Raw genomic sequence first — 106,049 nt, 5'->3', positions numbered from 1 at the left:
GGATCCGGCCATGGAGTTCCTGGAATGGTTTGGTTTGGTTAAAGCCCATCCAGTGCCATCCCTTTCACCATCCCAGGGTGCTCCAACCTGGCCTTGGACACTTCCAGGGATCCAGGGGCAGCCACAGCTCCCTCCTCACCCTCACAGGGAAGAATTCCTTCCCAATATGCCATCTAAACAGAACCATCGTCTGTTTTTCTTTTCCCTCAAAAATGTTCTAAGGAATATCAGCTCTGGAGCCAGGCTGGGAGAGCTGGGACTGTTCACCTGGAAAAGAGAAGGATCCAGGGAGAGCTCAGAGCCCCTGCCAGGGCCTGAAGGGGCTCCAGGAGAGCTGGAGAGGGACTGGGGACAAGGGATGGAGGGACAGGGAATGGCTTCCATTGCCAGAGGGCAGGGATGGATGGGACTTCGGGATGGAATTCCCAGAGCAGCTGTGGCTGCCCCTGCATCCCTGGAAGTGCCCAAGACTCGGTTGGAACAACGTGTGACAGTGGGAGGTGTCCCTGCCCATGGCAGGGGTGGCACTGGCTGATCCTTACAGCCCCTCCCAAGGCAGTGTGGGGGTCCCAGCACTCTCCTCCCTGAGGGCTGCTCCGCCATTCCCGCGCTCCCCCCTCAGCGCCGCCGCCATGTTGCCCCCCCCGTTGCTTAGCAACGCCCCCTTCCCCTCCAAGATGGCGGGCGGGGCGGGGCGGGCGTGGCGCAGGCGCGGGCGGGGTGGGGGGGGGCAGAGGGCGGAGGGCGGTGTGGCGGCGGCGGCGGGGGCGGGACGGGGGGAGCGCAGCGCCGCGGAGCCGCCGCCGGCCGGGGCAGCCCAGCGGGTCCGCCGGGAGCACCCGCGCGGCCCCCGCTCCGGGTGAGGGGAGCGGCGGAGCGGGGCACGGCGGGGGAGCGGTGCCGGTGCCGCCGCCACCACCATGTCCGGGCGCGGCCACAACAAGCTGCCGACCACCGAGCGCATCGTCAAGGGTGAGGGGGCGGCGAGGGCGCCCCCTGCCTGCGCGGGGGGCGCGCGGGGTGCGGGTGGGGGGGGACACGAGAAATTTGGGGCGAGCGAAATTTTGAGGGGGGTCGCCAAGCTGGGGGTGGCCCGAAAAAGAGGAGGGGAATGTGCCTGGTTTGTGGGGGGGGGCACTTGGTTTAGGGGAGGCCGGAGAAAGGGAGGGAGAAGCGTGGTTTTAGGGGGATGCCGGGCTGGGGGAGCGCCGAGAAAAGAAGGGCCAGCGTGGTTAAATGGGGGTGTCTCCAAATTGGGGGAGCCCTAAGAAAGGAGGGGAGGCTCATTTTTGGGGGGTCCCCTAGGTTGGAGGAAGCTGGAGAAAGGAGAATGGGGAAGCGTGATATGGGAGGAGGGGGAGCCTGGTTTAGGGGGATATTCCCGAGAAATAAGGGATGGTATGCCTGGTTTGGGGAGGGGGGTCCCCAGATTAGCGGAGTCCCCCCCTCTCCCTCCGAGCTGGGGAAACCCGGAGAAAGGGGGGGGGGAATGCTTGGTTTGGGTGGGGGAATCCTGTTCTGGAAGAGGAGTCTGATTTGAGGGGGGGGTCCCCAGGTTGGGGGAGCCCCGAAAAAGGGCGAGGACAGGGTGATTTCGGGGGAGGGGGTTTGTTCTGGCAGGGTACCCCCGTTAAAGGAGGGGGCTGGGGGGGGCAGGGATGGCCGGAGTGGTGAGGAGGGGGTGTTCTGGTGGGTGACCCCCCTTTAAGGAGGATTCTGATTTTGGGGGGTCATCCCCTGAGTGAGGGGGACACCCCCAGACTGGGAGGAGGCTGGAAAATCAGGGAGAGCGTGGTTTGGGGGGGTCATCCCCGAGAGGGAAAGGGAAGGGGGAGGCCTGGAGCTGCTGGAGATGGGGGGGATCCAGAGGGACACCCCCTCTTAAGGCAGAGGGGTCAGACTGGGGGGACACCCCCCGTTCTATCAGAAGCCTCTGCAGAGGAGCTGAAGGGCCTTTGTTTTGGGGAGCATCTCTGTTTGGTGGGGGGCTTTTTTTAGCCCCCCTGGCCCTAGAGGATGCAGCCCCCTCCCTCCATTCTGTGCCAAGGAGACAGCGGTGACAGGGAGGGGTGACAGCAGCGGGGACATCCCTGTTGGGGCAGGGAGGGGGGGATCCCCATCCTGGCATGGACCTCATCACAATCACACCCCCAAAATCCTCATCCCCAGATTGAGGTGCTGAGCCCCTGCTTTGGGTAGAATGGGGTTCCCCTGAGGATTTAGGGGGAAGGGGCGATGAGACCCCTCCATACCCTCATCCCACCAGCCCCCCGTGTCTTTTCCTCCCCCAAATCCCCGCTCGGTGTCCGGATGCCCCGCGGCCGGTGCCAGCTGGCCCCCAGTGCGGCCCCGTTATAGTAGGTACTATTTTGGAAAGAGCAGAAGACACCGAAGCAGTTAATGAGGAGAGAAATACGTTAGCGGAGAAACTCCTGGATCGGGAGGAGGAGGAGGAGGAGGCTTGGAGGGGGATGCACATTTCGCTGCCCTAATTGATCCGGTGCCATCCTCGTCCCCACGCACCGGGAACATCCACTGGGTGCCTCAACTTTCGCCGGGAGGCTCCAAGTTACACAATCACCCCGTTATTAAACCTCCTCCCGCCATGGCTTCCATCATTCCAGGCCGCTGGAAAAAAAAAAAAAAAAAAAAAAAAGCAGCAGCGATTTCCCAGGAATGGTTGTAATCCACGGACATGGAGGTGTACCCACCACGCTGCTGCCATCTCTCCCTTCCCCTCTGGATGTGTCCAAGCCTGGTTTATTTTTTTTTTTTTTCCTCTCGATTTTTTTTTTTTTTTTCCTTTTTAGCCTTTAGCCTGTCATGTGGCCGATCACATGTTTGATGTTAATAACCTCAAACCCAGGGAAAGGGGATCCGGGTGGCAGCCGGAGCGTGGAGGCCCCTCAGGCTCGGGGAAGCTCCACGCTGGGAAGATTTTTTTGTTTTGTTGTTGTTTTTAATAGGAATAATCCCGGAGCACTCCTGGATTTGGGGGGATCCGGGGTGTTCCCGGGGCTCTGCGTGTGCTGTGGTGATTTGTAGGTCTCCGAGCTGGTGCTGTCTGTAAATCTCCTGCTAAATCCCAGGCAGCTGCCTGTGTTTAGGTTGGCCTTGTTCGGGAAAGGTAATGTCAATGCAGCCATTATGATTCAGCTGAGTCGGCCAGATCCAGGCTCTCTCCCTTTTCCTGGGGCTTCCAAATCCCAGGAATCCCTGTCAGGGATCCTGCTGGTCCCTCTTAGGGGTTTGACAACCCCACTAAAAAAAAAAATCCTAATTGCTGTCATGAATCCCTATCCAGGTAGGGAAGGCATTCAGTGCCTGCTCATTCCAAAATCGCCCCAAAATCCACGTGAATTTCCCCAGGATTGTTTCTTATTCCCCCAGGAGCGCTGTGGAAATTTGGGTTGAAATATCTCCTTCTCAGGTCAGGGTTATTGTTTAAAGGTGGTGGCATTGTTCATGGTTATTAATAATTAAAAGCTGAAGATAAAAACTCATTTTGTTCCGTGGAAAATGTCTGCAATTAAGTAGGATGTGGAATTTTAACTATGTTTAACCTATATATTTACATCTCCAGGGCCCTGCAGAAGGCCTTAGCTGTAATTAAATTTAGTCAGAGGAAATTCAGTTTTGGGCTAAAACTTGTACTGAGGGAGCTTATTATTAAAATTGCAAATTTTGGGGTGTGTCAAGAATTGATTTTTATTAAAATCTTGAATTTTGAGGTAGGCCATGAATTGCAAAAATCTCCAATTTTTGGGTGGTTCAAGAAATCATTTTTATTAAAATCTTGGCTTTTGAGGTAGGTCAGGAACTGCGGTTTTTTTTAGATCTTGCATTTTGGGATTTGTCAGGAGTTCCTTCTTATTAATATCTCAAATTTTGAGGCAAGAATTGTTCTTTGTAGCCCAGTTTTAGCAGGATGGTTGATGGTGACAGAGACCATTAATATCCAAATTTTGGTCTCCAGAGAGCACTTGGGAAGGTTCTGCTGGAAATCTGAGGGTTTAGGGAGTCTGGTTGTCTGCATTAGCCCAAAATTAGGTTTGAATTACCTGGTGGATCCATGGGATTGATGGATGGACCCACATCCTACAAAATCCACATTATTCAGGCAGGTGGGAGTGATGCTTTGGACTGCTGCAGTGGATGGATCCTGGAGTTCAGGATCAACAAACCTGCAGAGCTTTTTTGGTTGAGTTTTGTGGTCGTTTTTGGGTTGAGTTTTGTGTGCCTGCTCCATTCTTCCTGCTGGAAGGTGTAAAATCCTCTGGGAAGCAGAGTTGTATCCATGACAAATCCTTTAAAAACCCAGGATATTGGTATTTAGACACCAGAGCAAATAATCCACTGGAATTTTTCTCTCCCTCGTGTGTTATTATTTTGTGTATCATGGACAAAATGTTGGGAAGCTGCTGAGCAGCCAGGATGCAGGATCCCTCTTTTTGGAAGCTGATGTTGGAAGTCAGAGACATCCCTAATTCCCACCCTGTCCCAGGCTGTCATTCCTGAAGTGGAATTCCTGCTTTTCTGAGAAGGAATTCCTGAATCCCAGGAATTGTGGTGTAAAGCTGGGGCTGGTGCTGCAGCCGAAGGTGTCCTGGGAACAGAAATTTCCCGATTTCTGCTTTGCTGTCCTTCCTTAAGGATTTTCAGGCACCTTTCTCCATGTCCAGTCTGGTTTTTTTTCCCAAATGGAAAACATTTGAGGTGCGTGGGGGAATTTTAAAACCCCTGATGCGATGCTCCCTGAAATTTCAGTGTCCACTTTGTGTGGGAATCCTCCTGGATGTGTTCCAGTGGGGAGAGGAACTTGGATGGAGGGTCAGGACGAAGGGAGAATGGATTCCCACTGCCAGAAGGCAGAGATGGATGGGATATTGGGAAGGAATGAGGGTGAGGAGGGGCTGGGATGGAATTCCCAGAGGAGCTGTGGCTGCCCCTGGATCCCTGGAAGTGCCCAGGACTGGGACAGTGGGAGATGTCCCTGCCACGGGATGGGGTGGAATGAGGTGATTTGGGTGCAGTGAGGTGATTTGGGTGCAGTGAGGTGATTTGGGTGCAGTGAGGTGATTTGGGTGCAGTGAGGTGATTTCCAGGCCCCTTATCCCCCCTAACCCATTCCATAATCCACAATCCCACGCTGTCCCTGACCCATTTCACACCCAGCCAAGATTTTTTGGGAACGCTGGGACACGGGGAGCTCCCATAGCTCCCCTCAGTTGACACCTCCAGCACCTGCCCCCTCAGCCCAGGTGGAATCACAGCCGAGGAGTTCTCCCTCCTCTCTGTGTGCCTTTGGAGCTGCTGCAGAGCAATCCCACGGGATTTGTTCCACGAGGCTCCTGCAGCCTCTGGGGATCCCAAACCCAGCCTGGGATCAATCGCTGCCTCCTCGGGAGAGTTCAGAGGCTGTTCCAGTTCATCTCGCTGCCTGAAGATGCTTTTGGGGGATGAAAAATGTGTGCAGCTTCCTTCCCACCTTGTTTTTTTGTTTTTTGGGTTTTTTTTTTTTTAATATCATCTACAACTCTGGGATCTCGAGCATTGTATTTTCTCCAGGTTGGGAATTTTCAGCACGGAGCAAGCGCCGATACAAAAGTCAAAGTAGGTTTTTAATCGAGGGAAATCTTAAATATAAAGGAGATTGTGGTGGGGTTAAACTCACTGGTTGGTTTGGACTGCTTAGTGCTGGTGTTTTACAGGAATTAGGAAATACCTAGGGGGGAAAAGGAGCTCTGGAAATGGCTAAAAATGGAATAAAGGCCAAGGTCCATGTGCTCGGACCTCGGGATGCCAAGGGAAAAGTGCGAATGCCACCAGGGTCAAGACGTGGAGGGGGATCCCTAAAAAGCAAGTTGTGTCATAATACAGCAACTTGGCTGGACAGAGCTCAAGGAGGTGTGGGGTGAGGCACTCCTTAAAGCAGGAACCCCATGGGATCCCATGGAATTAGTTGGGAACGTGGCATTTTTGAGGGGGGGGTTCCAGGAAAAAGCCTCAAACTTGTCCAAGTAATTCTGATATTCCTATTATTGTTCCATATAAACAGGAAAGATGCTTCGTTATCCATAAATGGGATGTGCTGGGAAAAGGGGCCAAGCTTGGGGCTGATTTTGCTGGATCTTGTGGCATTTCATCCCAAAAACAAATCCAAAGGCAAAGATCTTGCACAAACTGTTCCTCTCCATAGTGTTCCTAGAATGTCCCAAACAGAGCCAGAGTTGCCTCACTTTGGGCTTAAACTTCCAGATCTCTGGATCCTGGGATACAGGCATGCTCTGCTGGCTAATAAACATGCTAATGAACGTGCTAATTAACAGAAATGCTGGTGGCAAACCCCAAACCCAGCCTTGGGGCACAAAACACCGTTGGGGAACAGCAATAAAGCATCAGGGCACATGGATTGGGCTGGGATTTATCCTTTCCCTCTGGGAATAGCAGCAGCTGCTCCAGGTGGGTGCTGGAGGAGGGCAGGGCAGGAGGGAAGGTCGTGTTCCTCAGGATCCCACTGTTTAATGTTATTTTTCCTGGTTATCAAGCTGGGAAAGGTTAATCCCATTTTCCCCGCTCAAGGCCGTGAAGGGCCTCGTAGCAATAAATGAGCCCGGATTAATTGGATACCGTGCCAAAAGGGTGTTTTTTATTTAATGAAAGGTGTCAGAGTGGAGAGAGGAGTGGGTTTGGGGCTGCTCTGGCTGCACAGGCAGGAGAAGGGAAAGGCTGTTCCTTAGGAAGTAGGGCAGGGTGCTGGCTTAAAATAGCTCTGAGCGCTGGGCTGTGCTGAAGGAGCTATTTAGGTAAATCCTGGGGTCTCAGTGGGGGCAGAGCCGCCTGCTAATCTAAAGATACTCCTTGGGGATCTATATTTGTCCGGGATCCTTCCCAGCTTGGCCGCTTTTCCAGGTATTCCCTGCCCGATCCCGCCGGGGACGGCGCTGGGAGCGTTTATGGGGCAGGGATGGCTCGGGTCCTAATGGAATCAGACATCATTAAGCAGCAGGAGTGAGGGAACGTGGCTGTGTTATATCCCATAATGCAGGATTTGGCTCCCTGAGGTTCCTGGAGCCTGCTGGGATCGCTGTGCCAAAGGGGCACCGCAGAGCCGGGGCAGGTGTTGGAATCCTGGAGCGGTTTGGGTCGGAAAAGGATCTTAAAGCTCGTCTCATTCCACCTTCCACTATGCCAGGTTGTTCTAAGCCCCATCCAGCCTGGCCTTGGACACTTCCAAGGGATGGGGAATCTGCAAATATCCTGGGAAAACCTCCCAGGGCAGCAGGCATGGGGCAGAGGTGAGTTGGAGGATGGATGCTGTGTCAGAGGGTGCTCTAAAGAAAAAGGAATCTCAGTGCAGATTGAAAGGATTTTCCTGGCAGGAGGAGCCACGTCCAGGCTGTTCTCCTGATTTTCCAGCCTCTGAAAGAAAGCCTTGCTGGTGAGAGCATCAGGGCAGGGGTGGATCGAGGTGATCCTTAAGGTCCCTTCCAACTAAACCATTCTGGGATTCTGTGATTTCCCTGTTCCCACTGAGGAGCAGAGCTGGATGTGAGCAGTGGGATATCCTCCAACTGGGAACCTCCCTAAGGAGCTCAGGGGGGGTGTTGTTTCTCCAAAATTCTCCACCAGCCTTTTGCTGGGGTTCTTTTTGCCGTGGCGGGCCTGTAAAATAAGAGTTTAAAGCATTTTCCCTGTTCCAGCACGGATCTGGGGAGAATTTCCCAGGATGAATTTCCCAAGTGGTTCAGGGTGAATTTCAGCAGAACAGGATGAAGTGGTGTCAACCTAGATTGCTCCAGAAGATATTCCCTTTTTATCAGCTGCTGAGCCTAGCAAAACGTGGTAAAATGGCTTCTCAAACAGAATATTATCCCAAAGGTGATGTCTTGGAAAAATACCACGAGGGTTTCCTGGAGGAAGAGTGACCAGGGCACAGAGAACAGGAATTGCTGCTTCAGCAGCTCCTCTCACCCTGCTCCATCCCTGACACGTGCAGCTCTGGGAAACTGCTTTGAAAGCAGCACTGGGACTGATTTATCCCAATTTTTTGGGGGGCTACCTTTTTGGGTTTGCAAGAGGACTGCTCTGGCTGATATCCAGGGTGGCCACTTGGAAGATTGGAATTTCTTTGGAGCTCCCTTTGGAGCATCAGTGTGGTCTGAGGTGATGTGTGGGTATAGATATTCCCAAACCTGGGAATAAACGCCTTGCAAGGAATGTTTTATCCAGAGCAGTTTATCCCAGTCAGGGTGAAGCTTTGAGGCCTGAGATGGGAGGAGAAACCAAGTCCCTGATTGTGTCAAAATCCATTATTTTGTGCTCACATTCCCCATTTATCCATGCTGTGACCACCTTTTGCTGGAAGCATCCAAACATTGGCTGCTCCACGATATTTCTGGGGCTTGTTTAGTCCAGGATTCCCACGTGGATCAGCCCATTCCCCAGAGTGAGATCTTGGAAGGACACAGAGTTGTGTTTGCTTAGAGCAGGTTTGAAATGGGATCCAGAAGCCCCTCGGGAGCCGGGGCAGGGTCGGGTTCACATTCCCGGGATTTGCCTTTTCCACAAAGCCCCTGCTGTGCCTCCATTAATGATCTATTAGTGGCCGTGCTGGAACCTTGGCAAACAGGTGGTGAATTTCCCTGCCTGCTGACATCTAGGAATCCCCTCCCGGCTCCTTTGGGCAGCTCACTTTTTTTTTTTAAAGTAGCTGTAGCTGTTTGCTCTAAACTTCGTCTTTTTCCTCGTCTTTTTCCTCGTCTTTTTCCTCGTCTTTTTCCTCGTCTTTTTCCTCGTCTTTTTCCTCGTCTTTTTCCTCGTCTTTTTCCTCGTCTTTTTCCTCGTCTTTTTCCTCGTCTTTTTCCTCGTCTTTTTCCTCGTCTTTTTCCTCGTCTTTTTCCTCGTCTTTTTCCTCGTCTTTTTCCTCGTCTTTTTCCTCGTCTTTTTCCTCGTCTTTTTCCTCGTCTTTTTCCTCGTCTTTTTCCTCGTCTTTTTCCTCGTCTTTTTCCTCGTCTTTTTCCTCGTCTTTTTCCTCCTCCTTTTCCTCAGGCTTTGCTTTGACTCCCTGAAATCTCACCAATGAAAGGGAGACACTGGGTTTGTTGAGTGATGATTTGCTGGGAATCCATTGATTTTTTTTTTTTTTTAACCTCTGGAAAGTTTGTAGAGCTGGAAGGTCTCAGAGAGGTTTTCCTGGCTGGAATTGCAGCTTTTTGGGCTCTCCTTGGTGAGCTGGCACTGGGTGATGTCCAGAGCCCACGTCCCTGGCAGAGGACTCAGCTCTGGACTGATTAGCTCAATGACAATCCCAGGAAAATCCGCATCAGTGCCGGTCATTAGGAGCCAAATCTGAGCTGCAAACTTGATGGACCTTGCAAGCAAACGTGGATTTTATCACTTCAGGGAGGCTGAGGACGCTCAGTGCCCACTGAGAATGTTTATGAGATCTGATCCACGGGGAGCTTTGGCAGGAGCAGGACCAACACCAGGGATCCAGGTCTGGGTTGAGCTTCATTCCAGAGCCAGGGCAGGATGTGGGGTGTGAAGAGCCCAGGAAAGCTTTGTGAGCTCTCTGCTGCCTGGTGTGGCTTAAGTTCTAATTAAACACTCCCGGGTTTAATCCTGGCAGCAGAGTTCCAGCTCCACCTCGTGGGACCGTCACTGGAATTGGCAAAACCTTGGCCCTGAGCTCAGCTGGGGAATCCTCCTCAGCAAAGGCTCCTTGGCTTGTCCTGGCCTCACTGTTCACTGGCCAAACTCCCAGCAGAACCAGGAGAATCCCAAAGATTTGAGGGAGCCGGGAGCACAGTTCAGCGAGCTGTAAGGTTTCAGTGTTTCATTTCTTCCCTGTGAGGGTGGTGAGGCACTGGGATGGTTTTCCCAAGAAATCTGTGCCTGCCCCATCCCTCAAAGCAGCCAAATCCAGGCTGGAGCAACCTAGTGGAAAACGTGGTGGGATGGGATCATGTTGAAAGTCCCTTCCCACCCAAACCATTCTGGAATTCTGTGACATTTCCTTGGAATTTCATGGCTGCCCTTAGGTGTGTTTGTGGTTTTTCATCCCTCGGCTCTCCGTGCTGTGTGTCTGGGGGAGCTGTGAGCTGGGGCCGTGCTCTGTTTGTGTTTGCATTTCCATCCACAGAGCTGGCACCTGCTTTTTTTTTTTTTTTTTTTTTAGCCTTAAATGCACCTGGCTCCTGCTCAGCCCCTGCTGGGGCCTGCCAGCTTCTCCCAAAGCGGCCTCAAATTTTTGGGTGTTACTTCTGGAATGGCTGGGAGGGAGTTGCCGAGGCAGGGACAGATTTTTTGGGCTCCCTTGGTTCATCCCAGCTCTGTTTTGGGCTGACTCTGACTGTCCCCCCTTCGAAGAAATCATTCATTCAGCTCGTACAATGCAGATATTTTTAGGGTTTATTGTGAGGAGATAATTCTGGTTGTCCTACAAAAAGGAATCTGTGGCTCCAGGTGAGGATCAGAGCCAGCTCTCCAAACCAGGAGGTCGAATTCAGCTCCAAGGAGTTCTGGATAAAACTGGGACATTTTCAACTCCATCCCTTCAAAGGAGCTGCTATTCTGGAGGAATTCAGATAACCCCAAATCTCACGGTCTTCCTGCAGCACTTCCAGGGCTGAGAAGCAGAACTCTGGATTTTTTTTAAATTTCCCCTCAATTTGTGAGTCTCTGGAGCTTCTGAAATCTGGAGGTTCCTCACCCAGAGCAAAAAAAAGGAGGATTGGAACATGCAAAAATTTGGGTGACAACAGATGGAAATGACAATAATAATATTATAGTAATAATAATTCCTGGCTCTTGCTGCTTTTATACAAGAAGGTGTTTCTTTATTTGGTGATTTTTCTTTAATATCAATGTTGTTTATTTTTATTTTTACAAGGCAGGCATTACTTATTTCCTCAGGTAGGAGGTGATAAAGTTCCACTTTTTTTTTTTTTATTTTTTTTTTCTACAGAGCTCCTGCAGCTGGAACGAGCAGTTCTGTGCCATGACAGGGTCAGGCTGCCCGTGCCAGGCCTGGAAAATGACACAAATTATTTGTCAGGGTTTGATCCAAGGAAAAAAATCGGGATATCAAACACACACACACCCCACCCCCTCTGATTTTGCAGGTTCTCGCATCAGGGGAGAAAAAAACCTCCCAGAAACCAGGGTGAGGATTCTTAAAGCAAAACCATTTTGTGCTTAACGACCAGAAATTCACGTGGTTTAATCGTTTTTGGGAAGAACAAAGATGATTCCATGGAAAATGCTGATAAATGGGATGGTCAGGCATTGGGAGGTGGTGGAATTCCCATCCCTGGAGGTTTCCAAGGAATGCCTGGACCTGGCACTTGGGGACGAGGTGAGGATTGGTCCCAGATTGGAATCCATGACCTTGGAGGGCTTTTCCAAGCTGGATAATTCTGGGATTCCAGCATCACCCAGCTGCTGGGATGCAGCCTGGCCTTGCTTTGGGCTGGATGTGGGATGGAGCAGCAGGAAAATCAGGGTGGCTGGAGCAGTGCTGCAGTGACAGTGACATCCATCCCCTGTTCCTTATTAATGACTCCAAAAGCTGAAAATCCACGGGGTTTTTTTTTTTCCCAGCAAAAAAAAAAATGTCATTTCAGTGCTGGATTTCTCCACATAATTCCCTCTGAGCTGGTTCCATGTGAGCCCAGACTCAGCTTTGAATAGATGAATGTAGGTTAGGTGTGAATGGGAATAAAATATGGGATAAAAATAACTTTGGGCTGTTTGGAAATTGGGAAGGAGGGGGAAAAAAAAAACCAAAAAACCTCACCCTGCTGCTTGTGCTGTGCCCAGCTCAGCCCTGGGGCAGCTTCTCCCTTTCCCAGGGGTTTGGATGGAAAACTCCTGGATTTTCTGGGAATGTTTCTACCTTTGACAGCCCATGCAGCTTTTTCAGTGTCCAAATCCTCGGTTTTGCCCCAAAATAAACTTTTTTTTTTTGCTCCAAAGTTCATCTCTCACCATCTGCTCCACAATGAGGAGTGTTATAAATACATATGATGGTATTGGCTTTTTGCAAATATTAAGATAAATACTATATGTGTAGTATTAAAGTAGGTTTTAAGATATAGTTTTCTTTAAAATTGGCATAAACTAATAAGTCTTTGTAATAAATAAACTACCTACTTAATTAAATAACACCCAGTAAAAACACCTACTATTAATACACCAGTTACCAACACTGACCATCTATGAAAATTGATTTAATTTATTTAATTTTAATAAAAATTAAAAACCGCAACCCAAATTAAAACTAATAAAAAAAATAAAGCCACAACCAAAAAACCACACAAATTCTAAAAAAAAAATCTCAAAAAATAACCATCTAAAACAGTTCCTAAAATAGAAAAAATAATTTATAAAAAAAGGTTGAAAATAGATAATAGATCTATAAATGTACAACAGGCTAATAAATAAATTTAAAAAAATCTCCAAAACAACAAATATACTCTTAATTAAATACCAAACACCCAACCGTTATAACTTTTTACTTATTATTTGTCTCTTATTGATCTTTTTAAAATTACTAAAAAATTAAACCTCATTTTTCATAGGATCAAGCAGGGAAGGGGCTTTGTTTGATTCACTCCCAGATGAGCACGGGGAGCTGCAGGGAAACCTCCCTGGGTTTTGTTTTTTGAGGATTTTAAATCCTGTGGGATGATTTTTTTTGGGGGGTGGGAAGTTGAGGGGGATCCCTTTTCCCTGGAGCAGTTTTTGGCCAGAGCTGCCCCTGCAGGCACGGAGCTCCTGCTCCTTTTTCAGTCATGAATGCTGAGCTCTGGGATATATAAACAATCATTTGTGGATCACTTCTTTTGCTCTGGCTGGAGGTGGGGATGAAGCTGAATTTTCAGTGCATTTTAAGGACAGAAAGAGAGAGGAAAAGGATTTTTTTTTTTTTTTTGCAGGATTTTCATCTGGCACTGAGGGATGAGCGATGCTGGTGGTTGGTAAAAAAGAAAATTTCCCCAAATTCTGCCATCCTTAACTATCCATGTCCTCTCAGTGTGTTTCAAATAGCCCCTTGCTCGTGGCCTGGCAAATAAAATCTGTTTTAATTTGGTGGGAAATGCAATCTTACCCTTTGATTTCCCTTTTAATTCCATTTTCCCTTGGGCACACCCGACCTTTTAATCCCTTTCACACCTCGAATTTCGTGTCCTTTTGTTCGTGGCTCGGCCCTCAGCCCGTGTGCTGTTGGTGGAGCAGGAATTGCCTTTTCCTGGCAGTGGGTTTGGTGGAATTACCAAACCCCAGATGTGCAGATTTCACTGTTCAAACAAGGCTCGGCTTTGTGTGCAGAGGGAAGGTGGCACCGAGGTCACAGGGTTCCATTCTTGGAATGTTGGGAGTGATTTTTTTTATCCCATCCTTTTCCTGGATTATTTGGGAGCTGGTTCTGTGTCTGCACTGCCTGGGCATTCCAGGACCAGCCATGGAATTGCAGTGACAGGGTTTGAGCTGAAAGGGGAAATTCAGGTGAAGGAATTCTTCCCTGGGAGGATGAGGAGGGAATGGAATTCCCACAGAAGCTCTGGACCCCTGGAAGTGTCCCTGGAATCAGCCTGGGCTAGTGGAAGGTCCTTCCATCCTAAGCCATTCCATAACTCTGATTTTTTATTTTTATTTTTTTTCTTGTGAGATAAGGAGTTATCTCCTCATTTTTTCAGACAGGAGCAGGAACTGGGTGAGTCTCCCCACCCTTCTCAGTGCCCTGGAGGTGCAAAATTCCAGCTCAGTTTGCTCTCAGGGCTGTTCCTGCTGTTGGAGAGCCCAGCCTGGCTGCAGGACCATCCTCTTCCTCCTGTCCCAAGAGAGTGAAGCGCGGATAAAGATAAAATTTTTAATTTTAATTTAATTTTGAATTTAATTCAAGTGGGGTGAGTGAAGCCCTGGCAGAGCCAAGGAGGTTCCTGCTCGTGCCCAGCTCCTTGTGGGAGTGGAGCTGTGCAAAGCCAAGGAGGGAACTTACATAAAAGTTCTTGGCTGAAGCCTCAGATTGGATCTTGCATAACTTTGCTCGCTGGGGCTACGAGGAAAAAGCAAAGCCAGGAGCTCCCCGTGGATCTCTGGATGGGCACTGCTGTCCTGGGCTCACGTCCCATCTCCAACTCCACTTTTGGGGTTTTTCACTTCCTTAGGGTGGATCCAGAGGTGTTTGAGGGCCTGGATTGATGGGGAAAATGGAGATGAATGTTTTTTATTTCTCTCTTCTGTTCCTTGTAAATCATTTACCCTCCAAGTGCTCCCTGGCTCCCTTTGGAGTCAGATGGCAGTGCCAGCACAACCACAGCGTTTCTAGTACTTACAAATCATTTTCCATCCTCTCAGTGTCCCAAAAAATCCCTTGTTCCAAGTGGACCCACATTTCCACCCAGCTCCTTTCCCAGCTGATCCCGTTGGTGTCAGCCCCACATCTTCCCTCATTTCCTCCCTCACTGCCAACCTTTGTGACCCAGAGGGGAAAAATCCTGCACAATTATTATTTATCCATCTCCAGAGGGGTCTTTTTTTTATTTTCGTTTTGAAGCAGAGCTGGGCAGTGGATGCAGTAAAAACCCTGCTCGTGTTGGTTGAAGCAGGTCTGGTTTAACCCTTTTTAATTGGCAGGGAAGGCTCTGGAGCGTTCCAGGCACGTGGAGCACAATTTCCAAAGGGATCCATCAAAGTGGGGCCACCTCGCTGCCATTAGAGCCACTCCTGCAGTTCCTGTGATTTGAAAATTGATGTTCAGCTGTAAAGAATCTCTCGTGCCTCCCCCCTTTCGCGTTTCCTCTCGGGGTTTTCAGGGTAAATTGCTGCCGGATTTGCATTTAAAAGGGAGCAGTGGCACCGCTGTTCTCACTGTGTTATTTGGCCAGCTCTGTCCTGGAAAATTCAACATATTTTGGTGTATCATGGGGTTGTTCAGGTTGGAAGAGAGCTCCAGGATCGCCGAGTCCGAGCTGAGCCTGATCCCCACCTTGTCACCAGCCCAGAGCTCTGAGTGCCACCTCCAGGTGTTCCTTGGACACCCCCAGGGCTGGGGACTCCAAACTTCCCTGGGCAATCCCTTCCTATATTTAACATCCCTTTCCAGGAAGAAATTCCTGTTGCAGAGTTTTATTCCCAGTTCTTCCCAAACATCCAGGCCTCCTTAAATTAATTTTAATTCAAGACACTATACAGCTTTTAAATATTACACCATGGTCATGTGTGCTCCCATCTTTTTTAAATTAGCCAGGCCTGGGAATAGGGAGATGAGGAATTCAGATTTTTACTGAAAACTCTGATTTTTGTTCTGATTTTTTTTTGCTTAATTTCTGCTAGAGGTCACCTTCTCACACACCATCCCATTCCCTACCATGAAATAATTATGATGATAATAATAGTAATAATAACAGTAGCAGTTTTTGATGGGGTATTTTTCTATCCAGAGTTAAAAGCTAAGAAACGTGCTGCAAATAGCTGAGGGCTTAACTTATCTTAAATATTAGGCTCAATCAAGATTTGCCAATTTCTAAGCTTGGGGTGAAGCTTTTTGAGGTATTGGGGTGAAGAGAAGCAAATTCTGCGTTTTAGGGGTGAAGAGAACCAAATTCTGTTTTTCTGGGGGGTGAAGCTTTTTGAGGTATTGGGTGAAGAGAAGCAAATTCTGCTTTTTGGGAGTGAAGCTTTTTAAGGTGTTGGGGTGAAGAGGAGCAAATTCTGCTTCTTTTTGAGGTATTGGGGAAGAGAGGAGCAAATTCTGCTTTTTGGGGATGTGTGGTTTCCTGATAAGTAAAAATGTGATGTTGATCCTCCTACCTGGCTCGCTGCTTTTCCTGGTTTTGTGATATTTCCGTGCAATCTCTTCTGGGTTTGGATGATGACACCTCGGGGTTGGGAGGCAGCTCTGGGACAGGTACAGGTGCACCAAGTGGGATTTTCAACCAAGCTTGAGAGGTGAATCCAGCAGCTCAGCATCGTTTCAGTGGAAATTCCATTTCTGGGTGTCGCGTCGAGGCTGGGAAGCAAAGCCTGTCACTCCCTGTCCCCGAAAGCCTCCGTGTTGCTGACTCCTTGCCTTGCCTTTGCAGCTGTCCCATTCCCTCCCACGCAGAGGCTCACTCTGAAGGAGGTGTTCGAGGATGGGAAGCCCAGGCTCGACGTCCTCAAGAGCCACTTGGTGAAGGAAGGGCGGCTGGAGGAGGAGGCGGCGCTGAAAATCATCAACGACGGCGCCGCCATCCTGAGGCACGAGAAGACCATGATCGAGGTGGAGGCTCCAATCACAGGTCAGAGCTCAGGGCTGGAACCCTCAATAACAGCCAGGATAAGCCCAAAAGGGTTTGTGGTTTTTTTTGGTTTTTTTTTTTGCTGTGTTCTATAGGGGGGGTAAGCTGGGCTTTGCAGCACTCAGGAGTGGTTTGTCAGCACTCTCTGTTTTCTCTCAGAGCCAGGATTAATGGAAACACCATGGAGGTGATTCTTGTGTTAGGGCTTGGATGTTTATTATTTCTTATCAGAAATTACACAAAGTGTGACAGCACCTCCAGCTCCTTGCTGGAAGTGGGGAAAAGGCTCCAGCTGAGGCTGCTCCAAGGCCTTTTAAAGCCAAACAAACCAATAAAAGTTGAACACCTCCATTATTGATCCTTTTGACCCAATAATAGATTCCCACCACCCTTAGAGTGACATTTGACCAACCAAAGGTCACTGCCCGAGTTCTGTGAAGAAGAAGGAAGAGAAGAAAAAGACAGCACCCAAAATTCTCCATCTTGTCCCATATCCACCACTATACATAAAAACCTCAAACCCATCACCCAGTGCAAACACACACATCTGACCCACTGCACATTGGTGATTTCTAACTCATTATTCACATTTCCAAGCCTTCTCCAAGGTTTCAGCTCCAGAGCAGTGTTTTCCGGGGGGGGGGTCTGTGCCTGGAAGCACAGAAAGCTCCAAAACTCCAGATTTCTGGGATCCAACATGTTCCTTCCACCCATGAAGTTTTTTTTAACTCTCCTGAGCTCTCAGAGGATTTTGATTCTCTTGTCTGTTACTCAGAGCTCTGCTCCTCGCTGCTGTTGTGACCTTGCTTTTCTTAGCGTGGTAATTCTGTCCCTCTTTTGTGCTCTTCTTCCTCCCCCAGTGTGTGGTGACATCCACGGGCAGTTCTTTGACCTGATGAAGCTCTTTGAAGTGGGAGGATCACCCAACAACACCCGCTACCTCTTCCTGGGGGACTACGTGGACAGAGGCTACTTCAGTATAGAGGTGACCAAGGAAGTGGAGCCTGGGGGGGTGCTGGGGATAAAGGAGCCCAAAGGGTTGAACCTCAGCTAAAATCCAGCTCAGAATCTGTTAAAACCAACTCAGAATCAGTTCAAATGTAGCTCAGAATCTATAAAATCCAGCTCAGAATCAAATACAACTCAGAATCAGTTCAAATGCAGCTCAGTAAAATACAGCTCAGAATCAATTGAATACAGCTCAGAATCAGTAAAATTCAACTCAGAATGAGTTCAAATCCAGCTCAGAATGAGTCCAAACACCAAACCCACATCTCTCCTGCTGGATTTATCCTCCAGTGGAGTTCTGCATGGGATGAAGGCAATGCTGATAACTCACACTGGGATTATGGGCAGGAAAATGATGTCCCAGTCTTGGGGTCCTCACACAGGGACAGTGAGGTGGCAGTGATGGGGTTAATGCCTAACCTCTGCCTTCTGGAGTGGTTTTAATGTCACTTGGAGCTGTCACTCAGGGACAGGCAACAGGATCCCAGCAGGCAGAGTGAAGCAAATGTTGGGAAAGCTGCAGGATTGAGGATTGAGCAGGAAAGGAAGGGGCCATGTGCCTGAGTCCCTGCTCCCCTCTGGAAACCCTGGAGAAAGGAGCAGAAGTCACCTGGGCTGGGACAGGGATTTGCAGCTAGCCTGGGATTCCACGAGCAAGAAATTGGCAGTTCTTGGTGTGGAGGATAAAGGATTCAGTGGAGAGCTGGGGATGGGACAGGAAGGGACAGCTCTCAGCAAATGCCACAAATCCCAAGGGATTGCAGCCATCTGGATTCACAGAGGCAGGGCCAAGTGGAAGTGCAGCACTTATCCCAGTTGGAAACAACGTGAAGGAAGGACTTTTGGGGGAGCAGGGGCCTGAAGTGTGGCAGAAATCAGCTGGAATAACACAGGGAGTGATTTCTCTTGGAAAAAAAAAATAAAAAAAAAATAAAAAGAAGCTTCAAGAACAGCTGAGCCACTCAGAGGAATCTTCACCCAGTGAAAAATTTTTGGGGAGGAACTGTCAAGGATGAGTGCAAGGGGTTCTTTGAAGGATTCTGCAGAGGATTTAGGGAGAGCAGGGCTGACAGCTTGAGCTCCAGCAGCCCCTGGCTCCCTTCCAGCCCCGAGCTCTGGAATCCTGACAGGGAGCCAAGGTGTGACGAGGAGCAGCTTCCGGGGCAGCTGGGAGGGATGAGGCAGAGGAGGGGCTGGGGCTGGCAGGAGGAGCCCCCCAGGGAGGAAGAGGAAGGACACATCCCACTGCTCCTCTGCATTGCTGGGTTTGCAGTGGGAATGTGGGAAAGGGATTATATTCCACAACAGCAGTTCCTTCTGAGAGGAAAAAAAGTGGATTTTTTTTTTTTTTTTAGTGTTAACCCATGAACCTTCAAATGAGAGGTGTTGAGCTCTGTGTCTGTGTATGGATTTGTGGAACCAGGGTGGGAAAGTGCTGCTCCCACTCTGCTCTCAGCCCGGGATTCATCTGACACAAATTTTACTCTCAGGTCTCCAGAAATCAGCATCCTGGTCTCTCCATCATCACAGAATCATGGAATGGTTTGGGTTGGAAAAAACCTTAAACCTACTCCAAACATCAGGATAAGGCAGAATCCCAAAGTTTTCATTCCCATGTGCCTCTCCCTTCCACCTACTGCACTGTGCTGGAAGAAATTGCTGCCTTGATGCACAAAATCTGCTTTCTGTAATAAAACAACAGCAGGTTTGGAATATCCCAGATGGAAAAACATCCAGGATTTCCCTGTGATGTGACCCTGGGAAGGTGGGGGGGGGAAACAGCAGCAGCCTTTTGAGTCACCACACAAAATTGGGCATCCATGGGGAGATGATCCAGAGCCAGGCCTTGGAATATCTCTGTGGATTCCCTCCAGCTCAGGATATTCCACAATTCCACAACTGTGACCTTTTAACAGAATTAAGTAGGAGGGGATGGTTTAATTGCATCCTGCTGCAGGCAGGCAGGAAATGATGCCAGAGTGGAGGCCAAGGAGGTGTAAGGGCCAAATATCCCTGCCAGGTGTTCCCTGTGGCTCCAGGTGTTTGGTTGTCCAGGTAAAAGGAGGAATCTGTGGCTCAGAAAAAAATCTTTCAACCCCCCCTGAAGCCTCTCAGTTCATCAGCTCAGCTGGATGTCAGCAACAAATCATTCAACAAATTCTTGCTGGGCCTCTGGCTTAGGGGAAATTCTCATTTAAAAACATGAGTTCCCAGTATAATGAGGCCATGGAGAGTGGATTGGTCAATGGTTTTGTTGTTTTGTTTTTTTTTTTTAAAGAATTGTGAGGGGAGAGGGGAGGGGAGGGGAAGAAGTGTGTGAAAGCTGGAATGCTGCTGGAAGGGGACTCTGGGAAGGGTTTGGGTCACAAATCCCAGCTCCAGGGTGCAGGGCTGACAGACAGCACGGAAATCAGGATGAACTCCTCCATGGGAACGTGCTGATGGATTCCCAGTGGGGAAAAATGCTCCTTTCATGAAGCTTTTAGTCCCAAATCCCACAATGGCACCAGAAAGGTCTGTGCTCGTGGTAGGGAAGGACCATCCCAGTCCATGAAGCTGGAAAACAATGAATAGAATGATTTTAGAAAGTTAAACAGTTGTTATGACCAGGAACAGAATCCATGGAAAGAGGAGATTTAACAGGAAAAGTGGTGTGATAATGGATGCACCTTTCCCTGGCCAGTTCTTCCAATCCAATTATGACAGGACATGTGATTGCTGTCTAATTATGGAATTATGTGTTAATCTTGATTCCATGCACTTTTTATCCAGAGTAATATTAAAGAGATCCAGTCAGCCCTGTGGAGTGGGAGTGAAGGTGGATTTGTGGGCTGGATTTGGGAGTTTTGCCTCTGTTCCCACTCTGGCAGGCTCTGTGTGTAAAACTTCCTTACAAATGCCAGGTTTTGGGAATGCTGAGAGAGGTCATGGTTGGGGGCAGGTTTGGCACCAACCCCTCTTGCATTTTTGGGGTTACAAATCCCAATTCCTCTTGGAATTCCCACCCTGTGTCTTGCTGAGCTTTCCCTTTCCAAGTGGATCAAATTCTTGGCTTTGGGCTGCCCACTGAGAGGCAGAATAAGGAGAGAAGGAGATTATTTAACATCATTTAAGCCCAAAAAGCTGTGACAGCCTGGATTTGCTCCTTGGCTATTGCAGACAGGCAGTAATAAATTCCTGGACAGGCACTGGGAAAAGGATCCTGGGAAAAGGATCTGAGCAAAACACCAGGAAGCATCCAAGGCATGTGAGTGTAGAAACTCCCTCATTCCTCATTCCAGCCCCTCTGGAGCCCTCGAGGGCTCTTCAGTGTCCTTTACTCCATGTCCTGGTACCTGGCAGTCCCCACATCGCTGAGAAGTGGCCTCCAGCCCCAGGGAATGGTCGCTCTCCACATCCCTGGCACGTCCAGGAAGAATTGCAGTGCCAAATTCAAGCCCATTTCACTTCAAACCCCTTCAAATGTGTTTTAAAATCTCTCTTCTGCAGGCTGCCAGCCTTCCATACATCCCAAACCCTCCCCTGTCGATGCTGTTATCTCTGCCTTGCTTTGATTCCAGGGCTGGTTCTTCCTCCAAGTCATTTGGTTCATTTATAGCAACTTCCAGCCCAGAAAAGTGACATTTCCCTTGCAAACACAGGGAGGGTAAAGCTTTAAATCCCAGAATAATTATAAATGGTTTTGTTGGGAGCATTCCTCCTGGTAACAGATGCAATAAAACATGATTCTGCTACTGGCTTTGGCCCTGTTCTCTTTTGGAATTCTCAATTAATCAACTTGTTAATGTGGGGTTGAATTCCAAGTGAGACACAGGCAGTGCTTACAGCTCCTCAGGGTTTTTGGGATCAGCTGGGATGATTCATGCAGAGCTTACCTTGCAGGTTCAGTGCTTAAACACCACCAGATCTAAGCTGGGAACCAGCTGGGAACCAACTGGGAATTGGTTCCTTTGGGTTCTGGAAGTTGTTTCCAGCTGGTTCCTGGGGATCTGTGGCCCAGATTGGGAATGTTGGGGGGTGTGCCACAGATTTGGTGGTGGTTCCTGTTGCCCAGGTGTGTCCTGCAGCCTGCCAGCCCCCAGGGTAAGCTCCTCTTAGAGACTTTAATCCAGATCCTGGAGCTTGCTGTGGTTATGGATTGTCCTTCCAGCACTGCACAGCGAGGAGGGAAATGTGACAACACCCTGGCACCCGGGGTGGCTGAGCCCTCCCTGCCTCCCAGCCCTTCCCTCAGGTATTTTTGGGCCGAGCCAGCATGAAATATTTCTGCTAAAACCCCCACTTTAGGCCTGACTTTGTGACCAGCCTTGCAGGTGTTCTGCAGAGGGGATGTGGAAAAACCCTTTTCAAAGCCACACAGCTTTGCTAAGCTAAGCTTGTTTTTTGGGCTCAGCTTTTCCTGTTTTGAGCTTGAACTTTCACATGACTGTAACATAAGCAGAAAAACCAGGCAGGGGGGAAATCAGTGGGGAAGGTGAAGTTGAATTTTCCGGGTGTTTTGTGGACAAATATCTGCCTGCTCTTCTCGGTGCTCTCCATCCCAGTGGAACATCTGGAGCAAACAGCTGGTTCTGCTTTGCTGCTCTACAAAAGGAGGTGTTTTTTTTTTTTTCCCTTTGGTTTGTGCTGGAAGCAGAGCTGCCCCCACCCAGCCCTGAGCTGTTTTCTGTTGGCTCCGACCTCATTTGTCACTTCTCCAAGTCAGCCCTAATATAGAGAAATCCCGGTGGCTTTTCCCCACTTGGCCAGGAGAAGATCCACTGCCCATTATGGAGCTGGGTTCCACTTTGGGTGTCTTCCCAGAACCTCTTCGTGCAGTCTCAGGCTGATGAGTGCCCTGGGAAAGGATTTTGTGACATCCCCTGCTTGCCTCTCTTGCAGTGCGTGCTGTATTTATGGAGTTTAAAGATAAATCATCCCAAAACGTTGTTCCTCCTTCGAGGGAACCACGAGTGCAGGCACCTCACAGAATATTTCACCTTCAAGCAGGAATGTAAGTATCAGCAGTGGGAGAAGGATTTGAATGCATTTAAATAATACATTTTAAAATATATTTTTTTTAAAAAAGGTGTTATGAGAAGGCGTGGGCTTCATTTTTTGTGGCATCAGAGCTGTAAAAACCTTGTTGTCTTGTTTTCCTGCTCTTCTCTTTCAATCCCTGCTATAAAAAATACCCCAAAACCCAAATCTTTAAATTCTGCTAAGCACCAAATGTGGCTTTTTGGTTTCAAAGACTGAGTGTGGATGGAAGAAATGGGAACAGTTCTCCCCTGATGAGCCAGGCACACACATCCTCCCCTCCCTGACTTCCAGACCCAGCAGCATCTGATCAGTGCCAAAAGACTTCCAGCTCCAGATTGTGCAGCTGGGATCAGTGACTGCACTTGGGAACAGGGGAAGGATTTGCTCCTCCCTTTTTGCACCAGGGAGGATTTCCAGATTAAAAAAAACCTTTTCTTTTACACATCCAAAAATTCTTTTCCAAGACAGTATTTTCACAAATACACAGGTACAAAGTTTGATTCCAAATCAGAATTTTCACAAATCCACAGGTGCAGAGTTTGGTTCCAAATCAGAATTTTCACAAACACAAAGGTGCAGAGTTTGGTTCCTAGTCAGTATTTTCACAAATCCACAGGTGCAGAGTTTGGTTCCAAATCAGAATTTTCACAAATCCACAAGTGCAGAGTTTGGTTCCAAATCAGAATTTTCACAAACACGCTGGTGCGGAGTTTGTTTCCAAGTCATTATTTTCACTGCCACCCTGATGCAAAGCTTGATTTGTGGGCCCATTTTGATTTTGAGCTCCTGTATCTCCTTTAGAAATTGAATTCCCTGAATTTCTCGATCAGCATTTATCCCTTCAGAGCCTGACTGAATCCCTCCTTGCCAGGTCGAATCAAGTACTCGGAGCGAGTGTACGACGCGTGCATGGACACCTTCGACTGTCTTCCTCTTGCTGCCCTCCTCAACCAGCAATTCCTGTGTGTCCACGGGGGCCTGTCTCCAGAAATCACATGTCTAGATGACATTAGGAAAGTAAGTGAAGTTCTCCTTTCACCCCCCTCAGTTCCCTGACAAAACAATCCCTTCCCAGCAGCTTCTCAGCAGAGTTCAGCCCGGTGAGGTCAGCATGGAAAACGTGTTGAGGACAGGTGAAGAGAATTTAAAACTCCTGGTTTTTAAAACTCTGGGGTTTGGGGACGTGTCTGTGGGGTTGGTGTGTGGCAGGGGATGCTGAGGGCAATCAAATCCTAATCCAGGACCTTTCCTTTATGGACTCGAGTCCTTCCATCCCAAACCTTCACTCACACAAGGGCAGTGATGCTTTGGGTTTCAGCTTTTGTATTTTTCAGGATCTCTGCTGCTTAGTGTGTAACTCTGAAACTTCATGTTAGGTGTTAGTTAGGTGTTAGTAAGGTGTTGGTGAGTTCTCTTCACAGGGGAGTTGGAAACCACAATCCCTTCCCAGAGAGGAATTCCCTGGAGAATCAAGGACACCCAGTACCCAAAAATCAGAAACAGCAGCAAAGGGAAGGGAGGCTGAGACCCCAGAACCTGGGGCTGTGTTTGGATCATTGACCCCAATGTGTGTATGAACCAAAACTGATAAAAGTGTAAAACTCAGGATCCAGCTTGGGTTTGATTTGGGTGCAGCCCCATCCAGGCTCTCCCCTGCCCAAGGTGAATCCTTTCAATAAATTCCGATTTTATCCCTTCAGCTCTGCCCAGTCTCTGTTCCAGCTCTGCCTTTCCAGGCATCAGTGGGGTTCACTCCTGGGTGGATTTGGGGCTGGAATCCTGCCACAGCTCCTCCTGATGTTGTGTCCCCTCTCCAGTTAGACAGGTTTAAGGAGCCTCCAGCCTTTGGTCCGATGTGTGACCTGCTGTGGTCGGATCCCTCGGAGGATTACGGCAACGAGAAAACTCTGGAGCATTTTGCCCACAACACTGTCCGAGGCTGCTCCTATTTCTACAGGTGAGGGGTGTTTTAGGGGACATTCCTCTCCCCTCTCACTAAAATCACCGTTCAGGCCACTCTGTGTGTACATGAAATTCTCCTCACTTGGCTCAAATGCACAAATTCCTGTTTGTTTTTTTTCTTCTCCTGTAATATTGAGCTGTCTTTGGATAAGTTACTTTATAGAATTGGGGTCTCAAACAGCAGAGATGCTTCTTTGCTTCTGTGAGTGGTTTTCAGTACCTGGATCTCTAGAAAATAATCTTTCCTTGCTAAAAAAGAAGGATTTGTGCTGAAAATCCACTTATAAACAGAACCCTTTGCAATTAATTTTTGAGTGATGAAACATATTTTGAGGTGCTGGACAGAAACTGGATGTTTTCTGCAAGTGGTTGCTCCCTGAAACCAAGACCACCAAGCTCTGTGCTCTGCTTTTGCTCCCTGCTGATTTCTCCTCTCCTTTTTGTTTTGCAGTTACCCTGCAGTGTGTGAATTTTTGCAGAACAATAGTTTGTTATCCGTAATCCGAGCTCACGAAGCCCAGGATGCTGGGTGAGTGCTGCAGCCCAGGGGCTGGGCAGGGTTTAGGCTGGGCTGGGCAGGGTTTAGGCTGTGCTGAGCCAGGTTTAACTCGTGCCCTGTTTTGCAGGTACCGAATGTACAGGAAGAGCCAGACCACGGGCTTTCCCTCGTTAATCACAATCTTCTCTGCACCAAATTATTTAGATGTCTATAACAACAAGGGTAAGGCCAGGGCTCTGCTGCCCTTGGCGGGGGTCAGGAAATCCCTGTCCCACTCTGCCCTCCCAAAATCACAGCATAATTTAAGTTAGGAAAGAGCTCCAAGGCTATTGAATGCAAACTGTGCCCGATCCCCACCTTGTCACTGAGTGTCACCCCCAGGGATGGGGATCCAAACCCCCCTGGGCAGTTCCAATCCCTGCCCACCCTTTCCATGGGGAAATTCCTGCTGCTGCCCACCCTGAGCTCCCCTGGCCCAGCCTGAGGCCGTTCCCTCTCCTCCTGTCCCTGTTCCCAGATCCCAAATCCCCCCGGCTGTCCCCTCCTGTCAGGAGTTGTGCAGAGCCACAAGGTCCCTGCTGAGCCTCCTTTTCTCCCCTTCCCAGCTCCCTCAGCCCCTCCTGGGGCTCCAGACCCTTCCCCAGCTCTGTTCCCTTCCCTGGATTCCCTCCAGCCCCTCAGTGAAACTCCCAGAACTGGACACAGCCCTCGAGGAACCTCCCCAGTGCCCAGCACAGAGGGACAATCCCTGCCCTGCTCCAGCTGCTGCCACCACACTGGTTTTGATACAAAAAATACATTATTTTTGATACAAAACCCTCTCCTCCAGTCACATTCTTGTGCCTGGAATGAAAGAGAGCTTTGTGTGCTGAGCTGAAGTGGTTGACTTAATGTGTTAGTGGTAATTAACTGTGGAGTCACAAGGCCTGGAATAAAAAGCTTTCATTCCCCAGGCAGGGCAGAACGGAGCCCTTTTGGTGGATTCTGCCATCCCACAGAAGCTGATAGTGAAGGAAAGCTTTCCACTTCCTTCTGCCCCTAAACCATGGGGATCATGGTGACATTTTCTCCAGCTATGGGATTTTTCACCCCTCACTTTGGATCTTGGCTCTGAGCTTCACTGTCTAAGCTGAGAGCCAACCTGAGTAAAACAAAAGAATTATGGCTTAAACCTTCTCATTTTGGAGAGTTGGTAGCCTGGTGTTGATAAAATGAAGATTTTTTTAACACTGGTAAAACTTCCAGAGGGAGCCAGGCTGGGACAGCTGGGGGTAAAAGAGGAGAAGGATCCAGGGGAACTTTAAGAGCCTCTGCCAGAGCCTGAAGAGGCTCCAGGAAAGCTGGAGAGGGACAAGGGATGGAGGGACAGGACACAGGGAATGGCTTCCCACTGCCAGAGGGATGGGTGGGATATTGGGAAGGAATTCCTGGCTGAGAAGGGGGGGCAGTCTGGGATGGAATTCCCAGATCCCTGGAAGTGTCCAAGGCGAGGTTGGAGCACCCTGGGATAGAGGGAGGTGTCCCTGCCCATGGCAGGGGTGGCACTGGCTGATCCTTAAGTTCAAATCCAGCCCATTCCTGGATTCTGTAAGTGAGAGAACCCATGGACATTTATTCCCTTTTCCTTTCCTCCCTCAGCTGCTGTTCTGAAATATGAAAACAACGTCATGAACATCAGGCAGTTCAACTGCTCCCCTCACCCCTACTGGCTTCCAAACTTCATGGACGTCTTCACATGGTCCTTGCCTTTCGTAGGGGAAAAGGGTAAGAGAGATTTGGGTTTCTGTTCCAAATTCCCAGTGACTGCTCCTCATATCCTGAGTGTCACAAACCTGTCCCACACTGCTGGGAGAGTGTTGCAGCTCCATGTAGCACAGGAGAGCAGTTCAGGCTCAAGGAGATCTGCATTACTGGGTTAAATTCTTTCAAAAACAGCTGTTGATGCCTGCTTCAAAAAGCTTTTACCAATAAAATCCTCCTTTCTTGCTCTTTGTGCATTGCTGGTGGAGCTGATCTTGGGTGCTGTAGCCCCACCTCAGAATTTGGAGACATTTCTCTTGGTTTGCAACAGAGGAATTTTAAATTCCTGTTGGCTCCTGGCCCACCAAAAAGAAGCATTCACTTCAATCCAAGGCTTATTTCGTTCTGAAGAAGGCGAGGCAGCTTAAAATATGACCAAGACTTTGCCTCAGCTTTTCACCAAAAGGATTTTTACCTCTCCTGATGAGCTTAAATTCCACCCCAGTCTCATATTTGGAGTGCAGCTTCACCCTCACAACTCCCAAAGGGTTTTTTTTTACTTTGAGGCACCAAAGGTCGAATCCGCCCCCCCCCACTTTGTCCCTTCTCAGAACCAGGTGGCCGTGGCGTGGGTGAGGATGGGGAGGGGGGACCTTGAGGGAGCTCAGGCTGTTCTGCAGGAATGTTGGCACCTCCTTCCCCACGTCTGGTTGCTGTGTGATGTGCCTGGCCTGCATCCATCCACCTCCTTGGCAGAAGATCCAACGTGTGTCGTCTGCTCCGGCGCCGCTGCGGGTACCGGCAGCCGGTGCCTAAAAGTGTCTTTAGGCTCCCACTTGCAGGGGACAGACGACCTTGAAATCCTTCCCTCATCCTCCAAATCCTTCTGAGTGCCCCTCTGGTGTCTCTGACCTGGCTGTCTGTGCCTCTTGCAGTCACCGAGATGCTCGTGAACATCCTCAACATCTGCTCCGACGACGAGCTCATCTCGGATGGCGACGAGACGTTGGAAGGTAAAATATCCCTGCTGGCACCTGAGAGCAGCGGGGGGAAAGGCTGGGGAAGGTCTTGGATGTGCCTGAGCAGCTCTTGATTTATAACTGGATGCCCAGACAGGGTCTCCTTTTTGCCCAAACGTTGCAGTTTTGGGTAGGGAACATTTTTTGGTTTGTTTTTTTTTTTTTTTTCTCCTTTGCTGTTCAGTCACAGAGAAATTAAATGACATTCACTGCGACAGACACTTCTTGCCAGCTACTCTGGGAATGGTTTCCTGCTCCTTACACAGGCTGCTGGTTATTTTTTCCCCCAATTCAAAATTTTCTGCACCAAAATATCCACCCAGTCTTCTCATCTGTTGCAGTGAACTCCTCTGTAAAGTGGCTTCTCTTGTCACCCCCCTCCCCAAAAAGGTTGATTTTGGCCCTGGTTTTAAGCCATGAAAGAAGGGGGCAAATCAGTGGCTGAGCTGCTGAGCAGTTTGGATTTTGGGGGGACTCAGGAGCGAGGTGTGACCTGAGGAAGCTGAGGGGGGCAGCGAGAAGTGGGGCCTGAGCTGCTTCGGCCCCAGGTGGAGACTCTAACCCGCTTCTCCCATTGCATTTCCGTTTTGTTTTTTGGTTTTTTTGTTTTATTTTTTTTTTCTTTCCTCCCTCCCATGAAAATTAAATTTGTTTCTTCTATCTCTGTCTTCATCTACTTGTTTCTTGGTGTCTCCTCTCCCTGAAGATCACTACATTTCAAGCTATCCGAAAGGTACCCAGCTAGAATTTGCTACGAGCTTAATTATCACTGCCTGTGCCACCAGATCCTTGAAGTGGATTTCCAGAGCTGACTAGTGGGGCAGTCTCTTCATCCCCTTTCAGTTTTAACATAAGCTCCATGTGTTTTTTTAACCCTTCTGCGTTCCTCCAGGAACTCTGAGAAACGGGGATCACGTTTCTTCCTGATTCTGAATGCAGCCACGTAGTGCATGGCTGAGCCATGGTGCATGTTAGCCCCGGGTTTGGCTTCCCTGTCCTCATGTGTACTGGGCCATGTGAGGAATCTCAGCTGAGAGGAGATGGATTTGTTCCCTCTTTTGACCTGAATTTTGGTTTCAGCTCCTTCCGTGCTTTTCGTTTCGTTGTTGTTGTTGTTTCTCTCTCCCGTTGGGTCCGTAGAGTGGAAGGGGAGCTCCCCCCTGTCCCTTTGTGTCCTTGTGGGGTCAGAGCAGAGCTGCCAGGCTCGGGCCAGCCCTTGGCTGTGCTCCTTGGATGCCAGAGCTGATGCTTGCGTGCCCTTGGGTGCCCATCAGCCATCAGATCCCTCGGTGTGTGCTCTGCCTTGGCAAACCGTGTCCTCATGGCTGAGTCATTTGTGTCACATCCTGTGCAGTGTGAGCCCCACCTGGCAGAGCTGCCAGCCAGACCTCCCCAAATCCGTGTCCTGTGCTGGTTCTACTCTCTTCAGCCCTCTCGAGTCCCGTGTGCCATCTCGTTGGTGTTGCCCTCCTCACTGCCATCCTGGTGCCATCCTGATGCCATCCTGATGCCATCCTTCCAGCACTGTTCTCTCTCCGGTGTAGCTGTGAATCTGTACCAACCATGATTTTCTTTTCCTGGAGTCAGGCAGGTGCTTCATGCTGACGTTCCCTGGAGAGCAGGAAATCTCCAACGTGCTGCTCTTTGCTCTTTTCTCTCCCTAAGGTGGGACAACGGTGAGGAAGGAGATCATCAGGAATAAGATCAGAGCCATTGGGAAGATGGCACGGGTGTTCTCAGTTCTTCGGTGAGGATGGGCTGGGCTCAATTCAGAGACTGGGATTAATTCAGGGACTGGTTAGTTTGGGACTGGGCTTAATTTGGGGACTACTCTTAATTCACGAACTGGATTTAATTTGGGGACTGGATTAAATTTGGGGGCTGAGTTTAATTTGGGCTTAATTCGAGGACTGGGCTTAATTTGCAAACTGGATTTATTTTGGGGACTGGGCTTAATTCAGGGACTGAGTTTAATTTGGGGACTGGATTTAATTTGGAGACTGAGTGATGGGGGAACACTGGTTAGGAAAAAAAAAAGGGAAGAACTTCCTAAGACAGGTGTTTTTTTTCCTGACTCTTTCAAGACACATTTGCCTGAAAGGAAGTTGTAGCCAAGTAGGGGTTGGTGTTTTCTCCCAAATAACAAGTGACAGATGGGAGGAAACAGCCTCAGGCTGCACCAGGGGAGGTTCAGGTTGGATATCAGGGAAAATTCCTGCATGGAAAGGGTTGCCAAGTATTGGAATGGCAATGCAAAATACAAAGTTGGGATGGGCTGCCCAGGGCTGTGGTGGAGTCCCCATCCCTGAGGGGTTTAACACATGTGTGGATGTGGCACTTGGGGACATGGTGTGGAACAGGGTGGTGGTGCTGAGCTGATGGTTGGACTTGGTGACCTCAGAAGTCTTTTCCATCCTTAATGACCCCGTGGCTCCACGATTGCCATGATCCACGAGTCCCACAGCATCCAGCAGGAGCAGTACGAGCAGTGCCCTGCTCAGTGTGTAACTGGTGCTGCTGTTCCCTGCAGGGAGGAGAGCGAGAGCGTGCTGACCCTCAAAGGCCTGACCCCCACAGGTACCCTGCCCCTGGGAGTGCTCTCGGGGGGGAGGCAGACCCTGCAGACCGGTGAGTATCCCTGAGCCCCCCCCTGCACTGCCCCAGCCCCAAACCCCCCTGGAGCAGCTCCCACAGGCAGCCTGCAGGGTGCCAGGGGACCCCAGGCCCGTGGGGAGGAAGGATTCCCAAGCAGGAGCAAGCAGAGCTGTAGGTGGGGATGTGGAGAGATGCCAAGATGTCCCCGTGTACCCTCGAGGAAGAAAACCCACAGCACCCTGCCTTAAAGCATGTTTAGTGCTTAATTGTTTGTTTTCTGCAACGAGTTTTTTATCCTTTATTTCCCTTCTAACGCTGCATGGTGCACATCCTCTGCCTCACCTCGCTGTGCTGCTGCTGTGTGACAGCCTCTGTGTGAATGTGACAGTGACACAGCCTCTGTGTGAATGTGACAGTGACACAGCTGCTTGTTTGTTCTTCGTTCTTCCAAACCCCCTCCCAGCCTGCCCCCTGTCAAGTCACGAATCCCAAACAAGAGGAAGGTTCAGCCAAAGGAACGAGGTTCCTCCAGGGCTGGGTGGTTCAGAAAAGTCTCCTCTCAGGTTTTGTAGTTGTAGAGGTTTACTCCCAAATTTGCTGCTTCCCTCAGCAGCTCTGGGAGCTGCTGGGAGTGAAGGATCTGATCCTTCCCCACTCACAGGGCGTTATCCCAGAGGGAATCCTGTAATCCAGTGTTTTAATCCTTCCCTACCATCAACCTTTAAAGCCTGGCACCTCCCCAGCTTCCCCCTTCCCATGGGCACTGGGATTTCCTGCAGCCCTCCCCGGGCTGGGGTTTGCCTGGATTAAACAATCCACGAGTCACAAACGTGGAAATATCACTGCCTGCTCCTGGGGAGGTTGCAGCATCACTCCCAAGCTCATGGATTTCTCTGCCCACAGAGGAGGATGGATTATTTTTCCCCCTTTTTTTTTATAGAAACCATCCCAGCCCCGTCGCCCCAGTTCTGGGAGCAGAGCCTGAGTGGGAAGGTGCAGCTCTGTCCCTGTATCCCGACAGCACAGGGTCATGCTGTGACTTTCTGCAGCACCTTCCCCTCTCAGGGGGTTCTCTGAGGGGTACCAGGGATCTCCCCTCCCCCAGAATAAGCCTCTCCCCAGGACGGAACAAACAAGCTGGGCCTTGGCTGCTGCCTTACCCGCCCTGCCTGCAGGCTCCCCCCGCTGCCCTCGGCACCTCCCGGCTTCTCCTCATCCTCTTTTCCCTGGCCTTCCTCCTTCTCCCACCCTCCCTTCCCTATCCTGACCCCTTCTCCCTCCCCGTTTTCCTTGTCCTGACCCCTTCTCTCTCCCCCTTTTCCCCATCCTCCCACCCTTCCCCGTTTCGCACATCCCTTCATTTATGGGAGTCCCCTCTGCTGGGTGAGGAGGAGAGGGGGCTGCCCCCCTTTTGGCACCCCCGAAAAAAAAAGGGAGACAGGGTTGCAGTGAGGGGGCCTCTGCCCTCCTCAGCCTCTCCTCAGCTTTTCACAGCAGGGCTTGGCAAAATCAGCTGAATAAAGTCACAGAATCTGGGGCAGCCGCAGCTCCATCCGTCCTCCGTGGCCTCCCGAGGACCACGTGGCCTCTGTATTGTGTCCAAAATAAAAAATGCTGCTGTTTTGAGGCTAAAATCCAGGGAATCTGCTCGAGGGAAGGGCCTCCTCCCAGATGTTGAAGCAGGGCCTACCAAACCTTGGACGTTGCTGCAGCAGATTTAGGAAGGGGGACATTGCTCAGCTCCGTGGTGCCTTGTTGCTTGGTAACAATTTCAGGAGGTGGAGCTGAAGCCAAACTGGATTTGGAGCCTGATTTTACAACTCAAGGCACCGGGAGCAGAGCAGCCCAGTACCTGCTGCTTGTCCTTCCCTGGAAAACAGGCTTGGAAAAAAGGAAAAAAAGGCTTCCCTGAAAACCAGGCTGCCCCTCTCCTTCCTTCCCACTGCTCCAAAGCATCCCCTGGGATCCCTTCCCTCGCCCAGCTGTGCTGGTGGAGGGTGAATTCCACAGACCTGATCATCTGAAGGTGGCCTGGAGCCGCCCAGCTGGGGACAGATCTTAGCTCGACCTTGTCCCTGCCCAGTGCACACAGCAGGAATCCCTCATTCTCTGCCCCTCTGTTCTTCCATCAGATCAATCCAGAGGAAAGGAGACTCCCCCTGAGCCCTCGGGAGTCCCCTTCCCCCCTTCCTCTCCACCTGCTGTCACCTCTTTCTCCCCTCTCGCCACTCGTTTTGGCACACGGGGCTGGGGGGCCGCGGGCTCTGCGTCGCAGCCATGATGTCGGATCACTCACTGTCACTCTGTTTTTGTTTTTTTTTTTTTTCTTTTTTTCCTTGTTTTTTTTGTTTTGTTTTTTTTTTTCCCTGTCTTCATTTTTGCATGCCACTGTTCTTCTGTATTGCAGCCACAGTAGAAGCGGTAGAGGCACGGGAAGGTATGGCTAGAACCCGGCGAGAGACTCAAATCATCTCCGTGTGTGCGTGCGCTCATTTTAAAGAGCTTTACCAGCCCTTAACGGAAGCTTTTTACTCTTGCATCACCAGAAGTGGGGGGGAGGACGAGGCCCTGCTGGGAAGGAAAAAAAAACCCCAGGGGTTTGGTTCAAGGCTGTTTCAGCTTTGAACGGTTTATTCCTTCGTGGAACATCTTTATTTGGAGTTGCCAGAGCGGTTCCTGCTCCGCTGGCTCGAGACTTTGGGCTTGAGGTCCTGCAATCTATCAGCACCATCAAAACCCTTTTAGAAAACAGGATTTTGTGGTGCTGGTGCAATCCCTGACTTCCCCACAGGTAGGCCAAGGTGGAGAGGCAATTCTCTGCCTGCACAGTGTAGGAATGACAGACCCGTGAGGATTTTTCCTCGATGCTCAGCGGGGCCACGCAGCTCTACAGAGGCTTTGCTTCCCGAGGGAAGTTGTTTGTAAGCCAGCCAAGTCCTTGTAAAAGATTTGGCACAGCCCTCCTTTTCCTTAAATTCACCGTAGCACAAAGGAGTTTCACATTTGCTCCGTGTCATCAGGGCCAGGGTGACGTGCCTGTCCCCGCAGGGATGGAACAGGGACATGAAATTCCTCAGTGGGATTCATCCCTCCCAAGTCTGCCCGTGTGTCTCCTGGTCATGCAAGAATTTTTTGCCTTTGTGATCCAAGGACTAGCTGTTCCCTCTCCTGGTGTTGCAGTGTGTGGTTTGTGTCAGAGTTCAGAGCCTTGTGGTGGTGTCTTTGTTCTGTCGTTCTGGGTTTTGCCTTTTTTTTTTTTTTTTTTTTTTTAGTTTTTATTTTCTTTTTTAATTGTTCTTTTTTTTTTTTTTTTTAGTGTCGTGTTTTTCAGCTTTGAAATTTTCCTGAGATTTCACTCTCTGGGGACAGCAAGCACTTGTCTGGTTTATCAAGTTCCTCCTGTTCTATTAAAAGAGGGGGAGGTTTGGGATACTGGGAGGAAATTCTTCCCTGTAAAGGTGATGGGATGGAATTCCCAGAAAAGCTGGGACTGCCTCATCCCTGGAATTGTCCAAGGTTGTGGGGGGAGTTGAACCTGGGATGGTGGAACCCTGCCCATGGCAGGGGTTGGAACTGGATGATTTTAATTTCCCAACCCTAAATATTCCATGGTTCCATGAAAAGCTCTTAAGGAGCAGAGCAAATCCTAAACCTCTCCCCCCCAAAAAAATACAAAGCAAAAAAACCTCCTAACCCTCATTTTGGGGAACAGGGTAAATCCCAAACCTCTCTAAAAAAATAAAAACTTAAAAACCAGAACAAGAAACCTCCTGACCCTCATTTTGAGGACGAGAGCAAATCCTAAACCTCTCTTAAAAAACCAACCAACCAACCAAACAACAACAAAAAAAAACCCTCATTTTGGGGACTAGAGCAAATCCTAAACTTCCAAATCCTCATTTTAGAGAGCAAAACAAATCCTAAACTCCCCCCAAAAAACCCCTCCAGTGAAAGAACCCCCCAAACACAGCCGGGTGCTTCCCGTCCCCACCCCCTTTATCCCCGTTTGGTGTCTGCCGTGTGCCGGAGGGCTTTCCCTCCGGATTAAAAAAAAAAAAAAAAAAAAATCCAATTTTTTTTTTTCCCTGACGATTACTCCCTTTTCCCTCCCCTTTCCTTTCCCTTTTTTTCCCCCCCCCTCATCCTTTTCCGCAGCCATCCGCGGCTTCTCCCCGCAGCACAAGATCCGCAGTTTCGAGGAGGCGCGGGGGCTGGACCGCATCAACGAGCGCATGCCCCCGCGCAAGGATTCGCTGCACTCGGACGGCCCCGTCAGCCTGGTGACCTCCAACTCTGCGGACAAGAACGGCACGGGGAAGAAACCCCAGTAATTCCCTCCCCCCCCAGAGGATCCAAAACTTCATGGATTTTATTTATTTATTATTATTGTTATTATTATTATTATTAATTATTATTATTATCGGGGTGGGGGGTGGGGGCGAGGGGGAGGAACTTCCAATTTTTCAAGCTGGAGGCACGTCCGTCAATCCAGTCCGCATCTGTTCTGTAAGAAAGCGACCATTTTGTAAATTTTCTTTTTTTTTTTTTTAATGTTCAATATATATAAAAATGTCCTTTTTTTTTTTTTTTTTTTTTTTTTAATTTTATTTAGAAACCAATCCAACTGCTTAGTGCATCCCGGGAATGTTGTGCTGTCCAGCTGCCCTCCCCGAGAGGCCAAACCTCTGCTGGGGGAGGTTGGATTTAAAAAAAAAAGAAAAAAAAAAACAAAAATCAGTCAAACCAGGCAACTTGGGTCGTTGGCTTTGGCACAATTTGGAATTAACCTGAGCTTTCCAAAGCAGGTCCTTCCCTTCAGGATACGGTTGGGTTGGTTTTCCTTTTCACACCTGTTTTCTTCCCAGGTTTTTCTTGTTGTTTTCTTCCACCTCTTGCCCACCTGCAGCTGCTGCTTTAGCAACCAAATCCCCTGGAAAGGCAGATTGCTGGCATCCATCCCTCTTTCCCGAGGTGACAGGGTTTTCCAAAGGACTCCAGGGTTGTGAACACCAATCGCGGCACCTTTTCCTTCGGGAATTCAGCTTTATCCCAGGGGAATCCCAAAGGGAGAAGGTGGGGGAAGCGCTGTCCCTTGTTGTGGCTCTTCCTCTTGGACAGGCAGTTCGTGCAGCACAATTCCCTTGGGAATCCTGTGATTCAGAGCAGAGGAATTATCTCTGCTGCCCCATGATCCTCGGGAAAGCTGCAGGGCCTGAATTTTAAAGGAAAAGGGGGCGATTTACACCCTGGAGGCTGCAGCTCCCCCATTTCCCCACCACCACCAGCCCACATTCCCCGTCCCCGGCTCTGCAATCGGCCCTTGCTGAGCAGTTCGGGGTGTGGGGACAGGGTGTCCCCCTCAGTGTCACCTCCCTGTCCTCCAGCAGGGTGTCCCACCCTCTGTGTGCGTGACTTTGGGCATCGCCCAGCCTTGGCTATTCCACAGGAGCCACGGGCATCTCAGCCTTTCCCAGCAGCTGGAGCAGGGAGGGGTTTGCTGGTGACAATTTGGGATAAAACGGGTGTGGCACTGCTGGTTTTTTTTTGGGAGATGTGACTCGGTGCTCCTGACAGGGAGGGCTTGGAAGGCAGGACCGAGTGGATGTGGCAGGAATTTTGGCAGGGTGTCGTGGACAGGGATGCTGGGGGTTCGCAGGGGACACCCCCTGGGTGTTTTTTGTCAGGGATTTTGGAGTGGGAGCTGAGAGTTCTGTCCCTCTGAGCGTTCCTTTCACTCAAACTGGGAGTGCTGGGGAAGATTTCCATTGCTCCCTTCTCCTGGAGCTCCCCCCTGCCGCTTTCCCTTCTTTGTCCCGTGCTCTCTGCAGGCAGGGCTGAGCCTCTCCCAGGGGATCTTTGCCAAGGCTTTCCCTGGATCTTGCCGTGTTCCCTCGGCAGAGGAAAGCAGCAACTTCCCAGGAAGCTCTCAGATTGTCTTAGGATCACACGTCACCTAATCCCACAGGGCTCTTTAGGATTCTGTGAGCAGACCTCTGGGTTTCCACACTCTTCAGTCACATGCCTCCACTTTCCCCTCTTGTTTTTTTTTCTTACTTTTTTCTTTTTTTTCTTTTTTTTTTTTTTTTTTTTTTTGGTGTTTTTATTTTCCCCTTTGATCCCTCCCCCCGTTTTGTTTTTTTTTTTTTAAACACGCCCACCGCTTTGCGAAAAAGTGCGAGATGTTTGGAGCGAGCTTCTCTCCCCCCAGTCCGAGGAGTGGGGCCAAAAAAATTGCCTTTTGTCTGTGAGTATTTCTTTGTCCTTTCAGGGCCTCCTGTGAGCGCGGTGAGCCCGTGTGTGGTACCCGGGCACACACACAGACCGTGCCCAGGGCTGCCCGTGCATGTTCGGGCGTGTTGTGCTGACCCAGGCTGGGATCTCACCCAAGCCAGCCAGGTTTTAGTCGGGATATTTGGGATGGGAATTGTGGGACCCCGAGCCTGGCACCCTCTGCTCCCAGTTTTGGGGGGGGGTCAGCAGGGCCCAGCCCATGGCAGAGGGGGATTTGCTCTGCTGGCGTTTTGTCCCCTCCACCTTCTTCTCCTGCTCTGGCATCACCAATTCCCCCTCCCCAAAATCCTTTTGGATCTTGTGCTTCGTGGTTTGGGGGTTCAGATCCAACCCCCTAATCCTTGGGGCTATTGGAATTGCAGCTTCCCAGTGTCCCAGCCCTGGAAAAAGGCTGAGTGTTGTTTTTCCTGGCCCTGGAGAAGGTGGCCGAGGTGGGATTTTTGTCCCCCATTATCCCTGGGGCTGGTAGAGCTGCAACTTCCCAGAATCCCAAGCCTGGAGAAGGTGGCCAAGGGCTGGATGTTGGTTGCCCCAGCCCCAGAGGTGGTAGCCAAGGGCTGGAAGTTGCCCCTGTGGCACTGGCAGCTGTGGATGTCCCACTGCCAGGTCCCCTCTTCCCTTTGAAATTCCCGCGGGGGTGAGGAGCAGCGATGGGGCTCTGGGTGCTAATTACCCCCTCAATTAACATCCCCCCTCCAAAATCCCCCCCTCCAACCTCGGAGCAGAGCTCCCTGCCCCGATCCCCACCACAATAAACCAAAAAAAAAAAAAACCAATCCAGAAACGCCCCCCAAATTCCCCTTTTTTTCCTCCTTTTCCCCCCACAAATCCAGGGCTTGTCTCTGCCCCCTCCTCTCCGAGCTCCCGCCCGTCCCTTCCCCTCCCCGGCTGCCACCTGGAGCTTGGACAACCGGGATTTTGGGGAGCCCCTCCCCGACCCGAGGGAGCCCCCAAAAATCCAGGGAAAGCCCCCACCTCCCCGCAGCCTGGGTTTTTTTGCATGTTCTAGCAAGGTGCATGTCCAAGGAGGGGAGTCGGCAATGGGGCGGGTGGTGGGTTGAGTTCAAGCTTAATTTTCCTTTTGGGATTGGGAGAACCCCTCTGGCTGCCTCTGGCACAGATCCCACCTGGCCAGGGGAGCTGGCAGGGATGCAGATCCCACCAAACCTCGGCCAGGGAGGACCTGAAGCCCTCCAGGGGTGCAGTGATGGTGATTTTAGGGTTCTCGATGCTGAAGGATCATACGCCCGTTGCCTGGAGACTGCCTCCTTTTTAATTTTTATTTTTATTTCTTGCTTTTTTTTTTTCTTTTTTTTTTTTTTTTTAGTTCTGTTAAAAGGAGAAAAAAATGGTGAAAATGTTATTTATTTGCAGAAATTATTTAATATAATTTCTTTTTTTTTTTTTTTTGTGAAACAAGGAATGAATTTGTTAGAACTGTCTCGATGTAAATCGGAGTCATCTTTAAGGAGGAAAAAAAAAGAAAAAAAAGTTAAAAATTGACACAGTCACTGGGCTCTGCTGTTGGTTTTTTTGGGGAGGTGAAGGAGGTTCCTGTGCTGACAGAAGGGAGGATTTTGGGGGTTTTTGAGCCTCTCTCCAGGGCTGGGGCAGTGCCCAGACGGCGTCTCCCATCCCCTGGCACGTCGGCACATGCGGAGCGGCGGCTCCCGGCTGGATTTGTGGATTTGGAGAGCTCTCAGCTCCTGCTCCTCATCCTTCCCTGGGTAAATAAGGCCGTGCCAGCAGGCAGAGGACGGGATGTGCCAGCTCTTGTTCCACCCCAGCTCCTTCCTTGTCACTTTTGGGGGCGTTCCCTCCACTGGGAGAATTCAGGGAGCGGCGCTGGGGTCGGGATCCACCGGGATGGATCCAAATGGTCACAGCTCCAATGGATCCTGCCATGGGATCTCCCTCCATTCCCGGGATGGATCCAAATGGTCACAGCTCCAACCTCGGGCTGGATCCTGCCCAGGGATCCTCCCTCCATTCCTGGGAAGCTGCTGTGGCTCCCACCTCTGCCCTCCACACCTGAGATCCATCCCCTCTTCCCAAGTGAGAGCAGAATGTTCAGGATGAGTTCTGGAGGACTCCAGGTTATCCCAACCACAGCAGCTTTTCCTTCAGGAATTCAGTGTCCAACCTCGAGCTCAGCTCACCACGTGCTCCCTCTTTCCCACCTGCTCCATCCGACAGCATTCCCAGCCTCCGGATGCATCCAGGACACTCCGGCTCTCCCACCCTTTTCCTGCGTGTTCCCACCAAAAGTGGGGAGCCCCCAAGCCCCAGCACCGCTCCCAGACCCCACTCTCGGGGCTCCCGGCACATCCCTGCCCATGGGAGCATCCCCGCGAGCATCCCCGGGGCCGGCCGCACATTCCCGGCTGGCATCGCCGCGCTGAGCAAACAGGAAACACTCGCCCTTTGTTAATCCCGGCCCGGGCTGCGCGTTAAATATTTATCTGTGAGCGGAGGCTGGTGCTGGGAGCCGCGAGGAGGGAGGGACCGAGGCAGGGCTGGCGCTGGAGGCTCCTCGCCGGGCACGGGGACACTGCGTGGGGACCAGGAGGTGAGTGGGGGGGTTTGGGCAGGGGGTGTTGGCACCCCGAGGGGGGCTGTGATGAAGGGGGGGGCTGCTCCTCGCATCGCCAGCGGGTGCTGCGACCTGGCGAGGTGGCACTTGGTGGGCTGGAGGGGACCTGGAGGGGACCTGGAGGGGACCTGGAGGAGATGATCAGCCCTTGGCAGCAGGGATTGGGGTCGGGGGTCTCCTCGCTGGGTTTAACCCTCCCCGGCCCTGCTGCCATCCCTGCCCTTGTCACCCCGGGATTTTCCAGCAGGATCAGCCCCTGTCCCCAGCCCGTGTCCTCGCCACGGTGTCCCCAGCTGGCACCAAGGAGCGGCCTCATTCCCACGGCATTGGGGTGGGAGCTGCGTCCCCCAGGGCCGTGGCAGGGGGGAGGACACCCGAACTTGTCCCCGGTGTCCCCGGTGTCCCCCGGGCGCAGCATCGCAGCCGGACAGGGCTCCTGCCATCATCCCCCTCGTCCCCAGCAGCAGCAGCAGGGGGCGGTGGCTTGGTGGGGACAGAGGGGTGGCAGCGGAGCCACCATCGCCCCGGGAGCTCACGTGGGAGCTCACGGGATGAGGAAGGGCTGGGGCTGCCCCGTTTTGGGGGTGTCAGCAGTTTAGGGGAGCAGGAAGTGGCCGGCGGGTGAGTGGTGGGTGCGGGCGCTGCCCGAGGGGGCGAGGGGCACCCCCAGAGCAGGGCACGGGGGTGTCCCATGGGGGCCCATGGCCGGATTCCTTAGGGATGGGTGGATGGGGGAGATGAGGGGTGCAGTGGGGATGGGGGGGATGAGGGGTGCGATGGGGATGGGGGGGATGAGGGGTGCAGTGGGGATGGGGGGGATGAGGGGTGCAGTGGGGATGGGGGGATGAGGGGTGCAGTGGGGATGGGGGGGATGAGGCGTGCGGTGGGGATGGGGGCTCTGCTCTGGCTGTGCCCCCACACCAGCGGGGCACAGGAGCACAGACCCCACTCCCCACTTCGGTCCTCACCTCTCAGCATTTCCCTCCTCACCCTCTTCCAAAAATCCTCCCTAAATCCTTTTCTCCATCGGGTGGGGAACCGGTGACGCTGGAGGGGGTGAGGTGGGACACAGGCAGGGCACGGGGGTCTTACATGGGGGTCCCAGTGCCCAAATCCCTGTGGGATGGAGAGATTGAAGGGATGGAGGAGATGGAGCGATGGAGGGCTGGAGGAAATAGGGGGGATAGAGGGTCACCCGTGGGAAAGCGGCGGCAGTGGGGATGGGGGCTCTGCTCTCGCCGTGCCCCCATCTCGGCTCTCGGAGGTCCATAGGAGCACAGACCCCACTCCTCCCCTTAGTCCCGACCTCCACCCAGCACTCCCCTCCCCATCCCTTCCCGAAAATCTCCCCCAAATCCCCGTCTCCATCGCTCCGGGGGGCCGGCGACGCCGGGCTCGCCCCGTTTCGTAAGCGGGGGCCGGGTGTGCGGGAACGCGTGCGCGGGGCGTGGGATGAGTTCAGCCTCTTGGCTCCATTCCCTGGATCCCATCCCTGGAAATGTCACTGGAAACTCTGAATGGGCCGGCCCCGCTCCAGAGCGGGGAGCGCTGGGGGGGCAGCGCACCCCGGGGGTGCCGGGGCACACGGGGACCCAACGCCGGGGCGGACGGCGGCTCCCGACCCTCCTGGGGGATGTTCTTGGGGGGATCTCCCCTCCAGCCCCCCACGATACTCTGAGGCCCCCCCCGCTCCCTCCGCTCCTTCTCCCGGCAAAGTTCGTGCCGTGGATTTTTCTTCCCTGCCGCTCGCTGCTCCGTCCCGCTCGCCCCGGGGCTCCCCAAAACCCCGCTGCTTCCCGGGGGTCCCCGCTGGCACCGCCCAGGAGGTAAGAGCTGGCTGGGGGGGCCGGCGAGGGGACCCCCGGGGACAGATTTTGGGGGACATTCCGAAGGAGAAGGACGGGGCCGAGCCCTGTGCGGGTGCTGCGCTGGGAGTGGCGTAGAGGTTTTTGGGGTGCCCTGGGGGGATGGGAGCCTGCACCTCACTTTCTGTACCCCGGGGCACATCCTTCCCTGATCCTCAGTTTCTCCACGGGGATAATTAACTAATTACAGCCTTGGGGCTGCGGAGCCTGCAGCGGTGTGGGGAACCGGGAGCCGAGGGGTCGCCAGCCCGATTTGGGGGTCTCACACACACAGAGGGCACCGTGTCGGGCTGGCACCCCCCGGCAGCGCCCCGGGATGCCCGGTTTGAGGCGGGGTCTGGCCGTGCTGGGCACCTGCGAGCACCGCGGTGGGGACGGAGCCGTGAGGGACGAGCACAGGTGTCCCCTGAAGGCCCCGGTGCTGCGCTGGCCTCCGGAGCCATCCCGGTGTCAGGAACGGCTCCGGAGCTCCCGTCCCCCCCCAGCTGCCCCCCGGCCGGTCCCCGCTGAGTCACAGCATCGCCCTCCCGGCGGGCGGTGCCGGGCTCGGGTTCGCGTTCCCGGCTCCTCGTCCCTCCGTCCCCTCTCCCTCCCTGTTTGCGCTGCAGGGCGGGGAAATATTTCTGCCCTGTCGTGTTCCCGGCACTGGCAGCGCTCCCGGGCGGGCGACGCTGCTGCCGCCACGTGCCCGGGCGGGAGGGCACCGTGCCGGGATGCCGGGCCGATCGCCCCGAGCCGCTCCGGGCGTGTTCTTCCCTGGGCTGGATCCATCCGTGCAGAGCCAGGGCAGGGCCAGGCGCGGGTGGTCTGGATCCGCATGGAGAAGGCGGTGGGGACCCGTGCCAGGGCTGGTTCTAAACAGGAGCAGCCGCTTTCCCTGGCACAGCGAGGTTCCCTGAGCTGGGGACGCTGCCACCGTGGTTGCCACCCCACAGTGATCATTGTCACCCCACACATGGTGTCCTCTGAATAACAGGGGACGCTGCCAGCGGTGCGGCTGGGGGTCCTCCGAGCCCTCATCTCTCTGGGAAAACCTGGGAATGCTCAGAAAACAGAGGCACGGGACGCCTCGTGAGCACGGCTGCTTTTCCCACAGGGCAGGGCCAGCATCCCACACCCCCCGGCCATGGCGGGCCGGCTCCTGCCCCCCGACACCAGCCCGGCTCTGGGTGTGGAGGACGTTCCCCATTCCCACCCATCTCTGCAGGTGTCCCCGCAGCACACGGTGACACGGGTGAGTGGGGCCGGGGGCTGTCACGTGCTGGTGGGTTCAGGGGGGCTGCACCCCTCCAATCCTTGGCGCTGCCCCCGTGCCAGCCCCTCCCCTGTGCCACAGGTGCCCATCATCCGCCACCGCGGCTCCAACACTCTCAACTTCCTCTTCCATGACCCGGAGAGCCGCGGCACTGCCGAGAACAGCCAGGGAGCTCCCAAGAGCTCAGGTACAGCCTTGAGCATCCTGGGACCCCCCCGGGGACTCCCCCGAGCGATGTTTACCTGAGCAATGCTCACCTGAGCCATACTCACCTTGTCTCCAGTGAATGAGTGGTACCAGACCTGGCCGGCCAAGGAGGCGAAAGCCCCCAGCACCCCTGTGCCCACCCAGCCCACCCCCAGCCCCAGGGCTGCCCCCAGCTGCCCACGGCCACCGGGCTGGTCGGCAACCTGGACCAAGGACAGCAAGCGGCGGGAGAGGCGCTGGGTGAAGTACGATGGCATCGGGCCCGTGGACGAGACGGGGATGCCCCTCGCCTCACGCTCGGTGAGTGGGGGCGCAGGGCGGGGGTGTCACCCCGCTGTCACCCCCTCACCACCCCGATGTGCCCCCCCCAGAGCGTCGACAGCCCCCGGGACTGGTACCGCAGCATGTTCCGGCAGATCCACCGCAAGCTGCCAGGTGAGCCCGGGTGTGCGGGTGTGGCACAGAGCGGGCACAGCTCGGCGCCCGCTCAGCTCCTCCATCCTCAGAGCCCGACTGGGACACCCATTCCTGCCCCACCACGGCGCCTCCATCGCCCCCCAAACCGCGGAGGAGGGGCTCGGCCCCAGCGGAGCCCCCCGGAATGCCCAACGGGATGGACTGGTGAGCGTGGCACAAGGGACGGGGGTGCCCACAGGGTGGGGGCTGTGGTGGCTGAACCCCTCCCGCCCTCCACAGGACCCGCTGGGGTGCCACCGGTGCCACCACCGAGCCTGGCAGCATTTTTGACTATGAACCAGGGAAGTTCTGTCCACAGGAGCAGGTAGGCAGGTCCTGGCACATGGGGAGGGCAGTGGGCACCGCAGTGGGCACACACCTGACCGGCCCCTTGCCCTTTCCAGAGCCCGGCAGCAGCACGGCCGAAGCGGGCTCAGTCCATCGAGGTGAGGTGGTGGTGGCAGGTGGGGGTCAGGGGGTGGCAGGTGGGGGTCAGGGGGTGGCAGCGGGGTCCCGGTGCCCGTGGGCAGTGCCAGCCTGGCCCCCACAGCCCCGTCCTGCCCGTGCCCTGTGCAGGTGCTGCTGGAGCAGGAGCTGGAGCAGCTCAGCGAGGAGCTGGAAAAGGACATGAGGGACATGGAGACACGCCGGACACCCCGCCAGGTAGCCCAGACCCCTCCTGCTGCCCCTTGGTCCCTGCAGGGCATCCAGCTGTGCGCACATCCAGCTGTGCGCACATCCAGCTGTGGGCTCAGCCTTTGTGTAAGGCTTGGACATGCACACGCTGGGATGCACAGCTGCACGCATCGTGGCCGGATGCGTGCACATCTGGATCGATGTTTGGATGGGTGCATGCACAACTGGATGCCTGCACAGCTGGATGTGTGAACAACTGGATGTGTGCGTGGCTGGATCCCTGCACATCTGGATGCCTGCCCGGCTGGGTGAATGCACAGCTAGCTGCGTGCACATCTGGATGCGTGCACAACTCGGTGCCTGCCTGTCTGGCCCCACGCACATCTGGACCCACGCACGGCTGCTCAGCGGCCTGGAGCCGTGGCTGTGGGGCTCTAGGACCCAGCCCGTCCGTCCGTCCGTCCGTCCGGCGGTTCATTGGCGCAGCCGAGCTGGACTCCTTCGCTTCCCGCCGAGACTCGGCCTCCTGGATGATTAATTTTTCTCTCCCACCCCCTCCCGCTCCTCCCGGCAGAGCCCGGCGGCTGCTCCCACCGCTCGCTCCCCTGCTCCGGCCTCCCCGGCTGCTCGGTGAGTTCAGCGGTTGCTCCCACCCCCCGCACCCCCAAATCCCCCTGCCCAGACCCCACTGAAGGCGAGGGACAGGACCCCGCTCTGGGGGTGGCGGGAGGGTTGTCCCTGCAGCGTCCCGCGGGTTCGGAGTCCCCAGGCATCCCCCACGGGATCCCCACGGAGCCCCCCCGTGGCAGCTCTGGCCCCCTCGGTCCCCCCACACCCCGGCACGGGTGGGAGCCGGCGCCGGGCCGGCTGCCCGGTGGGTGTGACGGGGCCGGAGCGGGGCTGACCCTTTCCCCCGTCCCTGGAGCAGGGACGCCGTGTCCCGGCGTTTGGCTCCGTCCCAGGGGAGGTGGCGGCGCTTGGATTCCCACCGCTGTGTCCCCATGTCCCCAGCGAGGCGACAGCTGTGCCGGAGGGTGCCGGAGCACCCCGGGATGGGGTGGGAACCCCGGGATGGGCTGGGGACCCCGAGGTGTCCCCACAGACCCCTCTGTGCCCCGGCAGCGAGAGGAAAACAAACAAACAAACAAACAAACAAGCGCCTCCTCTTGTAGGACCGACCGTAACCCCCAGGGGCGCACAGGGTGGGTGATCCCCCCCTCCCCAGCCCCTCCTCCGGCATGGGGGGCGCATTTGGGCTCTTTAAGTGCCCCCCGGAGCGGGATTATTCATTAGCCAGCCCGCCCTCCCCTGTTCCGTGCTTCCTGCTCGGCCGCAGCGGGGCCGCGCTGCCGGAGCTGCCGGAAAACTTTGGACTTGTCCCGCTTGGCTGCCTCTGGATGAGACCCTGGAGGGGTGAAGAGAGCAAATCCCGGGGGTCTTGGTTCTGGGGGACCCCAGCGTCCTCACAATGGGGTACCCAGTGGTTCTAGTCCGTGGGATCCCGGGGTCCTGGTTCTAGAGGACCCTGATATCCCGGTTCATGGAATTCAGGCATCCTGGTCCTGCAGGACCCCAAATTCTTGGTCTATGGGATCCAGGGGTGCCGGTCCATGGGATACAGGAGTCCTGAGGGTCCCTGATGTCCTGGTCCATGAGACCCAGGGTCCTGGTCCATGCAATTCACAGGACCCCGATATCCTGGTGTGTGGGACACAGGGGTCCCGCCCCTTCCAAGGGCAGCAGGGTCAGAGCTGGGAGGGTTCATGGCAGCAGGGCTGGACACGAGGATCAGCCCTGCCCTGAGCCACTGTCACCCCACAGGAGCCCTCTGTCACCCCACCGGCTGTGGAGCCCCCCTGTCACCCACCGCTCACCTGCCACCCCCAGCATGGAGCGGGGTGGGCTGGGGCTGGCCAGTGACTGGAGCCACGCAGCCCCCGGCAGAGGTGAGCCCCCCTTTAACCCCCCTGAGCCCCCCAAGCCCTGCCATGGGTCACCCCAAACACCCTGGCTGGTGGCACCTCGCTCTTTGCAGACACCCTCAGGCCAGGGACCCTCCCCAGCTTGTCAGACCTGGGGGACCCCGTGGAGGCCGTCAAGAAGGAGGAGAAGAAGGTGAGGCTGGGCTGGTCCCATCCCATGTGGGATTTGGGATGGCTGGGGCTGGGGGTGCCCCATGGCAGAGCTTGGGGGGCTCGGGGGGGGGGGGTTTATTCTCCCTGTAACCTCTCCTCTCCCTCCCCAGATGAAAGCTGCTCGCCTCAAGTTCAACTTCCAGGCTGAGTCTCCCAAGTAAGCACCGGGGTCACTCCTGGGGTCCCACTGTGCCTCTCGGGTGATGGATGGGAACTGGGGTGGCCCTGCCAGCCGGGTTGGGGACAGGTCTGTGCCCGTGTGACAGTGTCCCTTGCAGGGAGCTGACGCTGCAGAAGGGGGACATCGTCTACATCCACAAGGAGGTGGACAGGAACTGGCTGGAGGGGGAGCACCACGGCCGCGTGGGCATCTTCCCCTCCAACTACGTGGAGGTGAGCCCGGGGCACGAGGGGACAGCGGGGACAGGGGATCCTGGCGCTGCCCCTCACCCGCGTGTCCCACCCAGATCCTGCCGCCCACGGAGGTGCCCAAGCCCATCAAGGCTCCCACGCTCCAGGTCCTGGAATACGGTGAGGCGCTGGCGCTCTACAACTTCAGAGGGGATCTGCACGTGGAGCTCTCCTTTCGCAAGGTACCGCCGCTCCGTCATGTGCCCATTCCGTGCCATTCCGTGCCATTCCGTGCCCATTCCGTGCCCATTCCGGGCCCATTCCGGGCCCCTCCGTGCCGACCCGCCCTCTGCTCTCTCGGCAGGGCGAGCGGATCTGCCTGGTGCGGCGAGTGAACGAGAACTGGTACGAGGGGCGGATCTCGGGCACCAGCCGCCAGGGCATCTTCCCCGCCACCTACGTCCAGGTGTTGAAGGAGCCGCGGGTCAAAGCCACGGCCGAGGACATCCCCTCGTCTCCTGCCCCCGCCAGCCCCCGGCTCGTGGCCGGATCCCCGTCCCTGCAGCGCTCACCCGGTCCCCGCATCCCCCAGGCTCCCACCGGCTCCCCCCGGGAAGCCAGGAGGGGTCCCGGGGTAGCGGGAGGGCGCCCGTCCTCTCCCCTCCACCTCGGCACCACCTTCCCCCCCTCCCCAAAACTGCTCCACGGCACCCCCAGCCCCTTGGTGGCCTCTGCCAGCCCCCCGCACCCTGCGGCCGCCCACCCCCAGGAGCTCCGGCGTCCCGCCTGGACCCCCGAGCAGGTGAGCGGTCCCCGCCCTGGTATCGTGCCCCCCTCAACCTTGGCATCGTGCCCAGGCACCGCTGGGGCTGTGGGTGCTGCCCTGAACCCACCCTGTCCCCCCACAGCGCGCCACTCCGGGGGCACAAACCGGTGCCCGCCCCGAGCCCGCCCCGTCCTACAACGGCTCCGAGATCCGGTGGACTCCGTAAGCAGGGCCAGGAGTGTCCCCAGGGCGCGGTGTCCCCACGAAGGGGGACGCGAGAGGGGGGGTGGGCTCTGCCCATGCTTTGTCTCGCAGGTACCGGGCGCTCTACCAGTACCGGCCCCAAAACGCCGACGAGCTGGAGCTGCTGGAAGGGGACAGGGTGGATGTCATGCAGCAGTGCGACGATGGCTGGTTCGTGGGTGCGTGGCCACCAGTTTGGGGACAGGGATGAGGTCAAGGTGCCACCCTCATCCCTCACCGCCTCTCCGCGTCTTTATCCCCACAGGAGTGTCCAGGAGGACGCAGAAATTCGGCACTTTCCCCGGGAATTACGTGGCGCCGGTGTGACCCGCGGCCATGGGGACCCCGGGGGGAGGAGTGGGATTGGGGGCTTCTCCCTGTTCCGCCTGGGCCACCCTGTGTCCCCTCCGTGTCCCCCCACGGGGATGAAGTGCCTCCAGTTCCCTCCCGCCCCTATGGGGCTGCCTCTAACAGGGACGAATCCCCCCGGCTCGGGGTGTCCCCCCCAGCCCAGTGCCTTAACCCGCCCCCTCCTCACCGCTGCCCGCTGCCACCACCCCGGGGGTCGCCCCGGGAGTGTGGCCGGTGCCGGGTCTGACCATGACGGCCGTGACCCTCGATGTGGGTCCGTGTCCGGGAGTCGCCTTCGCTTCTTTTCCATCATTAAAGCTCAGCTCAAGCCCGACTCTGAGAGTGCCGGGATTGGGGAGGAGCCGCTCCCGGGACACGTCCCACCGGGAGCCGCGGGGCGGGGAGCGGGGGGAGGACTCTGCGTGGGGCCGCGGGGATCCCCCCACGCCCACGGGCGGTCCCGCTCGGTGCCGGGGCGGGCCCAGCCGTGCGCCCCGTCGGGGGAGGGGGGGGGCAGCCGTGCCCGCAGCCCGGCCCGGCCCGGCCCGGCTCCTCCCGAGGAGGCGGTGCCGTCCCGGGGCCGCGCTCGGCTCCGCAGCCCCGCGGGGCCGCCCGGCTCGGCCGCCCGGGTGAGTGCGAGGGGCACGGGGGGCACGGGGGGCTTGGGGGGCACCGGCTGTGGCTGTGGGGGGTGTCCGTCCCTCGGGGGTCCCGGTGCCCGGGGGTGGAGAGGGATGTGCGGGCATGTCCCGCCGCTGTGTCCCCAAGTCCCCAGATCCCCGCGGGTGCCAAGTCCTTGTGTCCCCACGTCCCCGCGCCTCCTGGCATCGCCCGTCCCCGCCGCTCGCCCCGCGGGTGCCAGGCGGCACCGCCAGTCGCCGCGGGCACAAAGACATCGCTGTGCGGCGGGGACAGAGCCCGGAGGGAGCGGGGACACAGGTAGGGAGTGGGGGGCCGAGGAGGAGAGCAGGGGATGGAGAAGGGGAGCACGGACGGGGATGGAGAAGGGGTGCAGGACACCAAGGGGAGGTGCAGGGACTGGAGAAGGAGTGCAGGGATGGAGGAGGGGAGCATGAGAGAGAGGTGGGGTGCAGTGTCTAAAGAAGGGGTGCAGGGTCCGGAAAAGAGGTACAGGGCTCTTGGGGGGTCTGGGGTCGGTGCCCAGCTGGGTGTGGGGGTCCCCGGACTGGCAGCCCTCACTGCCCAGGGATGCTGAGCGGGGCTGGGCATGGGGAGGGGGTTTGGGGTTTGGGGTTTCCTCCCGGCGCTGGAAGCCCGGCCCAGGAAATTCTTCCGGGCAGCCTCTCAAGCCCCTCTTTGTGCTCTTGGGATTTTTAACATTCCCGGCGGCTGCGGACGGGGTGCCCGGTGCTGGACGGGGTACCCGGTTCCAGATGGGCTGCCCAGCTCTCCCAGGCTGTGGCGGGATGGATGGGATGGGATCTGGTGTAGATTTAGGGGATGCGGCTGCTGCCCATTCCCGCCTATTCCCACCCATCCCAGGGAGCCAAGGGCTGCCATGGGGACTCTGTGCCACCCCCGGGGGATTCTCAGCGTCCTTTACAGTGTGGATTTGCTATGGGATGAAGGACTGGAGCTGCTGGTCCTTGCTGGGTGTCGGATCCTGCTGTGCTGAGCAGCAGGACCCGTCCCTCGCTGCCACATCCTCCCCTCCAAACCCCGCTGGCTCGGCTCTGCCAGGCCACAGCGCTGGCCTTGCTGCCAAGGCGTCACCGATTTCCTGCCTTGCTCCAGCTCCTGGGAGCGACCTTGGCTGTGTCAGCTGCACCGCCGGGTGCCTGGGACCCCCTGGCCCCGGGGGAGGAAGCCGCCAGCCTTAGGGGACAAGAGGAAGCTGCGCTGGCTGGTGACACCCTGCGAGGACCTGGGTCCCCTCCCCGGAAGGAAAGCGCTGCCAGCGCTCTCGGGACCCTCAGGGTGCAGCGGGGACAGGGAGGCCCTCGTTGGATGGTCTGTGGGTAGGAGGAGGGGGGGTCCCCTCTGCCTCATCCCTTCACCCGGAATTGCTGACACCTCGCTCCTGCCCGCCCAGAGCCGCCGCTGCCATGCCGGTGACAGTGACACTGCCCGGCCCGGCCCCGTGGGGCTTCCGCATCTCCGGAGGAAGAGATTTCGGGAAGCCCATCACTGTCTCCAAGGTAGGAGCCCCCCACGTGTCCCCCGGGCCCGGGAAGGGCGCCGGGACGGGCCGGGCTGCTCCGGGGAGCGGATCCTGTTTGCTGTCCTTGAGGGATCCTGCTCCGTGGGAACGGCCCACGGCGGGCGACGGCGGCATGGGGGGGGCTCCTGTGGTGGCCCCCGGGCTGGGCTGGGCTGTGCCAAATTTCCGGGTGTTGTTTCCAAGGCCGTGGTCCCCTCCTGGCAGAGGGTCTGGTACTGTTCTGTCAGGGCCCAGGAGATCCCAGTGGGGTGGGAGAATCCCAGCAGGGTGGGGCTGGGGGCTTGAGGCTGCACGAGGGTGCACGAGGGGGTCACCATGTCCCCTTCTCCATGGAGGTGACAGAGCACGGGAAGGCGGCCACGGGTGATCTCCGGCCGGGGGATGTCATTGTCACCATCAATGGAGAGAGCACGGCTGAGATGCTCAACGTGGAGGCGCAGAACAAGATCAAGCAGAGCCCGGGGCAGCTCCGGCTGGAGGTGGAGAGGTGAGCGCGGGGGGTGGCCCGGACACCTGGCCCTGGGTGCCAGCGTGCGGGCTGGGGTCCCCAGCCACGTGTGTGTCACTTGTTCCCCTCCCTGGTGACTCTTGGGGCGGTGCCATCCCCGCGGGAGCCTGTCCCGGCTCTCTAATTAAGGAATCGGGTGCTAACGAGGCCAGGCAGCGCCGGCAGCCGTTACCTGGCCGACTGGTCCCAGCTGGGGACGCAGCTGCTCCCGGGGGTCACACCGCTCTGTGCTCAGGGGTTTTGTGCTCATGGGGAAGGTCCCAAACCCTGCTGCTCTCCCTTGCTCCAGGTCCCCTGTGCCACCTCCCAGCCACACCAACGGGGACACCTCGCCAGAGAGGTTGGCCACGCGCTTCCAGGTGAGCTCTGGGCAGCCCCCGCACACTCCGGCCCCCCAGCCAGGGCTGGTGGCAGCTGCTGGTGTCACTGTCACCCTCCTCTCCCCAGGACACGCTGTGGATGCGGAGTGAGAGCCAAGGTGCCCTGAGAACCCTCGACCCCAGCCTGGCATCCCTCACCCACCCACCTGGCAGTGCCAGGTAAGGCTGCACCGGGCTGTGTGTGGGGCTGGGAGGTGGGGAGGGGTCTGGGGAGGGCCAGGGACCCCCCTGATGTCTCCGTCCTCTCCCTCAGCTCACAACCCTTGGAGCAGGAGTTCACCTGTCCCGGCCTCCACCAGGTGAGCTGGGGGGCTGCAGAGGGGCAGGCGGAGATGCTGGGAGGGGGATCCGTGCACCAAAACCTTTTGAACCCCTAAACCATCCCCCTCTGAACCCCCAAATCATCCCCATTTTTAGCCCTGCTTTGAACCACCAAACCATCCCTCTTTTCAATGCTAAACCTTCCCCTCCTTGAGCCTCAGAATTACCCCACTTTGAGCCCCCCAACCACTCCCTCTGCACCCCCACGGCCACGTCACTGCCCGGCGCAGCCCTGCTGTCCCTCAGGGTCCCCGTCTGCGGTGGGTGCCACCGCTGTCCCCTCCCCGCCGCGCTGGCAGCACCCCCGGCCCCGCGGGCACCGCCGCACCTGCCCAGGGATGTTTTGCTCCTCTTGGCAGCGGCGCCAGCCTGGGGAGGCCAAACCAGTTTGGGAAGGCCCAGCCCCGCTCCCGCCAGCCCGGGGCACTGGGGTGTTGGCCGGGCAGGGACCCAGGGCCCGGCTCACCCCCGGCCTGGTGGGACACCCCAGGAGTGGGATCGGGATGCGCCGGGAGTGGGATCGGGATGCCCGGGGGCTGGATGCCTCCTCCACACCCGAACTCAGTGCCAGGATGCCCGCGGCCGCCCCATCCCTCCCTGCGGGCAGCCGCTGGCTCCGGGCTTGGCGTCTCCCTCCTTTCCTCCCTCCCTGCTTTCTCTTTTTCTTGTTTTTCAAGCCCAAATTGGGAAGCGCCGCGGCCCCGAGCGCGGCCCTTCCCAGCTGCCTTTGGCCGCAGCCCCGGCCGCCCCTTGGCTCCTCCGGCCGCCCGCTCCCTCCTTCCTCCCCAGCTCCTTGTTTGCTTTGGTGCCGGCTCCGAAGGGTCCCTCCCTGTCCCAGAGGGTCCATCCTTGCCCCGGAGGGTCCCTCCCAGTTCGGACACCCCCGCCACAGTGTTGGGGACACGAGGATGCCGTGCCCGAAGCCCCCCACCCCGGCCCCTGTGCCCAAGGGGGTGCTGAGGGGATGGCTGCCCTTGGATCCATCCCACTCTTCCTCGCATCCCAGGGCTGGCGCTGATGCCGGCAGGGATGAGGCCAAGGCCCGGCTCCTCCCGTGCCTAATTTTAGCTCATCCCTCGTGACCCCACGGAGCCTCAGCGCTGCCCCTCTCCCTGTCCGTGGGTCCAGGCAAGGGGTCCCTGTGGCCATGCCGGCGTCCTGCTGGGATTCATTCCCATCTGCGTGGCAGCTGCTCCCGGCAACATCGGCTTCCACTTATCCAGGGTTCCGCTCCCCGGCCTCGCCGGGGCCGCTAAGCAGGAGCAGATGGAGGGGAGGGGACGGGCGCAGGCGCCGGGTTTTGGGGTGGGAGTGCTGCCACTGACCCCAACCTGGGTGGGATGGAGAAGCAGCTGCCCCATGGAGCATCCCGCTGGAGACCTGGGCTTGGGGAAAGCCCCAAGGTCTGGTCCGGGTGTCTTTGGGGTGGTCTGTGGGCACTCTCAGACCGTTCTGGGGGATTGCCCCAGCCCGGGCCCCCCCAGGACATCCATCACTGCTCCCCTGCCAGGAGCGAGGACGCCTGAGCCGCCAGAACAGCTCCCAGGGGCCCGTCCTGCCTCCACCCCCCTGCCCACCCCCTGCGGAGCTCGGAGCCCCCCAAAACCCTTGGGAAACCCTCAGGGAGAGGCGCCTCTCCTCCTCCTCTCCCAACACCTGCCACAGGTACGGAGCGGGCTGCGGGCTGTGTGGGGGGGACACCCCGGCAGGGAAGCCCCCAGCCCCGTGTCCCCACGCCGGTTTGTCACCCGTGGGTGCTGAGGGAGCCCGTGGAAAGGGTTAAGTCACCTGTAGGCAGGTGGGGCCGTGGGAGGGCCGGGCAGGCTGGGGCAGCTCCCGGGGTGGAGGGAGCAGGTGGCGGACGGGCAGTGGGGTGCAGCCGGGTGGATCCTGGAATCCGGGTGCTGGGAACTCCCCCAAAAACCTCCCCTCGGGCTGCGCCCCACAGCCAGGGCTCGGAGCCGGCCATGAAGCGCTTGGAGGAGGACTCGGAGGTTTACAAGATGCTACAGGAGAACCGGGAGCTGCGGGCGGCCCCGCGGCAATCCAGCACCTTCCGCCTGCTCCAGGAGGCTCTGGAGGATGAGGAAGGAGGTGAGGAGGACACGGAGGGAGGGGTGGCACGGGGGTGGCAGGAGCCTGATGGCCTTGTGTCCCCACAGGAGCCCCCTTCCCCAGCCGGCTCTCGGCCGGTGCCCGCAGGCCCGTGGCCGGCGTGCAGAAGCTGCACGTCTGTGAGAAGTGCGGGAGCAGCATCGCGTGAGTGGGGCTGGGGGCCTGGGAAGGGGGTTCCGGGGCTGGGTCTGTCCCTGCCATCCCTCCTGGAGAAGCCAAAAAGGGGCCGCTCTCAGCGGTGGGGGTGTCCCGGGGCAGGATCTGTCCCCGACGTTGCTCCCGGCTGGGATAAAATGCGGCTGATCCTGGGTGTGGCTGGGACAGGATCCATCCCTGCTGTCACCGCCGGCGGGGTTCACATGGGGCTGATTGTGGGGTGGGAATGGGGCTGCGGGCCCGGGGGTCCCAGGGCAGGATCCTTCCCTGCCATTGCTCCCTCAGGGCGAAAATGGGGGCGGTCTTGGGGTGTGAGTGGGGTCGGGGTGGATCCATCGCTCCAGGGCCACGATGGGGCTGACCCTGGGTGGGAGGTGACCTTGGGGACACACAGAGTGGCTCGGCTGACCCCCTGGTTGTCCCCACATCCCCAGGACACAGGCGGTGCGGATCCAGGACGGTCGCTACCGGCACCCGTCCTGCTACACCTGCGCCGACTGCGGCCTCAGCCTGAAGATGCGCGGCCACTTCTGGGTGGGGGACGAGCTGTTCTGCGAGAAACACGCCCGCCTGCGCTACCAGGGACCCCCGGGCGGGCCCGTCCCCCGCCCTGTGTCCCCCCGCTCCTGAGCCCCGGCCACCGGCACCGTGAGATGGGGTCACCGCCGGCGTCCCCCGTGACCCCAGGGCTGTCCCACCCCACTGCGGTAGGGCTGGGCTGGGGGGCTGAGGGTGGATGGGATTTGGGGGGGAGGCGGTGCCAATTTTCACCCCTTTGTGGGTGTGTGTGATGAGCTGGGTGAGTTCTTAGCCTGGGGGACACCGAGGGGACATTGAGGGGGATGGGAGGGGGTCGCTTGAACACTTGGGTACCGGAGCGGGGGCTGGCACCGCTTGTGCACTGACTGCAAAGCGCTTCTCCGAGGAATTAAACCAGATTCTCTATAAATATAATATATATTTGCTCCACTGCCTTGTCTGCTCTGTGCCGGGACCCTAGGGCAGGGGGAAGGGGGGAGTTTTACCCCAAACCCAGGGTGCAGACAGGGACCCCCCCAGACCCCTCAGCCCTCTTGCCCTCACCCGGGGTGGGGGTCCAGGGTTTGGCACGGGTCCTGCTCCCGGGAAGGTCAGGGCTGCCCGCAGGGCTGGATGGCCCCTCCCTGCCCCGGCGTCCCTGGGAGGTGTCCGGGTTTATTGGGGGCTGTTGGCCGAGGCCTTTGTCCTGCTCCAGGTGCTCTTATCGCCGCTCCCCGCCCTCCGTGCCCGCATACACGGAGATGGCTTTGCTGTTATCTGGGATTTGCTCTTATCTGGGATGTGCTGTTGTTATCAGCGGTTTGGGAGGGACCCGTCCCTTCCCCTGTCCCTCTGCAGCAGGGACAGCCAGGACCCCCCGCCCCCCTCCACCTCCTGCCTGGGGTCTCACTGGGGTTTGTTTGGGGTGCGCCACAGCCCCCCGTGCGCCCCGGGCTCCGTCATGGAGCTCTACTCATCGAATTTCCCAATTAATTATAATCATTCCAGAGCAGCTGGGGCTGCCCCTGGATCCCTGGAAGTGCCCAAGGCCAGGTTGGAGGGGGCTGGGAGCAACCAGGGGAAAGTGTCCCTGCTCCTGGCAGGGGGTGGCACTGGATTGTCTTTAAGGTCCCTTCCCACCCCAACCATTCCACGGCTCTGTGACACCCAGGCAGAGAGGAGGATGATGATGGTTCCGCCCTCTACACACGGGATAAAGAGGAGCAAAACGCTTTGAGCCCTCCTGGCATAACACGGCTGGGGCTGGGGGCCAAGGCAGGGGGCGGCCCCCTCACCCCCGCCCCGCCCCGGGGCTGTGCCGCCCCCCAGCCCTGGCCCATAAAGCAGCGCAGAGCAGCCCCCGTGCTGCCTGCCCGGTTCTCGGTGCTCCCTGCTCGGTTCTCAGCTCCCCAGAACCTCATTCCCGGTTTTAACGCCACATCCCGAGGATGCTGCGCCGCCGCGGAGCCTTCACGCTGCATCCGCTCCGTGGTGACCTCGGTGAGTCGGTGGCCCCCGGGGCTATGGGGGACCCCCCGTGTCTGGCCTGGATTGGGGGTTCCCTCGGGGTCTCCAACCTGCGAGGCTCACGCAGGAGGGGATCCTTAGGGATCTGGTTTGAGGTGTTTGCGATTGAGAGGGAACCTGGGGTCCTTGGAATCCCAATTTGTGTTGTTTGTGCTTGAGAAGGAACGTGGGGGGTTCCCTGGAACCCCCGAATTGTGCTCAAGTGGGTCCCTGGACCCCTGTTTTTCATCTCACTCCCTGCTGGGAGGGGGCCAGGCTGGGAATTCACGTTTCCCTTCCCACGTTTGGGCTGACGGGCCGGAGCCCGTCCCCAAATGCGGCGTGGGGGGTCCCCAAAACCCAGGGGTGTGTGCCCGGGACCCCCTCCAGCAGCAACACGTGGGAGGTACCGGGGGCTGAGCTGGAGCTGCCAACTCTGGGGGGACCCCCAGGAGGAGCTGATGGGGACCCCCCAGGCCCCTTCTCGCCCTGCCTGTGCCCCCCACGCCCGTGGGGCTCTGGTGACACCCCTGTGGTGGCAGAGGGAGCAGCCCCTTGGCACGTGGGGTCCCGGAGCCTGTGGAATTGCAGCGTGTGGGATTTTGGGATGCTGGCAGCGGCCACGGGGCTGCCCCCCGGAATTCCTGGGATTCAATCCTGCTGGGGCGGGCGGGCTGCGCCCCGGCATTGCTGAGATTCAATCCCACTGAACGGCCGGATTGTCCCAGGGCCGGCCGCCACTTCCCGGCTCCCCTCGGCCCCTCCAGCCCCCGAGGGATGCACGGTGAGTGGTGTGGCTGCAGGAGAGGCAGAAATTTGGGAGAACTGGGACTCCCCCGACCGGTGAATTCAGCCCACGCTGGAGTCCTGAGTGAGTTTTCTGGAATTCGGTGGGATGCAGCCGGCACCTGGCTGCCTGCCGGCGCCCAAACAACCCTCTCACCTCCCCAGCTGGGGCGGGAAGGGAGTCCTTAACCACTGGCCCAGCCAGTATCGCCGATCCCAAATCCTGCGAGGAACCAGTTGGGAACCGGTCCTGTAATGAGGTGCCTCTGGATACAGGGCCCGTCGCCGGCTGGGGTGGCTATAAAAGGGAGCGCCGGGACGCGCGCCCGGCACTCGGCTCTGGCTCTCGGCGATGTGGGGTGGCTCCCGCGCCGTCTGGAAGAGGAGGTTCAGCTGCTGTGAGTGCGCTTGAGGGGGGGTGTCAGCCCTCGAGAGGGATTTCTGGGGGGTGGGCAGTCTGCGGGAGGTGCCAAAGCTTCTCTCCCTCCTCCCTGATCCCCTCGCCGCGGCTTGGCCGGGGAGGGAGCGAATGTCGGGCAAGGAATGCTGAGACCTTCCCATGGATGCGCCACGATCCCACCTGGGGCTGCGAGGTGGTGGGGGGCACTTCCCGGCTGGCGATGCCACCCATCCTATGGGGACAGCAGCGAGGAGCTGATGGCCCTGGAGCCATCCCAGACCCGGGATCCCATGGCCGTGCTGTGTCCTGGGCTGCCGGCACCGAGCTGGAGCGGGATACAGAAAGAACCCGGCTCAAAAGCTCTGCCCAGGTCAGGGTGGGAGCCGTGGGTGCCCCCCCAGCAACTCAGCAGCGCGGCTTGGGGGGAGGAGGAGGCTGGGGGAGGCCAGGGCCGTGTTTTGGGGGAGCAGCGACAACACGCTGGGGTTTGTAGGAGTGCATTCCCGGCTGGAATCCCCCTCTGGAATGGGGTCCCTGGGCAGGCGGGAGAGCCCAGGGCACGGCTGGAGCTGCTGTAGGGGGCACAGGGAAGCTTGGAGGGGCGGTGGGCACCCAGTTTTCTGCCCAGGGACCCCCCAGCTGAGCCCACACATCCTCCTTCCCCTGCAGATGGTCCCTGGGAGTCGGCCGAGAGCTGCATCGTGCGCACCTCCGCCAGCGTCTACCGCCGGCTGCAGGAGAGCCCGAGGCAGCCCCCGCGGGGAATGAACACCCGGGGAGCCCCCCCGACCCCACCGCAACCCCCCAGCAGCTCCCCGGCCGGCGGGAGGTTCCTCAAATCCGAATCCGAGGATTCCGGAGTGGAGATGGCCAGCAACGAGCACTCGCCTTCTACTCCGCTGGGATCCGAGAGCAGCTTCTCCCTCGATGGTTTCTTGGCGGAGAAGGCCCCCGGAGGAGAGGAGCCCCCCGGAGGGGAGGAGCCCCCCCGGACACCCCGGAGCCGCTCGGGCAGCAGGAGGCTGCTGCAGGCAGCGCAGCGGAGCAGGAGGCAGCGCTGCCCGCGACAGCTCAGCCGGCGCAGCGCCAGCACCGCCGACCTGGCAGAGCCACCCAGGGACCCCGAGGAACCCGAGGGGGCGGCGGCGGCTCCGGCTGGCGGGGCTCGGTCGCCCGGTAGCCCTGGGGACCCCCGGGCTGTGCCCGAGGTTGCGTCGGGGCAAGGGCTGCGTTACCTGGAGCACGTGTGCCAGATGTTGGAGCGCCTGGCGCGGCTGCAGCAGGACAACCGAGCCCTCCGGCGGCAGGCGGCCGGAGCCCGGTGTGCCCGCCCGGCCACCCTGGTGAGGACCAGGAGGAGGGGGATGCATGGGGAGGGGGTGTGGGGGTCCCAGCTCACACCCTGCCTGTCCTCTCCTCACCCGCAGCCCTCCCGGCAGCCTCCGAGACAGGATTTGGGCACGTGGAGGGCTGAGAGGTTCCGGCCGCGCTCCAGCTCGGACAGCCTGGCACCAGGTGAGGGGGGTGGGATTCGGGAATGGTGGCACCTGGGGCCAGGTGAGCACTGGGAGATGCGGGAATGGCAGGACCGGTGCCAGGTGAGTGGGGTGGGACGGCGGGACCTGGCGCCAGGTGAGGAGGGGGGGCAGCATGTGGCATGGCAGGACGGTGCCCCCCAGGCCCCAAATCTTGACCAGCTTTGTTCTCCCACTCAGCAGCCGAGCCCGGGCCGTGCCGGAGGATTTGGGGACACTCAGTCAGCTCCCCCAGCCTGCTGGACCCCTCCGAGGGCGGGGCGGGGGTCCCGGCACCGGACAAGGTACGGCCGGGGGGTGTCGGGGTGTGGCCGGGGGGGGTCCCGAGGGTCCCCCCGCTGACCCCCAGCTCTCCCTCCCGGCAGGACGGGCGCTCGCACTGGGGCCGGGTGAAGGTGCTGCTCACTCGCCTGACCCGCCGCTCCCTGCGGGGTGGCCGGTGCAGGTAGGACGGGGCGGGTCCCGCTCCCACCGCCACACCTGGATGGAGGAACTGCGTCACACCTCACCTTATGACGTCACGCCCGCCCGGGGCCGGCCCCCGGCCCGGCGCACCCCTTCACCTTTTTTTTTTTTTTTTTTTTTTTTTTTCCCCCCAATAAAATCTTTTCACCGATAAAGAGGCGGCTCTTAGTGAGGTGCTTTCTATCGCGCCGTGACGTCACACCCCTCAACCCAGCGTGACGTCACGCGAGGACGCGTCACTGCCGCATCACTTCCGACGGCTTTTCCGCCCCTTTTGTCCCACCGGGCCCGGTCCCACGGACGGTTCCAGCGGCTGCCGCTCCTCCCGAGCCCCCTCCCCTGCATCCCCTCGCCGCTCAGCCCCGGGCAGGCTCCGGAGGGGTCCTGCTGTTTTGGGATGGGGGGTAAAGCTTCTCCATCCCCCAAAACCTCCCCCCCTGAGCCCCCCGGGCCCCTCAAGCTGCTCCGCGGGTGGGGTGGTGGGGATGATGCTCTGGGGAGCATCGCGGCTTTCTCGAGGGGGCCTCCCCGATTTGGGGGGTACAGGAGGAGGGTGAGGAGGGGTCGATGCTGTTTTGGCGCCGCCGGAGCCTCTCACGGTGTCGCCAGCTCAGCGCGGGACGGGCCGGTGCCGCAGGTGAGGAAGAGGCTGCCCCAAGCCCCGGCCGGGCGCTCTCCCATCAGGTATCCCCTTATCCCTCCCTTTTCCCCTTTCCTGTTCGTTCCCTACCGTCACTTGGGGTTTTTTTCCTTCCTTCCTTCCCAGCGGTGAATCCCGCAGCCCTCCCGGCACCGCTCCCACCCGGGGGCACCCTCGGAGCTGCAGCGTCCTGGATCCATCCCATTGTCCTGCATCCATCCCAGCGCTCCTTCCCGGGAAACGTGAGTGCCCATCCTCATGGCAGGGGTTGGATCCGTGCTGGGGGTCCCTGGCAGTGCCCCCGGCTGGGTCACAGCCTGATCAGGGGGTGCTGAAGGGTTTTTGGAGCACACCTGGGGTGTGTATGTGTGTCTTATCCTTATCCCCCCCCTTTCCAGCATCAAACCCTTCCCATCGCCCCCCCTCTGCTCTCCTGAGCCCCCCGGGGGTGAGGAGCAATGGGGAGGGGCTCGGGAAGGTGGGGACGGGACACGGGTGGGTGTTCCCAGGGCGGGGTGGGAATCTGGGCACCCCCTCCCCTGCTGCCCCTCTGCCACCTCCATCTCCCCCCTCACCTGGGGGGGATTCACCGCCTGAATCCCAGTGGCTGATCCCAAAGATGCTGAGGCTGGTCCAAGGGATGCTGATCCTCCTTTCAGGGCCCAGGTGAGAAGGAGGAAGAGGAGGAGGAGGAGGGAGGCTCAGCCTCTCTTTCCCATCCCAGCACCCCTGGATCACCTGGAGCAAGGGGAAGCTCCCGAGCATCTGACGAGGAAAATCAAGGTGTGGATCCAGATGTGTGCTGATGTTGGCAGGCCTGGACAGGGTTAATTCATCCCATTTGTGAGGAAAATCCTTCGGATTGGTGCCGCTGGATTGGGGGTGGGTTGGCATCTGCTAAACCTGTCCTGAGGGCGTTGGGGGCTTTGGGGACGAATGGGGACAGTCAGGATTGCTGCAGCACCACTGAGCTAACCCGGAATTCCGGGTGGGGAGGAAAAAAGGAGGAAGATTTGCTCATCAGCAGGGAATGCTCCCCATCGTGGGATGGCCCCAGCGCCACTCATGTGGATCCTCTCGGATCTCCCCTCTGCTGCTGGAGGTCTGGGTGCTGATGAGCCTCGCCCAGGGGTGCCTCAGACACGGAGCTGAGCTCGTTCCACGTTGTAGAGTTAACTTTCCCTTTCTGCCAGCTCTCCCTATTAACGCTGGCATCTTGTGGGTGGTGCCAAACCCGGTAATTATCCACTTTTTACTATAAAAGATGGAATTCTCCTCCCCAACCACTGCGGAGAGTACACAGAGTGAATCCCTGGGAACGCCTGGGTTAAGTTTCCATGGGTGAAATCCCTCTCCTGAGCGCTGGGAGGGCAGGAAATTTGTGGGATTTGTGGATACTCTGCGTGCAGGAGGGGGTGGCATGCTGGGGATGAGGTGGCCAGGGAGGCCTGGCTGTGCCACACAGGGTGACAGTGACACAGAAAAAGCCACCAGGTGCGTTCAGGTGAGCCTAGGTGAGGAGGAATCAACACCTCCAGGCCACGGAAGGGCTGCCATGGATTTCTGCCCTCCAGGAAGCCACCCTGGGGTCTGAAGGGCTCAGATCCCGTGGGAGGAGCGTGTCCTTTGCTTGAGCTCACGGGCTCCGTGCGTGGCAGTTAAATATATATATATAAATATCTATATTCTGTATATTTAGCATCCCTGCTCTGGGTAACCGTGGCAACTGGATTTATTTTGCTTAAACCTGGCCTGGCATGTGATGTGGTTGGGAAGGAACAGTGAAGGGGAGAGGGAGGGATGAAGTTCTCTGCGCTGGGAGCTGGGGAGGAGCCTTGGCACGGGATGCTCTCAGGGGGACCCTGCTGTGTTCCTGCACCGGGGACAGCCACCAGCATTCCCAGGGCTCTGTTCCATCCCCTTTGCTCCAGCTGGAAAAGGGAAGGTTTGGTTTTAGGGGCTCTGCTGAGCTTCCCAGCACAGCCCTGACCGCTGTTCCCAGGTTTGCCAAAATCCAGGTCGTGGCAGGAGCAGGTAGGGATGGTTTTCCTGATGTCTGGAGCAGCAGGAGCCTCCTGCCACCCCAAGGCAGAGACAGCACCTTCATCAGCTCCACCAGAACCCCAGCAGGGTGGGCTCCCAACCCTTAGCCCAGGGCACAGCCGGCAGCCCCCTCCTTATCCTTAAAGTACAGCTCAGGCCTAAATTCTCTGTATTTCCCTGGAAAATTCTATTCCTCGTGCTTTGACGCCGTTTCCTTCCCGCCCCTCCAAAATCCCAATTTTTCCCTTTCCAGGGGACGCCCCAAACCCTCGGTGTCCCCCCTGCAGTGGCGGCCGAGCGGCGGCAGAGGGCGACAGCGGCCCGGCGGTGACGGCGCCACCGACAGGGCCCCGGCGGTGACAGCGCCACCGGCCCGGCCCCGGGGGTGACGGCGACACCGGCCCGGCCCCGGCGGTGACAGCGACACCGGCCCGGCCCCGGGGGTGACGGCGACACCGGCCCGGCCCCGGCGGTGACAGCGACACCGGCCCGGCCCCAGGGGTGACGGCGACACCGGCCCGGCCCCGGCAGCGCTGCGCTGCCAAAAACTTTATTGGGGACAAGCGGCCCAGTCCCTGTGGCCCTTCCCCGCACTCCGAGGATGGGCTGAAGCCCCCCCAAATTTCCCCCAGTTTGCTCCTGGTTGGGTTGTCTCCCTTAGGGGTGTCCCCACCTGTCCCTGCTCCCGAGTCACCTGTCCCCACCCTAGGCACCCTCAGCTCTTTGTAGAATTCCTGGGGAAAGAAGGATGGATGCTCGCCACGGGAAACATCACTCTCTCCCTGTGCTCAAAAACTGGGATTGGAGTGATTTTTTTTTTTTTTTTTTTTGAGTGATTTTACCCTCCCCTGAGGGAGCCACGGAACTCCTAAGGCACAAAATAAGGGGGAGGAGTGGGGGTCTCACCCTCTGGGGGCGCCAAGGGAGGCTGGAACCTGGGAAAGTCCAGCGCACCTCACATCCCACTCCCCATCTTCGTCCGAGTGGGATCCCTCCCTTTCCTGCTCCTCCACACCCCAAAATTTAAGGCAAAACTCATTCGTGGAGTGACAATGACGATCCAGACCCTGCCAGGAGCAGCTCCAGCCCATCGAATCCATCCGTGGGATGGGAGCTGGGGTGAAGGGGGGGATCCCCATCCCTTCTCCATCTCCCCCATCCCCTCCTCAGTCATCAGCCACGATGGAGAGCGCTCGCAGCTCGCTGAGTTTGGCGTCGTTCTCCCTCTCCCGCTGCTCATCGCTCAGCCCGGGCCGGTCGATCTGAGCCGTCAGGTCCCCAAAAATCTTGTGCATCTCCGTGTAGTAGACAACCTGTTGGATAGATAAAAGGGAGGGGGGGGGATATTGGGGAGGGAGGGGTCTCCTCCCCAGCCCACTCCCCCCTCTCGGGTGCCCTCACAGCCCCTCGCAGCAGCGTTGGTGTCTAAAATAGCTCCCTCCCACGTGGCCATGCCACCCCCTCGGATTATTACAACTCAACACATTTTAATAACACGCTGCCCTTCTCCGCTCGCTTCCCATCTGGGAGCCGCGCGTGCGGGGCTGCCACCGCCACCCGCCACCCTCCCGCAGCCTCTCCTCGTGTCCCCCTTGTTTTTGTCACCGCTGTCACCTCCCCGCGCTGCCCCCGCGGCTCGCTGGGCACGGTGGGCAGGGCGAGGGGCGAGTTGGGTTGGGCGAGGGGGCACGCCCGGCAGAGCCGTGCCCCCCGTGCAAAGCAAGGGGAGGAGGAGGATGATGATGATGAGGAGGAGGAGGGGTGTGTTAATAACGTGCTAATTGGCACCGCCAATTATCTCCGGCAGCGAGCAGCGCTCGCCGGCGCGGGAGCCCGTGGGTCAGCGCAGGCAGATGGCAGCGGGGTGGCTGCTCGGGCTCGGGCTCCAGTGGGGAGAGGGAGGGTCCCAGCCCTGCTTGGGACACCCTCGGGGCTGTGGGACCCCCCTGGTGTCGTGGGACCCCCCAGAGCTGCCTGGGGGAATCCCTGGTGCTGTGGGACCCCTGGGTGCTGCACGACTTTGAGCCCTGCCTGCCACACCCTATAGGAACCCTGGCACTGTGGGACCCCCCCCAGCCCTGCCTGGGACACCCTTGGGGCTGTGGGACCCCCCCTGGCACTGCGGGACCCCCAGAGCTGCCTGGAGGACCCCCGGGTGCTGCAGGACTTTGAGCCCTGCCTGCCAAACCCTGTGGGACCCCTGGCACTGTGGGACCCCCCCAGCCCTACCTGGGGCACTCCTGGTGCTGCGGGACCCCCAGTGCTGCCTGTGAGACCCCCAAAACTGCAGAACCTCCGGGCAGCACAGAACCCCTTGTACTGTAGGACCCCCAAGTGCCACAGGAGCCCCAGAGCTGCCCGTGGGACTCCTGGCCCTGCAGGAGCCCTGATGCTGTGCCAGGTGTGGGATCCTGTCCTGGACACTCCCCCAGGTCCATCAGGGAGGGATTGGGGAGCGCTGTCCCCCCAGGGTGGGCAATGCCAGCCCTGTCCCCATTTCCCAGAGGGGCCCCAGCATCTCCAGCAGCACCAGTGCAGAGACACACACGGTCTCCATGGAGACCAGCTCCCCTAATCTTGCTCTAAACCGTGCCGATTTTGGGCAGGCCTGAAGGGGAATGGTGAGGCCCCAAATTCCAGCACCAGCTGCCTGAACCCCCCTGGCCAGGCCTGTCCATGCCGGGGGTCCGGGGGCTGCTCTGTGGCCGGGGCTCCCCACGCAGCAGAGCTGGCTGAGTCACAGCAATGCTCATTTACACAGTGACTAACGAACCCCACACACGGCTGAGCTGGCAGGGGCCCCCCAAAATCCCTGCACAGCTCCCAAAACACAGCCCCACAGCTGGGTCACCTCAGACATCCCCTGAACCCCCTCCTCTGCAAGCAAGAAATGCCAAAACCACCCGAAATCCCTGGGCAATGCCGTGGGTGAGCAGGGATCCGGGGGACAGGGATGCCAAGCAGGGTGGCAGAGCCCTGGACACCCCCCCATGTCCCTTGTCCCCAGCCTGGAGTCACACATGGCCAAGGGGCACTGCCAATTCCTGCGTGGAAAAATCACCAGTGCCTTAAAACCAATCCTGTTGGGGTGGGAGGGCTGGAGGCAGATGCTGTCCCCAGGGTTGTCCCCCAAGATTTGGGGACATTCACCCCTCAGGATTGGTCCCAGGATTGCTTTCTGGATTGTTCCCCAGAATCTGGGACAACTGTCCCCCAGGATTAGTTCTGGAATTGTGCCCCAGTCAGGATTCAGAAATCCCTGAGGATTTCCCCCTGACCAGGATTGCTCTCTAGGATTTTCCTCAGGATTTTCCTCGGGATTGTCCCTCCAGCATCCACACTGGATTGAGAGCAGAGCAAACTCCTTGGTGCTGCTCCTCCTCTACCCGTATTCCACAGCCACCAATCCCTTCCTGGGGGACATCCTGTGTCCCCAGGGCCTGCTGGGTGTCCTTGGGGACATCCTGTGTCCCCAGGGCCTGCTGGGTGTCCCTGGGATGCTCCTGTCCCCCAGCATGCCCCAGTACAAAACCAGTTGGCTGCACCTTGCCAGCCAAGTCTCTCAAGCTAAATCAAAAAAATCCCACTGGCATCCAACCCCCCCATGATTTCTCCAGTTTCTAGGAATGAAAACCCTCCCAGGGAGGGGATGCACCCCAAATTGGTGACAGTGACAGCAGGGGACCCCTCGTTCTGCAGCCTGCTCCCACCATCCCAGTACTTTTCCAGCTATGGATGCCATATGCTCTGTCCCCATCCCATCAAATCCCAGCTCCAGCTCGCCTTTGAGCCTGAGCCAAGGGCCCTGAGTCCACCTGTCTTGAACTAATTCTGTTTGGGGACGCCGTGTTCCGTGGATTTTCTATAGATCCCGGCCACAATGGCCCAGCCGGCCACAGTGCCCTTGTTTGGGGCAGCCCCACCCAAAACAAACCCGGGGGCACTGCCAGGGCCGGGCTCCCCCAGCCCACAGCACCATCCCTGCCTGCCAGCCTCATTTTTCCCCCCCGTTCCATTAAAATCCAAAGGAATCTCGTGTTTTCTAGCTGGAAAACAAAGCCCGAAGCGGGAAGGAAGTGCTGTTCACGCCTCACACCAGCCACAACTCCAAAATCTCCCCCTTTCATCTCCATGTGGCCACTTCAAAGCCCCCAGCCAGGGAAATATTTGCCTCCCTTGGCTTGGCCCGGGCCCGTGGGTGGAGGGAAGAATTTGGTGTTGAATGTTACAGCCCTGCGAGCTCGGGACATGTCCCGGCGTCAGGAGACACCCGGCCCTGGGAGCACGGCCAGGCTGTGCCATGGGAACTCGCCCCTGGGCAAGAGTTTTGGGAGGGTCCCCTTGGGTCACAGCCACGGAGGTGCTTGGGAGCAGGGTCCTTGTCCTTCCCTGAGAGGCAGCTGGTCCCTTCCCAGCTCACTGACACACAATTTGTGTTGTTTTAACTCCTGGCTTCCTCCAGGGCCAAAAATTAAAGAAAATTACATGGATTGGATTTGGTTTGACCCGGGGAGAAACAACCCCAAAGTCACAGCACCCTGCACGGGGCCAGCTGATGCCAGACCCACCCCATCCAGCCCTTTCCTTGTGGGATGCACCTCCAAGCCTCAGTCCACTCCTAAAGAAGCAGGAAAGGCTGAAAATAGAAATTCCATCGAGGAACACGACCCCCCCCAGCTGCTCCATCAGCTCAGGGAGGCCCAGAGGGAGGGAAAGCTGGGCAGTGTTCCCATGGCAGCCTCACCTGGCATGGGGATGCTCCCAGCTGCCCTTCCCAGCCAGGTGCCTGCAGGTGAGCAGCTGCCAAAGCTGACTCAGGGCTCCGGCTGCTATTCCTGGCTCGCCACTGACTCATTACCTTGGGCAAATCAAATTCCTTTTCCATTTTATTTCAGCCACTTCAGTGGGAAAACGCTTCCCAGAGCTCCTGAACCAGGGGGGCACACACAGCCCGAGCCCAGCTCGGTGCAAACATTCCAAGATCTCCTCCCAGAATCCCTCCCTGGGGATGGAAGGATGTGCTGGGAAAAAGGAGAGGGATGAGGCTCCCATGGAGGCTGGCAGGGAAGGAGGGAGGGATGTGAGGAGCTGCATCCATCTGGGACCAGCTTTAGTCCAGCCTACGGGAGATGCATCAGCTTTGTTGTGACGCTGCCTTTTTGGGTGTTAAAAACGGGATTTCACTCGGTTTTCCCAACAAATTCCTCACCTGAAGAGAGGCAGGGCACATAGATGGGAAAGCAAGCAGAGGATTCCCATGGAAGAAGAGGGATAATGGATGGAGAGTGTCACAAACTCCCCAGCAGTGACACCCCGCTGCTCCCTGCTCCGAGCACACCCATCCCAACGTCCTCCTCACCCCAAATTCCTTGGGAATCGGGACACAAACGGATGAGGAGGAGCCAGAGGGGCAAAGCTGCTCTCTGAGGAAGATCACAAACCCCCGGAGAGGGCTGAGAACATTCAGGTTTCAAGGTCTCACCCACGGAGGGGGAAAAGGCCAGCGAGACCCTGCGGTGGCTCCGGGAATTCTGGTTATTCCCGGCTGGAACAGGGAGCCCCGTGGCCGATTGCTGAGGGAACAGCAGGAACAGCATCCCCAGCACCCACCCTGCGGCGCAGGGAGCATCGGCACCATCTGGTAGGTGAATCAGCCTGCAGACAACTCGCTGGCAGCTCCGCACAGAGGCCCCCCCAAAGTCGGAGGTGAGATGGAACACGTGCTCCCCGCACCTCCCGCAGCCCCCCCGCAGCACACCTGGGTCCCTGCAGCCCCAAAATGCCGCGGGGAAGAGCCCACGGTGTGCGCAGTGCCCGGTTCTGCCCTTCTCCCCGGTGCTGGACTGCCCCAGGAGTGACAGCGTGGGGTGCCAGAGGTTCTCAAAGCTTGGTGAGATCTCAGCCTTGCCTCTCTGCAGCCTGAGGGAATGGGAAAGGCAGGAGGGAGGAGGAAGAGGAGGAAGAGGAGGAGGAGCAGCACGTTCCTGAAGGAAGCTGGAAGATGGAAATGAAAGCTGTTGGTTATTCAGGGCACCTCATCCTGGAAATCTTTGGTGTGGAGATGTCCCAGGAACCTCTTCTCCACTTAGGAGACCCTCCAGATGAGCCCAAACACCTCAAACCTAACCAAGCCCTGAGCTCAGGCCTCCAAATTCAAGGGGATGCCATTCCCAGGTGGGTAAAGCCACGGAATTCCAGAGGACAAAGTACAGGCAGGGCTGGAACTGTGGGACAGGACAGGACACAGGTACCAGGAAGGGACAATGTCTCACCTGTGCCCGGACCAGTGCCTCGAAGCTGGGTTTGAAGTAATCGATGCGGCTGCTGTAGAATTTGGGCATCTCCTCCAGGAGCTGCTTGTTCTTGGCTTCAAAATCCTCCTTCACAGGGCGCAGCTCCTCCCGGGCCTGCAGAGGGACACAGGGCGGGTCAGACCCTTGGGACAAGGATCCTCCTGGCATGGAGGCCACCCCAGGACAGTGGGGTGCTGTGCTTGGATGTGGGGACAAGCAGTGAGCAGCCTGGAGGGACCCATGGGATCATTCAGTGGAGCCTGGTGGGATCCATGGGATCACACAATGGAATCTGGTGGGATCCATGGGATCATCCAAGAGAACCTGGTGGGATCCATGGGATCATTCAGTGGACCCTGGTGGGACCCATGAGATCGTTCAATGGAATCTGGTGAGACCCATGGGATCATTTAATGGAATCTGGTGGGATCCATGGGATCATCCAAGAGAACTTGACTGGATCCAAGTGACCATCCAGTGGGACCTGGTGAGATCCAAGTGACCAATTAATGGAACCTGGTGAGATCCAAGTGACCAATTAATGGAGCCTGGTGGGATCCAAGTGACCAATTAATGGAACCTGGTGAGATCCAAGTGACCATCCAGTGGGACCTGGTGGGATCCAAGTGACCAATTAATGGAACCTGGTGGGATCCAAGTGGCCAATTAATGGAACCTGGTGAGATCCAAGTGGCCAATTAATGGAACCTGGTGAGATCCAAGTGGCCAATTAATGGAGCCTGGTGGGATCCAAGTGGCCAATTAATGGAACCTGGTGAGATCCAAGAGACCAATTAATGGAGCCTGGTTGGATCCAAGCGACCATTCAATGGATCCTGGTGGGATCATCCAATGGATCCTGGTGGGATCATCCAATGGATCCCAGTAGGACCCACGCTCTGACCCTGGAAAGCCACAGGACACCCAGAGAAGTTGTGTCCTCTCTCCTTCAGAAAACCAGAGCCCAGCCAGGCTGGAGAACGTCCCTGGCCACATCCACGTCCCCTCAGCCTGGAGCGTCGCTCCGGGATCGTGTCCCCACCGTCACCGTGACCTTCAGCTCAGTGCATCCAACTGGCTCTGCCCAGCAGAGCGTGGGGAGAACGGGAAATGTCTCTGGGATGGTGTGGAAAAGGGCAGGAGGGGGTGGGCTGTGAAATATTACACTGGATCCAGTCGGCCACTTAATCCCGGTGCCATTCCGACGGCAGGGGGGTGAGGGAGAGCCCAGCCCTGACCCTGGGGACAGGGACAGTGCCAGGACAGGGGACAGGGACAGGACAGGGGACAGGGACAGGGTGCCAGGGGGATGGCACGGGCTGGGCTCCAGGCTGGAAAAATCTGGAATCATCCCAGCAAAGGAGCAAATTCATCATTCGATGTGAAATCGGGAGCGCTGAAACTGCCAGGATGGAGTTCATGGGGGAAATTCTGGGATGGAGTTCATGGGAAAAATTCTGGGATGGAGTTAACGGGAAAAATCTTGGGATGGAATTAATGGGGAAAATTCTGGGATGGAGTTAATGGGGAAAATTCTGGGATAGAGTTCATGGGGGAAATTCTGGGATGGAGTTAACAGGGAAAATTCTGGGATGTAATTAATGGGGAAAATTCTGGGATAGAGTTCATGGGGGAAATTCTGGGATGGAGTTAATGGGAAAAATCTTGGGTTGGAGTTAATGAGGAAAAATCCTGGAATGGAGTTCATGGGGGAAATTCTGGGATAGAGTTCATGGGGGAAATCTTGGGATGGAATTAATGGGGAAATTCTGGGATGGAGCTCACAGGGGGCAGAAGAGCAGAAATCCTGCAGCAAACAACGGATGTAAATTTGCAGCTGAATAATTAAAAATCCCTGATTGAGATGAGGCCCTTTCCCATCAAATCCAGACCCTCTGGATACCCCAGGTTCAGGATTGCTCAGGGCTCCCTCCCACAGGTGTTTAAATTCAGTGTTTAGTTAAATTTTTTTTTTTGGAGGGGAGGGAGGGATTAGATCAAAAATTCATTAAGGGGAAAAAATAAATGAAATAACTAAACCCTGCTTAATCACCAGGACAAAAGAATTCCCATTTTTCCAGCCCCAGCTTTAGTTGCTGAGGCAGAGCAAAATAAGCTGCTTACTGTTAAACCAGAAGTGTCTTTTGTTCAGGCTGTTCTTTAATACAAAACTTCGTTTTTTTTAGGGGGGGAAATTCATCAGAAAAACACATTTTCTTTGACTTTATGAGAATCAATTGTTCCTGGGAGGATCAAGCCACGTGCTGCCAGAGCGACAGATTTGGGGGGAAAAACGCTGGGGAAGATTTGATTTTTAAAAAAATAAAAATAAAATAAAAAAAACCCCAACAAACTCATCACAATTTTGTTAAAATTCAGGAGAGAGCAAAAAAGAATCTGGCAAAACTTCCTGTTAACCAATTACTGCAATTTTCCAAGACGAATTTTTTTTTTTTTTTTTTTTTGGAACAGGTGGCAAAAAGATAAAGCTGGGAAATGCTGTGATGTGTTCCCTTCCCCACACAGCTGCTCACTCACACAGGGAGGTCGGGGGGAACCCCCCCAGAGCCTCGACCTCAGCTCCCCCAGAGCTCCAGGGGCTTTGATTCCATTTTATCTTGGGAAAAAAAATTCCATTTTCTCTTGGAAAAAAATCTATTTTATCCTGGAAAAAATTCTGTTTTATCTTGGGAAAAAATTCCATTTTCTCCTGGAAAAAAAATCCATTTTCTCTTGGAAAAAAATCTATTTTCTCTTGGAAAAAATTCCGTTTTATCCTGGGAAAAATTCCATTTTCTCTGGAAAAAAACTCCATTTTATCTTGGAAAAAATTCCATTTTATCTCGGAAAAAATTCCATTTTCTCCTGGAAAAAAATTCCATTTTCTCTTGGAAAAAAATCTCCATTTTATCTTGGAAAAAAAATCCATTTTATCTTGGAAAAAATTCTGTTTTCTCTTGGAAAAATTCTATTTTCTCTTGGAAAAAATTCCGTTTTATCCTGGAAAAAAAATTCCATTTTCTCCTGGAAAAAAATTCCATTTTCTCTCGGAAAAATTCCATTTTCTCCTGGAAAAAAATTCCATTTTATCTTGGAAAAAATTTCCATTTTCTCCTGGAAAAAATTTTATTTTCTCTTGAAAAAAATTCTATTTTATCTTGGAAAAAATTCCGTTTTATCCTGGAAAAAAAATTTCAATTTTCTCCTGGAAAAAAAAAAAATCCGTTTTCTCTCGGAAAAAAAATTCCATTTTCTCCTGGAAAAAAAAAAAAAAAATTCCATTTCGATAAAATTACATTTCAATACCTGATGCAACTTGGCCAGGACGGGTCCAGTTCTCTCTTTTTCCTCATATTTTTCCACCTTGGATTGCAAACGTTTGTAATCCTGCAGCGTCTGCTCCCGGCGCTTCACGGCCATGTTCAGGCTTGGGAAGACACTGCTGAACCTGGGGGAAAAAATTAAAAAATAAAAAAAAAAAAATTAAAAAAAAAGGGAAAAGTTTAGGATGGGAAATTTTAAAATTTTGGGTGGATGAAACGTTCAAGGTCGTTGGTGTAGCAGGAAGTTCCCTGCTGTGACAATGGGAGAGGTTTTTCCGAGCTAAACCATCCCAAAATTCGGAATATTCTTAATTAATGTGGTGTTTCAACAATTGCTGGTGGGAAAGAAGAGGTGGAGAAGTTGAAGTAAAAGTTCGTGAAAAATAAATAAGGAGTGGAAAATAAATATTAACTGCTGTATTCGATTTTTGCACTTTTTTTTTTCCTTTTTGGATATTATTTTTTTGCTTTCTTTCATTATTTTTTTGCATTTTTGGGGGGTTTTTTTTCTCTTTTTGGTTAATTTTTTGCTCTTTTTTTTGTTAATTTTTTGCTCTTTTTTTGTTAATTTTTTTCTCTTTTTTGGTTAATTTTTTGCTCTTTTCTGTTGTTTTTTTTTTCTTTTTGGTTCATTTTTTGCTCTTTTTTTTTTTGTTAATTTTTTTCTCTTTTTTTTGGTTAATTTTTTGCTCTTTTATGATTCATATTTTGTCTTTTTTTTTTTTTGGCAAATTTTTGCCCTTTTTGGGTCACAAACCCAGCTGAAGATGAGCCCTGAGTTCCCCCCAGAAGGATTCACAGCACCCAACAATTTATCCAGGCCATGGGAAAGATTCCTATTATTAAAATGTGTTGCAAATTGAGGAAACATGAACATCTGATGGAGAATTATTTTTGAATGTGACAGAAAAGGGAAAAGCAGGAACTGGAACGTTGCTCTTGTCTCTTAATTCCAGGAAATCAAATTATCCCAGGGGATACCAGGGATCAAATAGGTGATGCTGTCTCTGGAGAGAATAATTTAATATTTAGAAATTAATGTTATTTAATTAATGAAATTATTTCATATTTATAAATTCCAGAGTGATTTTATGGAGTTGAAGGCAGGGATTGGTGGTGAAAAATCTGAGCAGCCGGGTGCTGGATTTTACTTCCATGAGGGAATAAATCTTTCCCACCTTTTAAAATGGATAAAAAATATAAATATAAATCAAACTCTGGGGGGGCATCAGCAAAGATACAAATGTCACTCGATAAATGTAATTTGCTTTGGATGTGACCTAAATCCACGGTTCAAGCAGAACCACGGGAGTTCCCAGCCACTCCAACCCCATTAAAATCCCATTTTCTGCTCGCTGGACCAGTGGGTGCTGAGGGAAAAATTCCATCCCTGAGCCTCAGTTTGTAAAGGAGCCGGGGAAAAATGGGAATATTTGTATCCAAGAGTTTGTGTGGAGCATCCCTGGGCTGAGACAGAGAGGCTGATCCAGGGATGTGATCCCTCAATCCTGCCCAGAACAAATTCGTGTCAATATAAATATAAATATAAATATAAATATAAATATAAATATAAATATAAATATAAATATATAAATATAAATAAAATATAAATAAAATATAAATATAAATATAAATATAAATATAAATATAAATATAAATATAAATATATAAATATAAATAAAATATAAATAAAATATAAATATAAATATAAATATAAATATAAATATAAATATTAAATATAAATATAAATATAAAAATATATAAAAATAAAAATAAAAATAAAAATAAATGTAAATAAAAATATAAATATAAATATAAATACATATCCCATGATATTCTCCCTCTGTTGGGATGAGGAACAACCTGGAAAATTCATCAGGGAGCTGCTCCAGCTGCCCAGAGAGGATCAGATGCTCTGCCCTGACATTGCTTTTTATGGCACCATCCCACACCATCCCATGGTATTTAAATGGGAGCCACGGCCTGGATGCAGCAGCAGCTCCTGGGCTGCTCAAATCTCTTCCACTTCTTTGTAAAGTCCAAAAATCTGCTGGGAAAAGGGTCAGGGAAATAGGGATGGAGGGCAGGGGTGGGAAGGAAAGGTTGAGATGGGATAATGGTTTGGGTTCATGGAATCTGGGAATGTTTTTTTTTGGGGTGGAAAAGGATTTCAGGACTCTCCTGTTGGGGCTTCCACTGGCCCAGGAGGCTCCAAGCCCACTCCAGCCTGGCCTGGAGCATTCCCAGGGATGTTTTTAGGCCGGGTCTCCTCACTATGGGATGTCCTTTCCCAGTGTGGCACACACACAGTGCCAGCAGCTCCAGGTCGCAGCTCCTGCAGGAATTTCTCCCAATTATTAACGCTGGGAAGGATGGAATCCAAAAATCCAGAGCCTTTCCTGGTTTATTTTATGTTCTGTCCCTGATGGGGGAGGTTTGGGAAGGATTCAACCTCACACCTAAAGCAGGGAATAAAATCAAGACCACGGGGATGAGCTGAGCTGCTCCTCCACAGTGGGAATCCAGACACGGGAATGTCAGAGGAGATTCCAGGCTGGGAAATCCTCCCTTCCCTGCTGTGCACCAAGCCCTGAGCACATCCAGCAAATCCTGGAAAACCCTTCCTGAGACATCCCCAAACCACTGAGCCTCGTGCTGGCACCCAAACCCAGCTGTTAGTGGCGTTGTCCTGGCTTTTCCCTGGCACTTCCCGATGTTCGTGCCTGAACGGAGCCACGAGACTCCAGCAAAGTCACACTCGGCCACTTCCACCCCACAGGGAAGAGCCTGGGAAAAAAGCAGCGAGGGAGGACGCACAAGACCAACAGCAACGCGGTTTCCATTTACTTTGAAGTTAAATCTGGGTTTTAAAAAGAGAGAAAAAAAAATTTAAAAAGGCTCGATTTTGATTTTTTTCTTTTTTTTTTCTTTCCCCCTTTTTATTCCCGGTATCGACTCGGCGCAATTTCGCAGCCCGTAATGGAAGGACACTGTGCTCAGGCAGAGCTTTAAAAAAAAAAAAATATATATATATCTACAGGGCTGGATCTGAAGAGGCTGGAACTGTGTAGGCACAGCAGCTCCTGTCTCACAAGGACTTTTAATGCATAGATTATACGCTGCATTTCTGAGAGCAGGGGGGGCCCAGCTCTGTGCCCGGCTCTGAGTGCCCTGAGCTCCAGCCTGGGAATCATGGAATCCCACCTTAAATCACCCCATTCCACCCCCTGCCACGGGCAGGACACTTCCCACTGCCCCAGGCTGCTCCAAGGCCCATCCCAGCTGGATTGGAAGTGTTTCCCAGCTTCTCTGGGCAACCTATGCCACCCTCATCCTCACAGGCAATATTTTGTTTAAGTCTCTCCTTATTTAGTTCAAAACCAACCCGATCACTATTGAGGTTCCCTCAGTGTGGTTGTCCTCCAGCAGAGAAGGGTTGGGTCACTTGTGGCTTCTCTGGACACCACCAATGCTCCAGCTGAGCTCTCCCTGTGGCCACTGAGCCCTCCCTGTGCCCACCAAGCTCTCTCTGTGGCCACCGAGCTCTTCCTGTGCCCACTGAGTCCTCCCTGTGCCCACCGAGCCCTCCCTGTGCCCATCGAGCTCTCCCTGTGCCCACTGATCTCTCCCCACCCCAGCCACACTCTCCCTGGTTTAATTTCCACGCAGGATCAGCTCAGCTCAAGCAGGGAAGCTCAACTCCGGATTGAGGCAAAGCTGCCCCCGGCTCCTGGAGGAATGAAGGAATCCTGGATTCCCCTGGGATTCATGGAGAAGGGGTTTCAAGTCCTGCCCAGGTTTTTTCTCCCTGTGTGGACAGAAACACGATCCCAAGGCGAGTGCCAGGGGTGCCAAACAGCCGTGCAGGGGCAGGGGTGCCAAGTTACCCCGAGGAATTCCTGACTCCAGTGTCTCCACAACCATCTCATGCACGTTATTGACAAATGCTCGCGGTGCAGAGCCCGGCACAAAGGCTCTGCAGAGCCCCTGCCATGCACAGGCACGGCCAAGCCCTCCAGGAACGGCCCTGCAGGGATCAGAAGAGTTCTCCAAAGCCTTTGGCCAAGCACCACCAACCCCTCCTGGCAGCAAAGGGACTGGGATCAACTGGGATCAACTGGGATCAACTGGGAGGGGAGCAGCAGCCAAAGAGCCCTTTGGAGATGGAGTCTGAACAACTCCACACAGAATTTCAGGGAAGCTCAAGGGAAGAACTCCAGGGAAGAATTTCAGGGACATGGGGAAAGAGCAGGGAAGCCTCACATGCAAAAATCTGGGATGTTTCACTCATCCATTCCACGCACTTGGAGCGAGGGAACAATTCCTGTCCCTGTGGGATGCACAGAGGAAAGCCCTGGGGCAGATGTGGGTGTTTATAACAAACCAGGGAATCAGCAAGGCTGGAAAAGAGCCTTAAAACCGAGTCCAAGCACCAACCCAGCACCACTAAGCCACAAAGTGCCACATCCATGCCTTTTCTGACTGATGGTGACTCCTGGGCAGACTGTGCCAGGGTTTGACAGCTCTTACCACAAAAAAAAAAGGATATTCCTAATATCCAATATTATCAATAATCCCAACACCGTCCTCCTCCCTGTGCTCCTCCACAGGGAATGAAGGGCCTGGCAGCCAAAACCACTCCCAAATCCCTCCCAGCACCCTCTGTAACCCAAGGCTTCCTTTTCTAAACTCAAACCCAAGAAAATAAAAAAAAAGACTCGGAAGGGAATTTGGTGGGAATGGTGGCAAAGTGAAGGTAAAGGAGCACACGGGGGTGTTAGAGCCCCTGCCATGAAAGCAGCTTGAGGAATAAGCTGCTGTTGTTCCCTGTCACTTTTTAGGGAAGGCTGCTGAGAGGGGATTACAGCCCAGGCAGATTAAGAGGAGCAGGTGAGGGGAGATACGCAGGGATAACGAAAAGAAAATACAAATTACTCTGCCCGTGCCTGTGGGGGGAGAGAGAGAGGGAACCTGTCGGTGAACTCCTCACAGGATGACAGGTTATCCTTGGAAAAAAACACCTAAATCACCCTGGTCCCTGCATTCCAAATCATGTTCCCACCTCAGCTCCCCGTAATTAAAGGATGGGGTTGGAGAGATGCTGCCACAGGAGATAAAAGGGCCCCAGGATTGCTGGTGCTGCTTCAGCCCAGCTGACAAATCTGGGGCTTGGAAATTGGAAATTCCTTCCCATCTCTCTGCTGGGAAGCCCTGGGGATGGCGGGGATGCTTGAGGAGTAGGAACATTCTGTCACCTCTCTGTCTTCTCACTCTCTCAATCCCAAATTCTCAACCCACTGCTTCTGTCAGGCCCCATTTTTAGTGGGAATGGGGTGCTGGAGCTTTGGCAGAGGGAAAAGTAATGCTAAAACCTTTAATTCTCCTTGTTTTCAAGCACCTCAAACACCCTCATTGGCAGCCTGTGAGCTGGACACACGTGGCTCTTCCCTAGGGAATTATTTTTGGGATGATATCTTGGCTAAGAAACCAAAAGGAAACGGACAAGACCTACAGCTGGTGATGGACAGGTTAAAAAAAAAAAAAAAAAAAAAAAAAAAAAAAAAAAAAAAGGAACAACAGAGGTGGGAAGCATCAGATGCCAAAGAAAACCACGGTGGATGAGGTGAGGGAAATTTGGAGAGGCACCAGGATGGCTCAGGAGCATGGAGGGCATTCCTGCCATTCCCCAGCTCGTGCCCACACATCCGTGGGGGCCCATCCACCCACCAGGAAGGGGGAAATCCAACCCAGCCCTTCCTCCTGGAGGGAAAAGGCGCAGGAATGGAGAGGCCAGGAGGAGGAAGTGGCGCTCAGGGGATTAGGTGGCCATGTGGCTGCTCCAAATCCTCATTAGGGGCTCGTTAAAGACATGAAAGCTGCTTTTCCTGCTTCCGGTCCTGCACCCCTGGAGCTGCTCCTGGCCAGCTCTGGCTCCCTTTTCCTGATCAGTTTTGGCTCCTTTTCCTGATCAGTTTTGGCTCCTTTTCCTGATCAGTTTTGGTTCCCTTTTCCTGATCAGTTTTGGCTCCTTTTCCTGATCAGTTTTGGCTCCCTTTTCCTGATCAGTTTTGGTTCCCTTTTCCTGATCAGTTGTGGCTCCTTTTCCTGATCAGTTTTGGCTCCCTTTTCCTGGCCAGCTCCGGTTCCCTTTTCCTGGCCAGCTCCAGGGACCATGGGAATGGGGGGTGGTGGGAAGGAGATGGAGTGAGGGATCCCTCTCCTGGTTGTGTTGCTGGCAGATGTTGGTGACAAGCAGCTCTGTTGGAATTCCACTGGTCTGAGCAGCTCCTGGATTGCACCTCTGGGATGTCCCACAGGTCTCACACCCAGCCCTGTGTGGTGGCACCTTGGTGGCAGCACCCTTTGTGTCACCCCTGCTAAAGCCAGGGTGACCAGGACAATCCCTGTGGTCAATTTTCCAAATTTGGGAGCAGGACAATGCCCCAAATCAAAGGGGTTGTACTATGCCAGGGTGATCAGGACATCCCAATGCCAAAGCTCTCCAATTTTGGGACAAGGACACTGCTCCAGTGGGGTGATTCAGTGCCAGGGTGACCAGGAAATTCCCATGACCAAAATCTCTCCAGTTTTGGGAGCAGGAATCTGCTCCAAGTCAAAGGTTTGGCCTCATGCCAGGGTGACCAAGACATCTCCATGGCCAAAACCTCTCCAATTTTGGGACAAGGACACTGCTCCAGTGGTGTCATCCTGTACCAGGACAAATCACCAAAATCTCTCCAGTTTTGGGAGCAGGAATCTGCTCCAAGTCAAAGGTTTGGCCCCATACCAGGGTGAGCAGGACATTCCCATGGCCAAAATTTCTCCAATTTTGGGAACAGGAACATGCTCCAAAGGAAAGGCACCGATTCAAGCTGACCATGACATTCCCGTGGCCAGAACCTCTCTGGATTTGTGAGCAGGACAATGCTCCAAGGGAATGGCACCAAGCCAAGGTGACCAGGCCACCCCCTTGCTGTGAGAGGGTCAGACAGAGTCAGTTAAACTGAGACCTGAAAGTCCCTAAATCCCGTGGATTTCCAAAGCACCTGGCTCCTCTAAGCTGCTTCCTTCCTTCAATACAGACACACAATATGGAACCTTAATCATCCATCCCCAATCCCTGACTGGGAAGAACTGGGAGAGTGAAGTGCAAACCAGCTGGATTTGTCCCTTTCTGCCCCAAATCTGCTGCTCTGGTGTGAGATTCCACAGGCAGCTCCCAAAGAGGAGCCCATCCCTCCTGCCCAGCTCCTCGCCCAACCCATCCCCTAAAAAATGCAATATTCTCACTGGAGCTTTGCTCTTCCAGGGAAAGAAATGAGTCATTCCCAGCCCCAAAGGGTTCTTGGGGCTCAAAAAGCCAAATTGTGAACAACCCCACGAGCCCAGAAGCAGAAGGACTGAAACAATAACCCTCCACCCCCTCCCCACTGAATCTACTACTGCTTTTTTTCAACATGGTTTAACAAATTCCCCAAGATTTGCCTGGAAACTCCAATCCCTGGACAACTGAATGGAGATTTTACTGCCCATGTGCCTCTGATTACAATATATTACCACTAATGATAATTGTCTGGATTATATTTATCTGTTTCTTTGGCTAATAAACTCTAAAAGACCACCAGTGAAGATGTAATAAAGTGCAGCTGTTGGAGGGAAAAAAAAAATTAAAAAGCCTATTTTTTTTTTTTTCTAGGTCAGAGCAAAGTTGGGAGAGGCTCGAGAGAGCTGCCTCGACAAGGGGAAGAAAAACCTAACTGGAAATAAGAAGAGCTCCTCAAGGCAGCTTTCATTAATCTGGAACTTTTCTGCCAGAACCAGCACTGGGCTTTATCTGCCAGTGGGACAAGGGGAGGGAGGTGCAAGCTCTGCATTTCTCTCCTGCATCTCATTAGCCTCAAAATGGACCCTTGGGCTCCTCAGAAATGTTCCTGGCCAGGGATGCACCTACAAAGGGAAGAAGGAGGGAAGGGAAGGAGAATTTTTGTTCTCAGAGTGGGGGTGAAGCTTCCCCAGCATGGAACATAAGCTGGTTAAAGGCACACAGGGTGAAGCTTTGCAGGTGCCAAAGGGCAGGAAAAGGGAAAAAAAAAAAAACAAAAAAAACCAAACCAACAAATCTCTCATCTTCTAGGCCAATGGAAATTAAGGAAGCTGGAGAGAAAAGCTGGGAAGCAGCCAGGAATAAACACCCTGGTGCTGAACTGAGGACTGGGCAGATAATGGAGTGTCCAGAGTCAGGGAAACATGGAATGGGTGGGGTGGGATCTGAAGGATCATCCACATCCACATCCACCCCCTTCCACACCTCCCACTGGCCCAGGGTGCTCCAAACTCGCCTTGGACACTTCCAGAATTGGGGAATCCATCCCAGCCCCTCCCCAGCCTCACAGGGAACAATTCCTTCCCAAAATCCCACTCAGCCCTGCCCTCTGGCAGTGGGAAGCCATTCCCTCTGTCCTGTCCTTCCATCCCTTGTCCCAAGTCCCTCTCCAGGGAATTCTGGAATGGTTTGGGTTGGAAGGGACCTCAAAAGTCACCCAGAGCCACCCCTGGATGGGCAGGGACACCTCCCACTGTCCCAGGGGGCTCCAACGTGGCCTGGGACATCTCCAGGGATCCAGGGGCAGCCACAGCTCCTCTGGGAATTCCATCCCAGCCAGGAATTCCTTCCCAAAATCCCATTGAAATCTCCACTTTTCCACTGGGAAGCCACTCCCTGTGTCCTGTCCCTCTCCAGCTCTCCTGGAGCCTCTTTAGGACTCTGAGGTTTCCCTGGAGCCTTTTCCTCCCTCACTCCCTGCTCTCCCAAAATTGGGAGAGGTTTGGCCATGGGAATGTCCTGGTCACCCTGGCCATGGGAATGTCATTGTCACCTCCCTTTGCCTCGGAGCAGGTTCCTGTTCCCAAAATTCCAGCCCTCAGGGCATCCCCCCTGGGCACACGGAAATGGTTTCATTGTCCTGAATTCACCACCCCAGGATTCCAAACCCAAGGCAGGTTTGCAGGGAAAGGGATTGTCTTTCATTTCACCAACTAACACAAGCTGAGGGGGAAAAAAAAAAAGAAAAAAAAAAAAATCAACCCAGAATATCTCAGAAACACAAGTTCTTCCAATTTTAACAGAATGCTGGAAGAAAAAGTTAATGTATCTTTCATGAGGACAATCTAGATAATAAGCAACACAATTCCACAGCAAAAGGCTGGGATTTTTTTTTTCTTTTTCTTTCTCTCTTTTTCTTTTTTTTTCCCTTAAATAAGCAGGAATTTCTGGTTGTGGAGAGGGGACCAAGGTAAAACTTGAGTCACTAAACATCCCCCAGACAGGAACATGCTGTAACCTCAGGTGTTAAGTGATCCATGAGATTTTACTTTCAGATTTGGGCAGAAACAACAACTTCAGGGGAAAAAAAAAAAAAAAAAAAAAAAGACAAAAAAACCCTAAACCACGACAACCCCTCTGTGTGTCAAACCTAAACTGAAATTGTTATTCAGCAATTTGCAACACTTACTGTCATATTAAAGTAATTTCATTTTATTTTTGCTCGCTGGCTCTGCTCCTGTAACAAAACAGCAAATCTTGGGATTTAAGGAGATATTTGGGAGAGAACTGAATTTATCCTGCAAGGTTTGGGGGCACAGCCTGTGACCCTGGAAAAGGTGGAAATTTTGCAGGCCAGACGTGACAAAACTGTGAGATTTGGGTGTTTTCAGCTCATTTCCAACCTCTCTGGCTACAAAGGCTCTGCAAACTCTCCTCCTTCTTTACATGGAAATATTATTTATAAACATGCAGGAATTTTCACTTCCTTCTTTTTTATTTAGGAAAATTTCCAAATGAAAGAAACTTTTGCTCAACCAGCCAATTTCTGACCCCCTTGGATGATCTCAAGCTGGTTTTGTTCCTTTGCTGGAGCGAAGAGTTGGTAAAAACCAACACATAAACAGAGAGAAAATTGAATTATTCATCTTCTGGGCGTCCCTTCCAGCCTAGGATACTCCACGATTTTATATCTCAGGATTTCTTTAAGCTACAGTGGATCCAAGTGGCCAAACAGGTTAAAATTATTATTAATTAAGGTACCAAATTATTATTAAGGTACAAATTATTTTTCACTAAGGTACCAAAAGCAGTGTGGCAAACAGGACCAGGGCAGGATTGTCCCTCTGATTTCCAGCCTCTCTCCAGGATCCATCCCTAAACTCAGGATGAGGACAATCCCCAGGAGATGATGGTTGGTACTCACTTTTTCAAAGGCTCTATCACTGTCTTTTGGATCTGATTCACCTGTGGAAAGCAACAAAAAAAAAAAAAAAAAAAAAAAAGGGAGGATGGCACGTCAGGATTGCAGGAAAATCCCATTTGCACAAGGATGGGTTTGCACAGAGCCCACCACGGGGTGGGGAGGGATCCTGAGCACAACCACGATGTCCTTTAACCAAAAGAGGGAATTTCTCCCATGGGAGCTGAAATCCCAGCCAGAGGGATGAGATTAGAGGAGCTCGTGTGGGAAAAGTCTTGGGGATGATGATAAAGAGGGAAAGAGGTGAGAGACAAGGGATGGAGGGACAGCACACAGGGAATGGCTTCAAACTGACAAAGAGCAGGAATGGGTGGGATTTTGGGAAGGAATTCCTGGCTGGGATGGAATTCCCAGAGGAGCTGTGGCTGCCCCTGGATCCCTGGAAGTGTCCAAGGCCAGGCTGGAGCCCCCTGGGACAGTGGGAGGTGTCCCTGCCATGGCAGGGGTGGCTCTGAGTGACTTTTGAGGTCCCTTCCAACCCAAACCATTCCAGAATTCCCTGGAGAGGGACTTGGGACAAGGGATGGAGGAACAGGACAGAGGGAATGGCTTCCCACTGCCAGAGGGCAGGGCTGGGTGGGATTTTGGGAAGGAATTGTTCCCTGTGAGGCTGGGGAGGGGCTGGGATGGATTTCCCCGAGGATGCCCCAGTCCTGGAAGTGCCCAAGGCGAGTTTGGAGCACCCTGGGCCAGTGGGAGGTGTCCCTGCCCAGGGGATGGGATCAAATCCCTCCCAAGCCCAACCATTCCATGATCCCCTGACACTCCCAGCACTCCCAGTTCCCATTTTCTCCTTCACCTTCTCCTGGTTGAAGGAGTCCATCCTCTTCATGGCCGTGTCAAAGGCTGTGACCATCTCGAGGAACGAGGGCTCCTGCTCACACAGGGGGTTGGACAGCAGGTCTGAGGAGATCTTCACAGCAGATTTGGACATGGCTGGTGGGAAAGGAACCAGACAGGGTCACATTTCCTGTAAAGGGTTAACTGCACCACTTAATTAATGCTTTGTCTTCATTTTCTTCTGTCTTCACCCAGTCAGGATTAAAAACGCCATGGAGATGAATTTTCTCGTGTTTGGGTTTGGTTTTTATTCAATCTTATCTAAAGTACAGAGAGTTCTGCAGCACTTTTACCAAGTGAGCAAAATGGAGCTGGATGGAGCTGGTTACAAGGACTTTTAAACCTAAACAGTCCAATTAGAGAATTAACACCGATATTATTGATACTTTTGACCCAATAACCAAACTCCTGTGACCCCCCGTGCAGCACTGACTGTCCAACCAAAAACTGCCTGAAATCCTGGAGAAGGAGGGAGATGAGCACAGAAAGAGACACCACCCAAAATCCTCCATCTTGTCCCACACCTGTTATTATATTATAAAAACCCCAAATCCCAAACCCTTCACCGTGTGCAATCACACACTTCTGTTTAACCACACACCCGTGATTTTAACTCCACCACTCAAATTTTGGAGCCTTCTCCAAGGAATTGAGTCCAAAGCTGTGTTCTCCTGGGGGTCAGTGTCAGAAAGCACAGAAAGCTCAAAACTGCCAGGCTTTTGGGTTCCAACAATTTCCCACTGCCAGGCATCTCCACAAGGCAAAAATCAGGGAGCTGAGCCAGCCAGGAGGGGCTCAGCACAAACTTGCTGGAGAAACTTGCTGGTGGCTGAGAGAAAAATCAAGGAAAAGGCACCAATTCATTCATGTAAACACCCAGAGAAGTGTTTTTATATAAGTTAAGTCTGAACCACTCCAATGTGAGGCTTGTGATGCTGCCAGAAATAATCCCAGACTAACAAAAGCACTGTTCTCTTAAAAAAAAAAAAATAAAATAGAGATGGGGGTTTTTATACATCTTCTCTCGACAGACTATTAAGTGTCACTCTCAGCCTCACTACAGCTCTTCCACGATGAGAAAAATCACAGTCCATTAAGTCTTTCAAATGGCTTTACAAAAAAACCATGTATTTGAAGTGGGTTTAGTGGGAAAGGACCAGACTGACAGGGCTGGGAGATGAGGTTTCTCTTTCCCTTTCCAAACACAAAGAGCAGGGACACAAGTTAAGCGTTTTCCCCCTCAATAAACCTGAATTTTGTGCCTGTGGAGAAGGAGCTAGGGGAGATATGAAGTCCCTGCAGGCCCTGGGAGTGTCACCAAGAAATCCAGAAGCACCAGGTCATGCTCTGACTGAGCATTCTGCTGGTTTTCCATCAGCCACATCCCTCTTTATCCAAACATTTGGTCTGCAAAGGGAAAATTCAATGACAGAACCACTACACAAACCAGCAAAAAATTAGGGAAGGTACAGAATGGAAAAAAAGACTAATAAAAAGGAAAGCATAAATATAAACAGGGATACAATAGACTAAAAAAGAAAAAGAAGCTAGAAGGACTTAAAAAAAAAAGTTCCTTTTCCTCAGTGCTGGAAGTTATTCCAGTTGGAGATCACAAAGCCAGATGCTTGAGCCGTGCTATGGAGGAGCTTTGGAAAGACTCCCTCAGATATTAAAAGTTCAAATCATCCGAATAATGGGGCTTAAGATCATAAATCAAGGGGTTAAACATTCTGATTGAAAGGTTACACACAATTATAACAGAGAGAGCTCAGAAGCAGCAGAGCTGGGGAGCTCAATGCAGAACGAGCCTCTCACTCTGGAATAACAAAGCTCCCGTATCCATCTATTATCCAAACATGAAGGCTTTAGGCATTTAAACCTTTAAACAGATGGGATATAATCCATATGTGTGACCACATCTGAGCAGGGATTTGTGCCAGAATGGGATGGAGTTAAGAATGGCAGAACTCCTTCAGCTGGAAAAAAAAAAAATAATAAAAAAAATGAAGTTTTCCTTCACAGGGAAGGATTGGAAGGGAACTGGAGGGAGGGAGTGGCAGGGTCATGCTGGGAGGTCGGGAACTGGGGGAGGTTTGGGCAGGTCCAGGGGGAATTTGGGTCAGGAATTTCCTCTGCATCACTGACATCACCTGTAGAGAGCTGAAAAAGTGGGGTCTGAAAGTCCCAGGGCAGAGAGGAGAGGAGAGGAGAGAGAAGGAGAAAAGGAGAAGGAGAAGGAGAAGGAGAAGGAGAAGGAGAAGGAGAAGGAGAAGGAGAAGGAGAAGGAGAAGGAGAAGGAGAAGGAGAAGGAGAAGGAGAAGGAGAAGGAGAAGGAGAAGGAGAAGGAGAAGGAGAAGGAGGAGGAGAAGGGATCACCAGTCCCTCAGGGTGGCCTTCAGGAGGGTCTGCACTGCTCTTCTGCTCATTAAACATGTGAGATGTAGCTCCAATTAAAGGAATTTCAGATTTTAGAGTCCAGAGCAGCCAGAGAACAAACCTGAGCCATGGGGATCCCGTGAGTTCCCTGCACCAAAGGAGAGATTTCACCTCCAGTTAAAAATATCCTCCTGCTCCTTAAGATTCTGTTTTCTTTGGAAAGAGGGTGGGGAAGGGGGTGAGAGATCTCCAGCCATGGGCCAGGGAGTGCTGCTAACACCCCATTCCCTGTTTGCTGGCAGGGCAGTGGAAAGGCCTCACTGGGATATTTCCCTGCACAGGAATCACTCTTGTTCTGAGCTGAGCTTTTTGGGAAGAAGGTGGAGACTCGAGCCACCAGTCCCACTTTGCCAGGGAGTGTTTGCAGGCAGTGAAGAACCAACCCCCTGAGCCTGGAGGAAGGAGACAGGAGGACAAAATGCTGCCACCCTTGCTGGATTTGGGGGGGGGGCTGGATGTTGGGAATGGGCACTGCCAGGTGAGGAGAGGCATCCTCAGGGATTGATGTGATCCACCTCCTTTTCCTCCAGCAGGCTGTGAGCAGCACCTCTCCCTCCACTCATCATTTCAAGCCTTAAAATGAGAAATCAGATCTTCCTGGCTCTGGCCAAGGCTCATTTGTGACTCTGCCATGTAACAGAACGGAAAAAGAAAGTCCTCCCACAGCTCCTCTGGGACTTGAAATGCTCCATATAAACAACGCCCACTGCAAGGGAGGGGAGGGGAATCCTTAACAAGGAAAAACTTACCAAGGATCCCTGACAATGACCAGAGTCCTCAGAAAGGGCACTTTTCACCCTGGAAAAGAGCCCTGGGTGTCTGGTGCTTTTCCCACCCCTCTCCCCGTGCTGGGAAAGGTGGGAGAGCAGGGGAAGAGCCTGGAGGTGTGTTTGTGTCAGGCAATATCCACACACACACACACAGGTGAGAGGCTGGATCATGGAAAGCCCCAAATTTGCCTCCTTCCCACTGCCCTGCCCTGCTGTGACCCCAATCCCATGGGATGAGAGCTGGCCCAGTGCAGCCCACACCTGTTTGTGCTGCTGCCTCTGCCTTGGCTCTGGAGCTGTGGGGGCCAAGCAGGGAATGCTCCAAAACTGGGAAAAAACCATCTGGGTTTGGAACAGCTCTTTGCTGCAGGTTCCTGCCCTGCTCTGCTCAACAAATCCAGCTGCCCTGTGCTGGATCCCTCTCTGGGCACAGCAGATTCCGGGATGTGAGGGGAGCTGGGACACGGGGCAGGACACCTGCAAGGACAGATGTCACCCCAAACGTGTTTATTGCTTCCTCCATCGCCCACTGCCACGAGGGGAAGCCAAAAGAAGCAGCCACCGAGGGAATGAGGAGGAGAAGAGCTGCCAGGTCAGCATTTCCCACGGGAAAACACAGCCAGCTGTGCCCAGCTGTGCCCAGCTGTGCCCTGCAGACCCCCCCCCATGCCACCTTGCTGGGGCTCCAGAGAGGGAGGTGAAAGGACTGAAGGAGGTGAAAAAGCACTGCTGGCACAATGGGCTCAGCTGGAGCTGCTGGATAACCTGAGACCTGGAATAATGACTCCTGGTTTTTTGTTGGTTTTTTTTTTTCAGTGGCAGAAACTGAGGCAAAGAAAAGAAAGGGACTTGTCCAAGGCCACAGAGCTCAGGAGACAGGGACTGAGCCCACAGCACTGTCTGTGTTCCCTGGGCTGAGCTGCTGCTCGCAGCCCTCTCGCAGATGGCCTTGTAACTAAGCAAACTGAGTGGGACTGAGCTCTGGATTTGTTTTCCAGACTTGTCACACATTACTCATGTGATCTCGAGAAAAGTCACTTCATCTCTCTGTGGCCAAGTTCACAGTCGATGTATCCTCCAGTCACTTACCCAAATCTGCATCTGTGCTTTTCTTCATATCCTTCTGAAGTTTTTTGGTCTGATCTTCCAATCTGAAAGATGGGAAGAGAAAGAAGGCAAAGTTGGAAATCTTGGAAAGAAAGAAACCCAAGTGTATCATACGTGCAACAAATCATTTACGGGCTGAATATGCTGGCTTCTGGTGGGAGTTAAAAATATCCAGGCAAGGCTTGATGAAGTTCAGTGCAGCTCAACCCTTTTGGGTTGTTTTCAGATGGTTTTTAACCTTTTCAAGTTGGTGATCTCTTATTCATAGTTCGCATATTTCCTGAAACTTCTCACACTTAGCACAAATGGTAAAGCCAAATGCTTCCACATGATCCCTGTGAGCTCCTGTGACAAAGTGGCAAAGCCACTCCTGGTCCTCTGAGGTGTTGGGCTCTTTGGGGACCCCGCAGTTTTCTGGTAATTTTACACTTTTTTTTTTTTTTTTTTTTTTTAAGCTGCCAGAATCTGCAACCCCACTGCAAACACTTCTGAGGACACCTTTGAACACCCAGAGAAACCCTGAAGATCTGGAAATTACAGGGCAGCGAGGGATTTGCTCACTGGGAAGAGCATCCCTGGCTAAAATTCCCTGGGAAGATGCAATGAGAGGAGGGAAGCATGTGGCTGGTCCTGTCTGACCTGTGTGGTTGATACTCACTGCTGCAGCTTCCCATATTCCCTCTCGAAGTCTCTCTCCACCTGTGGAAAGAAGAGATGGAAATCAGTTCCAGGGGACTGCAGGGCAGCCTGGAGTGTGCAGGGAAAGCTGTCCTGGGAAATGCCAGGCTGAGCCCAGCACGAGCTGCAGCTTTAATGGGAGTTATGCCTCAAAAGAAAAGGAAGTTTTGGGGTTTTTGAGCTCCAGACTCTGTCAGCTTGAGCCAAGGACACGGGCTGGGAGCTGATGGAATAAATGGGAATGCTGTAAGAGCAGGGAGGTCACAACCTAGCATGAGCCTGTGTTCCCTCCCAAAAACAGAGGGGAGCTGCTTCTCCCCCAGCCCCGCTGAGGACCCTCAGGTGGGTCTGGCTGCTTCCTCCTTCCTCATCCTCAACAGGACGGTGAAATTCCCCCCAGACCACCAGTGAGCCTTCCCCTCTTGGCATTATTCACCCCCTCCACACACTCCTTACCCCCACAACAGCTCCATGCCGTGAAATTCTCGGGCTGGAGCACAACCCCAGTGGCCTGTGACACCTCCAGGAGGGAGGGGAACCCTGTGCTCCGAGCTCAGAGCTCCAGCCCAGCCTTCTCCCGATGCTACCTCAGTGCCTGCTCCCTCCTACTTGCTAGCTGGCAGCAAACCTCCAGCGATAGGAGATATTTTAAGGAACTTTCTTTCCATGCTGACTGTTTTAACACACTTAAAACATTCATTCCACACCTCGTCAACCAGAGAAGCAAACGGATTTCAATTGACCAGCCAAGAGTAAATCCGTGCGCGTTTGTTGTCATGGGATCAGCGCTGGGTTCAGTTGTGTTGTCAAGCTCCCGTGCTATTAAGGAAATGCAGAGTGGTGGGAGCAGCCAGGACTAGAAGGATCCAAAGGTTTGTTCCAATTCTTCCTGCTGGCCCCGGGATTTCAATCCCAGGCTCCATGCGGCACCACAACGTTTAATGGGGACGTTTGCTTTTCAAGCGGAATTGCTGTTAAAAGCTGAAGATGGAGATAAAAATCTCCTTTTTGAAAACATCTTTTTTTGGGTTGCACTTGAACTCCAGCAGTCCACGCAGTGACCAGCCACATTCCAGCCCCATCCCAGCACCCAGCTGTCCCCACCATCCGCTCCCACCATCCGGGGGATGCGAGTTGGGCTCTCTCTCTCCTCCCTCCCCCCCGCGCCGCTCCAAAAAAACCCTCCCCTTGGAGCTCCAGCTCCCTTTTCGTGCTGCTAAAATTGGGTGCTGGAGAGAACAGCCAGGGAGCAGTGTGGGGGCAGCTCACACGACTTGTGCCTGGCGTTCGGGGAGCCGCAGAAATCCGAAATCCGCGGCAGCTGGCGCCCCGCAGGTCAGGTAACCAGCACGGAGCAAAGCTCAGCCTCCATCCCCGTGCCTGTTCCGGCTGCTAAAATATCCAGGGACTATTGCACTCTATTTATAGGCCTTAGGTGTGAATTGTTTTGGTTGCAAACCGCACAGGGTCGGGCACGAATCAAAAATATCCCCCCCCTTTGAAAGGCTGGGGGTGTCGTTCCCTTCTCGTTCCCTCTCCGTGTTTAGGAGGATCTGCTCAGCAACCAATTCCTCCAAAAGCTGGAGGGTTTGGCTGAGGAATACCTGAAAATATTCAGGGTTTCTGTCCCTTTTTTGTCGTCAGATTTGCCTGTTTCTGTGCAATAATCAAAAGGCATCGTTGTTTAAAGGACATGGAGCAGCTTCCAAGGCCTAAAGGGGCTCCAGGAGAGCTGGAAAAGGGACTGGAAAGGACGGATGGACAGGACACAAGGGAATGGCTTCCAATGCCAAAGGGATGGGATTTTGGGAAGGAATTCCTCCCTGTGAGGGTGGGGAGGGGCTGGGATGGAATTCCCAGAGGAGCTGTGGCTGCCCCTGGATCCCTGGAAGTGCCCAAGGCCAGGTTGGAGCACCCTGGGATGGTGAAAGGTGTCCCTGCCCATGGGACAAAATGAATTTAAAGTTCCCTTCCCACCCAAACCATTTCGGGATTTTAGGATTCATTCCATAAAAAAAGCAAAACCTCCCCACCCTGAGACCCTCTGGGTGCTGTGAACCCCAAAAAACCTCCTGAGCTCCCCCAAAACCCCCACCCCAGTACCAGAGCAGGATCCACACGGGATCGAGGTGACTCCACACAGAGACACTTCAGCTGCCCGGCCTGACTCACATCCCCAGCCCCATCTCCCAGACAGCTGCCCAAGGATTGCTCTTATTTTTCACGCCCACAGGCAGCAACTGGCTCCCAGTCCCCACAGTCTGTGAGCTCTTGGAGCCTCCCAGCCATGGCTGGAGCCTGGATATCCCATAAAAACAGCTCAGAGGAGCCCTGGAGAAGGGAAAAGCTACTCTCACGTGCTCCCACCCAGCAGAGTCACAGGCAGAGCCCTGCAAGGAGGACAAGCTGGGAACATTTTGCAGAGCACACAGTAATTCCCACTCCCAGTAGCTATCCATGGTCACACACAGAGGCTGTGGAGAGGATTAGCACGTTAAGAGTAACGAGAACAAGAAGTACAGGCAAGAAAATTACAATATCCTGAAGGGAAGTTTCCGTATTATTAAAATAATCCCACTGCTCCGCAGCCTCTTTCTGAAAACTCCAAATCAAACCAAGATTTCTGTATTGAACCTTTTTTTTTTTTTTTTTTTTTTTTAAATTCTTCCAGGCACAGGGGCTGGGTAATGCAAAAATCGCTCGTCTCGGGGTTTTTATTTAAATCTACATCAAGAGCGACGAGCTCTCGAAAGCTTTGAAATAAAACAACGTTCTCTCCTTCACCCAGTTCCTTTTTTTTTCTTTTTTTTTTTTTTTTTTTTTTTTTGTTTGCAAACACTGGGGCCTCCCTCCCACCCGTGATCAGATCCCTCCTGCTTGAAGGGCAGGATCATCATCACCACCCCGGTTATGAGGCAATGGAGCAAGACCAAAGCCAACACTACAAAGAGATGGAAATGAGGGACTGTGAGGAACCTTCCTACCCCCCTGGGGTTCATGTTTTTTCCTGGAGGAGGAAGATGAGCTGATTTCTGCATCTTCCAGTGGTCTCAGCCTCTTTGTGGATCTTGGGAAAAAGAGGGAAGTGTGTGTTTCCTTCTCCCTCTTCTCTAAAAAAAAAGAAACCCCATAAAATTAGGCCACGAGTTCTGTTCTAAGATGGAATTTCTGCTGAGCTTTTGCCATCCCATCAAGAATTCCAAGGTAAGTCCCATGGGTGAATAGTCTGAGCCAGAGCTGTAGAGTGCAGGTGGATCTGGGATGTCACAGACTCCACCCAGCAGGATCCATCCACATCCCCATCCTGCAAAGAAAGATTCCCAAAAAAGTGGCAAAGGGAAAAAGGAGGCACCTCCCAACTGCAGAGACCAGAAAGGATTGAAGGAGGAGAGTGAAAATGAGCAAAATGATTTAACTGGCATCACTTGAATTCACCCCACCATCCCCATGACATTTACTCCACTGTTTTGGGATTTCCAGCTCGCTGCTGGAGCCCAGTGGAAAGGTGCAGTGGAATCCTGCTGCTCCTCCATCCCACATCCCTGGGGAAGGCAGAGCTGCTGGGATGAGTCAAGGAAGGGAGGTTTGGCAGCTCAGGTCTCCACTCCCTGCCAAGCTGACTCAGGCCAGCGAGGAGGAGGAGGAGGGCGAGTGGTCTGAGTCAGCCCAGGCCAGAGCAGGGCTCAGGGAAACAGGGAGGGAGACACTGGGATCAAACTGGGATCAAACCGGGATCAAACTGGGATCAAACTGGGATCAAACTGGGATCAAACCGGGATCAAATCGGGATCAAACCGGGATCAAACCTCGCTCTCCCCATCCCGAGCGCCCTGCAGCGATGGCAGGGCTGGCTCTGCTCCCTTCCTCCCTGCCTGCCTGGATCATCCCAGCCCCAGTGAAGGGCAGGGAACAACCTCGGGGGGACACAGGTGAACTTCAGCTGGAGCTGCGGGAGAGCTGGGGAGACGAGACAGCTCCGATGGCAGCGCAGCCTCTGCTGGGAGCGGAGCTGTCCCGAGGGAGGCAGGGAGGGAGGGAAGGAGGGAGGGAGGGAAGAACATCTCTGCCATAAGAGGCTTCGTGGCTGAGCAATAAACATGGAGAGATATAATTCTAACAGGTTTAACTCCTATCACTGGGCATTAGTTTAATTGGGCTGTGGGCCCGTGGCCCTACTGACAGCAGGTCCTCTCTGAGCATTAGATCCTCCCACCCAGCTCCCAGAGCACGGTGACAGCTGCTCTTTTCAGGGAAGAGGAGGGGAGAGATTATGCTGTCTGGAATTGGATTTGCCCAGGTTAAGGTGGAAACAAAGCACAGCCATGTCTGGGGAGGGGGAGATCACCTCAGTTCACCAGCTGATATTTTCTACCAGGGTTTTCCTGCTCCCTCAAGAGCTAAACTGTGGCTGACACCGTGCCCTTCTCCAAAGGATCACAAGCGAGTGGGCACAGGGAGTCATGACTAATTCCTCGGCAGCCCAGGCAAATTGCTTTTCAGGACTACTCCTGGCCTAGATCTGACATCAGCCCCAGCACTGAGACAACAAAAAAGCCTCTCTGGCTCGCTGAGCCTCTCGGCAAAGCCACCCCCCTCTCCTGACTCCAGTCCCAGCCTCATGGAGAGCCAAAGGAGTTACATCCTAACAAATGCTGCTTTTTTTTTTTTTTTTTTTTTTTTTTTTTTTTTTTTTAATCCTTCCCCCTCACCATCCTCTTTTGTGGTCCGGTCTCTGCGAGTGGGAGATCCTTTACCCACAACCACTTCCCCTCTGATGGGCTTGGGATGCAGCCCTGGAGATGCCACACCTTCCCACTTCCTGCAGCGGGCTCCAGAGCCCAACATCTGGAATATCCCAGCCCTTGGCTGCTGCTGCTGCTGCTGCTGCTGTTCCCCAACGCCTGCACAGATGGAGTGCCTCAGCCTGCAACTGGGAGGTAAATTTGGGGGCCTGCAGCTCAAAGCAACACCATCCCTTCCACACCACGGCATGGAATGCCTGATCCCAGGGGATATCCGTGGTTTCCTGCTGTTTGTTCTGCTTTGAAGAGCTGCACTCTGCACTTGGCGTGAAGTTCCAAGGTTTTGGGCTTCCTGTTTTCTCTTTTCCTTATATCTGGTGCCTGGAGAGCACCAGCACCATCATCATCATCATCATTATCATCATCCCAGGGCAAGTGGAAGCCTTTTAGAAATCAGTTTCCATCTTTGTTGACACAAAATCTTTTCCCTGGGGAGCTGAGGAAGGAAGGAAGCAAAAGGAAAAGGCCTGGAAAGGCTCTGGGTGCTGAATGAACCTCTGCTGCCGGATATTCTGAGCTGTTCTATTTAATACACACACATGTATATATAAGCAAAGGCTGCCAACTGCTTCAGAACAGCACATTCCAGCAGCTCCAGGGAAGGGAAGATCTCAAAGGTGCCACCGCTCATCTGCAGGGAGCCTGAGCTCAGGGAGGGCTGATTTTAGGGGAGAAAAATCTCTCCCAACACCAAACGCAGCAGGAGGGGAGGGAAACCAGCGAGGAAATTGAATATATTCAACTGGGATGTGAGAATGGGTGGGCTGGAGATGCCCAGCAGAGCTGCAGAGAAGTCGGTTCGTGCCCCAGCCTGGAAGGACATCGGTGTTGGGAACACTGGGAAAAGCAAAATGTGATGGAGCAAGGAGTGTGGGGGGTCCTGAGAGGAGCTGGGAGGGCTGTGAAGATGGTGCATGGCCAGCCCCTGGAAAAGGGCAGCTGAAAACATGGAAAAAAAACACGGAGGAATTTTACCAGTCCTCGTCTTCGTCGCCTGCCTGGCTGAAATTCTGTACTGACAGTCTGGAGCTGTTACAGAAAATTGCTGCTCCACGGCAGCAGACAACCACCAAATCCTTTAAAATAAAACATGACAATCAAAGCCTTGAAGGGAGTGGTGGGATTAGCCCTCTGCCTCCAGGGAAAATGTCATGTCCCAAGGAGAAACTGCCCCACAAATGCAGGTGCCCACGCATCCTGCAGAATTAGCTGAGTGCCCCGGAGAGGAAGGATCAGGGATGTCAGTCTGTGCAGGGGATTAGGTCACCAACGCCTCAGAGGGACAAGTTCTGCCCCATGCTGCCTCTCAGGCCTCCTTTTTCAGAGCAGGTGTCCAGGTGAGTTTTCAGGGCCAGCTCCTGGGAGGTTCCACAGATTTTTTTATTTTTTTTTTTAATTTTTTTTTTTTTGGCACGGGACAAATGCAAAGCCAAGCTGCTTAAGAAGGGAAAATACCACAGCCAGCTGCAAGCAGCAGCACTTGGGGTAGGAGCCTCAAATCCACGGGAATACAAAATGCTTTTTTAATTTGCTTTTAAAGCAAATGCTGTGCAGCACAAATTAATTCACGCCCGAGCACTAAGCATCTCAGCTTATAAGCCTTTCTTTGGAAACAGTTATATTCAGCGATCTGAACCACTCCTCCTCCTCCATCTGCTCCGAAAGGATGAACAAACAAGCCATTGCTGAAAGAAGGAAGGAAGGAAGGAAGGAAGCAAACCCGTTCAGCCATCTCCGAGGAAAACTGTGCCAGACCAAGAGAGCTCTTTTCCCCCACCCCACACACGCGCGCACACACACACATACACACACCCTTCCCCAAAAAAAAAAAAAAAAAAAATTTAAAAAATTTAAAAAATTATCATTTCAACAGATCCCAAACCAAAATATTCTGCCTGCATGGGGCTCCCCCTCGCTCCTCTCCTCGCACGAGGAGCCGAGCGCTGGTCACACGCGGCAACAGGTTCTGCTGCTCCAGCTCCCTCCCACACGCTGCAAAATGGGACGAGTCAAAGTGCTGGCTTGACTCATCAGCCACATGATCCAAGGCTGGAGCTAAAAAGGGGGAACTGGTTTACTCACTGTCTTGGGTACAATCTGTTTCTTGGGCTGCCCGATCTTGAACGGGATCCTGGAAAAGAGAGAGGAGAAGGGGATGTGTGAGCGGCCATGGCGCCGGGCATGGCGCTGGGGGCCGGGCTGGGGGTACCAGGGGGTGTCCTGAGATAGGTTTGGGGGTACCAGGGGGTGTCCTAGGGTAGGTTTGGGGGTCAGCCCCTCATTCCAGGCACTGGGCATCCCCCGGAGAGGGAAAGGATGGGAGAGACTCTGGGGAGACTTTTCAGCTTCATGCCAAGGGGCAGCTCCATCGCTGCTCCGTGACAGGACCCAGGGAACGGCTGGAGCTGCACCAAGGGAGGGTCAGCTTGGATTTTAGGGAGAGATTCTTCCCCCAAAGACTGGAATAAACACTGGGGCAACTCTCCAGGGAATGGGAAGAGCCCTGAGGCTGCCAGAGCTGCAGGAGTGTTTGGGTGACACTCCCAGGGACGCTCAGGGTGGGATTTTGGGGTGTCTGTGCAGGGCCAGGAGCTGGATCAGTGACCCCACGTGTCCCTTCCAGCCCAGGACATTCCAGGATTCCATGACAGTGCCTTTGTCTGGATGATCCTTGCGGATCCCTTTGATTCTCCAAGAGCCAGTGGCACCCCTGAGCTCAGCCCCACACATCCTCCCTGCACCCCAAATCAAGGCAAGGATGCTCCACAAGCACCTGAAGAAGCTGCTCTGTTTAAAAACCAAATCTGCTGGGGAGGATAAAATAATACTAAAAAAAAAAAAAACAAACAAAACACCAAAACAAAAACCCAAACAAAGCCTGTAAATATTTAGAAAGAGGATATTAAAAAAAGTAACAAGCTGGTGTCTGGAGCTGCGAGCTGCTTCAAAGGATTCCTCTGCTCCAACAGCTGGAGGAGAGGCTCACCTGCCAGCACAGCCTTCATTCTTAAAATCCCTAATTCCCAGGAAAATCTGGGTTACCTGAATGTGAAGAGTACTCTAAATAAATTACACAACATATGTAAGGGTGGCTGGGTCAGCTGGGAGCAGCCACGCAGGCAGCCTGAAAATAATTGGATTTCTTTCACCTATCAGTATAATGAAAATCCAGGAATTCAACTGCTGTTGTCAATGGATTTAATTAAGTTAAAGAGGTGCTGCTTGGTTAAAGCATCTCAGCCAAAATCTCCCAACGTTTTCTGGGTTGTGATGCTTTAAATAAATAGGAAAAAAAAAAATCGAGGTCATAATGACATTAAAGCGTTTTTTTTTGCCAGAGATGTTTCACCTACAGCTCAGCTTCATCCCATTCCAAATCTGCACCAGGAGCTTCTGGGAAAGTTCTGAGCCTCCTCCTGATGATTTGGACTGGACCAGCCCAAATTCTCATGTTCCTACACAAAACTTGAGATAAAAACCACAGATTTTGGGGCTGTGTTGGTCCTGGCTGCTTCCCAGTCTGGCTTTTCCCACTGCTGGTTTTCCATTTGCTTCCCACCAGTTCCACTTCCAAGGCCCCAGCACTGCTCCATCCAACAGCTGGACCCCCAGGAAATATTTTGATCAGTGTGACCTGCTGTAAAATCCAACTGTGTGCAACAGGAGAAAGAGTTTGTAATGGGAGGATGGGAGAGATAAAGAAAAAAACCTGGATTATCCCAACTCCAAACCTCGCTCTTCCCATTTTTTTTTTTGGTTGTTTTCAAACCAAAGCTGTAATTACCCAGCAGGAATAATCCAGGCCTGCACCCCCTGTGACCCTCCCTGAGCAGCTCTGGAGCCAACCTGAGTCACTAAGTTTAAATTTAAAATTTTTTTTTTTTTTGGGGAGAACTTCCTGTTTATGGTTCGGTGTAATTTTGGGTTTAACCCTTTCCAGCTCCTGTGGCAGTGTGAATCACCCTTCTTTTCCAAACAAACACCACTCTGCTGTATAATTTCCCTGTCAATAACTGGGGGTGTGGTGCCTTTACAGGAAGAAAATAAAAATATATGGATTCTTTTTTTTTTTTTTCCCCCTCTCTTTGTGTTTTCCTTCATGGGTCAAATATAAACCAAAATGAGGCACCTCCTGCCTGCCATCCACAGCCAGGTGCTGTCACTTGATGTTTTTGGAAGTGATGGCATCAACTTGGTGGTGAAAGGATAAAAAAAAAAAAAAAGAGGATTTTACTCAGGGCAGTGTTATCCCTGTTAAAACCAGTTTGCCACTCTCAGCAGGGAGTTGGAATCCCTGTAATTTTGGCAGGTTTGGGGTGTTTCAATGAAGATTTTGGGTGTCCAGTGGTTGATTTTAGGAATTTTTGGGGGGATTTTTTGGGGGGGTTTGGATATTTTCGCATTGATTTTTATAGGAGTTTTCCCTAAGATATTTCACAGAAATCCTTGGATTTTTGGTAGATTTGGGATGTTTTAGTGCAGATTTTAGGACTTTTATGGCCATTTTTAGTATGATTCTAGGGGGGGGTTTCTCCAGATTTTTTTTCCCCAGCTTTTTTCCCAGTTTTTTTTCCTCAGAATTCCCTGGAACTAGGCTGGTTCCTAGTGGGAAAGGACAATTAAAAAGGTGATTAAAGCATTACCTGTGCACTGCAGGTTACAGGGAGCATCCCAAAGTGGTGCTGCCCACTGGAAAAATGGTGAAATTCAGGGTAACAAGAGGGATGTGGGGTAGGAAAATCCAGGGATCAGCATTGGCCGAGGATCAGAGGTGGGAGGGAAAGGCAGAGGGAGCACAGGGGGTCCTGTCCCATCCCATTCCCCATCCTCACCCCACCACGGAACCCAAAAAATCCCTTTTTTTTTTTTTTTTTTTTTCTTCTCACCCAGAAACAAAGGGAAGTCAGTGGAGCGCTGCAAATCCCCCGTGCAGCAGTAAATATCTCTATCAGCATCGTGATGCCACTTGGTAATTATGTCTGTCTCAGTAAAACCTCTAAAAAATAACCCTGTGCAAGTCAGGTCTGTTCTTCAATTATTGGGGTTTTTTTTTTTTTGGTTTTTTTTTTTGTTCTGTTTTACAATTTTACATAATTTTCCTGGTTTCTAAATCACTGCCTTTTAATATGATTCTCTGGGAGGGTGGTGGGGAGGGGAAGATGGATGAGCAGGAAAGAAAGAAGGAAGAGAAAAAAAAAAAAAGATGAAAGATATGGATTTTATTGGAGCTTTTAAACCAAATGGATTCACCCCACGCCTCAAAACTGCTGCTGGCACCGAATTTTTGTCCCTCTGGGAGTTGTGTCCCTGCTTGCAAAATTCTGGGGGGACAAAGTGCAGCTGCCATAGCAAAATCACAAAAATTAAGAGGGTTTTTTTTTTTTCTGGTTAGAAAATGCCTGATGAGGATAATACAAATAAAGTGGGGGGGGAGGTGGATCCGTATCCATCACTGCCATAAATTCCCAGCGTGGCACGGATCTCCCTGGTACCTTCAAAGCAGAGCCTGGCTCTATAAACACCAAAGAAAAACCCAGAATTGGTGCTTTTTTTTTTTTTTTTTTTTTTTTTTTTCCCTGATGTCTCGTTTCTGCTGAGCGAGAGAAAGCTGGGGTTTGTGTTTGGGGTGTGAAATCCCTTGAAATCCCTGAATTCCTGAAGAGCCGAGCGCGCTGAGTCACAGCCCGAGGGAGCGCTCCCACCCCGCGGGGCTGCGGGAGCATCCCGGCCCCTCGCAGCCCCCTCCCCGCCAGGGCGGCCGCAAATTTGGGAAAGCAAATTTGGGAAGGGAGGAGGGGTGAAACACTGCAGGGAGAGAGGGTGGGAAGAGCTTAAAGTAAGGAGAAAAAAAAAAAAAAAAAAAGTGTGGGTGGAGAGAATCCTGCGAGCTCTACTCGGGGATGCTCAGGAACCCCAGGGAGGGGAAGGTGGGAGAAGCTGTGGCTGATTTTTCTCTGAAGTTTCCCCAGCAATCTCATCTATTTACTTGGCTTTTCCATGTGCAAACGCGGGGCCACACACACCAAAGCAGTTAATTCTCCTCTGGATGCACAGGAGAGTTGGAAACAAAGCTCCCGGGCAGGGGAGGGGGGGATGGATACGGCTCCGTGAGGTCTGTGGGGAGCTGCTGCTTAAATCATGGAGCTTCCCACTCCCCAGCAGCCCCCTGGAACGGGGGCACGCAGGAATTGCCAGCAGGAATCACTCAATCCTCGCTCAGTTAGGGAGGAATTGTCCTTTCCTAGGGTGGACATCAAACCTTGGCATCACCCCTGGCCCCGGGGAGCTGGGATGGATTTCAGAGCGTGCCCAAAGGATGAATTCCCTGTGGCATGAGATCCTTTTTCTCCAAGCTCAACATCAGCTTTGCCACCCCTAATCAGGCCCCAGAAGACCCTTGGCAAGATAAGCAAGGGATAAACACCAAATATTTTCACCCACAGCTGATAAAACGCTGCCTCTGGGGAGGCCGAGCTGCCAGGCAGCGATTGGGAAGGGAGGGAGGGAGGGAGGGAAGAAGGATGGACAGAGGGATGGACAAGCAGGGACAGGGACACCAGAGGCTGGGGCAGTTTGGATGTGAATTAATTTGGGAAAAGTGACACTGGGCCTCTAAATTCAATATTCCTGCCCCAGGTGGGCACGAGTAGAATTTGCAGGGGACCCGCAGGTCCCACCTTGGGATGAACTGGTGGCCAAAACTGGTTTTTACTGGTACCACTGCCAGACCACCTACTAAATCCATGTTTTGTGGGAAGTGCCTGCTTCCTGTGGAAAGTTTCAGGATTTTTATTTTTTTTTTCCTTTCTCTCTCTTTCTCATTGAAACCCCAAGCGCCAGCATAGCCTGGATCCCCGCCAGAGCTTCTCACTCTTTGAATTTCCACCAAAATTCTCAATTCCTTCACCGGAAAGAAACCTCTCTGTGCCTGCAGGCAGGAGGATGACACCCAGCCTCCCTCGCTGCCACCCCGACCCTCCGAGCCCGGTTCTCCCAAGGATTTTGGCATGTGGGATGATGAGGAGGGATTCTACAAACCCACCCTCTTCACACCTGATCCTCGGTGCACACAAAAATCATCCCAAAGCTACGGCAGAAACTGGGGCCTGCCCTGAGCCTTTCCCTGGGTTGGGGATGGATTCAGCTCGAGGTGCAGCTGCATCCAAAGCTGCCTGGCCATGGGATCAGCTCTCCCAAAGGGATCAAAGCTCTGCAAACACCAAGAGGAAGGTCGGGAAGGATGGGAACCTTCACTTCCCACTCTGCTACGGATTGAACCGGGCTGAGCTTCTCCTCCCTCTCTGCAGCGTCCCTGTTGGATGGAGGTGCCAGGGAAGGACTTTTCCATGATAGGGGAAAGCCAGGAAGTTCAAAGGAAGCTTTGCTGAGCAGAATTCTCGAGTCTCATCCTCCACAACGAGAGGGAACACTGAAACACCAAAACCTCAGGAACATGGAAATCCCTTGGATTCCCTTAAAACACCCAAATGTGCAAATCCCCGGGCAGGAGGGGATGCCGGCCGTGCCCAGGTGAGCCAGGCAGGAGGGCAGGCTCAGGTTAGGCACGAATCTCCTGGATAAACTCCTCGCTGTGCTCCCGGCGTGTCCATGGAAACCGCAGGCACCGTCCCACCCCTCTCCCCCCCTCCCAGGAACTCATGGCAACCGCTCCAAACACTGCGCGGAGGCAAAAAAAAAAAAAAAAAAAAAAAAAAAAAAATTAAAAAAAAAAGGAAAAAAAAAATTATTCCAACGGATCACAAACAGCTTCTGTCGAGGGAGAGTCTGCGCCAAATCCCCGTTTGGGTGCTCTCCTGGGGGAGATGAGGGGAGGTCACGGGGTGGGGATGGGAGGGATGTGGGGATGGGATTCCTGCGGAAATGAAGCCGGCGCAGGTGAGAGCTCCCACCTGGATTCCAAGCCCGTCCCTGCAAACTTGGAGGCTTTTAAGGCACGCAGGGATGGCAGGGCGAGCCCTGCAGCGGGGGAGAAGGGGAAGAGAGGTGTAAAAAGAGGGGAAAAAAAAAAAAAAAAAAAAAGAGGTGTAAACACGGATTTTCTGGATTTTAGGTCAGGCCAGGGAAAACAAGGCACCTCGCTGAAGTTTGGCAGGGCAGGGATGAGCTCCTGGGAGCGGGTCCCTCTGCATCCTGCACGGAGCCAGGAGCGGTGTCAGTGTTAAGCAAATCAAAAATAATGTCAGAATCCTCTCTCCCACCCATTCCAAGAGGAGCATGAAAAAAATAATGATATTTTACTCACCCATCAAAAGAAAATTACTCACGCCAGGCGCGTGGGCGAGCAGAATTTTGCAGGGCTGTTTTAGGCCCTGACTATGCTACAAAAATATCCATTTTAAGCACGGTTGTGAAACACCGTTGTGGCTCAACCAGAGCGCTGGCTTGGAGCTACCTGCACAAAACAGGCAGAAAAATGAACAATTGATGAAGGAATAACCACTCTGAGGCCTCGTGATGGTGGCAGGGGAGGTGGCTCTTCCCAGCTGCTCCACCCTGGCAGATGCTCAGCTGGGAAGTTTCACCACGATAAAAAACTTTGGGATGTGCAAAGCTCCTCTCAACAGGTGCTGCAGGTAACAGGGAGGTGTTTGGAGCCTCGCTCAGCGCCCTGGTATCCACTTGCTTCATCCCAGTTAATTTTATCCCGTGCTCATCTCCTGATCCCAGTATCACTGAAACCCGCAGGGAAGGGGGAGCGTTGCCATTGGCCACGTGGGGCTCCAAAAAAAAAAAAAAAAACAAAAAAAAACCATCAATATTGATTCAGAGGGAAAAAAACAGAGCCCAGGGCTGTGTTTGCATTGCACCTGCTCAGCGTGGCCACGGCTCCAAAACATGGAAAATATTGGGAATAACCTGTGCAAATCCAAAATACAGAAAATATTTGGAATAACCAACAACCTGTGAAAATCCAAAATATGGAAAATACCGGGAATAGCCAACAACCTGTGCAAACCTAAAATACAGAAAATACCGGGAATAACCAACAGCCTGTGCAAATCCAAAATATGGAAAATACTGGGAATAACCAACAAACTGTGCAAATCCATAAAACACTAAACACCAGGAATAACCAACAACCTGTGCAAATCCAAAATATGGAAAACACTGGGAATAACCAACAAACTGTGCAAATCCATAATACAGAAACACTGGGAATAACCAACAGCCTGTGCATATCCAAAATATGGAAAATACCAGGAATAACCAACAGCCTGTGCATATCCAAAATACAGAAAATACTGGGAATAACCAACAGCCTGTGTAAATCCATCACACAGAAAACATTGGGAATAACCAACAACCATTGCAAATCCATAAAACACTAAACACCAGGAATAACCAACAACCTGTGCAAATCCAAAATACAGAAACACTGGGAATAACCAACAAACTGTGCAAATCCAAAATACAGAAAACACTGGGAATAACCAACAATCCCACTCTGAGGCTGGGCAAACCCATCCAGCCTCCCATCCTCTGGGAGAGACAGGCAGCTCCTCTTCACCTCCATCCTGAAATATTCCAGAAATCACTCCCAGCCACTGTGACAGAGTCAAGCACCCATTCCCACTCTGGAGCCCAGACAGCTCTGTGCCAATATGGTGCCCCAGCCTTGCCCTGAGCACCACGAGCTTCACACTCCACATCAACATTTGCTTCCTGCATTTTCTCCTCCCAGTAAACACCAGCTCAGCACTGGGAGATGGAGCTGGCATGCTGCTGAAAATCCCCTCTTCCCAGTGGGAATTCACCTTAGGGGGAGAGGGAAACCAAAGCAGGGATGTTTGGGAATTTGGTTGTGAGCTTTGGTTTCATGCGGTTTCAGGAAGCTTAAAAAACACTTTATAAAGTCAGAAATGAGGCACTCAGGGCAGTAAGGGGATGATACAGTAAAATCCAGCATTCCATGGCCAAGGGAATCACTGGATTGCACACGAGGAAGAGGAGGATGAGGATGCTCCAAGAGATTCCAATCCAAAACCTAAAGAAAGCCACGGAGCTCGGCTGAGATTCCAGAAACATCTCAGCCGTCCATGCAAGGCTGTCCAAAACGAGCCTACTCCTGCTCTAAATAAAGCTCAGCCTAGAAAGGCAGAGCTGCCTCACTGCCTGGGTGCAGGAATCGGGAGTTTGGAGGTTTAATTCAGGCTTTGTCACCAGCAGGAGCCCTCTAGAACAGTTTTCCTGGGTGGGTACAAAGGTCATGGTTGTGTTCCTGGGAGCATTCCCAGCCCTCATACAGCACAGGGAGCAGGGATGGCCCAGGATTAACCCCACACAACTCCACAAAACAACAACCTGCCAACAGCCCTTAAATCTCTGGGCATTTCCCTTACAAAAAAATTAAGGAGCAGCGCTCAGGAGCCCAAATGGTGGCAGTTTGTGCCACTTTCCAGCTCTGCAAGGCAAAGCTGAGGAAGAAGATCCATCCTCTTCCTTGGCTCCAACAGCCAAGCCCAGGAGCCCAAATGGTGGCAGTTTGTGCCACGTCTCTGCAAGACAAATCTGAGGAAGAAGCTCCATCCTCTTCCTCAGCTGCAGCAGCCAAGCTTTGGAAAAAAAGAGAGATCAGTCCAGGACTAACGATGCCCAACGCCAGAGAGATACACATGGAAGCTGAGTGAAGCCCCTGCTTCAGCCAAGCCCTGGAAAAAGAGGGATCAACCCAGGACTAACAGTGCCCAACACCAGAGAGATGCACATGGAAGCTGAATTCCCGAATCAGCCGGGGCTGGAACAAAGCTGTCCTGCTCCAGAGCAGCGGCAGCGGGGCCGGACGTGCCTGGCTGTGACATTTCAGCAGCAGGGCACGACCCCAGCGTGTGGCAGAGCTGCTGAGGACGTCACAGCAGGCCCTGAAGCCCCGGTTTGAATGCCCCGATTCATCCTGGCTGGGCAGCTCCGGGAAGGAGCAGCCAGGAGGGGGCACGGGCCAGGGCAGCACTGAGGGCGATTGTGCGGCCGGAACCCCGCGGGCTCCGAGCCCCTCGTGCGTCAGCGAGGCCGGGGAAGAAAGAGGAGACTCAGAATTCCCTGGAGTCCCCAATTCCCCTCGTTCACCCAGCAACGACCTCGGATTCCTCCCCAGAAAGAGGCGAAAACACCCAGAGAAAGGTCTGCCAGAAAAAGCCACGTGTGTCGCGGTGATGTTGTGGTGACAAGTGACAGTCCCAGGATGGACACTGGGAAGTGCAAGTGTGGGTACCCTGCACCCAAATTATTCCACACCCAACACGTGAAGGGATCATTTATTCCTCACATTTCGGCTCTGAAGTTCCTCCTGGACCAGAGGGGCCCTTCCAGAGTTCCTTCCCTCAGATTCCCAGGGAAAAGTGGCTCCACAACCTCGTTACCCAACACTCTCCATAACTGTGGCTGTTCTGAGTAAAGCAAAACTAAAGTGATTCCAGTGGATAAATGTTTATTTTCAGCCCAAATGCCCAGTTTTAATCAGTACCTCTGTGTGCCTCGTTATGCTCTTGCAGTACATTTCCAAACCACAACTTCCACAGCTCCCAACCTGAAAAATTTTCCATTGTCACCATGGAACTCAACCTTCCAGGCAAGGAAAAGCGCTTTTAGTCCTTGATCCATCTCATCCTCTGCCTCTCACAACAGCGCTGGATCTTCGGGACTACCCAGGATGAGAAATCACACACAGCAGTCCAGATTAATTACTAATATTATTAATTTCTAATACAATTCAATTAAATAAGCACCAAAGGAACCAGCGTGTCCAAACTGAGCCCTCATCAATTTGATTCAAACACATGAGAATTCTTCTTTCCTCTTTTTTAAAGGAAGAAGCTTTACTTTCATGGAGTTGAAGGTGGTTTTACAGCATTTCAGAGCCAATGGGGGACATCTGGGGACATTCAATGTACCTGCAGCAGCACCTGGGCAGGGAGGAGAAGGGTGGGAAGGGGTCAGGGGGTGCTGTGGGGGGCACAGGTGAGGAGTGTGAGGGGTGCATACCTGTGTGGGTGACTACAGGGACAGCAGGGACAAACCTGGCCAGGACTGGAGCAAACTTGGCCAGGACTTAGGGAAACCTGGCCAGCACTGGGACAAACTTAGTCAGGGCCAAAGGAAACCTGGGCAAGACTGGGACAAACTTGGCCAGCACTGGGGCAAAGCTGGCCAGGACCAAGATAAACCTGGCCAACACTAGGACAAGCCTGGCCAGGACAGGGGCAAACCTGACCAGGACAGGGGACCCCACCAGGACCAGCACCGGGACAAACCTGGCCAGGACTGGGACAGCACTGGGGACCCCACCAGGACCAGTTCCAGGGTCTCCAGCAGGACAAACCCTGCCAGCACCAGGGTCTGCTCCAGGTCAGCTCCAGACCCAGCACCGAGGCCACCCCTGGGGATCCCACCGGGGCCAGCACCGGGACAAACCTGGCCAGAAGTGGGTCAGCCCTGGGGATCCCACCGGGGCCAGCACCGGGACAAACTTGGCCAGAAGTGGGACAGCCCTGGGGATCCCACCGGGGCCAGCACCGGGACAAACCTGGCCAGAAGTGGGACAGCCCTGGGGATCCCACCGGGGCCAGCACCGGGACAAGCCTGACCAGCACCGGCTCCGCTTCAGGGCCAGCAGCGGGGTCCAAGCCCGGTCTGAACCGGGACAAACCCGGCAGCACCGGCTCCGCTCCAGCGCCTCCACCGGGGCTCCCACCGGGTCAAGACCGCTCAGCACCGGGGCTCGCTCCGGTTCCATCCCCGGCTCCTCCTCCACCGCAGCGCCCAAGCTGCGGAGCCGGGACCGGGCGGGCCAGTACCAGCGGTGCCGGTTCCTCCGCCTTCCTCCGCTGCCGGTCCCGCCGCTCCCGGTTTCTCCGCCCTGTCCCGGTACCGGCGGCCCCGTTCGCGGTGTCCCGGGGGTCTCCCCGCACTCACCAGCTCATTTTCCCCCTCCGCCCCGCGCCGCTCCCGGAAGTGCCGCCGCTTTTGGCCCCGCCCCTTCCGGGAGCGTTCACCCCACCCCCCGGCGAGGCCGCGTGACGCCACGTGGGGGGGCCGTGACGTCACGTGGCGGGGAGCGTGACGTCACGGGAAAGGCGCGCAGGGAAAAGACCTTGAAATTTGTCGGATTTCGGTGCAAAGGATGGAAATGGGGCGGGAGGGGGTGGAGTTAAAGCGACGGGAGCTGTGGAGAATCCTCAGGGAGGGCGAGGAAAATGGATTGCCTGGATCATCCCTGGGGTGGGCAAGGAAAAGGAATTTCCTGGATCATCCCTGGGGTGGGCAGGAAAAGGAATTTCCTGGATCGTCCCTGGGGTGGGCAAGGAAAAGGGATTTTTTGGATCATCCCTGAGGTGGGCAAGGAGAAGGAATTTCGTGGATCAGCCCTGAGGTGGCGAGGGCATGGGAACGGAATGGCCAGGAGCATCCCAAACGTGGGTGAGGGCAGGAGCATGGAGTGCCCAGGAACATCCCGGAGTGGGCAGTGGCACAGGGAGAGGATGCCCAGGAACATCCCTGGGGTGGGCGAGGGGAAGGAATTGCCTGGGAGCATCCTGAGCTGGATGAGGGCACGGAGAGGGGATGCCCTGGGTTATTTCCTGGGGTGGGCGAGGGCACAGGGAAGGGATTCCTGGGATGGGCCTGGGCAGGGGGTGCCTGGGGTGGGTGAGAGCAGGGGGACGAGCAGTACTGCCCCAGTCAAGGAAATCCAAGGGATGTCAGTCACTTTTGGAAGAGCAGGAACACCCAATTTTGGGCAGAAACCCCCCAAACCCATCTTGAGGAGGCAGGACACGGGTGGGAGGGGCAGCAAAATAATTTTGGTGGCCAAAAACCCACGATGTCCTCAGCACTGACCCATCAACCACCACCACCCGTGACCCCGGGATGCAGCAGAGCCCTTCAAGATTTGGGTGCCCTTGGACCCCCTGTTATCAGCCCAGGGTGACATCCTGGGGGTGGCAACGGGCTCGGTGCCACCGGGCTGGTGTCACCAGCCACATGCCAGCACACGGGGCGGAGGCCCGGGCCGGGTGCCAGGGGTGGCTTTATCAATTAGCAGGTGGAGGTAAACAGCACGGTAATTACAGCCAGGGAGGATGATGCTAAACTGGGAAGGTGTTACCGACACCGGTGAGGACAGGGATTAGCCCAAAAGGAGCGGGGGGGGGCAGATCCGGGGGGGTGGCAGCCCCCACCAGTGTCCATTTTGTGCTGGGATGGGGAGGAGGAGCTGGGATGGGTGGATAAAAGAAAGGGATCGATTTTGGGGCGCAAACCCCGAGGGGAGGCAGCCAGGAGGGTCCCTCACATCCCCGTGCAGGTGTGGGCAGGGTGAGGAGGAAGAGGAAGGCTGGGAAGGTTTTCCCAGTGGTTGCTGCTGCCAGCTGGGCCAGGCTGCTGCTCCTGGCACTGTCCCCACTGTGGTGCCCCTCACTGTCACCTCGGGGCACAGGGGATGGGACAAGACAGAGCTGGGACGAGCCCGGATCTGTCATCTTGGTGGCCACAGCACTCAGGGAGCGTCTTCTGTGGAGGCTCTGCTGTTTGTCCCCCCGTCCTGGGAGGATGAGTGTGGTCCCTTCATCCAGAGCACCCATCCAGGGGTGGGGATGGATCCACACGGTCCCACGGGGTGGGAGATGAGGGTCGGGCCATCC

General features: G+C 54.1%; 5 protein-coding genes and 1 long non-coding RNA gene across 12 annotated transcripts; 5 read left to right on the top strand and 1 right to left on the bottom strand.

The window, feature by feature from the left end:
• Positions 1-833: 833 nt before the first annotated feature.
• PPP3CC (protein phosphatase 3 catalytic subunit gamma) lies at positions 834-37,936 on the top strand. 2 transcript variants are annotated; one of them, XM_014892937.2, is made up of 14 exons: positions 834-972; positions 16,092-16,289; positions 17,150-17,274; positions 22,179-22,290; positions 23,191-23,336; positions 24,137-24,276; positions 24,733-24,810; positions 24,908-25,002; positions 26,419-26,544; positions 27,456-27,533; positions 29,205-29,286; positions 30,070-30,167; positions 32,542-32,571; positions 34,290-37,936. In XM_014892937.2, the coding sequence occupies exons 1-14, from the start codon at positions 921-923 to the stop codon at positions 34,463-34,465; spliced, it is 1,536 nt and encodes a 511-aa protein (XP_014748423.1). In that variant the 5' UTR covers positions 834-920; the 3' UTR covers positions 34,466-37,936. The 2 variants fall into 2 exon arrangements, with proteins under 2 accessions (XP_014748423.1, XP_014748424.1); XM_014892938.2 differs by lacking the exon at positions 32,542-32,571.
• Positions 37,937-38,901: 965 nt separating this feature from the next.
• SORBS3 (sorbin and SH3 domain containing 3) lies at positions 38,902-47,617 on the top strand. Its single transcript, XM_014892918.2, is given in 18 exon segments — positions 38,902-38,994; positions 41,980-42,117; positions 42,220-42,645; positions 42,717-42,780; positions 42,852-42,966; positions 43,042-43,126; positions 43,206-43,247; positions 43,378-43,464; positions 44,012-44,067; positions 45,259-45,383; positions 45,473-45,552; positions 45,683-45,729; positions 45,851-45,965; positions 46,040-46,165; positions 46,288-46,725; positions 46,832-46,911; positions 47,005-47,111; positions 47,198-47,617. Coding segments are annotated over 17 exon segments (2,163 nt in total). The 5' UTR covers positions 38,902-38,994; positions 41,980-42,009; the 3' UTR covers positions 47,260-47,617.
• A 227-nt stretch (positions 47,618-47,844) lies between these two features.
• On the top strand, positions 47,845-53,914 carry PDLIM2 (PDZ and LIM domain 2). Of its 2 annotated transcripts, none has more exons than XM_088179844.1 (10): positions 47,845-47,912; positions 49,337-49,442; positions 49,801-49,952; positions 50,263-50,332; positions 50,421-50,512; positions 50,607-50,652; positions 52,185-52,339; positions 52,623-52,768; positions 52,837-52,933; positions 53,380-53,914. In XM_088179844.1, the coding sequence occupies exons 2-10, from the start codon at positions 49,350-49,352 to the stop codon at positions 53,573-53,575; spliced, it is 1,047 nt and encodes a 348-aa protein (XP_088035970.1). In that variant the 5' UTR covers positions 47,845-47,912; positions 49,337-49,349; the 3' UTR covers positions 53,576-53,914. The 2 variants fall into 2 exon arrangements, with proteins under 2 accessions (XP_088035970.1, XP_014748401.2); XM_014892915.2 differs by lacking the exon at positions 47,845-47,912 and adding an exon at positions 48,177-48,222.
• Positions 53,915-54,912: 998 nt separating this feature from the next.
• Positions 54,913-58,140, top strand: C28H8orf58 (chromosome 28 C8orf58 homolog). Of its 2 annotated transcripts, XM_088179846.1 has the most exons (6): positions 56,109-56,154; positions 56,826-57,086; positions 57,117-57,499; positions 57,584-57,671; positions 57,872-57,975; positions 58,057-58,140. In XM_088179846.1, the coding sequence occupies exons 1-6, from the start codon at positions 56,109-56,111 to the stop codon at positions 58,138-58,140; spliced, it is 966 nt and encodes a 321-aa protein (XP_088035972.1). The 2 variants fall into 2 exon arrangements, with proteins under 2 accessions (XP_088035971.1, XP_088035972.1); XM_088179845.1 differs by lacking the exon at positions 56,109-56,154 and adding an exon at positions 54,913-54,964 and having other exon boundaries at positions 56,826-57,499.
• A 262-nt stretch (positions 58,141-58,402) lies between these two features.
• LOC148220997 (uncharacterized) lies at positions 58,403-60,477 on the top strand. Of its 2 annotated transcripts, none has more exons than XR_015808624.1 (3): positions 58,403-58,840; positions 58,923-59,038; positions 59,456-60,477. It is a non-coding gene; the product is annotated as an uncharacterized LOC148220997 (long non-coding RNA). The 2 variants fall into 2 exon arrangements; XR_015808625.1 differs by having other exon boundaries at positions 58,427-58,793.
• Positions 60,478-61,646: 1,169 nt separating this feature from the next.
• Positions 61,647-104,386, bottom strand: BIN3 (bridging integrator 3). Of its 3 annotated transcripts, none has more exons than XM_088179847.1 (9): positions 104,323-104,386; positions 93,475-93,523; positions 86,571-86,611; positions 85,895-85,956; positions 81,559-81,695; positions 80,703-80,743; positions 70,439-70,580; positions 67,112-67,246; positions 61,647-62,152 (listed from the first exon to the last, which is right to left on the bottom strand). In XM_088179847.1, the coding sequence occupies exons 1-9, from the start codon at positions 104,328-104,330 to the stop codon at positions 62,006-62,008; spliced, it is 762 nt and encodes a 253-aa protein (XP_088035973.1). In that variant the 5' UTR covers positions 104,331-104,386; the 3' UTR covers positions 61,647-62,005. The 3 variants fall into 3 exon arrangements, with proteins under 3 accessions (XP_088035973.1, XP_088035974.1, XP_088035975.1); XM_088179848.1 differs by lacking the exon at positions 104,323-104,386 and adding an exon at positions 99,656-99,799; XM_088179849.1 differs by lacking the exon at positions 93,475-93,523 and having other exon boundaries at positions 104,323-104,341.
• Positions 104,387-106,049: the final 1,663 nt, after the last annotated feature.

This window comes from Sturnus vulgaris, chromosome 28 (genome assembly GCF_052056855.1).
Source record: "Sturnus vulgaris isolate bStuVul1 chromosome 28, bStuVul1.hap1, whole genome shotgun sequence".
In the NCBI taxonomy this organism is placed as follows: Eukaryota; Metazoa; Chordata; class Aves; order Passeriformes; family Sturnidae; genus Sturnus; species Sturnus vulgaris.
This window is presented reverse-complemented; position numbering and strand designations above follow the sequence as displayed.

Coding starts and splice junctions, on each gene's coding strand:
- C28H8orf58 (XM_088179845.1), top strand. CDS start 54,913: ATGCTGCGCCGCCGCGGAGCCTTCACGCTGCATCCGCTCCGTGGTGAC. Junction 54,965..56,825: donor TCCGCTCCGTGGTGACCTCG/GTGAGTCGGTGG, acceptor CTTCCCCTGCAG/ATGGTCCCTGGGAGTCGGCC. Junction 57,672..57,871: donor CTCGGACAGCCTGGCACCAG/GTGAGGGGGGTG, acceptor TCTCCCACTCAG/CAGCCGAGCCCGGGCCGTGC.
- PDLIM2 (XM_088179844.1), top strand. CDS start 49,350: ATGCCGGTGACAGTGACACTGCCCGGCCCGGCCCCGTGGGGCTTCCGC. Junction 49,443..49,800: donor AGCCCATCACTGTCTCCAAG/GTAGGAGCCCCC, acceptor TTCTCCATGGAG/GTGACAGAGCACGGGAAGGC. Junction 50,333..50,420: donor GGTTGGCCACGCGCTTCCAG/GTGAGCTCTGGG, acceptor TCCTCTCCCCAG/GACACGCTGTGGATGCGGAG.
- BIN3 (XM_088179847.1), bottom strand. Junction 81,696..85,894: donor AAGCACAGATGCAGATTTGG/GTAAGTGACTGG, acceptor CTTTCCCACCAG/CCATGTCCAAATCTGCTGTG. Junction 67,247..70,438: donor TCCTGGCCAAGTTGCATCAG/GTATTGAAATGT, acceptor GTCCCTCTGCAG/GCCCGGGAGGAGCTGCGCCC.
- PPP3CC (XM_014892937.2), top strand. CDS start 921: ATGTCCGGGCGCGGCCACAACAAGCTGCCGACCACCGAGCGCATCGTC. Junction 27,534..29,204: donor TGGCGACGAGACGTTGGAAG/GTAAAATATCCC, acceptor TCTCTCCCTAAG/GTGGGACAACGGTGAGGAAG. Junction 32,572..34,289: donor AGCGGTAGAGGCACGGGAAG/GTATGGCTAGAA, acceptor CCTTTTCCGCAG/CCATCCGCGGCTTCTCCCCG.